The 124,940-nt window shown below is 42.1% G+C and overlaps 2 protein-coding genes across 2 annotated transcripts; both read right to left on the bottom strand.

Annotated features, from left to right (window-relative positions):
* Positions 1-30,816: 30,816 nt before the first annotated feature.
* LOC143733480 (alpha-2,8-sialyltransferase 8E-like) lies at positions 30,817-54,800 on the bottom strand. Its single transcript, XM_077225134.1, has 7 exons — positions 54,673-54,800; positions 51,493-51,573; positions 41,104-41,190; positions 40,561-40,705; positions 37,444-37,556; positions 34,211-34,294; positions 30,817-33,405 (listed from the first exon to the last, which is right to left on the bottom strand). Exons 1-7 carry the CDS (start codon positions 54,777-54,779, stop codon positions 32,892-32,894), a joined length of 1,131 nt encoding a protein of 376 aa, XP_077081249.1. The 5' UTR covers positions 54,780-54,800; the 3' UTR covers positions 30,817-32,891.
* An 11,215-nt stretch (positions 54,801-66,015) lies between these two features.
* On the bottom strand, positions 66,016-121,056 carry LOC143733601 (alpha-2,8-sialyltransferase 8F-like). Its single transcript, XM_077225144.1, has 7 exons — positions 120,790-121,056; positions 96,008-96,088; positions 95,848-95,934; positions 75,178-75,322; positions 74,427-74,539; positions 69,333-69,410; positions 66,016-66,886 (listed from the first exon to the last, which is right to left on the bottom strand). Exons 1-7 carry the CDS (start codon positions 120,894-120,896, stop codon positions 66,394-66,396), a joined length of 1,104 nt encoding a protein of 367 aa, XP_077081259.1. The 5' UTR covers positions 120,897-121,056; the 3' UTR covers positions 66,016-66,393.
* Between the last annotated feature and the right edge of the window lie 3,884 nt (positions 121,057-124,940).

Here is a 124,940-nt window from a genome sequence, read left to right on the forward strand (position 1 = left end):
GTTCAAGAGATGCGGGAACTCACGGACAACCTCTGAGATGCTCTTTGCCCCATTTTGTCGGATCCACTTAGCCCGGTACAAGGCTGTCTCCTTCTTATTCGCTACAACTTGGCTAATGGGTGCGTGATTATTTTTCAGCCAGCTCGCAAGACTTTGGGCTCTCTCCGTTGGAATAGTAGGTTCTGTTTTTGCAGACAAATGATATGACATTTAAAAAGTATCACACAAGCAATAGAGCTGTTCTTAATATGTTAGCACATGCAACTCAGTCATACAGTAGACATAAGGCCATGTTTATGCAACTGGGGCCATATTACAGAAACTTACTAACTCAAGAATCCTATCTTTTCAGCTTAGTTAGCACTGTGATTTCAGTCAGGATCCAATTGATTTGTTACAGAATTGCATTTCTTAAGTGCATTTTCTTATCTGAACTTGTTTTTGGATTCTTATTTGACAAAATCTTTAGTTAGGAAATCTTAAACCTCTCTATCATCAGCTAATAAACAGCCGTCTATCATATTAATCTTGTCTGTTACCAAGTAACCAAACAATTTGTTCATCCACACTTCCATTGTTTTTGTAGTGAATGACTGTGCTTTTGATAAATCAGTCGAGTCAATCGGTCTCATTTACTAACTAACTGTTGTATTATCAGAAGTTATGATTATGTTTTGAAAAGGATTTAATTATTTCACGACTCACCAGGAATTACCATCATTTGTGATCTGCCCTCTTCACGTCTTTGGGGTCTGGAAAGTTTTCTCATTCTCTTTCTAATGTTCCGTAGGCGTTCCTCAATGAAGCCTGTGGCGTAAAATGCCTCCTTAAAAGTATCACAAAACATACAGAACATTTTTTACTGGCATAAAATATGGCTTAAAACTATGTGAAAGAAAAACAATTATTAGGTTCTTACATGGCCATTGCCTCTGGTGTCTTTAAGGCAGGGAAACTCTTCAATTAAAGCCATTGCCATAGCTTTCTTGGTTTCAGTAGTTGGCCTACTCATTAAATACAAGAAGTCAATTTCCCTGTAAATCAAAAAATGATCCTTGTGTAGTTAGAATAAAGTTGTCACTCACGTTTCACCAAACTTTTCAATTAAAAAGGCCACCAGGATTCGCACCATCGCACGTCTCGGTTTAATTTTGATGCTTTTTTCCCTCTCTAAAACCTCTGCAATCCCTCTCCCCTCATGGGAAGACAAGAGAACCTCTTTGATATCCTGCAAACATTTAGTAAAGCATTAAAAAAACTAGGTTTCTCATGATTTTGACTATTTATTAACAATTTCAAAGACAATATTTGATTTTAAAAGCAGAACAATTGACATGAATAATGAATGGAGAAATTACAAAAATTGGTATTATTTTTTATTGGTATTAAGCAATTATGCAGAATATCATGAATTGGGAAATTATTTTTTCATGGCATTGTATGTTGACATACTAGATCACTTAAGGCGATACACTACAGGTGAATAGGGTAATTTTTTTAACTATCAGATATCACCATGACACTTTGCCAGTTGATTACCTACATTAAGATGAGAAAAATATCTATTACAAGTTTTCTGTAATTTAATCTTTAAATATGCAAATGAGGCATTGTCTAATTAAATATGCGCTATTTTGCATATATTTTAAAAAACAAAATCTGAGTATTGGACAAAGACAGGTTCAAAATTATTTTTTCATTGTGTTGACATATTAGATGGGGGAAAAATTACAGAGGGATTTATGGATATCTACTTTTGTTATCCTGTAAATCAGAATATACTGCCAATAGCCTTAAAAAAATGATTTTCGCCATGTTTTTGGGAATAAAATGTTATATAAATCAGGCTAGGAATAATATATTTACAAATCCCTCTTTAAATGTCTTCATAATATAACTAGGTACAAGACTGGAAAGTTTGGTGAATGCCGGTGCCACTGAAGGGGAGATTTCGGACTTGGAGTATGAGAGAAAAGTCATTTTGAGAAAACGTGCTTTAAAGATTTAGCATCAGCCAATGAGATTGCGCATTTAGAGTAAAATCCGCCCTTTTACTTTCGCGATTGGTTGCTGATAAAAAGGAAATGACCATATTTGGATCCGGCAGTATTGTACAGGAGAGAGAGAGCTTTCTAACGGTGTGTGTGATGACAGGGTGCAGATCGCGATCAAGGAGCAGAGGGATGATTTATAACGACAACTTTTGATGAACTTATTAAAAATCTACAGACGCAAACAGACAAAGTGTAGTAAAATAAAGACCTAAATGTGTATTTCAGACTTTTTTTTCACCACAAGTCTGAAAGAAGACAAATATCCCAAAATCTCAAAATTGACCGGTGGAAAAAAAAACGATGTTTTTGCCTGCCGTGTCTCGCCTTAAGAGTACTTACTTGACTCTAACCTAAAAGTCGAATACCTCAAAAGAAGCTGTCTTCTTCCATTGTGTGTCGGACAAAGGGGCTTACTTAAATTTGTGTAAAATTAAAAAGGTAACTGATCCAAAATAATATCTTGAGCAAAAATAAAGTAGTAAAAATACTATTTACAAATATTTACAACATAAACTGTCCTAGAGTGTTTAAAAAACTCTGTATCATAAGGAAATATACAAGTCGCCATCAGTTTCTTCAAATGAATTAACTGCATGGAGGGGATGGTAATGCAGAAGATCATTGATGTCTACTGCTTCAACACAATGTGTAGGCTGAACTCCGAATGCGAAAAAATGGCGCGCAAACCCAACTGTGTCCCACCTCTGAATAATAAGCTTGACCACAGTGTTAATAGCCATGATGGTTCGTACAAGTCCAAACTCAGGCTCACCATCTTGCCTATAGGACAGAAAGACCGGTCTATATTCAGTGCCTCTGACCTTAACCCAGGCTGGTAAAAACACTTCAGTTTGAGGTGGAACACCTTCGAGACCATTTCGAATGTCTCTGAAACCATCCAAAGTAGCGAGAAAAGCACAATGACTTGGTCCCACTTCAGTGTTTTGTGCAAACACAGAATCTGAGAGGAATGTGTAGCACTGCATCATTTGGTGCCGAAATGCCATAGTCTTGCATATGTTCTTAAAGTTGCAAGTGACTTGGCTAACACGCTTGAAAAATCCATGTTTCGATTCAAAACGCATTGCCCAAAAGTGAACCAGTGGTCCCAGCTTCATGACTGCCCTGGGGTAGTGTAACATGAAGTGATGCTTGGGGCGTATGTGGAGATGTGGGTACAGCTCCAAAAAGAGGCTATGATGCTCTTGGATAATGCAGGCTAGAAAGATCGTGGCTCCTGGTGTAATAGACGGAGAAAAGATGAGCTCCATACACTGTAAAAGTAGGAGCAGCAGATTCCAGTACCTGTTGCAGCGTGGAATAAGATCACCAATCATTAACGGTAGCAATCTTAATAAGCACCACATCTGGGAGGCAGATTGGCGCACAGCCCCATCATGTTTACGCAGATCACTTCTGCTGATAGGGGTAGGTTGATTCCGCTTATCACAAAATCCGTAATCAAAGCTAGTGATCCTGTAGTTCAGGGTATCAAGGGAGAGATGTTTTTCCTCAATTAGAGAATTTATAACTAGCTGAACCTCAACTGACCCTACTCCTTACAAAATGTCATGCATAAAGTCAGGGGCAACATTATCAGTCACATGAAAGAAGTGTAAACCATTTAACATACTTTCCTCTCTCACACCTGTACCTGAAGGATTATTTTCACAGAGATCAGCTTGGTAATTGTCTGCATCACGAAGTAGAGACTGATCCTCACTTGTCTGTACCTGTAAAACATCTCTGTGCGCCCTGCACCACCGGCATACATAATTGTCTGAAAAGCTCTGTGTATAACCAAGAATGCCATTCAATCCCAAGTTGTCTCCACACACCTGAGCAACTCCAAATTTTACTGTGCCTTGGAAATTAGGCACATCGATGAAGACGCCTTCCAGTTCTAGGAACTTCAGCTCATCAATGATGGGATTCAGGACTGCACTAAGACCATAAGTCTTGGCATCATCGGTTTTATAAACGGCCAATAGAAAATGTGAATTCAAACTTGACAACAACTCTGGAGGCAAGCTCTTGATAGTGAAGTAAAGGAAGCCAAGTTTGTGCACAACAGTTTTGGATCCTAAAGGATTTACGGTCTCACAGTCATCATTGTATAAAACCAAGGGAATGGTAAATTTACCATCTCTTTAGAGAAAAGTGCATGTTCATGCCAAATCTCCCCATCACAAAAATCCTGTAGGACATCTGTCCCTTTGCTGCCACTGGAGTACACCTGGGCATTGAAGAATTTTTGTCAAAAGGGGCCTGAGTGGCACCCTTTGAAAAGTATCCTGAACTGCAACCTGTCTAACTATGCCTGTGTCTGAGGCCCTTTGTGGCATATATGACACACCAGGAAACACTTCTTCAATTGGCTCAATGAAGTTGCCCGACTGAGTGAAGTATGCCATTTGCTTTACACGAGACTAGATGCCTTTAAATGGTTCAGAGGCAATATTAAATTCCTCTCTGAGAACTTTTACCTCTGGAAAATGTTCCTGGCCTAATCTCTGAAAAATCAACATAGTTTTGTTTTGTAGATCTGTGTCAATGTCGTGCATCAAAGACGAGGTTTCCTGAACCACATAATTGACAGAACTAAAGGTCTGAGATGATCTTTTTTTTACTTCCTTCTCATTTTTCAGTTTAAAACAACAAACGTAGAAAGGTCTCTACCTAAACCGTGGCCAAATGTCATTGTTAAACATGTTGCCTAGTAACCATACGACCTCACGTTCACGCGTAGGGAAAAAATGTGGAAGCGAGTGGCTTCTGATAAGCTAACGGTGGCTGCGTTTGTGGTAGATGCGCCCATTTGTATACTGTAACGTGCTGATCTAACCAGCGGTCTCAACATCTGGGAGAATGAGTAGAGCAGGCGATCTGAATAAGAGTGATGATGCAAAAAAGAGCACTATTCGGTACGGTTTTCTGTGCACACACCCGACCCGAGGCGTGCAGCCATGCACAATGGACCTACAGCGCGCGAGTACTGAATTGAACTCTCTTTCGTGTCTAAATAGACAAATACACACAACATTATGTCTAAATGTCCGTTTTGGAGAGTATTCACGTAAACTATGTCGGTTATGTCTTAATCAGTTGTGAGTGTATCGGATGTGCATCAGTGCAATTGGATCCGCATGTCATTGGACATGATCCGACGTCTTATAGTGACAGTGGGTAATAAACCTAATGCGGTCTGTGTCCTTAATATTGGTCAAGCAACAAAAGAAAAAGAGGGAAGCATTCATGTTTTTTTAATAAACACATTAGGCAAGAATACGTTTACAAAAATACCAATTCTGCCATAATCTACTCACCCTTGCATGTAACAAAATGTACTTCCAATACAGAATTTCCAAGCTGCTCCAGGCGGAATTAAAAAATTGCATTTGTGTATCATAAGTAGTAGGGAACACACCTGCCTTGTTTGGTTCGATTGAATCGAACTCTAGTTCGTTTACCCCCTTGTTGCGGACCTTTTGGGCAGGTGTGAATACAGCAATCGAACTCGGGTGCGGACCAAACAACCGAACCGAGACCCAGCTGAAGAGGTGGTCTCGGTACGGTTCCAAACGAACTCTGGTACGGTTCGCTTACGGTGTGAACAAGAACCGACCCAATTGCAAGAAAGCACTGCGCCTTTGAGTTAACAGGCTTCCGTAGTCGGAGTTGCGTTATGGGAAAGTGATCTGTTGTAGCCTACTACATTCCATTCCAGCGCGCTGTCTGGCCACACGATACTGTTGCGCGTCTTTCTGCGCGTCGTGTGTGCATCATTGGAATGGAATGAATGAATGAATGACTGACAGGGCTCTCAAGTGTCACGCATTGAGCGTGACAGTCACTCATTTCGGTCTTTTGTCACGCTCTCCCGCCACACATTGTATTTCTCACGCTGAAAAACTATTTGTAATATATTTAATATGCCGCAGCGCTCAAAACTCTGGCCGCGCCGCTCTCACTGTGGAACCGACAGGAATCAAGCGCGTCTCCTCTGGTGTTGTTAGCCAATCAGAAAATAGCACTATTGTATCTGGGTAAGATTTAACGCAACAACCAATGACACCGAGTCGGCACGACACACGTGTGGTTTTGTTTACAAAAATTAACAGCAGCAGTATAAGATTGTTTTTTAGTCACTGTAGTCCGTGGTTTTCAGGGAATGCTTGTGCACTAATGCATCATTTTTCCTGTCCTTTTAATCAAGCCTGTTCGCCTGCTGCGTACCTCCATTCCCTTCTCTTTTTATAGCATTTGTCTACTATTAAGTTTTAATTGTTTTTCAAACGCGATCTACTGCGGCTCTACTACGTTCACACGCTTGTTTTCAGTCTTTCTATATTTAATTTATCAATACATTAAGGTTTAAAATGTAAAAAATAAAGATTATCTTAGTAAAACTCAATGTGTGGCTTTTGCACTTTTTAAAGTACACTTTTACACATAAATACCCCGATTTAGGGTTTTATTTAGTTATAATAAACAAAAATTCAAATTTAATTTTTGTAAAACTTTTTATCCGATTAATCGAAAAAATAATCGTCAGATTAATCGATTATCAAAATAATCGTTAGTTGCAGCCCTAGTCTCTGACATAGCAGCAGCTGATCCAGGCCTTGTCTTTTATTATTTAATTGAGTGACAATATGACTTCATAAAGCTTGAAAAATTGAATTGTAGCTACTCCAAACGATCGTTGGTAGTAGGCTAGTTCTTGGAAAGTGGATTATGTAACATAAAATAGGCTATCTCCCTTTGGAGTGACTGAGCTTTGTAACCTTGCAGATCTTTTTATGCTAAAACAGCAACATAACACTAACTAAAGTTGAACAAATGAAAAAGCATAATAAGGCCCCTTTAAGTAATTCTCCACCCACAAATTTAAATCTTTCTTTCTTCTGTGTAACACAAATGGAGATTAGGCCTAACCATATAACCTTAACATAGTCCATCCATACTGATACCAGCTGACAGTGCTCCCTTTATGTTTTTAGCATTAGTTGAGAGAATTTTTCCTTTAAAAAAAAAAGTACATGTATCAACTGCATCTGATATTTATACAAATGAATCGACATTGAATAAATATCGGAATCGAATCAAAAGCTGTTAAACTCAGAAGGTGGCAGCCTTGTGAGCTAACGTTACGTTGCCTATTACATTATTTAACTATAGCACGTAGGCTATCAAATTTGCATGCGTTAAGTTACGCGAGGTTGAGTTGGTTATCACAGGCAGTCAATTATATATGTAAAAGCTGCAAAAGTGTATAATAAACATGAACTTACCGTTAAACTTGTCGATAAGACTGGGTAACTGCCACTCGAAGAGTTTTTCCCTCACAAATGTATCCATATGCTTTTCTGACTAGAGAAAAACGACATTTTGAATTACATTCAATTCAATTCAATTCAAATTTATTTGTATAGCGCTTTTCACAATACACATTGTCTCAAAGCAGCTTTACAGAAATTGCATTTCGGAAATGTACATAGAAAAATACAGTTAGTTAATCAAGTATTAATTTATGGCATAACATATCGCCGGCTTTGAGTCGTCTCTTCACAGGCGTCGAGTCGTCTGTTCACAGGCGTCGAGTCGTCTCTTCACAGGCGTCGAGTCGTCTCTTCACAGGCGTCGAGTCGTCTCTTCACAGGCGTCGAGTCGTCTCTTCACAGGCGTCGAGTCGTCTCTTCACAGGCGTCGAGTCGTCTCTTCACAGGCGTCGAGTCGTCTCTTCACAGGCGTCGAGTCGTCTCTTCACAGGCGTCGAGTCGTCTCTTCACAGGCGTCGAGTCGTCTCTTCACAGGCGTCGAGTCGTCTCTTCACAGGCGTCGAGTCGTCTCTTCACAGGCGTTGGGGCATCTGAAGTCTCCGTGAGAGGCTGGATACAAACTGGAGCTGACGAACGCTATTTACCTCGGGACTAGCGTCCCGAGATAACGGCAGAAAGGCAGATGGGAAATAATTAGCATAGCTGATGTTCATAATGTTAATGCATTCGAACTGATTCAGTAGTATAAAAGGTAAGCATTAAGTGAATGCTTGGTTAAAGAGATGCGTCTTTAATCTAGTTTTAAACTGGGACAGCGAGTCTGAGTCTCGAACAATATCAGGAAGGCTATTCCAGAGTTTAGGAGCTAAATGCGAGAACGCCCTCCCTCCTTTAGTGGACTTAGATATCCTAGGAATGACCAGAAGCCTCGAATTTAGTGATCTTAAAGAACGCGATGGATTGTATGGCGATAGAAGGTCTGTTAAATACACAGCAGCTAAACCATTTAGGGCTTTATAGGTCAGTAGGAATACTTTGTAATTGATACGTAACTTAATAGGTAACCAGTGTAGAGATGATAAAATAGGTGTTATATGATCATATTTTCTTGATCTAGTAAGAACTCTAGCAGCTGCATTTTGCACTAACTGTAGCTTGTTGATTGAGGATGCAGGACAGCCAGCTAATAAAGCATTACAGTAATCTAGTCTCGAGGTCATGAATGCATGAACTAACTTTTCTGCATCAGAAACAGATAGCATGTTACGTAGCTTAGCAATGTTTCTAAGGTGGAAAAAGGCTGTTCTTGTAATATATGAAATATGATTTTCGAAAGTCAAGTTGCGGTCTAGTATAACACCCAGGTCTTTTACTGTAGTGGATAAAGTAACAGGACATCCTTCTAAATTAAAGTTGTATTGTAAGGGATTTTGTGGGTAGTTTTTTGGACCAATAAGTAGTACCTCCGTTTTATCTGAATTTAATAGCAGGAAATTACACGTCATCCAGCATTTTATATCATTTAGACACTCTGTCAATTTAGATAAGTTAGTGTTTTCATCTGGTCGTGATGAGATATATAATTGAGTGTCATCAGCATAACAGTGGAAATTAATTCCATGTTTTCTTATAATAATACCAATATTACCAAGCAATACATCACTTACCAAAAACGAATTTATGCATGTAAAAATACTTTTTGTACCACACATGGATCAAATCACGTCACTGGTCCAACACTTGCACTGTGCATGAACGTCATAGCTGTCAACATTGAACACTGAAAATAAGGGAGATTTCCCGGAATCCATCCCCAAAATAAGGGATTTTTTTACACGATTCTTACCCACAAACTTCAAAAAAAAAGCACTAATCATTAACAATCTAAAGAGTTTATAACTACATATAGGCCTACATATGTGATAGAGAAAGATACAGTGTGTGTGTGTGTGTATGAGAGAGAGAAAGAGACAGTGGGTGTGTGTGAGAGAGAGAGAGAGAGAGGTAGAGAGAGACAGTGTGTGTGTGTGTGTGTGTGTGTGTGTGTGTGTGTGTGTGTGTGTGTGTGTTAGTGGTGTGACCGTAACCGTGAGACCGACGGTTATAGTTGAACACCGTCATTAGAACTCTATAACCGCCAAAATCGTGTTATTAAAATATTTGTTACATTTTTTATCTTAGAGAATGTTTAAATACTAATATCAGCTTACGAGGGAAACGGAGGCGGAGTTAGTGGTGCTTCGGAAGTTCGGAGGCTGCTGCAGGAGATGATTTGGTAGAGGTCTGTGCCCCTTTACAGATCAGAGCGCACGCTGACACGGAGTTAGGGTTAAGCTTTGTTTATACCATGGTTTATACTCGACGCGTCCGCATGAGCGCGAAGGTGCGCGCGGCAAAAATGACCAGTTGGGTGCGCAAGACCACATTTCGCTTTGCTGTGTGCACGGCTTTTTTTGTAACAGCGATTGCGGCGCCGCATCCGAGGATGAACAACTTCAAGCCGAATCTGCCCGAGCTTGTACGTCTCACACAATCAGAGCGTAAAAATACGGGATATTTTACGGGAAAATACTAAAACGGGAAGACAGCGGGAAAAGAGCTAAAATACGTGAGAAACCCGGAAAAAACGGGAGGGTTGACAGCTATGATGAACGTACGCGCTTTGAAAGTTTTCGCTGCTGTGCATAAGTCGATTTATTTCCGGGAATCATTTTGTTTCAAAATTGGTGAACCGGTTTATTTGAACCGGATGGTCGGTTCATTTAGACCTGCGTTCCCAAGACATTTTACATACTTTTTATGTCTTTTACATGTCGGTATGGACAATTGCAGGCGTTTTACATAAGAGCAGTGACTCGCTTTGTTCTATTCGCTTGTCAGTGACAGAAACGACTCTTTCTTCTGTTTTCACAAATATTCACATATGTCAGGGTTCCGGGTCAGGGCCGTGCACAGGGGTGTGGCCCCGTGGCTAGAGCCACTGCCCCTCTGCCCTCATCGACTGAGGTGCCCCTCTTCCCCACCCCCACCGCTCCGCTCAAAGCATTCCGCTGATTCCGCTAATCCACTCCAGGTTTTCCCGCATGAAAAATCGCTAATGTGAACGCTGTCGTGTGGACTCGGGTGCGCACTGGGGTACAGAACCCGAGACTGCCTGGAGGAGGTGGTCTGAGTTCGGTTGCTCCCGAACTGTGCTGCGGTTCGCGTGCATGTGAAAGCAACACGGACTTGGGTGCGCACTTGTTCAGGAAGTTAGTTAAAATAAAACACACGTAAGTAAGGGATGAAGATTTACCTTGGATACGAGCAAGAGTGAGTCTGCAGTGTATTCGCGCATAGTGCGTGCAATCAGGGCAACAAATTAATGGAAATCCACTGTCTCCTCAAAAGAGTCCATTTGCAAACAGCGGGAAGACAGTAAACCTGTGCTGTTTACTCAGCTATGCATAATAGCACCAAATTAATAAAAAACACAATATATTGACCCGCGTCGTGTTTTCTATCATGCGCCGTGCACGTTTGCAATGACGTACGATGCACGCAAACGCACCAGAGTTCGATAGAATCAAGTTGAGTGTGAAACCAACAATCGCGCTCGGCCTCGGACCGCAGCAAACGAGCCCAGTGTAAAAGCATCACGAAAGGTAGGCTATGCAAGACAGTGGTTGAATCTGCGAAATTATTCTTTTTTTTTTTTTTTTGTATTTAGGCCTATGTCAGTAATGTTTTGCTCTTGGTCTTCTACTAGTGCTAACAACTTGTACAACATATCTACGTTCTTAGAATTAGCTCCTTGTCTAATCAAATTATTGTACTCTCGATCAGATCTAATACCAATAACTAAATTTTCTGTTGTTGGCACACTCTGTAGACAAAGTGGTATGAATAACAGCCCTGGTTAGAGTATTCTCCTGATAAAGTCTAAAATGTATTTGAGCGTGTGCTGTCTTCTCTTTTAATTGTATATTTTGTAATAACTGAATAATTTGTGTTAACAAGCAACCACCCCCTTAGTGCCCTTTTTTTTTGGTTTAGGCCACTGCCCCTCAAAATGTCTGTGCACGGCCCTGTTCCGGGTTGTACTTGTACTGCATAATCATGAACTGTAATAATCTGTGGTCTCACATGCCTTAAAATGGCTATGCGAGTCAAATCTGATTCTGAGGTAACACAATTGTTTGTCGTCCAATTGCATCGCAATTTTAGTCTGCCTATAAGTTTAAGAATTGTTGCCGCGAAACACAGTTATAGCTATGCTAATTTAAAATAATTATTATTAAAAAAAATTATATAAACTTACCTTAAAACAGTTGCACCTCGCTGCTTGCCCCTTGTCCTCTCAAAACAACACTTCGGGAGCAAATTTAAACATCTCCGAGACGCGAAGCTCGTGAAACAACCCAGCGTTGCAACCCAGCAGGTTTAACCCAACAACTGGAAAATTAAAGGTGTTTAAAATGTGATAAAATTACCCAACATTCTCAACCCAGCATTCTGGGTTAAAAAACAACCCATCATTTTTTATAGAGTTATTATTTGAAGTTAACATAATAAAATACGTAGACCTACACCAAAAAAAACAAACAAAAAAACAGTTGAGGTTAAATTCTTTAAAATTGGGCAATTCCAGGGTTATGGACGTGACATTTGCAGTCAAAACTTGAAATATAAATTCTCAGAAAATGCGTTTAATACTGAAACGTCTGTTTATATATCCATACTCCCTTAATAAAGGAGTCCAGACATTAGAAACAGTCTAACCATCAGTCTACACATGCATTTTATATTTAATATGAGGGAAATACACACGACATGACACAAAAAATCTTAAACTTTTAGGTGGCAAAATATTTTTTAGTAATTCTATGAATTACACTAAGCAAAACAAAAGGAGCCTAATACTAACCGGATGAAGAATGGTCGGCCTCCATAGAACATATTGTTTTGTTTTTTTTGTTGTTGTTTTTTCGTGTTCGGATTTATGAGGAAATTGGTTTTGCTGCAACACACCCTTAAGCCTGCATTATCAGAGTTTTTAGTCTAAGTGTAAAACAGGTTTAACTGGCTGGAGGTGTTGTCGGGATGTTAAACAAGTGTTCATAATTTTGTTATGTTCATAATAACAGGATATTCAACTAGCAAACACTCACTATGACTCAAGGAAGAAATGTAAGAAATGAATTTTTAAACTGATTTGTCTGTCTTCGTCAGAATAGTGAGATTACGCAAAATGCGCAGGTTTATTATTGTCTATTGGGCGACAGAACAAAAATGGTTAGGCCTAATATGACCCTTCAAATTTAAATAAATTATTATTTATTTAATAAGTAGTAGTTTTAGTATTGTTCATAAAAACAAACATTAGATGAATAGTTGCCGTTTAAACTGTTATGTTTCTTCCGCTCATGCGGGGCGATTGAAACAAAGCGCAACTACCGTTCAAAGTCAGTTTTTACTTAAATCATTCTATATTTGTAGCGAATAACACGTTACTAAGCGAACACATGTGATTTGTTGATCACAAAAATAAAACAAATATATCTGTAACCTTATCTTAGAAAACGTTTATCTGAAAAGTGTTTTAACTGTCCCGGCTCTCCCCATAAGGTCCCATATTATCCAAAATTCACTTTTGCATGCTGTTTGGACATAAATGTGTGTTGGCAGTGTGTGTACACAACCTCCCAATAGTGATAAAAATCCACTCACTCCTTTTTTATTAATCCCCATATCATCAGCAGTGTTTCCCAACGACCTGTTTTCAGAATGCTGTTTTCGTGACGTCACTAAGTACAGGCCCTTATATCACTGCTATAGGCACTTCTTATATCTTACTGTTTACTCAGCTCTTACGGTGAGTTTCTGAAGTAAAACTAACGCCTCATCTTTTGTGTTATGTACAATAAACTCTATTAAACTCATCAGTATATGTTTGATCATCATTCGGACCTGGTCCGAAACAGCAGACTTGTTGGCTATTAACAAACAAGCACAAATATGTTATAACCGTAATTAAACTACTAAACTGTTCCATCTCTATACAGCACTCTGACTCTGTAGGCATTGTTGTCCGACTCCGGGTCGAAATGAACACCGTTACTGAGAGTTTCTAATATTATTATCATATATTATATTTCTGAAGTCACAATTTAGCACAAGTAAAATTGAAAAAAGGGGAGAAAACGGCAACTATTCATTGATAATGTAATTGGGAAAAAAAAGAAAAATGAATGTCTGGTTTCAATTTTTGCATTTATGGCCTGAAAACGTAATTGTGAAGCGATTGTGAAGCCTCAGTATATTTTAGAACAAAGCTACGACAAGTAGGCTACACGTCACTGCATAGCTACACTCTCCTCGACACATATACACATTCACATAATACTCTGGGGCCGTATCACAAATAATGTTAAGGCTAAAAGTAGCTCCTAACTGGCGAATTTACCCGCAACGGGACATTCTAAAACGCTTAACGTGAAAAGGCTTAACGTGGCTTACTGTACTAAGACAGTAATATTAAAAGACCAAACTCAGTAAACATCATATCAATAAGCTATGTGCAACAAAAATAAATGAGCCCAGAATATGAACGCAACGCGTTTAATTACACGTTAAGCATTTTCCTCCCAAAACCAACAAAGTCTGTTACAATAATAATAAACAAATATATTTTGAGGACAGTTACACTGTATTGAGACAGTTGAGAAATAATAATATTTTTGCAGTTTTCAACAATAATTGTCATTGTTGAACCCTTGCTCTTATTATGTTTCTGATTTCTCCGTTTTGTTTCCTTATTTTAGCAAATAATTTATTTTATATGTTTTGAGACCGTTTGTTTTAAGAAGTTTCAAGGAGTTAGTAAAAGAGTAAAGTAAAAGTTAAAACTTTTTTATTTAAGTAGACATTTATTTTGTATTAAGTATTTATTTTGTATTAATACATAACCTCACTGTATTCATTAATAATGTATCATTATTGCGTGACATTTGTGTCAATAATCGTCAAGCACAGGTGACTTCAGTGGTCGGGCCCCCAAATCAAGTTCTGCTTAGGGCCCCAAAAGGCTGGGACCGGCTCTGGGCTTAAACGATTCATATGCACATAAACAGTGTCGAATTTCCCTTTTATATATATATATATATTTTTTTTCAGCACCAACACCAAGCAGTCCAGTCCTGCGTCCAGTTGGGCTTTCTTTTCCGTTTTGGCGAGTTCATAATCCACCGTCATTCAACTATTACATTATTTCAATAGGAGCAACATCTCCTTGCTTTAAGTAGTCTATTTAGGCTATTGAAGCTTGTTTCCGTCACAGAATGAAAAATAAAACAGGTAACTGGGACTTTATTTCTCACAATTCTGACTTCATATCTCGAAATTGTGAGATAAAAAGTCGCAATTATTTTTTTTTAATTTTTATTCAGTGGCGGAAACAAGCTTCCATATACTAATAGGATGTCAATTAACCAAGCAAGTGTTAATGCAAGTGTCGTTTTCATTATTAGGCAAGTGGCGGTTTCATTAGGGTATTAGGCTACCTTAATTTAATTTAATTTAATTCACCATGCACTTTTCTCTCTCTCTCTCTCTCTCTCTCTCTCTGCCTTTTTAGAATTATACTTCACTGGGGCCTGCACAAACATGTCATTATATATGCATTTCGATGACATTACTATTATTATTTTGTGTAGGACACAGACATATTTAGATGTCGTAATTCCATGATTTGTTGCGTCTGTGTTATGATCCGCATGATGGCCCTGTCATCTAACAACCAATCACCGTGATCATTGCGAGGGAACTCGTGCATGAGAAATGACGTCATCCATAGCAACGAAGAATCACTCTTAGTAGGGAGTTGTCATTGTTCCTTACTAAGAATAGGTCTGAAAGGCGTTGTGAATAACTTTTAAGAGAAACCTACAAGCTAATAATATTTTAGTATGATTTAGGAGTAGGCCTACTCCTAGTGGTAAAATAAAAAATTCTTTGTGAATACGGCCCCTGGTAGCCTAAACAATAACACATATTATAAAAGATTCATACCTGAAAAGGGGAATAGTGGAATGAAAGATACACGGACACAAACTTTCCTCAGATCATGTGTGTGATGACTGAATGGAGGAGGCGAGTGCACCGTAACAGCTCAAGCGTTCCCCCTGCTGGAGCCCTCTAGTAACTACAGCACTCTGGCTCACACTTACTGCTGCTGTTGTTAGAATGACATTTTGCACATGAAAAATAAGAAAAGTACTGTACTGTATAACTGCTGCAACTAACAAAAACAACTTTAACCATAAAATATGATATACCATTAAACTATGAGAATTGCAAAATTACCTAAATATGAACCTAATTACTGTTACTCTACTGCTTACTCAAATGCTTGCTATGACTTACTGGTAAAACACATTATTTCCATCAGTCACAAATACATCACATCCGGTCGGCCGGTCGCATAGGCCTACGGTCTATTCGCAGAATAAGTTCAGATATTTCAACGGATCCTCAAACCTGTGTGGTTTTGCGATAGCCTACAGTCGAGTGCGAAGTATCGCAAATACTGAAATGTTTGCCTTCGCACTGGAAAGTTGCAGAGCCATTCATTTTCTGTAAAGAACACGCATTTTTCCCACCACAGCTGGCAACGTTCTCGGACCCATACGTTTCTCTGTGCCGTTTCCATTACAGCATCTATCCACATTATTAGTACTTGCAGTCTCTTCATCCTCCTCATTTTGCGAGATTAAAAAAAAAAAAAAAAAAACTTATGGTCGACTTTGCACCGGAACCATCCTTTTTTTCCCGCGGGAATGCGAGATCCGATCTGTTATCCAGATACAGAAGCCACTTGATGTGAACAGGTGTACGCATGTATGACACGCCAATTCGTATTTCCATTTTTGGCGTGCTATCAACACGCATAATCGCTTTTCAGCGTGTTTATCAACGCCTTTGACTTAACGTTATATTACTGTATTATGTATATATAGATATATGACCTACCCCAACCCCATCCCTAAACCTACCCGTCACTGGGGTTAATACCATTTATGAGTGTTCTCCTACCATCCTAGGAAAAAAAAGATCGCTCCACAGATGTAGATATAGATTTTGCTTCGTTTCGCTCGGACATTTAACGGCGTACACATACACGCGGAATCACTCGGACATTTAATGGCGTAGACATACACGCGGATAGCTCAAAATGCGTATAGATAACACGCCACTTGACTTGAAAGTGGCGTGTATGTTTACGCAAAGTCATGATGTCATGTTGTCAGTGGCGCAAACAGTGGGTATGCGCTATATGCGGCGCATGGGGGCGCCAAAGCGATGGTTCAAATAAAAACAATCGCGAGCGCGCGGGGCCGTGAGCGCTGAGCAAGCAGGTGAGTCATTCCATGAAACCGGTACGATTTGGACAGGACTTACACATTTTTAGATTTTTTACCAATAAATATTACTTTTATGAACAGCCCACAACATTAATGACATATTTAACTTCCAGAAAAACATATTTTCCCACCTCAGGCATCAAATCCCTATTATTATTGGTTATTATTTTAAGATATGGGCACTATTAGTCTTCAACCCCGTTATGGACAATATATGAGACTCTTTGAATATGATTATAAAATGTATTTGTAATGAAATCAACATTTTCCTATTAATCAGATGTCCCTCACACTAATTTAGTAATTGCAAATATAAAAGTTACATAAAATCTCACACTTTTGCTATACTAAAGCCTGAAATGGGCACTTTTTGTGACAGCAACCTCATAATTTTTTATCAAAGATGTGGCTAAACTTCAGAATTTTAACTAAAATCAGTATTCTTATGATTGCTCTAAACATTCTAGACTAAGTTCAACAAACATTAAATTACTTTTTCATAAACATAAAAAAATAATTAATAAAAACTTACGTGTGACAGGGTTGAGACTAGGGTAACGGGGTTGAAGATGGTAACGGGGTTGAAGAGACAAATACAGCTAACATATAAATAGTTGTTTTTTGCTCAAATTGACTGCAACATTTTCTATACACACTGTATTTCATTATGTAACAAAGAAAGACAACAAATATAAATTGCAATTGAACGGAGTTTTATTAACCCGACTGCAGGAAAACAATAACATAGTATACATTAGAACGGACTGAATAGGTCCTCAAAATAAAACATAACTTTTGCTTTTTTGATGTGTGTGTGTGTGTGTGTGTGTGTGTGTGTGTGTGTGTGTGTGTGTGTGTGTGTGTGTGTGTGTGTGTGTGTGTGTGTGTGTGTGTGTGTGTGCGTGTACGAGTGGCATTCAAAATCTGGCCCACACCTCTTTCAAGATCTCCACATGGCGCTTTGTCACAGGCTTTGGGGGTGGAATGATTTCAAGGACGTCATCAAACAGGTACCAGAGGATATCATCCCGAGCCGGCCAGAAGAATCGGTTTGGCCCAACACGATGCATACATTTCACTTGGACATGCGTTTCATCTGTGCTAAGGATGATGCCTGGATACAGCTCTTGATCATATCTGAGCATGCACCACTGCCCAAGCAGCTCTGGACTTCCCCACTGGATTTCCTTTTCTGGCTGTGGCTCTGGATTCCCTTCACTTGCTGGCTGTGGCACAGGCGCAGCAGTTGGTACCTTCTGCCCAAAACTGAAACACTGTGCGTTGAAGCACTTGCAGTTAAACTGCTTCTGTGTTGTGCACATGCAGCTGACATCACGGTGTATCAGTTCTCCTGGGGCCAGAGTAATCACCTGGTGGATTCTCATTGTTCCCGGGACTGCTGGTATTTGCTTTGGCATTTTCTCCATTGCACTCTCAACATCCTCACTCTTCACAAAGAACAGTTTCACTGTTGTGTTCGTCTCGGTCAAGGCCTTGAACAGCTCATGTGCATCCGGGATATCACGTCCCTTTGCCACCATCATGTCAGCGGTTCTTTTTAAGGCTCCCCCGACGCCATCCGGGGCTCCTTTGCCGTGACTAGCCTCAAAAAAATTCCAAGAGCCAGCCTTAAATCCTCTTCTGTCTAATTCTGTGCTAAAAAAGAAGAAGTTGCCTCGTTGCTTATACTGAGTACAGGGACCATCACTAAAAAAGTGCAGCACCGACACTTGTGGATGTGTGGCCTGAAGGTAATCCAGCACTGGATTGAGGTGTTGCCAAATTGCTGGAGGGCCTTTATGTCTGCAGGGGGAGATGGTGCTGAAGCACACAGGCTCTGGTTTTCCACCAACATACAACACCCCGGTATGCAGAGTGGCCTGCTGGTGTGAAGCCCCAAAGTGGACTGCTTGGATCTGGGAGCTGTATTTGCAGCTGTAATTTTCTGAAAAGTCAATATGTATCAAGGCCTCTTCCCCTGACATGTTCCTCTTCAGTTCGCGGGAGAAGGCATACTGCTGCTTGATATTGAAGTGATGCTGTTTGAACCGCTGTATGTAGGTGTGGAACAGCTCAGTGAGGTTCTCCTGTGTCCCCTCCACAGATTTCTTGATGGTGACCTTGACAGTTGATCTCTCTTCTCCCTCTTTCTTTTTATCCATCTCTTTATCTTCTGTTACCCACTGTGTGAAAGACACTTTGTTCATACTGTTATATGTACTGGAAATTGGGACACTCTTGTCTTTGCAGTGTACACACTCTCCGTACATACAGCTCTTGTTGGAAGAGTTGCAGCACACCTTCTCTACCAAGTTTTCAAGATTGTTAGTCTCAATAAGTTTTAGCTGATTGAGCTTCTCAGCCAGAAAGCTCAGATTTTCATGCAACTTACACATTGCATGTGTCTCGTTCTGAGATTGTTGGATTAACAACCCAAAAAGGTCGAAGGTGGCAAAACAGAGAATATGAGATCTTTTCATCAGAGTTCTCTGATAAAAATCTTCTGTGAAGATTCTTTTGTGTATCCACCAGGAACCTTTTCTGCATCTTAACTTTGTTCCTTGTGAGTGTTTGTTTGGTCCCTGTTGTGATCCTACTGACTTCATCTCTTACATAAAACATCTTCACTCTGTTCTTGAATTCATCAGTGAACCTGTTGGTCTTCTTTCTTTCAAAGTTAAGACTCTCTTTATGCTGCCAACGCTTACTCGAAAAGCCAAGGGAATCCTCAGCAAATCTCTGTAACCTGTATTTTTTGACAATTCTCCCTGTTGTCACTTTTGCAATTAGTTGTCTTTCCCTTTCTTTGGTGGTCTGCTGATATTTGTTACTGATGTCTTTAATTAGTGATTGGTGATACAGCAACGTCTTCCTGATTCTGGGGTTTACGGGGCAATTTGCAGTTAGCTCATTAACCTTTGACTGTGGTGAATCGGAATGCTTCTTTAAACGTTGGCACCTCTTTTTGTATTTTTCTTTTTGTTTTCTTTCTTTGTCCAGTCTTTCCTGAAGTTGTTCTATTTTCTTCTTCAGCCTGTTTCTTTCTTTTCTTACCTTTTTCTTCCCCTCCACATGTTGCCTACAAACACAATCAATAAATTAGTCAATTAATGATGAGAAAAGGATATGATGTGATAACAGGGGAAAGAACACTATGGAAAGGATGAAAGAAATCAGGGCTCTGTAGAAGGGTAAAAATGAATCCGGTTGATGGCTGCCAAAACAGCGAGCAGCCATCAACCGGATGTTTTTTCAGTCAGTAAACCTATCACATGCAACCTAAACAACTAATAGTAGGTTACTTTTATTAACTATACTTTGAATTTTCTAACACTTTCTAACACAGCCTAGTCATTTTCTAAAACTCTTAACTGCTCACTGTTGCTCTACCTTGAAGATCCTGGCGGTGGATGGGGCATGATCTGGGGGATGATCTCTTGGGCATGATCTGGACTTTGTGGAGGAGTGGTTATGTTTTTCAGTGCCTCTCTCCTCTCCTTGCTTCTTTTGTAAGCTTCTCTCCACTTTCTACGCTTCAGCCGCTGTTGTCTTTTACTTAATTTATTGATACCTTTCTTTTTTCCTGTCTCTACATTTATTCTCCATCTCTGGCGTTCATTTTGCAGATATTTCTCCCTTTTTTCAGGATCAGCTTTTAGCTGTGCACGATACTGCCTCTGCCTTTCTGCCGCTGTTGTCGGTGCCATTACAGACTCATAGATGTCTGTAGATGTTTAATTTGATATAATTAAATAAACATTCTTTCAGAGCAATTTACTTAACACTGAGATATGGAAATATAGGCAGTTGTATAATAATTCATTTAAATTACTGGATAACTTCAGAACCAAAGTGTTAAAAACACAACCCCATCACAATCTCACAACCCCGTTATGATCAAAGAAGTAACGGGGTTGAGTGTGACGGGGTTGTGATTTTTTGCTCAAAATGGCCACTGCTCTATATGTAGTGAATAAAAGGAGAGCACATGGCATGCATGATATTAAGGAATTGTGTATATTGTTGAAATAGCAAAGATAAATTTCACAAGTAATAGTTTTCTATCTTTATTTGATGTAACGGGGTTGAGTCGTTGAGCCTGACAACCACAATATCACAATAAATAAATAAGTTATAAGTATAAAAGAAGGGGGTAACTTGCCTGTGTCTGCATTGAATGTTGTTCTGAAGACTTCAATGATGTCACTTCCTGTTATTGATGCCACATAAGGATCAGTCCATTATTTTTATGGGGGGAGAATGATGTGCGTAACGGGGTTGAGGGGTTACTGAGGTACGGGACTAAATAATGTGATTTTAATGAATAATCATGAACTTACTCTAAAAAAAAAACATTAACAGCAAAAAAGCACAGATAGATATTTATGGGAATGCCAATATGTATGGACTTTTTTCTAATTTTATTGTTCATATCCCAAGTACACTTTCATAGAAGGCCATGAGGGACATGACAAAATAGGTAGTGTCAACTGAAAAAAAGGAGATAATTTCTAATATAAAGATAAAATGTATGTCATGTTTTCAAGCTTTATTAAAGGAGACATTTCAATTGATACAAAAAACTTTTTAAAATACATTTTGGTGACCCAATAGATAAAATACTCTTAAAAAGATCAGAGGGACTCAAATCATACCGGTTTCGTGGAATGACTCAGGTACGAGTAGTGAGTTGTCGAAAAAGATGGATAAAAAAAGCGGTCTAAATAAGTGGATGGTGAAAGGCAACAGGTAGGATTTAAAGTGTGACGTGAGAATATGCAAAACTGAGGTTGCTGAGCTGAAAACCGGAAAATAGGTAGCATGTAGGACTACAATAGCCTAAATGACAAGAATCGGGAAAACAACTAATGCAATATCTCTGGTTTACCATGGAATCATGCATAGATTTGCTACCAAACTTGGAGGCTTGCAAATATTAATGTTAACAGGCTGGCTAGTGTTTGCAAACTAATGTTGCTGATATCTACATTTAGATTTTGGTTAAACCTTACGGTAGGCGTATCCCATGCATGACATAATTTAATTAAGGTAAAATAACAACTGGTAAATATAAGGTAGCACGCACAATAAATGACTAGAAGCTGGAAAACATAACTTATGCAATAAGGTTTACCATGGAATCATTAATAGATTTTGTTTTACCATTAGCTGTTGATGTTACATATGCTGTCAGACATACAGACTATAGTTACATGGAAGCTGTAATTACAGGGTCACGTGTGTGTGTGCGTGTGTGTGTGTGGGTGCCATATTTGTACTTTTTAAAATCCAAAATGTCAATGTAATTTTAACAACACAACCTTACTGCATTATAGTTGTTATATCTGATGCCATCACTAGGCTGATTTAAGAATTGACTTTAGGCTGCTATATTTAACAGTGAGTTCATTATTCAGAGGTGAGGATGGTGGATCAGGAAAGACAGGGGAAGGCAACAGGTCTAACATTAGGTGGAAGTGTAGGGGGAGCCACTTGATACAAACAGATTAATTTCTTAATATTATTAATATGGAAAAAGTAATATGGAAAATGTATTACATAATATTTGTTTGACAACAACTACATTATAGTTAACAGAGAGGGTTCTAAAGGATCTTTGTAGGCTTTTGCATTTTAAGGCATTGTTGCATTGGTTATAATGATAATGTTAATGTTTGTCAATTTGTAACTGTTTATTATTTGTTAACATTGTTAATAATACAATATAATGTATTAATAATACAATATAATGTATTAATGTAATATAATGCCTTGGGAAGGGATGTTTCGGGGGTGAGGGTGTAACGTAATTACTACGGAAGCAATTGCAAGTAACAATATTTATTGAAAACTCAGTACGTGGTTCACAGACAGGTAAGGTTGAAAACTCAGTACGTGGTTCACAGACAGGCAAGGTTGAAAACTCAGTACGTGGTTCACAGACAGGCAGGTAAGTGGCGCAGGGACTCGATGGTCAGATGGATACAGTGCAGGTGAAGTGAGGTGACGATCAACAAGACGAATCCAGAACATCCACAGGGAACAGACAGGAACAACGAAGGATACTGGAACGAAGAGGGATCAAACACCGGACATCACAAACAACGATCTGACAATGGAGATGAGAAATGGGTGAGATTAAATAGACCGGGATGATAGACTGCAGCTGGTGATGAGTGATTACTGAATGAGCTCTGATGAGCAGCCACGCCCCTCTAATCAGCACACACACATATGTAACAACAGAAACACGAGACATGAATGAGACATAGGATTTACCCACCGTGACAGTACCCCCTTCCCTAGGAACGCCTCCTGGCGTTCCCAGACTCCCTTACCTGTCGATTGTAATCATCGATAAGGGAGTGATCCAGAATGTCTCTAGCTGGCACCCAACTTCTCTCCTCCGGACCGTAACCTTCCCAGTCCACCAAGTACTGTAATCCGCGTCCCCTCCGTCTCGAGTCCAGAATACGATTAACCGAATATGTGGATTCCCCATCTACGAGGCGCGGCGGGGGGGGGAACCAGGACTGGCGGATTAATGCGAGCATAAAAGACGGGTTTAATTTTGGAAACATGAAAGACGGGATGGATTCTCCTGTACACTGGAGAAAGATTCAGGCGGACTGTCACCGGACTAATGATTTTAGTGACAGCAAACGGGCCAATGAATTTAGGTGCAAGTTTATTCGAAACGGAACGGAGAGGAATATCCTTGGTAGAAAGCCACACTTTAGAACCGACGACGTATACGGGAGGCTTCCGCCGGTGGCGATCGGCTTTGGCCTTGGTGCGCGCCCCCACTTGGAGTAGAGTCTCACGGGCTCTCGTCCAAGTGCGATGACACCTCTGGACGAAGGCGTGGGCGGAGGGGACCGCGACTTCGGATTCCAGACTAGGAAAAATTGGTGGCTGGTAACCTACGCTACACTCAAATGGTGATAGGCCCGTGGATGACACTGGCAACGTATTGTGGGCGTACTCCACCATAGAAAGTTGCTGACTCCACGAGGAAGGATTCTTGGACACTAAACATCGCAACATTCGTTCCAAATCCTGGTTGGCGCGCTCAGTTTGACCATTGCTCTGGGGATGGAACCCAGAGGACAGACTCACAGTCGCCCCCAGAAGTTTACAAAACTCTCTCCAAAATTTGGATACAAATTGGGGTCCTCTGTCAGAAACCACGTCTGTCGGGAGGCCATGAATCCGAAAGACGTGGTCAACGACAGTGACCGCTGTCTCCTTGGCTGAGGGTAATTTGGGCAAGGGAATGAAATGGGCCGCCTTCGAGAACCGGTCCACCACGGTCAAAACTACCGTGTGACCCTGGGAGGGTGGGAGGGCGGTAATAAAATCTAGTGCGATATGGGACCAGGGTCTCGAAGGCACCGGCAGCGGTTGGAGTAACCCGTCCGGAGATCGATTGGAAGTCTTACCTGTGGCACAAACTGAGCAAGCCAATACAAAATTGCGAACATCACAAGCCATGAGAGGCCACCAGAATCGTTGCTTGACTAAAAACATAGTACGATTGACTCCTGGGTGACAAGCCACATTGGAACAGTGACCCCACTGAATAACGCTGGACCGTAAACTCTCCGGCACAAACAACCGGTTCGGTGGGCAACGAGTCGGAGGCGTTACCCCTTCTAAGGCCTTCTTGACCTTCGATTCGACCTCCCATGTGAGTGTAGAGATGAATAGATTCTCAGGTAAAATGCACTCGGGAGTAGACAGGCGATCGGAACGGTCAAAAATGCGCGATAAAGAATCGGGTTTGATGTTTTTAGAACCCGGGCGGTACGAGAGAGTAAAGTCAAAACGTCCGAAAAAAAGAGCCCACCGAGCCTGCCTGGAATTGAGTCTTTTAGCCGTACGAATGTATTCCAAATTCTTGTGATCGGTCCAGACGATAAAAGGTACCCCCGACCCTTCTAACCAGTGGCGCCACTCTTCCAATGCTAACTTGACTGCCAACAACTCTCTGTTGCCAATGTCATAATTGCTTTCGGCAGGTGACAAACGATGGGAAAAAAACGCGCAAGGGTGCATCTTGTCGTCTGAAGGAGAGCGCTGGGATAACACTGCACCTACCCCCACCTCTGACGCATCGACCTCCACCACGAACTGACGTGATGGATCAGGGGTTATCAGGATGGGAGCTGAAACAAAGCAGCTCTTCAGTTTGGCAAACGCAGCTTCTGCTGCGTCTGACCACCTGAACGTCGTTCTGGGGGAGGTCAAGGCAGTCAGAGGCGCGGCTAGTCGGCTGAAATTGCGAATAAAACGCCGGTAAAAATTGGCGAACCCCAGAAACCTCAGTAGGGCCTTACGGGAATCAGGACTTGGCCAATTTACCACAGCCTTAACCTTGTCAGGATCCATGCGCATTCCCTCAACCGAGATGATGTGACCTAGGAAAGGAACAGACTGTGCATGAAACACGCATTTCTCCGCCTTGACAAAAAGCCCATTCTCTAACAACCTCTGAAGCACCTGTCGTACGTGTTGCACGTGTTCCTGGAGAGACGATGAAAAAATCAATATATCATCCAGGTAGACATATATGAATTGATCGATCATGTCTCGCAACACGTCATTGACAAGTGCTTGGAAGACCGCTGGGCTATTGGACAAGCCGAAAGGCATGACCAAATATTCAAAGTGCCCCCTAGGGGTGTTAAATGCGGTCTTCCATTCATCCCCCTCCCTAATGCGGACCAAATGATAAGCATTTCTTAAATCCAATTTCGTGAAGACGGATGCTCCTTGCAACCTCTCGAAAGCTGAAGACATCAATGGCAAAGGATATGTATTCTTTACCGTGATGTTGTTCAGCCCCCGGTAATCAATACAAGGTCGCAACGATCCATCCTTTTTCCCCACAAAAAAGAACCCCGCCCCCGCAGGAGAAGAGGAAGGGCGGATGAACCCTGTTGCTAGAGAATCAGAAATGTATTTCTCCATGACCTCTCTCTCTGGGACAGAGAGTGAATATAATTTGCCCTTAGGCGGAGACGTACCTGGCAATAATTCTATAGCACAGTCATAGGGACGATGTGGAGGGAGAGAATCAGCCCGAGACTTACTGAACACCTCCTTCAGATCCCGATACTCCGTGGGCACGTTAGATAAATCCACTGTCTCCTCCTGTAACACATGAACAGAAACAGACGGACAAGCAGAGACAAGACAGGACTTATGACAAAAACTGCTCCAAGCCGCTACGGATTTGAGTTGCCAGTCTATTTTGGGATTGTGACGAGTGAGCCATGGGTGACCAAGAACTATGGGTGCAAGCTGAGTGTCCAGGATGTAGAATGAGATGGTTTCTGAGTGATTGCCTGATGTGGTGAGGATGATATCTTCAGTAACCAGAGATATGGTGGGGAGTTTCTGACCGTTGAGGGCGTGAACTGCAATCTGATGGGTGAGTGGTTTGAGGGGAACTTGGTGCTTGAGTGCAAAGTTGTGATCCATGAAGTTACCTTCGGCGCCCGAGTCCAGAAGTGCATGACAATCGTGACGGTGGTTGGACCATCGGAGTCTAACCGGAAGGAGAGTCGATGTCGATGAGGTCTTCTCGGCGGAGATCCCACCCGATAGTAGCCTCATACTTACTACCGGGCTGGGCCTTTTAACGGGCAGTTGTAGGCAAAGTGTCCCGCTCCTCCACAGTACAAGCAAAGGCCCTGGGATCTCCGCCTCTCCCTCTCCTCCCGGGAAAGCCGGGCTCGACCTACCTGCATGGGCTCGGGATCGTAGACGGGGCTGACCGCGTCCCCACCTCCAGCACGGTGACCCTCCGATTCCGCCGAAGAACGGTAGTTGGGTCCTCTTCGCTCCACACGAGACAGTCTGGCGTCCACTCTCAGTGCTAGCGCGATTAAATCGTTGAGTTTCGGTGGTAAGTCCATGGCATAAATCTCCTTTTGGACGCGGTCAGCCAACCCATGCAGGAACATATCCCACTGCGCCTCCTCGTTCCATTGGCTCTCCGCCGCCAGGGTCCGAAACTCGATCGAGTAGTCCGACACGGATCGATGTCCTTGACGTAACTCGGCCAGCAATCTGGCCGCTTCTCTGCCTCCCAAGGTACGGTCGAAGACCCGTTTCATCTCGTCGGAGAGCGCTTGGAACGAGGTGCAGCAGTCTTCCTGGTTTTCCCACACCGCCGTTCCCCATAGTGCCGCTCTCCCAGTCAGCAGCGTTAGCACGAAAGCCACTTTAGTTCTTTCCTCCCGGAAGGTTCTGGGCTGGAGGGAGAAATGCATGGAGCATCTAGTTAGGAAAGCTCGACAAAAATTGGGTTCACCTGAGTATGTCTCTGGGGCTGGTAATCGTGGTTCCGACTGGGAGGGGTCCACTGGTGGTATTTGGGGAATCGGCGGTGGGACCGGCGCAGCGGGAATACGCAGCTGTTGGACTTGCTGGGTGAGCCCGGACACCTGCGCCACTAACGCCTGAACAGCACGAGCGGTGTCGTTGATATTTCTCTCTTGATTCTCCATCCGCCGTCTGCTGTTATTGACGAAATCCTCCAACGTCTCAGGATTGTCACTCGCTGCTTCCATTTCTGGTCAGATCGTTCTGTAACGTAATTACTACGGAAGCAATTGCAAGTAACAATATTTATTGAAAACTCAGTACGTGGTTCACAGACAGGTAAGGTTGAAAACTCAGTACGTGGTTCACAGACAGGCAAGGTTGAAAACTCAGTACGTGGTTCACAGACAGGCAGGTAAGTGGCGCAGGGACTCGATGGTCAGATGGATACAGTGCAGGTGAAGTGAGGTGACGATCAACAAGACGAATCCAGAACATCCACAGGGAACAGACAGGAACAACGAAGGATACTGGAACGAAGAGGGATCAAACACCGGACATCACAAACAACGATCTGACAATGGAGATGAGAAATGGGTGAGATTAAATAGACCGGGATGATAGACTGCAGCTGGTGATGAGTGATTACTGAATGAGCTCTGATGAGCAGCCACGCCCCTCTAATCAGCACACACACATATGTAACAACAGAAACACGAGACATGAATGAGACATAGGATTTACCCACCGTGACAGAGGGGGGTTGTTCTAGTAAAAATAGAAGGAAGGAAAATGTAACTTACATGGTTTTACTGTATGTTGCTTCACTCCTTTCAATAAAAAAAATAAAAAATGTAAATAAATATAAAAAATATAAAAATAATAATAATACAATATAATATGCGTGGGGGCGTGGCTCAGCCAATCAACTGCGAAAGCACATTTGAATTTAGCAGTTGATCACGTGATGCACTGACGGAGATACTGGCACCGGTGTGATCATACGTGCGAAATTCAGTGATTCCTCTGCGTACCACTAGAGGGAGTACCACACTTTGAGAACCTCGGTTCTAGAAGAACACAGACACACACTTGCTCGTTATACAGAACAGCACTCTTCAGAGACATCGATCGGCTCCAGTGCGAAAGACATAGATATATACACCTATGAGCGAAAGACAACTAATGTGTGCATCCACTTCCGTATTTACACCCGCGCCGCGGAGTGTGTGATGCAGATCTCGCACGCCAATGTGCATTGGCTCGTTTTAAAGATGACAGGCTCCCTAACCATCCATTTCACACAAACTCCGTGTGCAGTGCGTATGCGGTACAGGAGCAGCACTAATAATAATAATAATAATTAAATTGACATTTTAATTTAAATATCTATCCTCTACGTTCACTATACTTTGCTCGTGTCTTCTACCTCTACAATCCTGAGCAAACGCTGCTTTCACATCCATTTGCTCCTCCTCCCCTCCTGCTGCTCTTCTGTGATTCGTTGTTGTGTCATCACGTGACTCACTGACACAACGCCCCGAGGAGCAGCGAAGGCTTGTATAGGGCTCTTCCTGTTACGACTCCGAGTCGAGTGTGAATTGAAAGCGCTTCAGTGATTCAGTGCGTGCAGGAAACCGAAAAGATCATTCAAACTGATTCGCAAACCGATTTAGACAGATCTGCCAAATCTCGTTATATGCAGGGCCATACAAATTATGGTGTATTAGCTGTAGCTCATACCTGTCAACACTACCGTTTTCCCCGGGAGTCTCCCGTATTTCACATCCATCTCCCGCCCCCTTCCCGTTTTGTTATTTCTCCCGTGAAACTCACGTAATTGGTATGGCCCAAATCTCGTTATATGCAGGGATGCAAACGGCGCACTTTATTTTAATGCAAACATTTTGTTAAATAGGTAGTTTATTCCAAGCGCGCTGTATCTTTTTTATGGGCATGATGAGCGATGCTCAATTTACAAATGAATCACATTTTTTTTTGTGTCGATTCTGTTCAAAGACTTCATCAAACATGTTGGCAGATCTGTCTAAATCGGTTTTCGAATCAGTTTGAATGATCTGTTCGGTTTCCTGCACGCCTGAATCACTGAAGCGCTTTCAATTCACACTCGACTCGGAGTCGTAACAGGAAGATTAAAGAACATCAAGGGCGTTGAAGTGGCCGTGGACCTACAGTACAGTCTAGTGAAAGCAAATCTGCAAATCTATATTGTTTGCCAGCGATGAAGATCTTTATTAGTTGAACATCTTCGTATGCTGTCTGTGAATGAATGATTCCACAGGACGATACATTCGATTTCATTTCATTCAGGTAAATAATACATTTTACAACCAAACAGATTATTACGCCACGATAGCACGATCCATCTGCTGTCAAGACGCTGATCTTGACCATGTATTGCAACCATGGTGTTGACAAGAGACAGGAATATGATGGCAGACATCGCGAACAATGTTTCCATGTGCAGTTTCTTAACGTTAGACGTCGTCTTTTTGTCTGGTACTAATAAAGTTCACTAGCTAAACACTAAGTTAGCGTTAGCTAGTTCATGCTTACAGCTGTTAGCTAACAATGACTGTACCTAACGTTAGTTGTTCGCTGGTTCGACCAGCTTACATGCATCTTTCTCTGTATTTTACTGAACTCAGCACAGAGCAAACCCACCCCGTGACGTCACCGGTTATAATGCTGCACATTGGCGGCGCTCTTGCCACGAAATATATAACCAGAGAATGTCCTTTTAGACAGCTTTGATATAACGGTGTTTCTTTTATATGTTAACATTTGTCATGTTACTATATAATTTTTGATTATAGTGGAAATCCATCTTGTAAATCAAGTAAACTTGACTGACTGCTTAATTTCCCCTTTAAGTGTCTTGCTCAGGGACACATTGGTGTCTCACAGTGGATTCGAACCCGGCTCTCTCACACCAAATGCATGTGTCTTATCCACTGCGCCATCATAACCCACAACTAAGCAAGCCGAAAGACAATGGCGCATGCACAGTGTTATTTACATAGCCTAACTGCTTATTATAACGAGAGGATTTGTGCGCACGTATAACTAATCCACCCTCAAAACACCGGAGTTTCGCCAATATTCTTTTATTACGGAGATAACTGATCCTAGACCAGCATTTGTGGATAGACCAGCAGTTGCATATGGAAGCTTGTTTTCGCCACGGATAAAAATAAAATAAAAAGATAAATGACATACATTTCTCACAATTCTGACTTTACAACACACAAATGCGACTGTATATCACGCAACTCCGACTTTATAACTTGCAATTCTGAGTTTATATCACGCAATTCTGAGAAAATAACTTTTTTTTGTGGAAACAGTATTTTTAGCAGGCAAATGAATATAAAAATTGGACACTATAAGCCCGTGGCCAGGGGAAGGTAAGGGGCCTTACACACGCTCTGACAAATTCCCAATTCATATTTCTGAACACCGTGTGTTATTTAAAGTTACAGAGATTAGTGTTCCTGTGAGCTAAATGCTGCTGAAGACGTTTCGTTATGAAATATGAATACGTTTTTTTTTTGCTCTCAATAGTAAGTTTTCTGAATGACCATATGATTAGGCGGGCATTTAATCTAAAGAACTGCAGGCCTCACTCAGTTAATGTGAGTGTACACATCTTAATCATTATTTTCTAAAGTAAATTTAAATATATAACTCGAAAACACATTGAATACACAAAAATATTCCACTGTATTACATATATATTTTAAAAGAATATTTATTTGCATGACTTTTCCTACAGAAATAACCACAATCCTTAATATTTTAAGTTAGAAACCCAGAGTGAGTAACTAATCCAGATTTTACTAAATTAAAGTAACAATCTGATTACATTCAGATTCACCAATGTCTCAAAAGAACAAAACAATATAAACTTTGACCTATGACAATATAGGATTAAGACCCCTGAATGATATCTGCACACCTAAAAAATGATAAAATAAAAAGTATTGTATTTTATCGCATAAAAAAAAGTTAAAGTTTTCACGCAATGAAAGTGTTTTATTCGAGGTGTGGCCACGCCACTACCTGAACCTCACAGCGATTGGCTGCCGCCCACATTTTTTATTTGATCTTTGCATAAAGTTGAGTTAATGCCAAACACTTAGTTTTTTTACACATATGCATCCAGTTGAACGCGTAGCCTTTCAAAGTATACTCCATTTGATAGCGTGCGCGAACGCAGCTGGTCGACACATGCGCTATATAGTTACGTCTTTGTCCAGTGTCTGCGCTATTTCTCTCCAGAAGTAGTGACTGATTCTTTTAAAGTGAAGATGCGACAGTCTCATAACCCCCTCTCACAATCGCTAAATGTGTCCCCCTCTAAATCTGATCGGCTTATTTTTTGACATGTTTGCAGAGAAAGACTCACCAGAACAGAGTTACTGTTTTCTGTTGATCATAAAACTCTATTATCCCGACTAGAATGCTCTGTGGGCATCCAGGGAACTGTCCTCAGCTGGTTTAGATCTTATCTAACAAATAGAAGTTTCTCTGTTAAACTGGGTAATTTTTCTTCCTCGCCAGCTCAACTCTCCTGTGGAGTGCCGCAGGGGTCTATTCTCGCACCCATTCTTTTTTCCATATATTTACTTCCTCTGGGCTCCATTTTCAGAAAGCATGGCGTATCATTTCACTGCCATGCAGATGATACACAAATTTATTTCCCTCTGAAACGCAACAATGATACTGCACTAAAATGTCTTTTTGCATGCATAGAGGAAGTAAAAATGTGGTTTTCTCAAAACTTCTTATTTATGAATGAATCCAAGACCGAGGTTATAGTCTTTGGCCCCCATGACAACTATAATAGCAGCAACATTGATCTGGACTATCTTGATCCAAAGTCATCTTGCATTAAGAACCTAGGTGTTCTCTGGGATCAAAACCTGAAATTTGAAAAACAAATCAATGCGGTGATTAGTTCTTGCTTTTTTCAGTTACGTCTTCTCTCTAAAATTAAATCCTCCCTTTCTGAGAAAACACTAGAGATTGCAATCCATGCGCTCATTACATCGCGGTTGGACTATTGCAACTCTCTCTACTTCGGCATACCCAAACAGTCTATTGCGCATCTCCAATTAGTACAGAACGCTGCTGCAAAGTTCCTCAAAAGAAAACGCAAATTTGATCATGTTTCACCTATCTTAAAATCTCTGCATTGGCTACCTGTGCATTTTAGAATCGAGTTTAAAATTCTTTTATTTGTTTTTAAATCCGTAAATAACCTGCCACCAAGCTATTTGTCTGAGCTACTCTGTCCACACAACCCCACACGAAACCTGAGGTCTGGTGATCAGAGACTTCTGTCTGTCCCCAGATCTAGGTTAAAGAATAGAGGGGACAGAGCGTTTGCGATTGCAGGCCCTAGGCTGTGGAACAGCCTTCCGGTTTACATCAGAGCTGCTCAATCTGTAACTGTTTTTAAATCCTCTCTTAAAACCTATTTTTTTTCTTTAGCTTTTAATTCATTGTGAGCTTCTGTCATGATTGTGTGGTTTGTCTTTGTTCTTTATCTTGTGTATTGTTCAGCACTTTGGTCAGCCCTGTTTGCTGTTTTTAAATGTGCTATATAAATAAATACAAACTTGAAACTTGAAACTTTTCAAATTTTCTGGGTTGGTAGAAGCCTCCGATTATAACACTTACACACAGAGAAAGACAGATTTTCATGATAGGCCTATATCCCCTTTAAGACTAAGCACCCGTAGAGACCTTGCTATGGGTTCGGAGACCACTACAAATGGCTGTGCCCTATATGTGCGCTATATTAGGTTATCCGGGGTGTTTTCGGACATAGTCTGAGTGTGTGTTTGTGAGGAGCAGGGCAGCAGGTGCATTGTCAGCGCCCCCTGGCTGTGGAGCTGCAGTAGTCGCACAAACTCCTCCGGCATCGAGTGCATGTAGGGGTGCGGCCGCATCTGGTCGTAATAATGGTATGGAATCGGCTGCTCCTGCAGGTCGCTGTTGAATGGCCAGAATCCGTAAACGTGAACATGCTCACACAGTTCCATCGCGGTGTTGATTAAAATAAACCCTGTGGAGAGGCGGACCTCCCGCAGGCCACGCCCCTTCCAGAACCGGTCCAGTGTCCGCAGGTACGAGGGGCCGAAGAACACCACCGGCTGCTGAGGCCTGATTGGCTGGAGGACTTTGAGTGTTTTCATTGACGGTGATGTGCAGAACGTGTAGGCGAAGGCTGGAATAATGAGGGAGGCGTTTCCGTACACACTGACCCGCTCCACCAACGGATCCGGATTCTTCTCCAGGTTTTTGTATCTATAGTCACACACACACACAATATCGGTAACACTTTACAATTAGGTTTATTAGTTAACATTAGTTAATGTAATGACTAACATGAACTAACAATGAGCAATACATTTCGTACAGTATTTAGGGTTACACTTTATTTTAAGGTGTCATTGTTAGAGTGTAATTATATATTTAAGTACTGAGTGATATTAAGCAACTATATGTGCTTACTATAGGGTTAGGGTAGGATTAGGTAGGGTAGGTTTGGTTGAGGGTTAATTGCATGTAATTATGCATAATTGACTGTTATTACTATGGTAAGTGCATGTAACATATAACAAAGACACTGTAAAATAAAGTGTTACAGTATTTATTAATCTTTGTTAATGTTAGTTGATAAAAATACAGCTGTTCATTGTTTGTTCATGTTAGTTCACAGTGCATTAACTAATGTTAACAAATACAACCGTAGGTTTTAATAATGTATTAGTAAATGTTGAAACTAGTATTAACTAAGATTAATAAATGCTGTAGAAGTATTGTTCATTCTTAATTCATGTTAACTAATGAACCTTAGTGTAAAGTGTTACCATAATATCTAATAAACACTATTTATTTATAAACAAAAAAACAAATCCAAATGTATGCCTGTATAGATGTGTTGGACATATGAGAATAAAAGTGTCTATATTATAATAATTTAAAATAATCTCACTGAGAGGAGTGTGTGTGTGTGTGTGTGTGTGTGTGTGTGTGTGTGTGTGTGTGTGTGTGTGTGTGTGTGTGTGTGTGTGTGTGTGTGTGTGTGTGTGTGTGTGTGTGTACTGACTCTCTATAAATCTGACTGGGGTTGATGGTTATCAGGTCCGTCTTCAGTCCAACATCACTGTCATTAACCGCTGCCAAATTAAACCTGAAAGAGAAAAAAAATCTTTGATTTGAACATTCTGTGGAACAGGTGCTTAAAAGTAAACTATAGGATCTAAAACATAAATGGTGTGTCATCCAAGCTAAATTAAGGTTGGGATCTACATTTATAAGTCATTATCCTTCAATGTGTTTAGAACAGTTTAGAAAGAGAATCTGATGCTGATTATTGATCATTTTCAATAATCACTTTACTATAAAACTTTCAATTTCATGTTCACAGTTATTGCTAGTGTGACTTCCTGAATTATGTAATGTGTTCACAGTGATGTGTCGATGCATATCTCTGTGCATATACAGTGGAATGTATCTTCTCTGTCTGTTTTATTAGGCTTACTAGTTAAGCATTCACAAAAGAATTTGCTCTACCAATGTACTTATCATCCCTTGCACAGTAACAGCAGATATAGCCGGCTGAATATAAGCCCCTCACCGGAGCTGATAAGAGATGACGTGTCCTGTGGTTGGTTTCTGTGTAAATTCACAAAACTATTAAAAAACTCTACAGTGATGATTAACCATATTAACTTTATACAGAGACACTGACTGCAGCTGTTTCGCGTTTTACAGCTGCTGTAAAAAACACAAGTGAGCGCACATCAGTAGAATTGTGTTTTAATTGGGCAAAATCCCCAACAATGAAACTGAACTGATAAACTAGATTTAAAAGAGTTCAAAGTCTCTGTGATCTTCTGGTCTGTAGATGTGTCTCAGGTCCCTTCTCTAACGTGTGTCTGTGGGATTTTTAGGGGCCAAGAACAGAAGATGTGACTGCACTTATTTGCAGTCTCTTAGTTTTCTTCTTACCATTATTATTCTGCTCTGTAAGTCTATGGCAGCCCATAGAACCATATTGTAAAAAGTTATGAAATTTGGCACATAGATAGAGGACAGTCCAAACATTCAACACAGCAAAATTGGAGTCCCTAACTGATTCCCTCTATTGCCACCAACTGTCCAAAGTTGCACTTAAGTTTATGCAAATAACTTTTGAATCATAAGGGCTAGAAACAAAATTGCAATTTCTCTGCCATTTTTAATTTTCAAAAAAAGACGGTTCCTAGACGGTTTCCAATTTTCATGCAAATCTTTCTAGTGGCACGTGGTGTTGAGTGACAAGCACCTGATCTGTTGCGGGTTATAAAAGTCTTTGTGTTGTTGTGTCATTTTGATTCCTTGGTTATTTGGGTAAGCATTGTACTAGACTTCTACATGGATTCGTTTTTACTTTTTGTTCATTCAGTGTTTATTCTCACCTGAAGTATTTAGTGCCCAGAAAGTTGTGTCAAATAGGATGATAATAGTTTTGACTTTCAATTATTCTAATTGCAATGTAAGCAAAGAAATATAAATTGCCTAAGTTTTCTAAATATTCATAATTGTATGCTCTTTAAGCAATGAACACTTGACTAGGAAGTTGGGGCTTCAAATCCCAAATGATGAGATGTCCAAATTGTTACGGATATGCCAAGTACATTCAAGAGTTTATTCGGCTCTCTATTGAAACTGTTGTTTTCTGTTATTTAAAAGTAACAAAAAGCCTAGTACAGGTGTCCAATCCTGTTCCTGGAGATCTACCTTCCTGCAAAGTTCTCCTCTTTAACCCTGATCAAACACAACTGAACCAGCTAATTAAGATCTTCAGGAGCCCTTAAAGGGTTAGTTCTCCCAAAAATGAAAATTAAGTCATTAATTACTCACCCACATGCTGTACCAACCCCGTAAGACCTTCCTTCATCTTCGGAACACAAATGAAGATATTTTTGATTAAATCTGAGAGGTGGATCACTGCTACATAGGCTGCCTAAGGGAATGAAACTTGACGGCCCAGAAAGTCATTAAAGAACATGTTTAAATATTCCATGTGCCTACGGTGGCTCAACTATAAGGTTATCAAGCGACGAGACTACTTTTTGTGCGAAAAAAAACATAAATAACGACTTTATTCGACTATTCCATTACTTCCTTGTGGGCCTTGAGACGAGAGTTGAAGAGATTTTCCACGACGCATGCGCGAGAACTGAGAAGAGGACGTTCTTCTACTACTACTTCTTGTTCAGTTCTCGCGCATGCGTCGACCAACAGGGTTGGTACAGCCCTGGTACAGCCCGGGGTTGGTACAACCCTGGTACAGGGTTGGTACGGGGTTGGTACAACCCTTACGGGGTTGGTACAGCATGGGGGTGAGTAATTAATGACTTAATTTTCATTTTTGGGTGAACTAAACCTTTAATAGTTACAGACAGTTGTGTTCTCTGCAGGTATGTAGATCTTGTTGTGGCATATTTAAAGTCTTTGGTTCAGGTCTCAAAGAGTCGAAGTTCCAGGTCTCAGAAGAATTAACGTTATTGAACAAACAACAAAGTGAGATGCCAGCTGTTCATCTAAAGTTACCATTGCCAGACTTCATGTCTTAAACCTTTTTCTTATTGATAGGCACCCAATTGGCATCCTCATATCTATCTCTTCTTTTTTGCCCCTCCTCGTGTTATCGCCACCATTAAAAACATCTCCCCTAGATTTTCTTCTATTGGTAGAACATCTCAAACATCTTATATACCATGTTTTTCTTCCAGTGCTTCCCAAAACCTGCATCCCTCCTAGAGGTCTTCGGGTACTTTTCCATTCTCTTATCCCTAGTTTCTGCTTGGCATTTCAGCATTCAGACTTTAACATGAGACAAAGGATATTCTTCAACAATCTCCACGAACCGGGGTGTGTTTCCCAAAAGCATCATTGGCCAACTATGGTCGCAAGTTCCATTGAACTCTATTGGTAACAACAGAACTTGCGACCATAGTTGGCTTTGGAAACGCACCCGAGGATTGGGCACCCATGGCCAAATATGTCTAAAATTGTTAATTCTCAGCTTGAGTCTCTCTTCCATATCCATATACAGTCTGTCATCTCTGTGACACATTATGCTTAGTTACAGAATTTCCAAACAAAGGTTTGTTTAGAATCGTTTTCAACCCATATTTACCTGAACAATTTTTACTAATGTTCTGTCAAAACATCTTTTTTAAGAATTTACAGCTTGCAGCTATATTTTTCACCTGTTTTCCATATAATTCACTCTGGTTGAGTACATTGTTGTAGCTAGTGAGGGAGTAAGGAATTATGGTATGTGTTTACCGTATGACAAAGTCTGTGCTGTCAATCTCACGTCCACAGCTGCTGTTTTTCAAAATCCCACCGCTGCCGACCACAGCACACCGACCCAGATGCCGACCGGACCAGGGGAAGTCCTGCACACACACACGCACAGACACACGTGCACACACACACTATATTAATGAGGACATTCCATAGTTCCATTTCAAGGGAACTTGCATTGCATAAGGAATTTACGCTGTTAGAACGCGTCTGTGTGATTGCGTCGTGAAGCACATTTGAAATCAGTCCGATGGCATGACAACATCATAGGCGGGTGACATCACGACCAGGAAACTATAAAGCATACCCAAACCTATGTCTTCAGCAAGCGCTCTCTGTGAAATTGCATGTCTTATTTGGTGTTACTGCCCCTGATAAATAAGAGTTAAAATGATGGCGAACAAACAACATTTGAAATTGTGCGTTCCTCCCTGCCCTCGCTACATCACGGGTGGGGATACACATGATTGATGTGTAGTTTGTTTGAGAGTGTAGGACGCATAGTTAGCTCTTGAGGGGGTTGGCTTTGAGCATTGTGGAAAGCTAGCATTACGGATGCTCTACTCAGGCTTGTGTTCCTTACAGCTCTAGTCCGGCTGGTGCTGAGGCAGAGCGGCGATTCAGGTCGGGGGTTTCTAGATGGGGATCTAGAGACAGGCCTGGCCTTTTCTCTGCCCTCACCTGCTGGATTCTGTGCCTTTTCTTAGGGTCAGTAAGCAGGCGCTGTGATTTCTTCCACCCCTAATGAGGCACCGGTGCTGCAATTATCCAGCCCTGAAGAGTTTGGATATTGTTAGCATTAACGCAAGAGATGTTGAGGACTCGCCACCTCACACTCCTGCATATGAGGAGCTTATGGAGTTTGTGACTCGCACTGTGGCCAGATTAAACATCGACTGGCCAGCCGAGAAGCAGGACGTTTATCCTAAAAGCAAGTTGGGTGAATGTGTATAGTTCTCAGACATCTAACTCCAGCTATCTCTCTCCTGAGTCAGCATCGTCCCTGAAGGCCCCGACGTTACCCATCAAGCCGGTCAGAACAACATCTACTTTGGTGAGTACAGCTTATTTGACAGCAGGTCAGGCTGTGGCATGTCTACACACCATGTCCCATACCAGGCTGAGCTGCTAGAAGACCTAAACCTTGAGAGAGCTGCATCGGGCCACAGATCTTTCTTTCCAGAACACCAAGGAGCCGGCTAAATCTATCAGTCGTTCTATGGCAACCCCGGAGAGGTTTAACCAAAGATGCCTCTCTGGGATAAATGAGAAAGTTAAAGGTTTCCCCACTTTCACATCCTGGCCTCTTCAGTAACACTGTCAATACAGTCATTGAGAGGTTTCAGGAGGCAAACAAGCAGGCGGGAGCAATTCCGGAAATTTCTCCACCGCCGCTCTCAGGTCTGCTGGATAGACCAGCCATCTTCGAGCTCCTCGCATAGAGTGCTACAAAAACGTTGTCCTCGATGGTCACGCGACTCAAGGTCAGTGGAGGAGTCATCAGCTCTCCTCACACATAAACTGCTAGGAGATGATGGCTGAGTTTCTTTCTCCCCAAAGAACTTCCTCTCAGACCTCAGGGGACACCATGTTCTTGTCCGTACAGACACACAGTGGTGGTTCCTTATATAAACATTCAGGGGGGTCTGCATTCGCATTCCGCTTTGCAAACTGGCACACCAGATCCTCCTGTGGCTTCAGGGAAAGCTGCTGTCCATCAGGGCAGCTTATATCCCTTGGTGCCAAAACCAGGGAGCAGATGTCCTGTTGAGGCAGGGGCTGAGACCCGGGCAATGGAGATAAGGAGGTTGTTCAGCCAGGCGGAAGTGGACTTTTTTGCGTCTTGAGAGATGACACACTGTTCGCTATGGTTTTCCCTCATGCATCCAGGGTCTCTGGGTCTGTATTAGTGCTGCACGATTAATCATATGGCAATTGCAATCGCGATGTCAAGCCTATGTGTTTATATGACGCAAAATTCTACGATTTTATATAAAATAGCCTAAACAAATTAGGGCTATTAACGCAATTAACTCAGCATGACAGCATCTGTTAATTTTTGTCATCATTTGGCTAGTGTTACACCCCGTCACGCCATTGGACTGATTTCCACGTGCCTCACAACGCAATCATGCCAATTCTCGACGCAATCCTCGACACAGCGTCTCGTTCCCTATTCAGGGAACCAAGGTTGCAGTCATAACCGAGACTTTTTCCATTGATTTTATATAAGGTTTATATTTTCTGTGGCCTAACCCAAGCCCTACTGCTAAACCTACCCATCACTGTCAGGTTCCGGTGGTGAAAGAAGCGAGGAGTTGATGGGCTTTTTTAATAATAAAACAAAATACAAACAAAAACTACCCCGAGGGGGAAAACAAGACTGACTTGACTTGAATTGACTTGAATTGAATTGAACTGAATTGACAGCAGGGAAACACAGTGTACATACTACGACAAACCAGCACAGAACTGAAAACACAAGTTGAATAAATAGGGAAGCAAACAAAAGAGGGTAACGAGGGAGGACAGGTGGGGCAAATGAATCAACAATCAGGTAACAAGATGGGCGGGGTTAGACAATGACAGGAGAGCACAAGGCACAAGGAAACACATGACAAGCTATATCACACCAAACATGACAAAAACACAAGCACATGGCCAGTAAAACAAATCACAAGCCATGTGCTCACACAAAACGAGACGAACACGCAGCCATTAAGCCAATAAGAACACTCATAAACCACGTGTTCACACAAAACATGACAACATGAAAGCACACAGCTAGTGTTAAACAAAAACTGTGCGCTACACAGTACAAGACAAATCAGGAGTGTCAGGGCTCTGTCACAAAAACAAGAAATAGACTAGACAGCAGTGACAGAACCCTGACAATCACAGAAACAAAAACAAACAAAAACATGTTTTGTCCAATTTATAAGCGTTTTTAACTAGTGAGGACCAGTGAAATTTCCTCACTAGTCAGTCGTCATACTATTACTATATGAGCACACACACACACACACACACACACACACACACACACACACACACACACACACACACACACACACACACACACACACACACACATACCTCAGGCAGCATACTGTGAAGTGCTTCATTAATTGTGTATGTGCTTGTTGAGCTTGTTTCATATTGGATGGATTGATTGATGGCTGTGTTGCGTTGGGTGAGGATGAATGATCCTGTGGCGTTACAACAAAACTGCAGCCGGATCCTGTCATAAACACACAGAGAGAGAGAGAGAGAGAGAGAGAGAGTGAGAGAGAGAGAGAGTGAGAGAGAGAGAGAGAGAGAGAGAGTGAGAGAGAGAGAGAGAGAGAGAGAGAGAGAGAGAGAGAGAGAGAGAGGTCAGGCTATTTAACTATCAAAGGTTCTTAATGACATCATCCTCCAGGCTCCAGGAAGTAACATACTTTTGGAGCAAGCATCAAGCAGATCGAGCTTAATAGAAACCCTATGTTAAATGACAACACACGCAAATTCATCTTTCAAAGTCAAAACGAGAGATGAAAAACACGTCAGTTAATGCAGTGACATCAGGCATCTAATTTAATAACCTGTTAATCAGCAAATAAAGTATAGCATAACTGGACTGGAGATTAAATTGCACACCTGTTTATGTCCTGTTCAGTCGTGTTCGGTTTGTAAGGACAGTTTAAGAAATCGGAGAGTTCCTGGGTAAAATGCTTCATGTCTATCCTACAGAAAGAAACACATGAGAGGTTTGAAAAAAATGACATCTCCAGATTTGACTGTAACAATAATGCAAACATTGACACTCAACTTTGATAAAAAGTAGTCTTTAACAATGTCTAAATATATACAAATGCAAAACCTAATTCAACTAAATGACAATTATGTCTGAAAACAGTGTTTCCAGCGACTAGGAAATACACCGCCCCTAAAATCCCCTTATATAGCCAGTATTTATTTGTTTTCCCAGAGATTCTCATCTGAATAGCCATTATTAGTGATGTTTATTTTATCAGTAATATTTATGATGATTATTAATGTGGACACATTTGAGTAATGCACATGTGTTTGTATTAGTGTTCGTGTGGGTTATCTTGGAGGGGTTTCTCGTGATCTTCGTGACGAACCGTCTGAACTACATTACCTGCACCATAGGTCTATAGATTAGGTGAACTGCATGTGTATGACGGCACACAAAGCGAAGCACACAGTTAATGATACATGTAACATTTAAAGCAAATATAATAAAGATTAAAATGTTTGCAGAGGCGTATAGCCTAAGTGAAATACATTCCAGCTGATGATGAACAAATTCTCATATAACATCTAACAGGAAGAAATATAAAAGATAAATAAAAGATATAGCTTCATTGTTTACATATAAGGGTAATAATCGAAATTACACTTCCTCAATTACAAGACTGTCAATGATTTTTCCAGGTACATTTTCACATACGAGGAATTTACCTTGGTATAATGGTGCTTAACCGTACACATAAACATAAATAAAGAACTAGTAAAGAGATCAAAGTACATGTCTACAAAAAATATACTGGAGATTTGACTATGAATTTACAACTATTTTCACTGGTGTGTGAATGTGAAGGCTATTTGAATATATATATATACATAAATAATTCATTTTATGCTTATCAGTGTTATTTATGTCTTAGGTTTTGCACTCTCAACACCTCAATGAACCTCCACTCAAGCCATGGGTGATCTTCAATACCAGTGTGCACACTGCAGAAGCATGGCTGGCATAGCAGCGTCTTGCACACATGTTGGAGCCCTCCTGTTTAAAATTGAAGAAGCACTGCGAATACGGGGTACCAAGACAGTCACTGATGTTCCAGCCTACTGGATGATGCCGAGTAGTGTGGACAAGGTCCAAGCAGAGGTGGGCTACAAGATTGACTTCTCCTCTGGCGCAGCTAAGAAGAGGGCGCTCGACAAGTGCATCAGTGGAGAGAGCACAATGTCAGGGATACGGACTCGTGTTGGCTGCACTAGTCCGTGTGGACACACGACGACACTTTCAAACTTGTCACCCCTACTTGAAATTTTGCATACTCACAGCAAGGCTGTTTGCCTTTCTGGAATGGAGGGCTACTACCAAAATTATGCAGACCCTGTTAAGCCACGTGTTGTCCCAAAGTCCCTACAGCGCCTTCGTGACCCGGAGAAGGATGGATGTGAACTGCCTGTCCTGCAGCAGCATTGTGAGGGCCTCACACACATGGTAGCGGTAACAGAGGCACAGGCGGTTGTGGTGGAAGCTCAGACAAGACAGCAGCATCTATCCCCTCCCTGGTACACATCAAGAGCAGGAAGAATAACAGCTTCCAACATCCATGCCGTTGTGTCCACCAGGGTTGCCAGACCAGCTTTGTCAACTGTGAGGAGGGTGTGCTGCCCCAAAAAACAGCATCCACAGCTGTCATCAGATGGGGGATAGACCACGAGGAAGAAGCAAGGCAGACCTATGTCACACTGACAGCTTCCCAGCACGATAACCTGAAAGTGGAGCAATGTGGGTTTATCATAAATTCATCATTTCCGGAGGTTGGGGCATCACCTGATGGGCTCATTCACTGCACATGTTGTGGGAAAGGCTGTCTGGAAATCAAATGCACATATAAGCACCAAAACAACTCCATCCTGCAGGCCTGTACAGATGACAGCAACTTTTGTCTTCAGCTAACTGATGGGAAGTTAATCTTGAAGAAGACACACAAGTACTACAGCCAGGTACAAACTCAGATCTTTGTCACCAGGGTTTTGTGACTTTGTTGTGTGGACGAAACGAGACTGTGCTGTGGTTCGGATCTTACCAGATGTGGAGTTCTGGACAACACTTCTGACAAAAGCACAGGAGTTTTTCCTCAAGGCAAGGCAAGGCAAGTTTATTTATATAGCACATTTCATACACAATGGTAATTCAAAGTGCTTTACATAGAAGAAATTAAAATAATCAAAAGAAATCAGAATAATTAAAACAGTTTAGAATAAAAGATAAAATACAGAAATCAGAATAATTAAAACATAAAATAAAATACAGTGCAAACAGTCGGACGAACAGTGGCACAGTGCTCATTCAGTAAATGCACAGCTAAACAGATGTGTTTTGAGTCTGGATTTGAATGTGACTACTGTAGGAGCACATCTGATCTCTTCTGGAAGCTGGTTCCAGCTGCGGCTGGCATAGTAGCTAAAAGCAGACTCGCCATGCTTAGAGTGAACCCTTGGTATTTCTAGCCGATGTGATCCTAATGATCTGAGTGATCTGTTGGGTTTATATTCAGTGAGCATATCTGCAATGTATTGAGGTCCTAGGCCATTGAATGATTTATATACCAGTAATAATACTTTAAAATCAATCCTAAATGTAACTGGCAGCCAGTGTAAAGACCTGAGGACTGGTGTGATGTGTTCATATTTTCTGGTTCTGCTCAGAATCCTAGCAGCAGCGTTCTGTATGAGCTGCAACTGTCTTATGGTCTTTTTGGGAAGGCCAGTGAGAAGTCCATTACAATAATCCACCCTACTGGTGATGAAAGCATGCACAAGTTTTTCTAAGTCTTGACTGGAAACAAAGCATCTAATTCTTGCAATATTTTTCAGGTGATAATATGCTGATTTAGTTATTGCTTTGACATGACTACTGAAACTAAGGTCTGGCTCTAGAGACACACCCAGATTCCTGACTTGATTTTTAGTTGTTTGACCCCTAGACTGAAGGTATGCGTTCACCTTGAGAACTTCATCTTTGTTTCCAAACGCAATGACTTCAGTTTTGTCTTTGTTTAACTGAAGAAAGTTTTGGCACATCCAATTGTTTACTTCATCAATGCATTGGCAAAGGGAGTCAATGGGGCTGTAATCGTTAGGCGATAGGGCTAAGTAGAGCTGTGTGTCGTCTGCATAGCTATGGTAAGCGATTTGGTTCTTTCTCATTATTTGGCTCATTGGGAGCATGTACAGGTTGAATAGGAGTGGCGCAAGAATTGAGCCTTGAGGGACTCCGCATGTCATGGATGTCCACTCAGACTTATGGTCTCCTATACTCACATAATAACCTCTGCCTCCTAAGTATGACCTGAACCATTTTAGGACTATCCCAGAAAGCCCGACCCAGTTTTCCAGCCTGTCAAGAAGTATTTTGTGATCGACAGTGTCAAATGCAGCACTGAGGTCGAGTAGTACCAGCACTGATAATTTGCCTGTATCAGTATTTAAGCAAATATCATTTATTATCTTTATGAGCGCGGTCTCTGTACTGTGGTGCGGTCGGAAACCAGATTGAAAATGGTCAAAGTATCCATTCGAGCTTAAGAATTTGTTCAGCTGATTGAAGACAACTTTTTCAATGATCTTGCCTATGAAAGGAAGATTTGAGATCGGTCTATAGTTGTTTAATATGGTCTTATCCAGATTGCTCTTTTTCAGGAGGGGCTTGACAACAGCAGTTTTCAGGGAGGTCGGAAAACTCCCAGAGAGAAGTGAGGCATTTACCACTTCTAGGAGATCTGCTTCTAAGCTGTGTAACACATTTTTGAAAAAAGATGTGGGAAGTGCATCAAGGGCGCAGGTTGATGTTTTTAGTTGCTGTACGGTTTCTTCCAAAATTTTGCCATCAATTTCTTCGAAATCAGACATAGTTGCTACTTTCTCGTGCTGTTGTTTGATCTGCCTGACCCCAGCGCAACTCAAGGATGAGCTGATCACCTTTCTGATATTATTGATTTTCTCAGAGAAGAAAGAAGCAAACTCACTGCACTTTCTCACTGAGAGCATTTCACTGGGAATCTGGCTTGGGGGGTTTGTCAGTCTCTCTACAGTAGCAAAAAGAGTGCGCGTGTTGTTTATATTGCTGTTTATAATATTCGAGAAAAAAGTCTGTCTAGCTTTGCTTAGTTCCTTATTGAAAGCATGGATGCTGTCTTTGTAGATGTTATAATGGACTACAAGTTTTGTCTTCCGCCACATGCGCTCTGCTTTTCTGCATTGTCTTTTCATATTTTGCACTGCTGTTGAGTTTCTCCAAGGTGCTTTTTGCTTGGCCTCCAAGGTTTCTCTACCTGAGCTTGTGGCTTGCCACCACACCAGAGCAGCCTCCACAACTCCGCATCCTTTAACCGTGTTACAACAAGTTCACACAAAAAGGCCAAGAACACAGGCACTGCAGAAGACAAACCAACTATGGTGCATTTGCAGAGGCCCTGAAGACCAGGGCGACATGGTGGCTTGTGACAAGGAAAACTGTGCAATACAGTGGTTCCACCTCAGCTGTGTCGGACTCAGCCAGGCCCCTTCAGCCAGTGAGCCGTGGCTCTGTGCCTCATGCATACAGAACTGAAACAGTGGAGCACAAGCAGGTTTTGGTTCAATATATTGTGAATAGTTTGTACATAGTGCCTTTTTTATTATGACATGTTGTCAGTTCTTGAAGTTGACTTTTTACCTGTTAAATTTGCACAACATTTTTACACTGCAGTTCATGTTAACAGTGCCTGTTCGTTCTTTTACCTGTTATATTTGCACTACATTGTTACACTGCAGGTCCTGTTATAAGTTACTATGTTATTTTATATGTTATTTTTGCACTACATTGTTACACTGCAGGTCCTGTTATAAGTACCTAGAAGTTATTCTATATGCTATATTTGCACTACATTGTTACAATGCAGGTCCTGTTATAAGTAGAAGTTATTTTATGTTATATCCGGCTGAGGTCATCTGTCTTCGTTTGAACTAACAGTCAGACGCCACTCAGTTACCTTTTGTGAAAGAGACTTTTTCTGTTTATTCAGCCTGTGTGGCGTGTTCTTATGTTTCATTAAAGGATTTACCTGCTATCATCTCTGGACCCCTCTGTTTCGTGACAGTTACTGTGAAACACATATTTATGTTATGTGATGTTCATGTTATGTGACACAAATAAAAACATTTAGAATTGACGTAGTGTTCCATCATTTATTTACACATGGTATTCAACATATGCAGTTCATACGGTTTATGTCATGTTTTATGGTTTCATGACAACACTAGGATACATATTAGTTAAGGCACATTACACAGACACAATCTTGTCAAGGAAAATCATGTCCTCGTCTTCACATGGGAGCACCATGCTCACAGGTATCGTCTCACTTAGTATGGTGTACTTGTTGTGTACACATCCAATCACCCTCTCCACATGGACCCTGAGGTGAGCTATCTGCCTTGTCTCCTCCACATCTTTTGCATCCAACTGGCAGCGTCCTCTTGTGAATGCAGGGATTTTCACTTCTGCACACATTAATCCGACGCTGTCCCTGATGTCAAATCCCCGATCCGCCAACACCAAAGATCCGGGTAATAATTTATTGAGAAGGCCACTGTTTTCAGTCACATGCTTGTCACTGACACGACCTCCCCACCCTTTGGAAATGAAAGAGATAGCTCCCTGTGGTGTAATGCCAATAAGATACTTGAGGGTGTGCCTGTGTTTGTAGTGAGAAAATGTCTGTGCTCTAGCTTTCAGATTTGATGCTCTCTCAATGTTAATTTCAAAGCAGTCCACAACAACTGAAACACGATTGCCAAAAGCCTCAACAAACTGATGTGGCATGCTACCTTGCAAGCAATGTCGCTCAGGCCAGTGCACCAAATGGCTAAGGTGTGTGAACATTGTAGCTATGGTGTCTCTGAACGTGGTGGAAACAGTCTTTCGGTCTATGCAGAAGATGTGTGCAATGTGCTGGATTGGCAGATTCAGCCTCAGGCGCATCAGAGTTAGGAGGAGCATCTGAAAAGGCGAAAGTTTTCGGACAGTCTGTGGCAGGCAAGGAAGAAGCTGCTGCAGCACGCCCATGAAAACATGTAAGCCCAGTGTAGTACTTTACCTTCACGTCATCATCTTTAAAGAAATGCTCATCCATCTTCTTTTGGGAGAGCTCTTCCCTCAGTGTCCTGTTCTCCTCCAGCAAGCGGTTAATTTCAGCACGCCTGTGGCTTCAAAAACTGCATTCCTGCTGTTCTCTGTTGTTATCCTCCGGTGCAGCATCATCCACCTGTGACCTCTGTTCAGCTTCATCTGGAGGTGCAGCATCATCCACCTGTGACCTCTGTTCAGCTTCATCTGGAGGTGCAGCATCATCCACCTGTGACCTCTGTTCAGCTTCATCTGGAGGTGCAGCATCATCCACCTGTGACCTCTGTTCAGCTTCATCTGGAGGTGCAGCATCATCCACCTGTGACCTCTGTTCAGCTTCATTTGGAGGTGCAGCATCATCCACCTGTGACCTCTGTTCAGCTTCATTTGGAGGTGCAGCATCATCCACCTGTGACCTCTGTTCAGCTTCATCTGGAGGTGCAGCATCATCCACCTGTGACCTCTGTTCAGCTTCATCTGGAGGTGCAGCATCATCCACCTGTGACCTCTGTTCAGCTTCATCTGGAGGTGCAGCATCATCCACCTGTGACCTCTGTGCAGCTTCATCTGGAGGTGCAGCATCATCCACCTGTGACCTCTGTGCAGCTTCATCTGGAGGTGCAGCATCATCCACCTGTGACCTCTGTTCAGCTTCATCTGGAGGTGCAGCATCATCCACCTGTGACCTCTGTTCAGCTTCATCTGGAGGTGCAGCATCATCCACCTGTGACCTCTGTGCAGCTTCATCTGGAGGTGCAGCATCATCCACCTGTGACCTCTGTGCAGCTTCATCTGGAGGTGCAGCATCATCCACCTGTGACCTCTGTTCAGCTTCATCTGGAGGTGCAGCATCATCCACCTGTGACCTCTGTTCAGCTTCATTTGGAGGTGCAGCATCATCCACCTGTGACCTCTGTTCAGCTTCATCTGGAGGTGCAGCATCATCCACCTGTGACCTCTGTTCAGCTTCATCTGGAGGTGCAGCATCATCCACCTGTGACCTCTGTTCAGCTTCATCTGGAGGTGCAGCATCATCCACCTGTGACCTCTGTTCAGCTTCATCTGGAGGTGCAGCATCATCCACCTGTGACCTCTGTGCAGCTTCATCTGGAGGTGCAGCATCATCCACCTGTGACCTCTGTGCAGCTTCATCTGGAGGTGCAGCATCATCCAACTGTGACCTCTGTGCAGCTTCATCTGGAGGTGCAGCATCATCCACCTGTGACCTCTGTGCAGCTTCATCTGGAGGTGCAGCATCATCCACCTGTGACCTCTGTGCAGCTTCATCTGGAGGTGCAGCATCATCCACCTGTGACCTCTGTGCAGCTTCATCTGGAGGTGCAGCATCATCCACCTGTGACCTCTGTGCAGCTTCATCTGGAGGTGCAGCATCATCCAACTGTGACCTCTGTGCAGCTGGATCCATTGGTGTTGCAGGTGAAGTGTTGTTCCCTGTCAGAGCTTGCTGTCTCTTCGTCCTCCGGTTAAAACGCTGTGTGTGTGTTGTTTTGACTTCTGTGTGGCTAAGGTTTAATGACGGTACCCAGTCGGGAGGACACTCCAGCATTTCATAGGCTGGTTTGCCTGAAAAAACAAAACAGAATTTCTTTGACAAGTGCAGTGCCCGTCTAAAACTGGCCGATTGATTAGTCTGTGCTTGCAGTTGTCTGGATACCTGCTCATCCAAATAACTTCACACTCAAGTGTAAAGTTGATCGGATGAACGATTACAGATACACAATGTAACAGTTATAGAGATTCCTTCCTTTATAGTTAGCTTAATTTTAGTTAAATTAAGTTTTGCAAATTTAGTTTTGCAAAGTTAGCTAGTTACTAGTTTTCGTAATTGAAGTTAATGTTATGGTTGTTGTGTTGTAACGTTAACTAGTTTTAACTAACGTTACTGTTAGCTAAATTTGCACAACTAAGTTAGCTGGCTCCATAGCTATATAATTAAACTCAACTAAGCTAAACTAGTTACAACCCTACCCTGTACAGTTGTTGGGTTGCAACTAGTTTAACTAGCAAACTTTGCACAACCGAGTGCTGGCTGCATAACGTTAGCTACGAAATTAAGTTTGTATGGCCAGCTAGCGGTAACCACATAACAGTTAAAGGTGTTGTAATGATAACTTACCTGTGTGAAAATGCCGTGAACACACGAACATGTGTCGGGAAATGTTGCCGAAGGTGATGTTTGTCCGTCTTACAGCTGCTACCCATGCCATGCGATGCCTCTTTGTTAACTCTGCGACTTGAATTCCATTGCTTTGCTTCCAAGCGGGAAAGCTGAAAATTCGTACTCCATTTCTGATACGTTTTCCAAGCCGATCGTGAGAACGATTACGACAATTTATAATACAGCATGCGTTCACCATTCTGTCGTGTTTCTAAATTGAATTACTTTCTAAAATATACCACCACTTACAGTCTACCGCCAAAACTACTACTACGCCGCTGCCTACAACTACGTTTCTCACGCAACTTCCGTGTCCTAAAATCCCACAATGCCTTGCGTTACTGGAATCCGCTGACGTCACGATCCTAATCTCTATAGTGTTTTAGAAGGCTAGCTGTAGTCTCGCGCTGAAGTCCCATGGTAACTTAGTTGTAGCCAAAGGTAAATAGCAGTGTGTAGGTGAAGAAGGAATGGTTCGCGTTTGTGTCGTTCAAGGATGACTACACAGACACAACAATGGAAAGGATAAATAAAGTTTACATTACCTACACAGTGGTTGCACACGTCTTCATCCACGGAATCGCTTTTTTCTTCAACCGGCCCCGCTCTGTTGTGTCTGTGTAGTCATCCTTGTCAAAGTGTTCGCTGCAAATGCGGTAATCTTTAGCGCGTAGTACTTGTATGGGAGTTTGCGCATCAAGTTGAAGTACAACTAGACACAACTGCAGAATCTCGAGGTCATGGAAAGGAAGACGATGAAAATAAGTTCTTGTATTTTCGCATTCTGTTGCCATAATTCGGAACGACACAAATGCGAACCATTTCTTCTTCACTTGTGAGCAACTCTCCGATCATCACTCTTCACACGATCATCAACTCTCCCACGTGCACACTGCTATTTCTTACTCGCGCGCGATCAGCGCCGTTTTGCTACAGCGATTTTCAAGAATTGTTGCAGTTTCGAATCACCAGTACACTGAATCGAAAACTGTTTTTTCGGGCCCGACATTTGAGAACCGATGATCCCCGCGGGATGAAAGAATTTACGTCAATGCGTGATGACGTAAAATAACCGGTGAATGAGTTTTTTGAACCGGTTCATTGAAACGAACTGTCTGAAAGAACCGGTTCGCGGAAAAGAACCGGACTTCCCATCACTACTATTTACCTTTGGCTACAACGGAGTTCCCACGGGACTTCAGCGCGAGACTACAGCTAGCCATCTAAAACACTATTTAGGTGAATTTAAACAATGGCTAAGTTGCTAAACGCATCTTGTTCACATGTAAGGGCCCTGTTCATGTTGGACAGACATTTTAATTGCATTTTGTGTCTGTTAAGAGGCACAAAGACACTCTTTATGTAAAGTATATGCCCCCATAACTGCCGTTTTAGCTGAGGGGGAGCTCTGGGCATTTGCGGGAACAGCTCCGTGTTGCAAGCACCAATCCGGTTCGGAATTTTTTTTCTATAGACAGTACTCACAAAGGTATAACGATCAAGATTAACTTAAAAATTGACCGGAGTTCTCCTTTAACTTTAAACTTCAGCACAGTGTTTTTAGAGCCCAACAATCAAACACTTCCATCAAAACATTACAGTTTTCCACGTAAAATAGTTACGAGTTTTCTAATCTGTTTCACAATACGCCGCATTTGAGTTACAATTATATTTCCAGTAGGCCTATACAAGTACTGAATTTATATGATTTTTAAAAGCTTTAAAGCTAAAAACTGTTTTTGAACCGAACGTCATCCGCTGAGCATCGCTGCATCGGACAATTAAACGAGTTTATAATCGGAAGTCGGAAATTGCACATATATTTCTGGAGCCTTGTTCTCATTCACTTTTATACAGAATCGAGCAGCGTGAATTCCTTTAAGACAATTCTCTGAAATATCAGGATCGCTGGTTGATCTTAATTCTCACACACCTTTTAGCCGGTTTGATAACAGAAAACTTGCGTCTGAGTTTTGCGCAGTGCAGCTTCTGAAGCGCCTCTGACATCTCATCTCTGAAAGAAAAGAGCATAAAATAAAATAAATTGTCTTGTGCATTAAACCAGAGCCTTTATCAAACATATACAGTGCTGTGAAAACTTATTTAGATTTTATTTATTTTTTTGCATATTTTAAATGATTCAGATCATCAAGATAACCCAAATAAATACAAAGTGCAGTTTTTAAATGATATTTTCATTTATTATGAGAAAAAAGCTGTCCAAACCTGCCTGGCCATATGTGAAAAAGTAATTGCCCCCTAAACCTAATAACTGGTTGTGCCACTCTTGGCGATAACAACTGCAAACAAGTGTTTGCTATAACCGCCAGTGAGTCTTTCACATCACTGTGGAGGAATGTTGTCCCACTCTTATTTGCATAATTGTTTTAATTCAGCCACATTGAAGGGTTTTAGAGTATGAACGGACTCTTTAAGGTCACGCCACAGCATCTCAGTCGGACTTTGACTAGACCACTCCAAAACCTTAATTATGTTTATAAAAGAATATTCGCGAAACTCCGGTGTTTTGAGAGTGGATTAGTTCTAGGCGTGCACAAATCCTCTCGTTATAATAAGCAGTTAGCGGGCTATGTAAATAACACTGTGCATGCGCCATTGGCTTTCGGCTTGCTTAGTTGGCGACATTTCGATATGTATTTAACAATACTATTACAACATTATTTTCCTGTAATCTCTGTAAAGCTGCTTTGAAACAATCTGTATTGTAAAAAGCACTATATAAATAAAGGTGACTTGACTTGACTTTACTGATAGCCTACTGGAACTTTTGTCACGTGAGGTTGAAGCAGACGAGGTAGTAGGATCCATTTGCAGATTGACTTTATTTACACAACTACTCAAACTATACAAACACAGACTCAGGAACAGAAGAACCAGCAAACAACATTAAGGACCCACAAAGACTGAACTAGACACACAGACTTAAATACAAGCGTAAACGAACTTACAAGAGGGTGAGGCTAATAGGAAACACGTCATTAAAGACTAATAAACATAACGGGGAGCTGCTAAACATGACACAAGACAGAAACACAGACTAGCCTTGTGACAACTTTGTGAGATTATGATGAAGTTGTAAAACCGCTAAAAAGGGTTAGTTCACCCAAAAATGTAAATTCTGTCAGTATTTACTCTCCCTCATGTTGTTCAACCCCGTAAGACCTTCGTTCATCTTCGCAACACGAATTAAGATATTTGTGATTAAATCTGAGAGCTGGATCACTCCTCCATAGGCTTCTAAGGGATTGACACTTGTTCCCCGAAAAGTTATTAAAGACATCGTTAAAATAGTCCAAGTGACTACAGTGGCTCAATCTTAAGTTTATCAAGCGACGAGAATACTTTTTGTGCGCAAAAACAAACAAAAATAACGACTTTATTTCAACTATTCATGTCCTTCTCTGTGGGCGTCGAGTGAGTTCACTAGTGTAACAGCGCAGCGCTTCTGTGTTGTACGTCACACGCATCACACACATGACCAGCGTCGGCCAATAGTGAGTCTACGTGTATCAGTATCAGAGTATATCCATCACAGGATCCTAAATCATCTTTACTTTAGCAGGAACACGTCTGCTAATACAGTAATTTACTAACAGGAAATGCTGTTTAAAAAAAATTAAGAAAAAGAGTAAACATCACTGCAGGAATACATCTGTGTTTACATACAGAAACACACTTCAAATACAAAACACCAAGTTAATCTCCAGTCATTCTTGACAGAAAAACTGGTTTCAAGAAGTGTGTGGACACTTGAATGTCATTTGAAGGGTTGATTGTAAGCACTGATAAGCACAGAATAACTTTGTAATGACGTGTGTTTGTGAAGGGAAGATAGTCAGTCAGTGTTGACTTTGGTTAGTAGATTATTTCCATAATTCGTGATGAACACCTGTGTGAAATCAATGCAAATGTATTTTTTCAAGCGGTTCAAAATACAAAGTTAGAAGCTATATTACTATAATGCTAAGGCATTATAGCATGAACGATTACTTAGGCGCGCTGAAAGAACACCACAGACAGTAATACAAGTAAATCTGGCAAAACTTTTTTACAGTGTCCTTGTTACATATGTTACATGTACTTACCATAGTAATAACAATAAATTATGCATAATTACATGCAATTAACTCTCAACTAAACCATAACCCTATAGTAAGTACATGTAGTTTAATAATATTACTCAGTACTTAAATATATAATTACACTGTAACAATGACACCTTAAAATAAAGTGTAAACCCAAAAAAAAATGATACACCGGTGCTTTGCCAGGTGAGAAGTTTATCATCTTTTTACTCTTTTAATTCCTTTTATAAATATTTTAAGTTTCCTTGCTTTTATTTTGTGTTTATTTTAATTATTTTCCGTGTAAAGCACTTTGAATTACTATAGTGTATCAAGTATATAAATAAACGTGCCTTGCCTTTTACACCAGAGATCAGGGCTGGAAAGTTCCTTCATAGAGTTATACATCCACGAAATAAATAAATAAAAAATCTTTATTAGAATCTTAGTTTAGATTTTAAAAAATCTGATTCTAACTATATTGTAATTTAAGACAGTTTTAAATTGGGTGTTTGAAACCAACTTAGTAAAAGTTCTTAGTAAGTGAAGCATTTGTGTAATCTTGAGATTCTGGTCACAATTTCTCATGTGATAATCAGCCCGATGTATAATACATTTGAAAAATTAAATGCATACTGAAAAATATATAATAATTTTCACTCGTAAATTGATGTATAGGCTAAATTTCACAAACAACTACAAATAAATAGCAGTTAAACATTGAATTAAACATGACATTTTTGAAGAGGAACATAATGAATAAATAGTTGAGTTGTCAGGCTTTTCCAAATTTAGTGTTAAATAAAAATCTAAATGACAACATTCACAATGAGTAGGGAATAATGATTATTGTTATTATATATAACTATTCATTAAATTATTATTATTATTAAATTCAATGTTAGACTTATTTCTTCAAAGGCAACTACTGATTATATTTCAATTATCATGAGTGAAAACCAATCGCACTCACAGAAAGATCCAGATACCAGCGAGATAAAGGTGAAGTATTGAGTGCACGCGCTCACCTGGACGAGTGTGTGTCACGTGTGTAGTAGAACATCACACACACACTCTGAGAAATGACCAGGACCATCAGAAGCCTGAAGATCCACTGGAGAAACACCACTGCCATCAGAAACACGAGTGCTTGAGCCAGTGTGTGTGTGTGACTGTGATGGAAATATAAAACATGACACACACACACACACCCATGCACACGTGTTCTTAACTCCGCCCATCTCACTTTAAAAACCTTCCCACTATATCAATGTTTGATCTTCAAGGAGCCTACATTTCATTACGCCCGTTTCACACATACTCCGTATGCGGTGCGTATTTTTTTACTTACCCATGTTAGGTTAGAGCGTTCACACTGCAGGCGCATGCGGTCGGCGATCCGTTCCAGGTAATAATAATAATAATAATACATTTTATTTATATTCCGCTTTTCTTCTACCCATAGCGCAACAAGTACAGTACAAAAGTAAATACATAAAAAATTAAGATGAATTAACATACACCAATTAAGACACAAACACCTTCTTAAAAAAGATGGCTTTTTAACAGTTTCTTAAAACTCGTTAATGTTGTAGCATTCCTAACTGTTAAAGGAAGTGCATTCCACAACCTGGGGGCTGCCACAGAGAAAGCTCTTTCACCCATCGTTTTCAGTCTGCAAGAAGGCTGTTTCAGTAGAAAAGAGTGGGCGGAGTGGAGAGATGAGAGGGCATATATGGCGTAATTAAATCACATATATATGATGGTGCAGTTCCATGAACAGCTTTATATGTTAAAATAAGAGTTTTAAAATCAATACTGGCATGTACTCGGAAGCCAATGCAGGTTCCTAAGCACACCAGAAATATGCTGAAGAAAAGGAGGATGTGTAAGAACACATGCAGCTGAGTTCTGTATGTGTTGCAGTCGCTTCATGGACTTTGCAGGTAGGCCAAGATAAAGGGCATTACAATAATCAAGCCTAGAGGTCACAAGTGCATTGACAAGCCTCTCAGCATCAGGTAATGAAAGAAAAGGCCTGTGTTGTATATAAAATAGGACGCTGGACAAGAGGTTAATGCATACAACTCACTTTACTTTTAGAAAAAAACGGAACTGCCATTTCAGACCAAAACAGCTGCATACTCGACATGCATCAAGGCGTTACCAAACGAACACAGATTAACTTGTCCTGAACGAACATAAATTTTTCCCCTCTCTGGGGGGTTCAAATATGAAAGGTTGAAACATAGTCCTTCAGGTAATCAGGGCGTGCCCTCGTGCGCACTGGCCGTGGAGGACAAACAGCTGAAGGTGAAGCGAACAGTGGTGTGGAGGCTGAAGACAGGGGCAGCGGCGAAGGTGATGGGGGTACTGGGTGTGACAACGAGGGAGTATCTTCAGGCTGTGCGGCTGATTGAGGTAAGGAGTCCTCCTGCTCCGCTCTGGGTGGCATTATGTCCCCACTGTTCTGAGTTGAGGTTGCAGGAGGTGCTGGGACCTTCTGAAGGCAGCTGGCGTGCCAGCGCGTGCCATCATCTAGGAGGTATGTGGCTGGTCCCAGTCGGCGGGACACTTGCTGTGGATTGGACCAATATGATACCATCTTGTTCTCCCTGTGCGGTCGGCGAGCTCTCACCCAGTCTGCCACAGTGATATCTGGTATCCTAACCCTCTTTTTCCTGTCAAACCACTGGTTCATCCGCTTCTGACGGCGGGTGACTGAGGCTTTGACTGGTGTGAGTTTGTTCTGGACAGCAGTGGGGCGGAGCCTGTCAAGTGGTAGGTGTAACTCCCTACCCAGCATGAGTGAGGCTGGGGAAACCCTCTGTTGCTGAATGCTGGGTAGCAAGGTAGTGTAGCAGTGTTAGACTTATGGCTTGTTTAAAGGAACAGCCCTGAGCCTGATGTGCTCTGATGCCATTTTTTAGGGATTGATGGAAGCGCTCCACCCCGCCGTTTGCCTGTGGGTGATACAGGGCTGTGCGGATGTGTCGAATCCCCCTGTTCTCCAGGTATGAAGTTAACTCCAAAGATACAAACTGTGGACCATTGTCGGTGGTAATGGTCTGTGGTAGGCCCCAGCGGGAAAAAAGGGACTCCAGAAAGTCCACAATGACCTGGGAAGTGACAGAGCCGGTAGTGGTCAGCTCAGGCCATTTGGAGTGTAAGTCATACACTACGACCAAGAACCGCTGATGGGGGGGGGCACCGTGGATCTCGCCGCATATGTCTAATTGCAGATGCTCCCATGGCTTTGAGGGCCAGGCCAGAGGTTTCAGGGGTGGTGGGGGTCGGCGGCCGGTTTTTCCACTCACGAGGCATGCTGGGCATTCTTTAACAAGGGCCTCAATGTCTTTGTCTATGCCTGGCCACCACACCAGGTCGCGGCATCTCTGTTTAAGCTTTACTATGCCCAGGTGGCCCTCGTGTGCCATGGCCAGCACGTGAGCGCGAAGAGCCCGTGGAATCACAGTGCAAAGCCCACGTGCCACACATGTCTCATTCCAACAAGAGAGCTCCTGCTTGACCCTAGAAAAGGCCAACAGCTCCTCTGATAGTTCCCTTGGCCATCCCTGACGAATGTAGGTGCAGAGCGGGGAGATGACTGGATCCTGTTCTGAGGCTGCCTTCAGTTCCTCTAGAGTGACCGTGGACTCGAGCGGAGTGTGTAGCATGTAAATAATCTCACTTTCGATGTGGTTGACGTTGGTGGGCGGGGCCTGGGCAGGAACTGACCGAGAGAGAAGGTCTGCAACGACATTATCCCGGCCTGGGGTAAACTGAAGAGTGTAGTTGTATTGGCGGAGGCGGTCATACCAACGATGCAGTCTCAGCGGCTTGTGACCGGTGCCTGTAGAGGAGAGCAGAGCTGTCAATGCCTGGTGGTCTGTTCTCAGCGTAAACTGGCGGCCATAAAGGTAGAGGTGCCATCTCTCGCAAGCCCAAATGCAAGCGAGTGCCTCCCGTTCCCCAACTGAGTACCTTTGCTCGGTTTGGTTCAGGGCCCGGTAGGCGAATGCCACAGGCCTCTCCACGCCATTCTGTACTTGTGATAGTACGGCACCTATCGCCATGGCCGAGGCGTCACAGGTGACCAGGGTATGACTAGATATGTCAAAATGCGCCAACACCGGAGGTGAGGTAAGTTGAGCTTTAAGAGTTTGCACTGCCTTGGTGCATTCTAGAGACCAGACCCACGGCTCATCTCTCCGAAGCAGCTGGCACAGTGGGGCTGTTATGGCTGAATACTGGGGCATGAACTTCATGTAGTAGCCCGTCATGCCCAGAAATGAAGCGAGCTGGGCAGCCGAGGTCGGTTCGGGAACGGAGAGGATGGCCTCCACATTAGACTGAAGGGGAGAGATGCCCTCAGTGGAAAGTCGGAAGCCTACATATTCAATGGCCGGGACCGCAAAAACACATTTGCTGCCATTGAGGGTTAAATTGTGCTTGGCTAGGGCTTTGAACACACTTTGCAGACAACTGTCATGGATAGCAGTAGTAGCACCATGTACCACCACATCATCAAGGTAAATAACCACACCTGGTATACCTGCCAGCACTGAGGTCATGACCTTTTGAAAGCAGGAGGGGGCGGAGCTAAGGCCAAACGCCATCCTCGTATAGCGGAAAACACCGAGGTGTGTAACGAAGGCCGTGAGGTTTCTGCTTTCAGGGTGGAGGGGCACCTGGAGATAGCCCTCTCTGAGATCCAGTTTTGAAAAGACAGTGGAGCCGTGAAATTGTGCCGTGAGCTCCTCAGACGTGGGCAACAGGTATCTGTCTGGGATGACTGCTTTGTTTACTGTGCGGAGGTCCACACAGATGCGCAGAGCCCCTGTTTTCTTTCTGACCACAACCAAATTCGAAATCCATTGTGAAGCATCAACCGGCTCGATGATACCGGCATCCAGCAGCCGCTGCAGCTCAACGGACACTCCATCCCTCAGGGCCAGTGGAATACGGCGCAGTGGCTGAACGACTGGAGTCACAGAGGAGTCAATGAGGGGTTGATGCGCAAAGGCAGACAGAGAGCCCATCCCTTCAAACAGTGATGACCACTTCTGATGCGGTCCGGCAGAGACAGTCATGATGGCAGCCCCTCCTGTGTCAATGAGTGAAAATCCCAATGCCATGAACAGATCCAGCCCCATTAAATTCGCCCCTCGTCGGGCCACATTGAAAACAAAGGATGGCAAGGCCCTAGTGCCATAGCGAACAGTCACTGTGATGGACCCTAACAGGTCAATTTTTGAGTCACCATACCCATGTAGGACAGTAGTGGGCGTAGACAGTGGACAGAAATGGAAGAACTTATGGTATGTACTGGCATTTAGGAGGGAGACACTTGCGCCTGTGTCTAACAGCAGGGGAATACACACTGTGTTTATATTCACTGTACATGACTTGAACTGCATGGGCCCCGATGTTACATGGCGAATTATGGTGGCTGAACCACGGGGAGTGTGTCCATCCGACCTGGAGGGGGCAGAGCGGCACATTTTTGCAAAGTGATTTTTTTTCCCACAGTTACGACATGTTTGGTTATTAGCTGGACAGTTCTGGGCTCTGGTGGCATGTGTGTTTGATCCACAGTTACCACAGGAAAGCTGCCTTTGACGCTGACACGGCCCTTGTTGTCTTGTGAGATGCATGACTGAGTCTGGGGCTGTATCTGGTACATCCAACCCAGCGCTAGATGCTGCTGTTGCTGCTCATGTGACTGTGCACTTATGCGAACTGCTTGGCTTAATGATAATTCTGTCCGTGTTAATTTAGCTGCACATTCAGCTGCACTTTCAATTTGGAATGCAATGGCAACAGCCCTAGCTAGTGTCAAATCATCTGATTCGATTAGTAACGTCTTTCTGACTTTAGACTGTGTAGTGTGCTCAATCAGCTGATCTCGTACCATCTCGTCCGTCAACGCGCCAAATTTGCAATGGCTGGCTAAACCTTTCAGGTTAGAGACGTACTGATGAACAGACTCACCCGGGAGTTGATGTCGTTGTCTAATAAACCGTCTCAATAAAGCACTCTGTGGAGCAGCAAACTGGTCTGTTAAAAGTTTAACTGTCTCTGCATAGTCTGTATCGGTCCCGTTGCCGGTTAACGTCTCCAGTACGCGTTGTCCCTCGACTCCTAAACAGTGCCTCAGCAAAGCTGTTTTCCGAACTGCACTCACGTCGGCTAGTCCCGTAGCTTGAAGGTACGTTTCAAAAGACTTATGCCAGCGATTCCACGGTATTGTGGGCTCACCGGGAAGTGCGAGGAAAGGAGGTGGAGGAGGAAGAGAAAATTCAGCCATCCTTGTCGCCAAATGTTGTATATAAAATAGGACGCTGGACAAGAGGTTAATGCATACAACTCACTTTACTTTTAGAAAAAAACGGAACTGCCATTTCAGACCAAAATAGCTGCATACTCGACATGCATCAAGGCGTTACCAAACGAACACAGATTAACTTGTCCTGAACGGATATAACAGCCTGATCCTGGCAATATTCCTTAAATGGAAGAATGCAGATTTTGAAATGCTCTTGATATGTGCTTCAAGTGTTAAGTGAGAATCAAAAATTACACCAAGGTTACGTACTTGAGGTGATGGAGGCAGTACATTGTTTTCAATTTCTAAATTAAAATTTTTACCATTACAGGTAGCTGCAGGGGTACCAACTAAAATAACCTCTGACTTGGTACCATTTAATTTAAGAAAATTGTGGTACATCCATAATTTAATTTCGTGCAGACAGTCAGAAAGGGTTGCTGATGTACCTGTGATATTAGTTTTTGTGCTTATATAAATCTGAGTATCATCAGCATAGAAGTGGAACCCCAAACCATGCCTTCTAATAATCTGCCCTAAAGGAAGCATGTAAATATTGAAAAGTATTGGGCCAAGGACAGACCCCTGAGGGACACCATGACATACCTGTCCAACGTTAGATATATTATTTTCTAACGTGACGAAATGGGTACGATCAGTGAGGTAAGATTTAAACCACTCCAACACTGTACCGGAAATACCAAGCCAAGTCTCGAGTCTGTCAATCAATATAGAGTGACACAGCGTATCAAAAGCTGCACTCAAATCTAACAGCACCAAGACAGTAGGGGCACCAGAGTCAGCAGAGACGAGGAGATCATTCATAACTTTGACCAAGGCAGTCTCAGTACTATGTCCTGAACGAAAACCAGATTGAAAAGGTTCTAAAAGCTTGTGGAAAAAAGCTAAAGGGCTTGGGGAACAAGTCCAGTAGTAAGAGAAGCATTAACAATGTTCAAAATGAGAAAAGAGAAAAGAAAACGGGAGCATGATAGAGAAAGAGCTCGAAGTGAACATTGGGCCGGCTTACACTCGTTGGCGAGAGCTGAAGGAGGCTACAAGATGCAAGACTGATGGTCACTTTTTTCCAATAAAAAAAATATTTTTTCTCAAGATTTTCACAGACGATGCAAATGGCTATTAAATGCTTCCATAGGTAAGAAGTTTTTAATTTTCATCCTTGTGTAAACCTATCTTGCTATTGCTAGACCATTTCAAATTTACCGTTTCACACAATCTACTGTCATTGTTTAGTTTTTCTTCATTTCTGATGTCGCAATATATCATACTTTAAAAAAATCATGCAACATAGTCTACTCTACCTTGTCTGTGGACATCGTTACTTCCAAAGCCGTTGCTGGATAAACAAATAGCGTGCGTGTGACGGTAGGCTAAATTATTTACAACAGCGGTAATGGACAATTCTGCTTCCAACCTGTAGGGGGACCGCAGAGGAAAAGATCTTTGGTGTTGCTTTAAATTCACATTGTTTTATCTCATGATGACACAGCCTGCAAGTGCTGAATTACTACTCATACAGGTCACTTTATCCGACTAAGTAAAATTGTGGAGTAACGTAGCACTGTTTCACTTGGTCAAAAAAATCATAATATAAATACATTTGAGTATGTTGAAAGTTGCTATAATGTTACTCTGTGCCTTCGTTCGGTGGATGCTATGAGACACTTGTTGCACATTGAAGGAAGCTAGATTGGTACTTGAATATCATATTAATAAAAGCTGGATGACTTGTGTTTCTAAGTGGGATGTAATTCATTTAAAAAATACTCTATACTGCATGGTAAAGAAAATGCTGTATTTCTGTTACCACAAATAAAGCTCTTTCTGATTATGCAGTGTTAGCCACAATGGATCAATAAAACAAGGTATTCGAACAATAAGACAAACCGTTTTGAGCTACAATAGTTAGTTTTCTGTTGATAAAGGTATCCAAGCAGTTGCTCACCTGTCTAATGGAACACCTTAAAGCACCTTTTGTGTTTCCATGGTTTCTACTACGGAAGTAAAACCGGAAATCGAGGTTAACGCTGATATGACGTTACTGACAGGAGGCGCAATGACACGGGCCATTACACTGGTTAAAATTATGGATTTCTCTGGATTGAAAAATTCTTGGAAACATTTGCAAAAATATATACAAATTTTCTAGTGGTTTTGATATGTTTTAATCCAACAATTTTATGTCTTCAACAACCTGTGATAGTCCTCATGCAAACCCTATAAATGATTTTCTGGATCCGCCCCTGGTGAGGAGCAGGGCTGCATGTGCAGTGTCAGCGCCCCCTTGCTGTGGAGCTGCAGTAGTCGCACAAACTCCTCCGGCATCTTGTGCATGCGGCGGCTTGGGGGCTCCAGGTCGTAATAATGGTATGGAATCGGCTGCTCCTAAAAAATGACACACACACACACCCATGCACACGTGTTCTTAACTCCGCCCATCTCACTTTAAAAACTTTCCCACTATATAAATGTTTGATCTTCAAGGAGCCTACATTTCATTACGCCCGTTTCACACATATTCCGTGTGCAGTGCGTATGCTGTGCGTCAGTGGCGCAAAAAGTGTGTATGCGCTATATGCGGCGCATAGGGGCGCCGCATCATGGGGGCGCCAAAGCGATGGTTAAAAAAATCTATTTTTTATAAGTTATATACATTTATATAAAAGTTATACAAGTTACATATAAAAAAAAGTTATATAAATTTTAGAGGACTAACAGGCTAGAGTAGGTGCCGGCGCCCTCATAATATTCCATCATAGAATTTATTTTGACATAGAAGTGTAATATCGCGAGCGGGCGGGGGCGCGCGTGAGCGCTGAGTGAGCAGCACAGGAGTGCGTTATCTTTGAAACTCGAAAAAGATGAATGAAGCAAAAAACCGGTCGGGGGCTAAAAATAGAAAAAGAGAGAGGTTAAAGGAGATGGCATGTCAAGGGATGCGACAGCAACTAAATAAGTGGATGGTGAAATGCAACAGGTATGTGATGTTTGTGCTTGGAGGAGGCTTGCAAATATTCATGTTAACAGACTAACGTTTGCTAACTCTGGGAATGTAGCAGCCAGAGCTAGCTAGTTTAGAATATGCAAAACCGAGGTTGCTGAGCTGAAAACTAAAAAATATAAGGTAGCATGTACAATAAATGACAAGAATCTGGAAAACAACTAATGCAATATCTCTGGTTTACCATGGAATAATGCGTAGATTTGCTACCAAGCTTGGAGGCTTGCAAATATTAATGTTAACAGAAAGTGTTTGCTAACTTAATGCAAAATAATATTGCTGATATCTACATTTAGATTTTGGTTAAACCTTATGGTACCAATCCCATGCATGACATATCTCAATTTTATTAAAGTAAAATAACAACTGGTAAATATAAGGTAGCATGCACAATAAATGACTAGAAGCTGGAAAAAATGACTTATGCAATAAGGCTGGTTTATCATGGAAACAAATAGATTTTGTTTTACCATTCATGTATGTTCATGTTAGCTGTGCTATCAGACATACAAGCTATAGTTACATCTGCTGGGTGACATGGAAGCTGTATTTAGGGTCACATCTCTCTCTCTCTTTAAAGATCTGTGCTATATAATATGTATGATCAAGTGGCAAACAGCAACGAGGCTTTTGTTGACCACTTGGACAAAATCTGTTTCTGTTTTTTTGTTGTTGTTGTTCATTGACATAATTTATGTCATCATTGTTGTCATTGTCACAATTACAGAGATTTGCAAAGAAAAAAAGAAAAATTTCTGGGATAAGGAAGATTTGATGGATGATCATTTTGATACAAATGATAGCTACACACAATATGATTATTATTATTTTATATATATATATATATATATATATACACACATGTATGTGTATATGTGTATGTTTGTAACTGTTTATTCTGTAACTTTTTATAATTTGTTAAGATTGTTTATATATATATATATATGTGTGTGTGTGTATTGGGGGGCGCCAAAATTGTTGCTGCATACCCCTCTAACACTGGGTAGTTGCGCCCCTGCGGTGCGTATTTTTTTACTTACCCATGTTAGGTTAGAGCGTTCACACTGCAGGCGCGTGCGATCCGGCGATCCGTTCCAGGTAATAATAATAATAATAATAATAATAATAATAAATTTTATTTATATTCCGCTTTTCTTGTACCCAAAGCGCTACAAGTACAGTACAAAAGTAAATACATTAAAAATTAAGATGAATTAACATACACCAATTAAGACACAAACACCTTCTTAAAAAAGATGGCTTTTTAACAGTTTCTTAAAACTCGTTAATGTTGTAGCATTCCTAACTGTTAAAGGAAGTGCATTCCACAACCTGGGGGCTGCCACAGAGAAAGCTCTTTCACCCATCGTTTTCAGTCTGCAAGAAGGCTGTTTCAGTAGAAAAGAGTGGGCGGAGTGGAGAGATGAGAGGGCATATATGGCGTAATTAAATCACATATATATGATGGTGCAGTTCCATGAACAGCTTTATATGTTAAAATAAGAGTTTTAAAATCAATACTGGCATGTAGTCGGAAGCCAATGCAGGTTCCTAAGCACACCATAAATATGCTGAAGAAAAGGAGGATGTGTAAGAACACGTGCAGCTGAGTTCTGTATGTGTTGCAGTCGCTTCATGGACTTTGCAGGTAGGCCAAGATAAAGGGCATTACAATAATCAAGGAAGCATGTAAAGGAAGCATGTAAATATTGAAAAGTATTGGGCCAAGGACAGACCCCTGAGGGACACCATGACATACTTGTCCAACGTTAGATTTATTATTTTCTAACGTGACGAACTGGGTACGATCAGTGAGGTAAGATTTAAACCACTCCAACACTGTACCGGAAATACCAAGCCAAGTCTCGAGTCTGTCAATCAATATAGAGTGACACAGCGTATCAAAAGCTGCACTCAAATCTAACAGCACCAAGACAGTAAGGGCACCAAAGTCAGCAGAGACGAGGAGATCATTCATAACTTTGACCAAGGCAGTCTCAGTACTATGTCCTGATCGAAAACCAGATTGAAAAGGTTCTAAAAGCTTGTGGAAAAAAGCTAGTAGTAAGTCCAGTAGTAAGAGAAGAATTAACAATGTTCAAAATGAGAAAAGAGAAAAGAAAACGGGAGCATGATAGAGAAAGAGCTCGAAGTGAACATTGGGCCGGCTTACACTCGTTGGCGAGAGCTGAAGGAGGCTACAAGATGCAAGACTGATGGTCACTTTTTTCCAATAAAAAAAATATTTTTTCTCAAGATTTTCACAGACGATGCAAATGGCTATTAATGCTTCCATAGGTAAGAAGTTTTTAATTTTCATCCTTGTGTAAATCTATCTTGCTATTGCTAGACCGTTTCAAATTTACCGTTTCACACAATCTACTGTCATTGTTTAGTTTTTCTTCATTTCTGATGTCGCAATATATCATACTTTAAAAAAATCATGCAACATAGTCTACTCTACCTTGTCTGTGGACATCGTTATTTCCAAAGCCGTTGCTGGATAAACAAATAGCGTGCGTGTGACGGTAAGGCTAAATTATTTACAACAGCGGTAATGGACAATTCTGCTTCCAACCTGTAGGGGGACCGCAGAGGAAAAGATCTTTGGTGTTGCTTTAAATTCACATTGTTTTATCTCATGATGACACAGCCTGCAAGTGCTGAATTACTACTCATACAGGTCACTTTATCTGACTAAGTAAAATTGTGGAGTAACGTAGCACTGTTTCACTTGGTCAAAAAAATCATAATATAAATACATTTGAGTATGTTGAAAGTTGCTATAATGTTACTCTGTGCCTTCGTTCGGTGGATGCTATGAGACACTTGTTGCACATTGAAGGAAGCTAGATTGGTACTTGAATATCATATTAATAACAGCTGGAAGACTTGTGTTTCTAATTGGGATGTAATTCATTTAAAAAATACTGTATACTGCATGGTAAAGAAAATGCTGTATTTCTGTTACCACAAATAAAGCTCTTTCTGATTATGCAGTGTTAGCCACAATGGATCAATAAAACAAGGTATTCGAACAATAAGACAAACCGTTTTGAGCTATATAACAATAGTTAGTTTTCTGTTGATAAAGGTATCCAAACAATTGCTCACCTGTCTAATGGAACACCTTAAAGCACCTTTTGTGTTTCCATGGTTTCTACTACGGAAGTAAAACCGGAAATCGAGGTTAACGCTGATATGACGTTACTGACAGGAGGCGCAATGACACGGGACATTACACTGGATAAAATTGTGGATTTCTCTGGATTTAAAAATTCTTGGAAACATTTGCAAAAATATATAAAAATGTTCTAGTGGTTTTGATATGTTTTAATCCAACAATTTTATGTCTTCAACAACCTATGATAGTCCTCATGCAAACCCTATAATGCCACCCTATAAATGATTTTCTCGATCCGCCCCTGGTGAGGAGCAGGGCTGCATGTGCAGTGTCAGCGCCCCCTTGCTGTGGAGCTGCAGTAGTCGCACAAACTCCTCCGGCATCTTGTGCATGCGGCGGCTTGGGCGCTCCAGGTCGTAATAATGGTATGGAATCGGCTGCTCCTGCAGGTCGCTGTCGAATGGCCAGAATCCGTAAACGTGAACATGCTCACACATTTCCAGTGCAGTGCTGATTAAAAGGAACCCCGTGGAGAGGCGGACCTCCCGCAGGCCACGCCCCTTCCAGAACCTGTCCAGTGTCCGCAGGTAAGAGGGGCTGAAGAACACCACCGGCTGCTGAGGTCTGATTGGCTGGAGGACTTTGAGTGTTGTGATTGACGGTGATGTGCAGAACGTGTAGGCGAAGGCTGGAATAATGAGGGAGGCGTTTCCGTACACACTGACCCGCTCCACCAACAGATCCGGATTCTTCTTCAGGTTTTTGTATCTACAGAAACACAGTTTTTAATAAACGCTAATGACAGAATGTATCACATATGTATACACCACGGAAATATGTCCCTGTTCCCTATCTGTCAGTCACGACTAAGTTATGTTGACTAACAAATGGGGTCTAACTTGGGAGCCCTTATCTATGAGTTTTATAAAAACGCCCAATGGAATTGGTGACTGGAATTTACATGCAAACCACTCCCCCGTAGATATGGGTATATAAGATGGTGGCCCACATCCACTCATTCAGCCGATCTCTCTAGACTGGTGAAAAGAGTGCATTCAGCGGTGTTTCACCAGCGCATTACAGTTCAAAGGATAAGTGCAGCGATTTTCCCCAGGGCCCTGCAGTCAAAAAGAGTAGTTTTTCTTAAAAGAGCAAATCAGAAGACGAGTGTCTTTTTAAAAATGCCTTTCTGTCTGTACGGTGGGCTATGGCCAATCTTGGATCTGCAAGTCTCCCGTTCAAGATGCTAATGCAGAAACGCATTCTCATGTGCGTACATCCTCAAGATTGGTTAGTAGAAATTGACCAGATGGACGCTTACATTCACGTCTCGATTCTACCTTGACAAAGACCGATTCATCAGTTTGCCTTTGAGCGTTGGGCATACTAGTACAAGGTCCTCTCCTTTGGCCTGTCCCTGTCTCCCTGTGTCTTTACCAAAGTCCCTTACCCAGCTACGGGAAGTGGGCATTAGCATTTTAAACTATCTGGACTACTGGCTCATTCTAGCTCACTCTCGAGATCTGTTGTGTGAACACAGCAACCTGGTGTTCAGGCACCTCAGCCATCTGGGGCTTCAGGTCAACTGGGAAAAGATCAAGCTCTCCCCCACGCACAGTATCTCTTTTCTCGGTATGGAGTTCGTGCTTCTCACAATCACTCAGTTAGAGTTGAAATGCCTGAATTTATATTCAGGGGAAAACAGTAGCTCCACTAAAATAATTTTATGAGACCTCATGAGACCGCTACAGCACTGGCTTCAAAGCCAAGTCCTGAGATAGGCACTCGGTCTGACCATCACACTATTCTGTCTGTTCAGCCCTTGGTCAGACTTTGCCATTCTACGGACTGGAGTACCCTTAGAACAAGTGTCCAGGCATGTTGTTTTCACAGTGCCTCCAGATCAGGCTGGAGCGCTGCATTTAATGAGCACTCAGCCTCTGGCTTCTGAACGGGACCTCAACTGCATTAGTATATCAACGGCTTAGAGTTGTTTCCAGTTCTTCTCTGCGCCGGTTTCGGCCGTTGCTTCAGGGCAAGCACATGTTGGTCCGGACAGACAACACTGTGATGATGACGCTCACGTCACCTGTTACAACTCCCCCGCCATCTCCTCCTCCAGAATTAGCAGTATCATAGCTCAATCATGTGGCCGACATGCTCTCATGACAGCTCACACTTCTGGGAGAATAGAGACTCCATCCCCAGGTGGTCCAGCTGATCACGAGTCAATTCGGGGATGCACAGGTAGGCCGATTTGCATCCCAGGAATAATCCCATTGCCTGCTCTTTTACTCCCTGATGAGGAACTCCACAGACAAACAGACAAAAACAAATTTGCAGGATTTTTGCCCGCAACAATCACAAAAAAACTTTTTTCTGGAAGGACTGGTCTTTCTGTTTATTTGTTAGGCCTATCAATTTATGACAAAGTTTTATATGCTGACATTAATGGACCAGTAACAATGAACAGTATGTTTAAAGCATTGAATAACCTTATTAATATTTCTACATACATATTCTACATATTTTAAAACGAATTAGTTTGTTAATATTAGATTATGCATTATGATTTACAAAACAAAAAAATAGTTCATTTAAAAATTCCTAGATTGTGACCATATTATTAATGAGATAAATAAACTAGTTTAAACAATGCTATTTATCAACACATACAGAACAGATTAACATACTTGTTTTAAATGCTACCGTTATAAAACCCTCCTGTCATCAGAACAAAAACACCCAATAATAATTACTACTTTTTCCATTTTACTTCATTGTGACTAACATGTCAAACAACGAGAAATGCATTTTGCTTAAAGTAAATCAAGTTTATCTTCGGACCATTACTGTAATCCCCCCAAAAATTTAGCACACAATAAGTCACATATCGGTTTGCCAATGTTTCCATTTTCATGCATTGTTTCTTTTGTTTTGCATAACCACAGAGTATAAATTATATTTAACCAGAATTCATCTTTAAGAAACACACAATACTGTCTAAACAGGACCTGAATGTAGTTAATTAAATCTGAATTATTTTCATTTGGAAACCAAGAATATAGAAATGCCAGTAATGGCCAAATGATCAATAAAATCAATTAAAAAAAAGAGCATAAAATTAATCTGAAAAGTCTTTTCAGATTATTAAGTATTAAATGATAATAAAAGCTGTGTTTTTATTGGTGTGTGTGTGTGTTTGTACACTGACCGAAGCTGACTGGGGTTGATGGTTATCAGATCTGTCTTCAGCCCAACATCACTATCATTAACTGTTGCCAAATTAAACCTTAAAGAGAGCGAAAACATCATATTAACATTTACATTTATGCATTTGACAGACGCTTTTATTTAAGGTGACTTACATTGCATTTCAAGGTACACATTTTACATTCTTATGAATAAAGAGAAAATGGCCCGATTGTCCACGAGTGGCGGGATGGAATATGGACCAAACAGGACAGATAACCTGGTAACGACTGGAAAGGACACAACGAACAAAGAAATGATCCTAAAAGAATGCAGCTGTGGATGGAGCAAAATGACCACATACCTTGGCCTGGAAATCCATCAGGGGAAGGCAAAGTGTGGCAGAAACACCCAGGAGCAAGCTTGCACTGCAGCAGCAGATCAGACAAGGAGGAACAGTAGCCCGGTCGAGCACCACAGCGCTACAGATCCCACCATTGCACCTGGGGGAACGACGGCAGACCAGCCCCTGCAAGTGGATACAAATCAGCTGCCACAAATCCAGCAGCCCGAATATCGTGACACCACAAGTGATGATGTGTGTGACGAGTGTAGAATCTTCGACGAGAGTCTGCATACATCCCTCCAGAATGCCCTGAAGGCAACACAATCGCTAAGCCGAACATCTTTGGTGACATCTACGAAGAGGGCAAAGAAAGATTTGGAGAGCTGCTGCAAAGTAAGAGCCTTCCAAAGCAGTTCGGTAGACGGGAGAGGGAAATACACCAGCTAGTGAAAGAGCGCTACCTCCTACGGAAGGCATGGAAAAGATCAGAGGGCCACGAAAAGGAGGGCCTCAAAAACCTGTGGGACCAGATCCGAGTCAAACTTGGACTGTTAAGGAGAGCAGAGAGGATCCGGAGTCGCAGAAGCCGCAAGGAGAGAGCAAGGTTGAGCTTCTTCTGTGACCCTTTCAAGTACGCACGCAGGCTGCTGGAGGAAAAGAAAACAGGGACACTGCACATCACTTAATGGGAGTTGGAGGACCATATAAAATCTCAGACAAGCGATGAACTCCGGGAAAGCCCCATTGGTTCACCTGGCTACATTCCTAAAGCACCTAAGCCATCATCAAAGTTCGATACCACCCCTCCGAAATGCTCGGAAATCAATCAAGTGGTGTCTCGAGCAAGAGCTGCCTCAGCAGCTGGACCAAAACGGGGTATCATACAAGGTCTACAAGAGATGCCCCATGACCTTGAGGCTTTTGTGGAAGATGAGTGTTGACTGGAAAACTAAATCCATTAGTTTGGATTCCAACTCGAAACATCAACCAATTCAGAGGCATTGCGCTTCTAAATGTGGAAGGGAAAATTTTCTTTTCGGTGATGGCGAGCCGCTTGTCTAGCTATCTCTTGGCCAACAAGTACATAGACACCAGCTGTCAGAAGGCAGGCTTACCAAGGTTTTCAGGCTGCGTGGAGCACTTAATGATGATCTGGTAACAGATCTACACCACGAAACGCATCAAGTCAGAACTCCATGTAGTTTGGCTCGATCTGGCTAATGCCTATGGGTCCGTCCCCAACCAGCTCATCTGGTGCGCTCTCAGCTTCTTCCACATCCCACAATGTATCCTGAGACTCTTAACCACCTACTTCAGTAACCTCCAAGTGTGCTACTCTACATCAACAACTACAACTGGGTGGTACCAACAGCACAAGGGAATAGCCATGGGTTGTTCAATCTCCCCAATTCTCTTTACAGCAGCCTTTGAGGTCATCCTAGTTGGAGGAAGACAAATGGTTATGGGAATCATTTTCCAGCAGGGCAGCGACTTCCGGCCATCAGATGCTACATGGATGACGTCACCACACTCCTACAGACAGCAGCGTGCACTCACAGACTCCTAAAGAGATTTGAGGAACTGTTGACATGGGCCAGGATGAAGATAAAGCCATCCTAGTCTCGCAGTGTCTCAATTCGCAAAGGAGCCAGGAGAGTCAACATCTACTTCACAGTGGATGGCGAGGAGATTCCACGCCTGGCAGAACAGCCGGTGAATAGCTTGGGAAGGCTATACACAGCTGACATGTCAGGCAAAAACATGGCAATCTCGGTGACTGCACAGCTCACTGCTGGTCTGAAGATCAACCAAAGCTCTCTACCTGGCAAGTTTAAAGTCTGGTGCTACCAGTTCACCCTGTTCCATCGCCTCATGTTGCCCTTAAAGCTTTGTGACATCCCCTCTTCAGCAGTCCTGAAGATGGATGCTAAGGCAAACAATTACATCCGGAAGTGGCTAGGCCTTCCCCGATGCCTGTCAAGGGCAGCTCTATTCGGAAGGAACACCTTGAGACTTCCGCTAAAAACCGTCAGCTTGGGCTATAAACTGGAGAAGGTGAGACTGCTGTTCGAACTAAAAGATTCACCTGACCCAGTGGTACAGAGTGCCAAAGTCGAAGTCAGAATAGGAAGACGATGGGACGCATCACAGGCGAGGAGATTCCACGACTGGCAGAACAGCCGGTGAATAGCTTGGGAAGGGTATACACAGCTGACATGTCAGGCAAAAACATGGCAATCTCGGTGACTGCACAGCTCACTGCTGGTCTGAAGATCAACCAAAGCCCTCTACCTGGCAAGTTTAAAGTCTGGTGCTACCAGTTCACCCTGTTCCATCGCCTCATGTTGCCCTTAAAGCTTTGTGACATCCCCTCTTCAGCAGTCCTGAAGATGGATGCTAAGGCAAACAATTACATCCGGAAGTGGCTAGGCCTTCCCCGATGCCTGTCAAGGGCAGCTCTATTCGGAAGGAACACCTTGAGACTTCCGCTAAAAACCGTCAGCTTGGGCTATAAACTGGAGAAGGTGAGACTGCTGTTCGAACTAAAAGATTCACCTGACCCAGTGGTACAGAGTGCCAAAGTCGAAGTCAGAATAGGAAGACGATGGGACGCATCACAGGCCTTAGACCAGGCCATAACCCACCTGCAACACCAGGAGGTCATAGGGGTGATGCAATTTGGCACACCAGGTTTCGGATGGCGAATTTCACTCAAGCCATGGTCCAAAGCAAAGGGAGGAAAGGAAAGAGCTTGTGATATTGGAAGTCAGGAGGGGGGAAGAGGAGAGCTGCAGGGTTATGGCAGTGACCCAAGCCCAGCAAAGCAAATGGTCCACCTGGGAGGCTGTCACCGACAGGTCCATCACATGGTCTGATCTATGGAAGTTGCCCCAAGCAAGGCTAAGTTTCTTGATCAGAGCCACGTATGACACTCTCCCAAGCCCCCAAAATCTGGACCACTGGTACGGCACATATGAGCCCTGTCAGCTTTGCGGCCACCAATGTCCTAGCCTCCAGGACATCCTCTCTGGCTGCAAGACTACGCTGACCCAGGGGCGCTATGGGTGGCGTTACGACAGATTCCTGCGAAAGTTAGCAGAAGCCATCGAAGCACGCAGGCTCGAAGTGAACCATGCCACCCCACCAACATCACACCCACCCATCCAGTTTGTTAGACAAGGGGGAGAGGCTCTCAGTAGCAAAGTGAGACAGAGGTCCTTGCTGACACCTGGAGGGGAGTGGGCCCTTAGAGCTAACCTGGATCGCCAGTTGAAGTTCCCTCAGGAGATCGCCATAACCTCCCTCCGGCCAGACATCGTGATTTGGTCCATCGCCACGAAGACCGTCGTTATGGCTGAACTGACCGTGACATGGGAGGATGGGCTGGAGGCTGCCGTTGAAAGAAAAAAGGAGAGGTATGCGGAACTGGCAGCTGCATGTGCACAAGCTGGGTGGAGAGCATACACCTACCCAGTGGAAGTTGGTTGCAGGGGCTTCACTGCAGACCCGTTGCTATGGGCAGGCCATAGGGGGCCGGGCCCGCCCCAAAAAATGCTTGTGCCCCCCCACTTGAGGCACAGATAATTTTATTTTTATTTAATTTTAATATTATCAGTTGCTAATTTTGTGTTGCATTAATGTTGCATTCTTTATCATTAAAACATTAAAAATATAAAGAAACAATGGTGTGATTTTGTTTGATTGATGGGAATCTACACTGCAACAGCCTATCACGGCCTTACTAAAAAGAACGCTAGGCTACGTACTTGACGTACAACGAACCTGCTCAACAGTTACTGCGCATTTTTGAAAGCTGTTTTAAAACGAGTTTTCGCCGGCTTACTCGCTTCAGTTCCTTCCGAGTGGAAGGATACTTTAATGTCGAGGGTTCTGCTCGGAGAATCGCGGCCTCCCGGTGTACTGACAGGAGGGACTGGAGAGAGGACAGCGCTGCCTCCACTCAAAGTACCGGTTGGTTCAAAGTCTCTGTGCGAGTGTATGTGCATGCGTGTGTATGTCTCATGGCAATGCATATCCCTCTGTTCACTGCTTTAAAATGCAATGTTTGAGAGATGCTTCTGGTGTTACATCTAATATGTTGTATAGTCAAGTGTTATATGGATATTCATAACATTGCTTCTGGGGAATGTGGTGTAGGCTATAGGCTACCTGGTCATATTGCTGTTGGTTACATGTTTAACGTGATGATTACGTGCTGCGCGACTAGAGTGGATTATTATAAATATACGTACTGTAGGCTAATAATAATTGTGCCCCCCCATGCATTTCATATGCCCCCCTTAAGACTGAGGTCTGGCGACGGGTCTGCTTCACTGGAACCTCCATCCAGCGATAGCAACATCAGAGGTGCCAAGCTGGAGAGAGTCCACAAAGAACTGGCAGAAGAGGCAGAGCAAGGGAGCTTTTGGCTCTGGCTCCGTGGAAAGGACAAGGCTTGGGGGGAAAGACAGATGCTAAAGCTGGCTGTAGGCGGCGGCAGGGAGATGTCCCTGCCGCTGCTCCACCACAAGGAGGTGTTCCGGGATTAAAGGGGTGAAACATCAGTGTAGGGTGGGTCCCGGCTGACGACCCTGCAGCCGGACCAAAAGGCACTGGTGGAAGTGCGTCAGGCAGAAATGCCTTGCAGGTGGTCTCACCTGTGCTTACAACTTATCAGTTCTCAGTTCTAATATTACCAGGAAGGATGGATGAATACTGATGGATGTGTTGCGGTCCATATGGGAGCAAGGAATGATGGCATGTGTTTACCGAATAACAAAGTCTGCGTTGTCAATCTCACGTCCACAGCTACTGTTTCTCAAAATCCCACCGCTGCCGACCACAGCACACTGACCCAGACGCTGACCGGCCCAGGGGAAGTCCTGCATGCACGCACACACGCAAAAAGCATTTATGTGATTTACATAATCTGATTTACCCCACACTTTCAATTCTTTTACTTCAATGAAAAGTTAGATTTTAGCAAATTTTTTGAATGAAAAATCAAAAGGATAAACAATGCAGATTTATTTTTTACAGACATTGTTTTTCATATTTACCAGGGGTGCCATGAATTCTGACCACAACTGTGTGCGTGTGTGTGTGTGTGTGTGTGTGTGTGTGTGTGTGTGTGTGTGTGTGTGTGTGTGTGTGTGTGTGTGTGTGTGTACATAAGGCATAACATATAAATACATATAAACTCATAAACCATGTTTACATTTTTATATCCATGTCATTATACACATTTGGGTCCTCATTAACCATATATACAGTTCAAGAACATACACACACACACACACACACACACACACACACACACACACACACTGGGTTTTTTGGGGACTTTCCCAAAACACAATGTTTTTATACTGTACAAATTGTATATTCTCTCCCTTTACTCTAACCCTACCCATTAGGAGCTGTCCTCATGGGGACCAAAATGTCCAGCTCAAATCTCTTTCTCTCTCTCACACTCACACTCACTCACTCACACACTCATAGACAAAAACCAAACACACACCTCAGGCAGCATACTGTGAAGTGCTGCATTAATTGTGTATGTTTTTGTTTTGCTTGTTTCATATTGGATGGATTGATTGATGGCTGTGTTGCGTTGGGTGAGGATGAATGATCCTGTGGCGTTACAACAAAACTGCAGCCGGATCCTGTCATAAACAGAGAGAGAGAGAGAGAATTTATGAGAATTAATATCACATGAGCAGCTTTATCAGTGTCATCTCTGTTAAAACGACCCACTTCAGTTTGCTAAGCTTTATTGTTTGAACAGTTTTAACAGCTTATCTTTTTAAACACGGTGTCTCGAAACAATAATGTCATGTTTTTTATAAAGCTGCCACACTAGTTTTGCAATTGCTAAAACACAATTCTTGAAATCTTCACCCATTTCTCACAGCATTAAAGACAGACAAATCTTCAAACACATTCACAAAACCCCTGACTCTTCTGACAATCAAACAATCGACTCAAAACCATTTCACCTGTACTCAAGCAATGCAGATCATTCAGATCATACACACATCAGTCAATATATAAACACTACAGATCATTAATTAGACTACATTAAAAAATTGAGAACAGCATCCAGATCATGAGGTTACAGAAAAAAACATTGTATACAGTAAATAAAATATGCAATTAAATAAAGTACAGTAATCTGTACTGTGTAAAACACATAGTATAATTAAATCAAGTTTAACTCAAAGAGCACACATTTATCCACGTGCAAAACTGCATGACAAGATCTCAGGATATTATAATAGGTAATGTGCTTTTGAAAATGAAGCCTGTTGGGAGACAAAGATAAAGACGACAACGAGAAGAAAATTGGGTTTTTTAATACACATACATTATGACTACAGTACACAACAGACATACTTTATATGGGAGAACTTTCACCATTAAGAGAGCATCCAGAAAAATGGAGAGCAACTGGAAGAAAACAAAACTAGAGTTTTCGCATTTCATTGATAGAGAGCACGATCGCGTACAGAGAGGCAATTTGTTCTCTGTATTTTTCAATACAGTATTTTTCCCAATTAGAAGAAAACAAACAAAACCATAGGTATTTATTTGAAACAGTGTATTAAAACAGTGTTTAAAACAGTATTTATAAACATCGTCTAAATTAACAAGAGATAAAGCTTCAACCCAAACATTTCCAAGCAGCACAGCAATAATGACATTATAAACTTCTTTACTTACAAGATTGATAATAGCCTATAAAGAGAAAAAATAACTATGTAACCGTCTACTACAGTATTGCATCAGGCAGTGCGGTGTAGTCTCACTGAGGAAAAATTCGAGTCATTCATTTCTATAGGAGATGAGGAATTTTATAAACTCGTTAAATCATCTAAATCAACAACATGTATGTTAGACCCTATACCGACTGTATATATAGCTATATAGCTACTGAAAGCGATGCTTCCAGAGGTCATGGATTCTCTTCTCAATCTCATTCATTCATCTTTATCACTAGGATACGTACCAAAAACTTTTAAGCTGGCTATGATTTAACCGCAACTTGATCCTACAGAATTAGTCAATTACAGGCCGATCTCAAATCTACCTTTTCTGACAAAGATACTGGAAAAGGCAGTATCCTCACATCAATGTTCCTTTTTAGAAAGAAATGGTATCTGTGAGGATTTTCAGTCAGGATTTAGACCGTATCATAGTACTGAGACAGCTCTCATTAGCACTCGTGGTTGTATCTCTCTATTAGTGTTACTCGATCTTAGTGCTGCATTTGCCACTATCGACACAACATTGTTTTAAATAAACTCGAAAATTATGTTAACATTAGTGGAATTGCATTAGCATGGCATAAATCATACTTACCTGACCATTATCAGTTTGTGGCAGTAAATTAAGAGATGTCTTATCGATTACAAGTTCAGTATGGCGTACCACAAGGCTCAGTACTAGGACAGTTGCTGTTCACTCTGTACATACTACCCTTAGGAGATATCATTAGGAAGCATGGCATTAGTTTTAACTAGGCACATTTCCATTACAAATTTGTGCAAAACTTTTGCGTTTTTTTCTAAATGTCAACAAAAAACTAATGCGAAATGACGGCGTTTCCATTAACTGATGTTATGCGACTAAAACAGTTGCGGTTTGTATTTGTGTTTGGAGCTCCGTCGAATTGATTCATAAATCCTTGATTTTCTTCTTTACCACTCATTTATAAACAAGCACTTTCTATTTTCATAGCATGTGAACTTATCTTCGATACTTTTCCTTATAAAAAACAATTGGATTGCTTTGATTTCGCTACTTAGATCCAACTCTCCGAATCTCCGCTACTAGCCTTTAGCCCGCTAGCATCGCACGCGTGACCTCTCGCCAATTGATCGTCTCATTTACACCCGTTTCACTAAAAGGATAGGGGTTATATCCAGGATTTCAGTCCTAAATTAGTAGTGATATTGGTAGTATCACTACTAATTTACTGTTCATCTGTTATAATGGCGATTATATCGGATGTGTGTCTTATGGCTCGTTTCCACTGAGCAGTACGGTACGGTACAGTACGGTTCGGGTCAGTAAACCATGATCCAGCTAGCGTTTCCACCGCCAACAGTACCCTACTTCATAGGTGTGGTGTTTGCCGGAAAGAAGCTATCAACGTCATTTTCGCGCGAAGAAGAAAGCGACAAAGTAAACACCAATGGATGGCATACAGCAGATCTTGTCCTTGCTTCGCGGCATGTTTGTCACAAGAAGACAAGCGCCGACATTAGGCATTTCTCAATACCAAGTATGTAAAATTCTCAGCAGAAGGACTCCTGAGGACGCGAGTCCGGTAATTCTCCAAATGGAACAGCGCATTCGTGAAAGCGTCACTCAGCTCGCTCTGCATGTATATTTTAGACAACAATAAAACGAAATATGTTATAAAACACCACTCTGCCTCTTTTCGTTTTCATTTAAATACATTTTAAACATTATAGGCACACAAATGTGGTTCAGGCAATGTATAGACCTGATTATATTATTCACTGCATGTTTAACGTTAGCCTATTTATAACAAAACTAAATATAAAACACAACCCTGCATCTTTTTGTTTAAATTTAAAAAAATATTAAACATATTCCAGGCAATATGTGCATTTGTACAAATCTTGCAATAAACAACATTACAGTGATAATCATGTAATAAAAAATTACAAAACTCAACCCTATCTCTTTTTGTTAAATTTCAGTTTTATAAATAATAGCCATTATAAAAGTGAGTAAAATGTAGTAAAAGGTAACGTTACAAGAAGCTATACAATAAGAAATAAAGCAAACAATTCAGTCAAATATACAAATTCAGCGCTGCCGCTAGTCTAACGTTAACGTTACAACGGAAAAGTTATAGCCTAAATATATATAACTTCACTTAGCCCTCAGCCAAAACGATTGGCAAGGGAACGAATTATCGATTCACGAGACAAAAGATCACCCATTAGATATACACAAGACGAATTACCACTACAGAGTCAGCGGCAAACGTCAGAACGACTAGCCGAGGAAAGGCTGTTCCAGGCTGGGAAAATGAGCGCAGAGCGCCCGGTGATCCCTGGAAGGGATCAAATTATCATAAATCATTATAAATAAACCGCAGATTTGAGCTTTAAACAACTACATTCTCGCCTCAAAAACTCTTAAAACTACATTTCGTGAAAGAATAACCATAGTATTATATTCCAACTGTAAATTAAAAAATGGCGCTTCTTCTGTTGTCATTCCCCTTGTAGCACGCGCAAGTGACGATACTCTGTCAACCAATCAACGTTCTGCAGTGAGTCTAGCTCCACTCTTTAGTACCGTACCACTGTGCTCGCAAGACACGAGCCAGGACTAGACCAAGAACCTCTCTACCCCTCCTGGTCTTCGAAATCTCCATCCGGAACTGCTTCTCCCCTCTTCGCAAGTCGGAACGCGACGACACCGTGATCATCGGCAGTTCCATCATCCGTCATGTCCGTGCTACCTCAGGTAAGGGTAAGGTGCGCACTCACTGCTTTCCTGTTGCTCGTGTTCTAGATATCGCTGCACAGGTTCCCAAGATCTTGAACGGTGACGAGCGCGTCGGAGCTGTTGTGCTGCACGTCGGAGTGAACGACATCAGGCTGCGGCAGACGGAGGTTCTGAAGAAGGACTACAGGAGCCTGATCGAGACGGTACGCAGCATATCGCCTGAAGCAACAATCATCGTGCCTGGACCGCTTCCCACGTGACTACAAGGACAGGAAAGTTTCAGTAGATTATTTGCACTAAATGAATGGTTAATGTCATTGTGTAATGAACAGAAACTGCTCTTTGTAAACAATTGGAATCTGTTCTGGGAGCGACCTAGGCTCTACCGTGCTGATGGCCTGCACCCCAGCAGAATCGGAGCGCCTGTTCTGTCGTACAACATCTCCAAGGGTTTACACACCATAAGTCAAAGTCCAAATCACAGTCTTTGCTGTCCCAAATTAATTGATATAAGTAGTGTTGAACATTATATAGAAACTGTGTCTATTCCTTGTTTAGTGAGGCCAAACAATAAATCTACTGTAGGATCTAGGAAAAATCTTATTGTAATTAAACCAGAAAATCTCAATATCAGTGAACAAAAACAATTTCTAAAGCTAGGTCTTCTAAACATTAGATCGCTCACACCTAAGGCGGTTATTGTAAATGAAATGGTCACAGATAATAGTTTCGATGTATTTTGCCTTACTGAAACCTGGCTTAAACCAAATGATTATTTCAGTCTAAATGAGTCTACTCCACCAGGATACTGTTATAAGCATGAGCCCCGTCTGATCGGTCGTGGCGGCGTGTTTCAACAATCTATAGAGATATTCTAAATGTTACTCAGAAAACAGGTCAAAGGTTTAATTCGTTTGAAGTACTTGTGCTAAATGTTACGCTCTTAGATGTAAGAAAGAAATCCCTATTATCTCTAGCCTTGGCTACTGTATATAGACCTCCAGGGCCCTATGCTGATTTCCTAAAAGAGTTTGCAGAGTTTCTCTCAGATCTATTGGTCAATGTCGATAAAGCAATAATTGTTGGAGATTTTAACATACACGTAGATAAAACAAATGATGTGTTAGGGGCTGCGTTTACAGATTTATTAAACTCCTTTGGGGTCAAGCAAAACGTCAGTGGTCCCACTCATCTCTAAATCATACACTAGATTTAATTATATCATATGGAACAAATCCAACCGATATAGATATTATACCGCAAAGTGATGATGTCACTGATCATTACATGATAACTTGCATAATACGTACTGCTGAAATTTGTCATGTTGCGCCACGTTATCGACCAGGCAGAACAATCCTTCCAACCACTATAGATAGATTCTCAAATAGCTTACCTGATCTATCTCAGCTGCGCAGTGAACCCAAACAAACAGATGAACTAGAGGAAATGACTAGCAGTTTGAGCACCATTTTCTCTAGTACACAAGAAATTGTTGCACCAATTAGATTAAAAAATGTTAGATTGAAAACTAAGGCACCATGGTACAACAGTGCTACGCATGTTATCAAGAGAGAAACTCGTAACTTAGAGCGTAAATGGAAACAAACTAATTTAGAGGTCTTTAGAATCGCGTGGAAAGACAGTATGTCACGTTATAAAAAGGCTCTAAAAGCAGCCAGGGCTAAGCATCTCCGCAAACTAATAGAAGATAACCAAAATAATCTAGACGTTAATCGTTAGCTAGACTACCAAATAAACAAACATCACCAGAGCAAAATATTCCGTTACAGTATAGTAATAATGATTTTAATGATTTCTTTAATCATTTCTTCAATGAGAAAATAGAAAGCATCCGAAACACAATTGTAAATATACAATCCTCTATGATGTCTTATGATTCAGCCTCAATTATCGCCCCTCAAGAACAACTACACCGCTTTACAACTATAGGACAGGAAGAGTTAAATAAACTTATCATTGCATCTAAACCAACAACATGTTTATTAGATCCAATACCCACTAAACTACTGGAAGAAGTGTTACCTGTAGTGGAAGAGCCTCTTCTCAATATTATTAACTCGTCTTTATCTTTAGGTCATGTTCCAATAACATTCAAACTGGCAGTAATAAAATCTCTCATTAAGAAACCGCAATTAGATCCAAATAACTTAGCAAATTACAGACCCATTTCAAATCTTCCATTTATGTCTAAAATTCTAGAAAAATTTGTCCGCTCAATTGTGCTATTTCTTGCAAGAAAATGATACCTATGAAAAATTTCAGTCAGGATTCAGACCGCATCATAGCACAGAAACTGCGCTAGTTAAAATCACAAATGATTTATTTTAGCTTCTGACCAAGGCTGTATCTCAATACTAGTTCTACTCGATCTTAGCGCTGCGTTCGACACTATAGATCATAAAATACTCTTGGATCGACTACAAAACTACACTGGTGTTCAGGGACAGGCATTAAGCTGGTTTAGATTGTACTTATCAGACCGTTATCATTTTGCCTGTTTAAATGGGGAAAAATCGAAGATAACGTCAGTAGACTATGGAGTGCCGCAAGGATCGGTGTTAGGCCCTCTGCTATTCTTAATATATATGCCGCCACTTGGTAATATTATAAGAAAACATGGATTAAATTTCCTCTATTATGCTGATGACACTCAATTATATATTTCATCACGACCAGATGAAAACACTAACTTATCTAAATTGACAGTGTCTTAAAGATATAAAATCCAAATTACTTATTGGACCAAAAAAATTACCCACAAAACCTTGTACAATACAACTTTAATTTAGAAGGATGTCCTGTTACTTTATCCGCTACAGTAAAAGACCTGGGTGTTATACTAGACCGCAACTTGTCTTTCGAAAATCATATTTCATATGTTACAAGAACAGCCTTTTTCCACCTTAGAAACATTGCTAAGCTACGTAACATGCTATCTGTTTCTGATGCAGAAAAGTTACTGTAATGCTTTATTAGCTGGCTGTCCTGCATCCTCAATAAACAAGCTACAGTTAGTGCAAAATGCAGCTGCTAGAGTTTCTTACTAGGTCAAGAAAATATGATCATATAACACCAATTTTATCATCTCTACACTGGTTACCTATTAAGTTCCGTATCAATTACAAAGTATTATTACTGACCTATAAAGTCCTAAATGGTTTAGCTCCTGTGTATTTAATGGACCTTCTATCGCCCTACAATCCATCACGTTCTTTAAGATTTCAATGAGTGTTTATGTGAAACAAAACCAGATCCCCTATTTTATATGTGTGTTTGTGGTGTGTGTGAGTATGTGCATTTCTGTATTTGACTGTCTTTCCTTAGGTTTGTTGTCAGATTTAGATTCAGATGTTCTTTCTTACTTTCTGTCTCTCTACCTCCCTCATGCTACCTTATGCATCCGTCTGGCATTTTAACCGTCTCTTTCTCTCCTCTGTCAGTTTCTAACGCTCACCATCACTCTTGAATATTCCGGCCTGCATTTGTTTGCTATCGTTTGCACTCAGCCTGCACTTGTAGAGTGTGGACAACATGGAATAGTCCAAATCGGGATGGCGCCGATGAGTTGGCAGCCTGTAGCGTGCAGCTCTGTGGCTTTTAAGTATTTTTAATTTTTATTTATTTATTATCATTAGCGTCGGATTCATGAGGATAATTAATTAATTGTTGATATGGACTTGATATCGGAAAAGTTCATGCGGGCAGAGGACTGTAACATTAGCCGAGAGACACCAGCTTTTGTATACACCCGGCGAGAACTACTAGACCTGGTACAAGGTTCAAAATTCGGGATTAAACATGATATCCCGAAGGAAATATTACGGAGGAGACACTGTGGAATTAGAGCTGGGGTGAAGAGAAATATGAAGGCTAGAGAAAGAGTGTGGAAAGAAATCTTTAAACCAGCCCTGCCATCTATCACCATGGGAAATGCTTGCTGTCTGACCAACAAGCTCGAAGAACTAGAGACTCTTGTCAGGAGCCAGAAAATGTATCGGGAGAGCAGTCTGATATGTCTGACTGAGTCGTGGCTGACGGACAATATCCTTGATTCCTTGATCAGCTTCACCGGCTTCAGGACGATACGAGCGGATAGGAACGCCGAATCGAGCGGTAAGCATAAAGGGGGGGGGCTTATTTTGCTCATTAATAACAAGTGGTGTAATCCCAATCATGCTACTATTAAGGAACAGTTATGTAACAAGGACATTGAACTATTGGCAGTGAGTTTAAGACCTTATTACCTGCCGAGGGAGTTCACAGTGGTGATCGCCGTTGTTGTTTATATCCCTCCATCTACCAATGCAGAGGTGGCTTGTGACATAGTGCATTCTGTTGTCGCGCGACTCCAGGCGAAGTATACAGACGCGTTCATTTTTCTCTCTGGTGATTATAACCATGTATCCCTTTCTAAGACCCTGCCAACATTTAAGCAGTTTGTTGATTGTACAACACGGGGAGATAAGATCCTGGATCTCTTGTATGCTAACGTAAAAAACGCATACAAATGTGTTGCACTGCCCTCTCTTGGCCGATCAGACCATGATATGGTACATCTTTCTCCCTCCTACACGCCAGTTGTTAAGAGGCAGCCTGTCATTAACAGAACACTAAAATACTGGTCTCCTGAGAGAGAAGAAGCCTTAATGTGCTGTTTTGAAGCAACATGCTGGGATGTTTTCTGTGAGGACCACGGATGATGACATTGATGGATTAACAGATTGCATCACCCATTATATTAAATTCTGTAATGATGACATCATGCCCTCCAGAGAAATTTGCTGTTTGCCAAATAACAAACCATGGGTAACCAGCAGTTTGAAGGTACTGTTAAATGAAAAGAAAAAGGCTTTCAGAGAGGGTGATAGGGAAAAGGTCAAAGAAATCCAAAAAGTACTGAGGGTGAAGATTAACCTGTTAACCTTCAAGGCCACTTTTGAAAAATCCCCAGAAATGGCATACCCAAACTTAAACAGATACAGTTCATGAACCCTTTGCACTAAAAGCACAAGTATGATCTCATTTGAAAGCTGACACCTAGTAGTTTATTGTAAATGTAGAAATAATTATTGTCATAATGAAAAAAAAATGTTTAAATAGCTTCAAAGTTTTGTAAAGTTATTAGAAATTTACTTTTATGAAACATCTTCATAAAAATAAAATTGAAGTTGGCCCTGGAGGAATCTAGAAATGCACTGCAGCTAAAGCCATATGTGTGACCATTTTATATTTAAAATCTGAAAATGATAAGTCTAAAACTCTGTATTTAGTTAAATGTTTTTCAAGATCATGTCAAATTACTTTATTTTGATTAGACTCTAAAATGCAAACTGATGTTTAGTCATCTTCTGAGTCATCTATTCAGTCTATTGTCTCTATTATTTTGTGGTGCAAACGAGCCCCATTCAGAGTCAGTCTCTCCCTGCACACATTTACACCTCTCCAGACTGGTTATGGCTCTAAATATGCATATCTTTTGTCTGCATTATAGCTACTAACGACTGGCTATTCACAGGCTATTCATAGGGTTTCAAACCCTAATTTCTTTTATCAAAGTTCTCACTAAATATTTGAAACTGGTATCAAATGCACTGAAACATTTCAGTAAGCATTCCTATTTAGAAAAAAATCATAAAACAATAACTGCTGGTGGCAGGTGCACCTGGGCTAGCTAGCATGTTAGCTTAGCACACCATCAATACACGACCATTTATGAGATTAAAACCATGTTTGTGCTCCAAACTTACTTTATAACGCAAGTCGAGTGTTTTAAATAATCTTCTGTGATCTAATTTGGCTTCAGATAAAAAAAAATCCGACAGAAAATGTATTATTTATAGTGTTCTGCACGATGATGAAATCTATATCGATTAGCATTACATTATAAATATAATCTATTATTATGAAATACCTGGCATGGCTTGAAGAACACAGGTAACTCAAATATCATTGCAATCATGTTTATTGTCTTCAAAACATCTTTATCTGCATGTTACAGCGATCTCTGTCAGCTACTTTCTGTATCAGTGACGTCCTGGAATGTCACATGACTATGGGTCTTCTTCGTGATCCATATATGGAGTGTTATTGTGCATATAGCGCCCTCAGGCTATTGGTATGAATTGAAAACACAGCACATCTCAGTAAGAAGCGATCATAATGATTACATCGACGCATTTGGGTATAAATTCAACAAATATTATTCCTGTCTATAGAAATATGATGTGAATCTATGAGAATATATCAATATTTCTCCAAGTCTGCACATTTTTGAGCTAAAGCCATGAGGGACGATGTTTTGTGAATCGCTGTCATGACGACAGCTTGGAGTGTTTTTTATGAATGGACCAGCTGACGCTCATAATTCATATTAAAGGTATCGACTCATTTTTTCATTTCATAACTCCTGACACAAATTAAGACATAACTGTCACTATAAGTTTCTCAGAATACAATAGTGGTCAAATACTGAATCTTGAGTATTATATCTTTTTAATGATGTATAGTTTGTCAAGGTATAACATTAAATCTGATAGTAAATTTGAACTAAATAAAAAAAAACCGCTTCAGTGCGCCGACGCTCTGGAAACGGTTAACAGGTTAAGGAGGGAAAAGAAGCATACAGGTGCAAATTAGAACAACAATTGCAGCAGGATGGAGTTAAGCAGGTCTGGGCTGGCATGAGGAAGATCACAGGTATGAATCAGAAGGGGGGTTCGCTACTTGATCGTGACCAGGACCTGGCTGACGATCTGAACAGATTCTTTAATAGATTAGAATACCCGATGCCACATCAGACCGCCACACCTGGTCTGCCGCTGCCTGGTGTTGTTTCCCGTCCCTCACTCATCCCATCCATGATATCGTCTCCTCTCTCTACCCTTTCTTCCATCAGTGACATCAAAACCTCCCAAAAGACCTCTCTCTACTCCAAGTTTTCACTAACTGTACCAACGGTGTTAAATCAATCTCAGGTTAAGGGTGAACTGGACTGTGAAGCTGGGAAAAGCAGTGGGGCCTGATGATATTGGGCCCAGACTGTTGAGGACATGTTCTACCCAGTTGAGTGGTATTTTTACATACCCGTTTAATCTAAGTCTGCACCTACAAAAGGTCCCGAAACTGTGAAAAACATCCTGTTTGATGCCAATTCCAAAGAAGAGATATCAATCTAACCACAATGCTTTGTTTGGATAATGATCTATGCTTTGCATTGGAAAGATTAACTGGTACAGTTGAAAAGAAGCTTGATAAATTTGGGGACATCATTTACGCATATGGAAGTGAGAGGTTTGGTGTGGAAAAAAGGAAGGAAAAAGTACAAACTACTCCTGGATTGTCTAGACGGCAGCAGAAAATTGAAGGGTTTGTTAGAGAAAGGAGACAGCTGAGGAAGCAATGGAAAAGAGCGGAACAAATTCAGAAGGAGGGACTCAATCTCTTACAAAGGGCCATAAAAGATAAGCTTGCAACATTACGCAGAGCTGAGCGCCTACGGAAACGCTACAAAAAGAAGGAGCGTGCGAGGGCTAATTTCTATAATGATCCATTGAAATTTGTAAAGAAGTTATTCTCCAGTGAGAAGAATGGCACTTTAAAAGCATCTAGGGTTGATCTAGAGAGATATTTGGAGGAAACGCATACAGATGCAAAAAGGCATGAGCCTATGTCAATTCCGTCAGACATCCCACCTGTCAATCCACCAGAATACCAAATGGAGGTCTGTGCACCTAAGTGGAAAGAGATAGAGCAGGTTGTGAGAAAGGCAAGGGCTTCATCATCTCCAGGCCCTAATGGAGTTCCGTACAGATTGTACAAGAGTGCTTCAGGAGTTCTACGAATTCTGTGGAAATTGATAAAAGTGGCTTGGGAAAAGCAGGTTGTACCTAGAGCATGGCGCCGAGCAGGGGGAGTCTTTATACCCAAAGAAAAAGATGCTACAAGCATCAGTCAGTTTCGCCCTATTTCACTATTAAACGTCGAAGGCAAGATTTTCTTCAGCATTATTGCTCAGAGATTGTCAACCTACCTATCAAAGAATGGCTTCATTGACACTTCAGTTCAAAAAGCGGGAATTCCAGGATTCTCAGGATGCTTAGAACACATCAGTGTTATCTGGCAACGAATTCAATCAGCTAAAAAGGAGAGGAAGGAGCTCCACGTGACATTCCTGGATTTGGCTATTGCATATGGTTCAGTGCAACATGAGCTTCTTTGGGCATCATTTGATTTTTTCAGGGTACCAATGTCGATAACAAATTTAGTGAAAGCCTATTTTTGAGATTTGCAATTTAGTATCTCAACTCCAGAATTCAGCACTACATGGCAATGCTTAGAGGTTGGAATAATGGCAGGATGCACCATTTCTCCACTGGCTTTTACCATGGCAATGGAAGTAATCATTAGGGCATCAAAATGGGTAGTAGGAGGAGAGCGCTTGACTTCTGGGATGCAACTACCACCAATCAGAGCATACATGGATGACATGACAACCACGACTACAACGGTAGCCTGCACTAATCGGTTATTGGGGAAGTTAACATAATATTGAATGGGCACGAATGCAATTTAAGCCCTTTAAATCAAGGAGCATCTCAATAATTAAAGGCAAGGTAGTAGATAAAACATTCTTCATTAATGGTGAGGCAATACCAACAGTTTCTCAGAAGCCAGTGAAGAGTCTAGGGTGATGGTACGATGGGGATCTAAAGGACACAGTTCGAGTGGGAGAAGTTCGACGACAAGCAGTGGAAGGGTTGAAGAGCATAAACAGCTGTGCTCTACCAGGCAAACTGAAACTCTGGTGCTTTCAGTTTGGTCTACTGCCAAGGTTAATGTGGCCACTGACTTGTGTACGAGGTTTCTTTGACAACAGTGGATAAGCTGGAAGCGTTAATAAGTTCATACATCAGGAAATGGTTGGGAGTTCCACGCTGCCTCAGCAGAGCGTGCTGATCCAGTAAAAACTGGTAGAAAGTGGTCAGCAAAGAAATCTGTAGTTCTTTTGGTAAAAACTGGTAGAAAGTGATCAGCAAAGAAATCTGTAGTAGAGGCAAAGGCTGACCTTCAAATTGGGAATATCGTGGGACAGGTACAGCATGGAAGAGGGGGTTTTGGGCTCAGTTTAGCTCCTCCTAAATGGCACAAGGCAGTCCCAGCTCAAAGGAGGAAGCTGGTAGTCAACGAGGTGCGAAAGCAGGAGGAGAGAATGAGATGTATAAAGGCCATTTCCCAGGCCAAGCAGGGAGAGTGGATGAGATGGGAGAGTGTGGAACAACTCAAAATGGGCTGGCAAGACCTTTGGTCAATGGAAGAGAGTAGGATCAGTTTCCTTATTAGGTCAACATATGATGTTCTCCCATCCCCGCAGAACCTAAACCTCTGGGTAGGAGAGGATCCCTCTTGTCCTTTGTGTTCATCAACTGCCACATTAAGGCACATTTTGACAGGATGTAAGGTGGCTCTTAGCCAGGGTCGGTTTACTTGGCGCCATGACCAAGTATTGCGATGTTTGGCTTTAGCATTGGAAGGCAAGCGTAGTATGACCAATAAGTTGCCGCCTGTTCTAGCAAAACATTACACGCAGAAGACAATATTCCTCCGCCCAGGCGAGCAACCACCAAGAAAAGGTGCTAACACCAATTCTCGCCCAGGACAACTGGAAGCTGCTAGGGACTGGAAGATGCTGGCTGATCTTGATCAACGGCTTATTTTTCCACCTGAGATTGCCACCACTAACCTACGACCAAATATTGTTTTGTGGTCTGGATCAGCACGCATCGTTCAACTGATAGAGTTAACAGTGCCATGGGAGGATGCGGTAGATGAGGCATATGAGAGGAAGAAACTGCGGTATGCTCATCTGGCCACTGAGGCAGAACAGCGAGGATGGAGAGTCCAGGTTTATCCACTGGAAGTGGGTTGTCGAGGTTTTGTGGCACACTCTACAACCCGGTTCCTCAGAGACGTCGGATTCAGTGGCCAAGAGTTGCTTCGCACAGTAAAGAACTTATCTGAAGCAGCAGAAAGGAGCAGCAACTGGCTGTGGTTGAGACGGAAAGATTCTAGCTGGCTGTGTACAGGCCGCCATGCTACGGTTTCGTAGATTTCTTGAAAACTTGAAGAGTCTGTTGGTTTATTTGTATAGGTTGTATAGTATTTACAGTCATTACGTTCCTGTGTATATTGCGTGAATGAAGGTTTGGGCAGATATTGTGTTTTGCGGTAGGTGGTATGCCATATGGAACCGTTGCCACTGAAACTGCATATTAACGCACCAGTGGGGCTCGACAGCCTTAGTCAAACTGGTTGGCGCGTATGGTTGGGTTGCGGAGAGATTGTGAGATTGTGGTTAGGTCTCAGCAGCAACTGTTGGTTTATTTGTATAGGTTGTATAGTATTTACAGTCATTACATTCCTGTGTATGTTGCGTGAATGACGGGTGGTTGGGCAGATATTGTGTTTTGCGGTAGGTGGTATGCCATACGGAACCGTTGCCACTGAAACTGCATAACGCACCAGTGGGGCTCGACAGCCTTAGTCAAACGGGTTGGCACGTATGGTTGGGTTAAGGAGAGATTGTGAGATTGTGGTTAGGTCTCAGCAGCAAGAGGGAAGTAGAGGTCAGTAAGCTTGGCTGAGTTGAGTGGGGGACGGAGGGGGGTGACTCTGGGACGCCAGAGTCACTGTCGAGCCCTCTTGAGGTGTCGTGGGCTAGTCGACGAAACACTGAGGACGGAAGGTGCCCACTTGAAGACCCTAGAGATGTTCCCTACTCCGCTCAATCCAGAGGGTTGTTATGGGGGGACCGCACTGTGGTTGCAGCCGTTGTGTGTGCTGACGCGCAATACACTGCAGCTATTAACACCAGACAGAAAGAGATTCACGTCACCAGATGGAAAGAAGCGTAAATGGATGGAGAAGCATAGGTTACTGTAAAGTTACGTCTTAGTAGGTGATTATCTTGGCGAAAGCAGAGTACAAATCAGCATGAAGTTTTAACACCTACTCTCGTGTAATGGAAATCATAATGATTACAGACCTGTAGCACTCACCTCACATATCACGAAGACATTCGAGAGACAGGTCCTTTCATACATCAAGGCCTGTATGTCAAACTACGTGGATCCGTTGCAGTTTGCATACCAGTCCAACATGGGTGTGGATGATGCCCTTATTTACATGCTACAAAGAACTCATGCACATCTGGACACCTCTGATGCATCTGTGAGATTCACGTTTTTCGACTTCTCAAGCGCCTTCAATACGATCCAGCCCCGACTGTTGTGTGAGAAGATGAGGAGGATGCAGCTGGATTCAACATTGGTCCAGTGGTGTATGAACTATTTGTCCAGTAGACCACAGTAAGTGAGTCTGCAGAATAGTGTTTCTAACACTATTCTGAGTAATACGGGGGTGCCGCAAGGAACCGTGCTGGCCCCGATACTATTTACTATCTATACAGCAGACTTCCAGTACAATGGCAGTTGCTTTCTCCAGAAAATTTCAGACGATACGGTCGTGGTTGGCCTGATTAAAGGTGGTGAGGAGGAGGAGTACAGGAGACTATTAAGGAGTTTGTGGGTTGGAGCGACCACAACCATCTCCAACTGAACATCTTAAAAACAAAGGAGATGGTTGTGGATTTTAGGAGGAGGAAGAAGACACCGTTAACCCCAATCGCCATCCAGGGCAGTGAAAATGAGATGGTCTCCAGTCAAAGATATCTCGGTGTTTACATTGATGATAAGCTGGACTGGAAGAGCCACATGGAGACAGTGTATAAGAAGGGTCAAAGCCGACTTTATTTTCTAAGAAGGCTTAGGTCATTTAACATCTGCCGTCCTTTACTGTGTAACGTCTATCAGACAGTGGTGGCAAGTGCTCTGTTCTTTGCTGTGGTGTGCTGGGGAGAGGGTGCTCGCATGGGAGACCTAAATCGAGTCAACAAATTTATAAAGAAAGCAGGATTTGTTGTGGGGACTGAATTTGATATGATCCAGCATGTGGCTGAGAAAATAATACTCTCTAAACTAAAATCAATCATGGACAATCCCTTACATCCAATCCATGCTCTTGGGGTGATCAACAAGAGCACCTTCAGCCATAGATTGATCGCACCAAAGTGCAAGTCTGAACGTACCAGGAAGTCCTTTGTACCAGCGGCCATCAGAATGTTTAATGAGTTATGAATATTCACGTTACTGAATATATTGTTATTAATTCTGCTATTGAATATCCTGTTTTGAAAATGCATCTGTTACTGATTATTCGATATAGGTATTTTTGTTATGTATTATGTATTGTTATTGAGTGTTAAAGCTGCCGTGACAATATAATTTCCTACAAAGGATCAATAAAGTATCAACAACAACATCACTAAATTTGAGGCTTCTGGTCATTCCTAGGATATCTAAGTCCACTAAAGGAGGGTGGGCGTTCTCGTATTTAGCTCCTAAACTCTGGAATAGCCTTCCTGATATTGTTCGAGGCTCAGACTCGCTGTCCAAGTTTAAAACTAGATTAAAGACGCATCTCTTTAGCCAAGCATTCACATAATGCTTACCTTTTATACCACTGTTGAATCAGATCGAATGCATTAATATTATGAACAGCAGCTATGCTAATTATCTCGCATGTGCTTTTCTGCTGTTCCTGCTGTGACTAGCGTCCCGAGGTAAATAGCGTTCGTCAGCTCCAGTTTGTATCCAGCCTCTCACGGAGACTTCAGATGCCCCAACACCTGCGATGAGATGACTAAACGCCTGTGAAGACTCAACGCCGGTGATATGTTATGTCCTAAATTACTACATGATTAACTAACTGTATTTTTTCTATGTACATTTCTGAAATGCACTTTTTCTGTAAAGCTGCTTTGAAACAATATATTGTGAAAAGCGCTATACAAATAAATTTGAATTGAATTGAAAACGTAATTTTTTCCTCTCACGATAAGTAATTCCGAAAATCATGGCTTCGAATGTAGATTTATATGGTTTACGTATATCAGCCACTGCACTGGCCATTATCATTAATCGCAGGAGAAGTATGTGTGTTATCCAAGCATTAATGGCAAGAAAAGACCTTTATACTCGAGAGCGGCACATATGAGGAGTTTCTGGGAGTTTCTCACTCATTTCTGCTTCGAGGGCTTGATTGTGGCATTTCTTTGAAGTTTAGAATACAGTATTCCTGTAATTCTTTTGTGTTTTTGGAATTTAATAAAGAACTCTGTCTCGTATTCGGTCCAAACACACCGCATCATCTACGTCAGGTGACTGTAAATGCGCAAAAACTGTTTCCATTGCAGTTTTGCAAAATATTTAATTTTCAACACATGAATGATGCGAAAACGAAACCATCGAGCGAAATACCGGAGTGAAAATGGCTGACCGAGTTTTGCTGCCTCCTTAACCTGATCCTCCATGAGTGCAACCAAGGTATTGGCGATACAAACTATCGCTTTGCCGGCCTTTGGCCTCCCCAGTTTCTCGCTGATGATCGGTAATATTTGATAAATTAAACTTTTACCAAAACCTGTCGGGAGTAGGGCCACGACATCACCTCCATTCAAAATGTTTACCAAACACTCTTGTTCGGCCTTCAGTTTGGAAATGCCAGGAATATTCTCCAAAACAGAGCGAATTGCGTCCTGTGTCTCCATATCCGTGGTCGTTTTCGATTTCCCCAATCTTAAACTCGGTGCTTAGCGTCTACGTCACGGCTCTCAGTCCGCCCTCTGTTCGTTGATTGGCCGGCTGTTTTCAGGCCGGAGGAAAACTGAGAGACATGTCGATGTCTCAGACCAAGTACAGAAGCGAAATGAATTTGAGCGGAAGTAGGAAGTCTGACGTAGTCAGACTACTGTACTGATAAAACGTTGTCAAAATGATTCCAGTTCACATGGATACACGGAAGCAACAAAAAGTTCTGTACTGGTCAATTTGTAAAGAAAGACTACACGCCTTCACACACATACATATATACACACTGAACAATTATAATCTCAACAGTTTTGTTTTTGCCCCCATTTTTCATGAGCTGAACTCAAAGATCTAAGACTTTCTATGTACACAAAAGGCCTATTTCTCTCAAATATTGTTCATAAATCTGTCTTAATCTGTGTTAGTGAGCACTTCTCCTTTGCCGAGATAATCCATCCACCTCACAGGTGTGGCATATTAAGATGCTGATTAGACAGCTTGATTATTGCACAGGTGTGCCTTAGGCTGGCCACAATAAAAGGCCACTCATAAATATTTACATATATCTTATGTGGAAGTTAAAGGACCAAAAAAACAAGTTTATCAGATTTTAAAAAACGATCTGCCTCAGTTTGCATTCATACATTGTTTTATGCACATTTTTAGAATTCATGCGCATCTTGACCTTTTCATCCAGCATTTTTTTATGCAATATCCCAAAATTTGTATAAAAATAGGTGGATAGGTTTTTTTTTCATATTGGTTATGTTGTGTGAGTTAAACAGTGTTGTGAAAGTTACTTCCAAACTGTAATACATTATAGATTACCTGTAACTGTTATTTAAAAGTTATACTTTACCTTACAGTATTATTGTCTCAGAATTGTATTGCGTTACATTACGCTTGTATTACTTTTGAGTTACTTTCACCAAAATAACTACAGAAGTAAAACTTAACATTCTAAAATGATAAAGTGTACAACAGAGCATTTTACATCCAGTAGAAGGTGATATTATGTATAATAACTGTGGGCTATCCGGGCTACTAACAATATAGCATATAATTGGCAAAGTGAAGTGAAGGCTCAAGACAATGCAAGAAAGGATGACAGACAGAATCACAAACAATCCAAGTCTGTTAAAAGTATGGTAAAGGTAAATTGATTATCTGGCAATATCTGGGAATAGCTTGGAATATTCATATTAGACACAACAGAACTGTATGTAAATACTAATGCCATGACAAGATGCACATTTGTTCTTTTCTTATTGTTGCCATTATTTTATTCTCTTTGAATTCAAGAAGTTCACAACACAAAACTGTCACGCACAAAGTACGCCTGATGAACATAGCTTTCTCGGGAAGTATAAAGTGCAATTGGAGGACCAACCCTCAGCCTCGGTCTGATTAAAATATAGGCTAAACATAGCCTAACTACTTAGAAAGAAAACACAGAACGAATAGAGACCCTTCGGCCAAACTCGAAGTAATGCGCATACGTCCATCTCGCGAATGTACAGTCTTCTTCTGCCATCTTCACCTATTAGCCGCTTTTCCTCTGGCCAGTGCAGCACAGCGGCTGAATCACTCCTGTAAAACCCGCTCTAAACACGCCTTCACTGTCACACAATACACAGCTACACCAGCAAGAGGGAGATGAATGAAATACAATCGCTACACAAATATATCAGGAGCTGTCTATTATTTATTTAAAAACGTGGACACCACATGCGGCTATTGACTGACCTTGAACATTCGTTCGGGTTTCATTCGTTAATGTCTCGCAGTCTTTTTTTTTTTTAACACTTACATTTTGGGCTAAAAGTGTGTTGTAAAGCAAGCATTACTGAACATGTACGAGTAAAATATTACTGAAAATTGATTAGTAATGCCTTACACTACTGCGTTACAGCAAAAAGTAATAGCTACGTTGCTGTAATGCATTACTTTTGTAACGCGTTACTCCTAACACTGGTGTTAAACAGGTGCAGTGCTGTGGAAAAGAATCTTCTACACAGTGTCAAATTCTGTTATAATAAAATAGCAAATGTTTCATGATGATTCCGGTTGTCTATGCACTAGTGTTGCTCAAAAACGTAACTTCTTGGTCGAACATAAAAACGGAGGAATAAAGAAACTAAAGGAATGTGCAACTGAACGTTGGCTACAAGTTGTTCCCAGTGTTGGGAAAGTTCACTTTCTACATGAACTAGTTTATAGTTCAGTTCACAAATTTTAAAATGAACTAGTTCCGTTCAGTTCACACTTTAAAATTTTGAACTAGTTCATTCATAGTTCTTTTTTCCATAATGTTGCTACGAGCTATTATTTTTCAAAATGATTGCCACAGCCCATATAGAACTACAGAGAGCAGTTATTTTATCGGCGGGCAAAGTTTGAACAGAAATGTAAGATTTTTCCCATCCTCACCGACCTTGTCATAAAACTCGTTTAAATGATCATACGACGCTTCCTTGCTGCATTTTGTTTTGATGACGCATGCGGTGGTGCGACACTGTTGCATGGCAGAATGGGTGTTTTTTCCGCAACATATTAAGGCCGTTTTACAGGGTGTTTTAGCTGGGTTTTCGCCTGGAAGGCTCTATAGAAATCTGGCGCCCTATTGAACGAAGTTAAAGTGAGAGCGCGCCGCGCGCCGTTCACAGATACCAGAATGAACGAGTTCACAGTAACGTTCACCAGGCAGTAATACAGTATGTTCAGTTCACGTTCGCCCAAAATATGAACGAGTTCATGAACTATCATTCAATGAACGCGTTCAGGCACAACACTGGTTGTTCCTTTAGAAACTTAAATAGCATATTATCATGCAAAGATCATCAGTAGGCTACGATTCCAAAGAAATACATCAGATTGAGAAACATGTAAACATTGAATGCAATGCAAGTCACTTTTTGTTTTGATGACCTGCCATATGGATAAGCATGAATGTGAAGACGTTAGAGACACACCTGTTTAGCTCCCGCTCAGTTTTGTTAGATTTGTATGGGCAGCTCATGAAATCTGACAGCTCCTGCGTGAACCTCTTGAGTTGAATACTGAGAGGGAAACAAAGGCATTTAATTCAATTGTCAGTTCGTTGATTCCTGGTTGATCTTCATTCTCACACACCTTTTAGCCGGTTTTATAACAGAAAACTTGCGTCTGAGTTTTGCGCAGCGCAGCTTCTGAAGCGCCTCTGTCATCGCATCTCTGAAAGAAAAAGAGCATATGTCATTTTTTTGCTGCTCATTATCTTGCCTGTAAATTATCAACATAATCAAAAGTGCTGATAAACCTTTTGCACACAATCAATTACATTCTTGTTGCGCCTGAAGGTTCTGTCTTATGGGTTCCTCACACTTAAAAATAAAGGTTTCAGCAAATATACTTACTTTCAACAAAGAACCCTATTCTTTTTAATAAACTCTTGGCTGGTTATCAAGGGTTCTTGGCGTTTCATTACCAGTTCTTTTCTACAGAACTATAAGAGAATCAGTGGATTTCATGACACCCCTTTTGTTTCTATTTGTTTCTTTTTAAATAATAATAAATAATCAATTCATTAAATTTTTGAGCATCTTCCGGTAAATTTAATTTCCTACTTAAATAATTGTCACAGCCAGCAGCCATATCACCCTGTAGCCCGAGACTGGTGCCCACTGAAGCTAAGCAGGGTTGAGTCTGGTCAGTGTAGGGGGCGCTCACCCTGTGCTATGTGTGGGTCATAACGCCCCAGTGTAGTGATGGGGACAATACTGTCAAAGAGCACTGTCCTTCGGATGAGATGTTAAACAGAAGTCCTGACTCTCTGTCGTCATAAAAAATCCCAGGATGTTCCTGGGTTGATGATGTCCATCATGGCCTCCTAATCATCCCCATACTGATTGGCTTCAGCACTCTATCTCCTCTCCACCAATAAGCTGGTGTGTGTGTGTGTGTGTGTGTGTGTGTGTGTGTGTGTGTGTGTGTGTGTGTGTGTGTGTGTGTGCAGAGCCGGATTAACGCAAAGGCAAACTAGGCACGTGCCTAGGGCCCGATTGGCGGGATGGGGCCCAGACAGAGGGACAAAAAATAAATAAATAAAAAATGTACAAATGTCCTACAATTTATTTCAATATTTATTAATTAACTAAAAATAGTGACGATGTTTATCTTAACCATAGACTGTTACATTACGTCACATTAACGCCAGCCCATCAGGTGCTGCGTAGCAAAAGCCTAAATAGGCATGCAAAGAAGTAAAGCTCGTAATGCAGGTGTGTGCGTTGTCGTCATCTATTTTGGAGTGATTGCAATGTATTCTAAATATAAACTTGTACTGTAGATCAGCGTCATTTCTGGAAAAATAATTCACCGCTTTATTACGTGTTTACAAGAGCGCGAGCGTCATTACCGTGCCCAGACGCGACACTTTGAATTTGCGCGTACAATGAATAACATCGCGTCGGGAGCTGACTAAAAACGCTACAAAAGTAAAAGTCAAGACGTTTGTATTCAAAGTTAAAAAGCCAACTACAACATTTTTAAATGTTTCAAATAAAGGATCTCATGGGTCTATCTTCTAAATTCTCCTGATGATTAGATCCTGACATCAGCCTACTTACGCCAATAATATCGCCAATAATATCAGTTTAGATTTTTTTTCTAATCAGTAGCGATCGTGTCTTTCTCGTCCACTTGATTTGTGTAGCATATTTAAGGTAGCAATGCAATGCATGATATCATATTACTTATATTAATAATATGACAATATCTGCAGTCAATATTGATTAAATGGGAGGGGAAAATCCTGCCCATACCAGCTATGAAAAAAATGATAAAAGCATATATCACTGAAGTGCATGGGCGGCGCTAGGGAGGGGCTAGCAGGTGCTTCAGCACCCCCAAGAAAGACCACCCCGATAGCACCCCCGAACATAATGTCTGGAATCAATTATATTCAGGCTATTCTATGGAAGCCGCATGGTGAAGAAAAAAGAAAACTTATCTTGTTATTTAGAGATATTAAGTCGTTATTTCAATATAATATCTCCTTATTTCGACATAATAACAGGGGTTTCCCTGCATTGAATTTTTTTGGCGGTTGCCAAAGCAAATTTTTGTCCCGCAAAGCCTTTTTTGATCGGTGAGTGATGTAGAATAGAATGACTGCTGCTCTTGACAGGGCGCAAACGAGCAGAGAGAGAGAGAGGGGGAGAGAGAGAGAGAGAGAGAGAGAGAGAGAGAGAGAGAGAGAGAGAGAGAGAGAGAGAGAGAGAGAGAACACGCACCGGCCGCGCGCGAGCACTCTCAAGTCTTCAAACAACACGAGCGCTGTGTTGCTCTCTCTCCCTCGCGCATATTAATCAAAATCAATTGACACGATAGTAAAAGGTCGACCAGATCACCAGACCGCTGAATCGGTGTATAAAAAAGCGGTAACTTAATTAGATTAGTTAACATGTACTATTAATAAACTGCACTTCTACAGCATTATTAATGTTAATTTCAATATTTCGGAGTCTGTAGGCCCACTATATGTGCCATTAAATAAGCGCATTTAGTTTCATTTTTGTTAAAATATTATAATGTTATTTTTTTTTTTACATCTATGCTGATTATGGAAATAGAACAGCATGAGTAAGATTCGCAAAATAGCGGAAGATATGATGGGTCAGACATGATTTTGACCACTAAATTAAGTTTTGTTTTGTAGAAAGCCTTTCTTTAAAGTGAATTTCGTTTTTTATAAATTGTATCTTAATTTTAATACATTTTTCATCAACCAATTGCCTGGATATAATAAATAAGAAGCAAATATAGCAGACAATATGATCATGATATGGAGGCGCCGGTGCGATTGCATTGCACTGCACGTGAACTGGAGCACATCTCATCATACATTTTGCTCATTTAAATAATTGTGTGTGTGTGTGTAGCCTAATTATATATATATATATATATATATATATATATATATATATATATATATATATATATATATATATATTAGAGGTGGGCATAGATTAATATTTTTAATATTTTTATATATTTTTATTATATATATTTACGCAGCTCCCCCTGTCAATGATCTAGCACCCCCTCAGCAGCTGCCTTAAACATTATCTGGCGCCGCCCCTGCTGAAGTGGTATTCTGGAACTGTCAATAAATTAAATAAAACATCAAAATAACAATAACATCTTCATTAAACAAAAAAGAGATTACCTTAGATGAAGTTTGATTAATATGCACATACAGTAGCCTACTGGTAAAAAGTCTGGACCAATTACTAGTTTTAATGTTTTTGAAAGAAGTTTTTTATTATGCTCTACAAGCCTGCATTTATTTGATCAAAAATACAAAAAAAAAACAGGAATATTCAGCAGGGATGTGTTAAATATATAACAAGTGATAGTGAAGACTTTTTTAAAACAACTTTTTAATGATAAAAAAAAATCCTGAAAAAAAGTATCACAGGTTATAAAATAAATACTAAGCACCATTTCTAACATTTGATAATAAATCAGAATATTATAAAGTTTTCTGAAGGATCACATGACACTAAATTCTGCTTTGCATCACAGAAATATATTTTAAAGTATAGTAAAATAGGAAAACCATTATTTTAAATTTTTATAATATATTATTTTTCTGTATTTTTGATCAAATAAATCCAGGCTTGATGAGTATAAGAGACTTCTTTCAAAAACATTAAAAATAGTAATGTGTCCAAACTTATGTACTGTGTAAGTAAAAACATTTAAAATTAAATGTTGTATAAATTAAAAGGTTAGGAATCATATTTGTTTCAATAGTTTTTTATTGGGGGTGGGGGGCCTCGAAGATGAATATTGCCTAGGGCCTCCAAATGTCTAGAACCGGCCCTGTGTGTGTGTGTGTGTGTGTGTGTGTGTGTGTGTGTGTGTGTGTGTGTGTGTGTGTGTGTGTGTGTGTGTGTGTGTGTGTGTGTGTGTGTGTGTGTATGGGCGCAATATGGCTGCCATTCAATGCGTGCATCATCCAGGTGATGCTGCTCATTGGTGGTGCGCTTCCATATGTAAAGCGCTTTGAGTGCCGAGAAAACCGCTATATAAATCTAAGGAATTATTATTAAAAATCTTGGATACATGGGAGCAAAGACTTCAGTTTGATTTTTTTTAAAGATGACATTTGCCAGATTATTGCTGAAGTGAATTTTTTAAAACATTTTTTTTTAAAGTTACAGAATTTTACATTTATCGTTATGAAAAATGCATTAAAATACCATTTTCAATTTTTATATGAAATGTATATTTTCAAAAACATGTCTTACTCTTAAACAGTGAGAAAACGTCTCAGGTTACATATGTAACCATGGTTCCCTGAGAGGGAACGAGACGCTGCGTCAAGCCCTGCGGGAACGCTCCTGCGTGAACGCCTCATGAAGCACTCGTGAAATCAGTCCAATGGGTGACAAGACGTCGTAGGCGGGTGACGTCATTCACCAGGAAGCTATAAAGCACCCTTGAACCAAACCATGTCAGCTTCTGATAGGTCGAACAAGTTGGTCACAGGCATGCCAGGAGTATGGCAAAGCGACGCAGCGTCTCGTTCCTTTCTCAGGGAACCATGGTTACATACGTAACCTGAGACGTTCTCTTTCAAGGGAACTCGCGCTGCGCCAAGCGCTGCGGGAACTGAATACCCACGTCGCCATAATCCTCAGGTGCCTGTAAATGTGAAATCGTGTGCACATCATACTAGAAACATCCGAGAACCCGGAGTAGAAGCCACATCCAGGTTATAAAATCTTACAAAGGTGTGCGGAGAGGACCACCCTGCCGCATCACATACCTCCTGAATTGAAACCCCTGACAACAGGGCCATAGAAGCAGCCATACTCCTAGTCGAGTGGGCTCGGACCTTTAATGGTGAAGGATGACCGGCCACCACGTATGCAAGTGAGATAGCCTCGACTATCCATTTACTTAGTCTGCTTAGATGCGGGTTTCCCTTTACTCGGGGACCCAAAACATACAAACAGCTGATCGGACTTGCGCCACAGGGCAGCTCTGTGGACATAGGCATCCAAAGCCCTAACTGGGAAAAGTAAACTTAGTTTCTCCTGGTCCTGATCTTGGAATGGAAGCGGAGAGAAGGCCTGCAACATTATTGGACCTGCCACATTAGTGGGGACCTTAGGCACATATCCTTCCTTTGGAAACAGGAATGCTTTCACCATACCTGGCGCAAACTCAAGACATAAGGGAGCAACTGACAAAGCTTGTAGATCCCCGATTCTTTTCAGAGAAGAGATAGATAGCAGGAACAGAGTTTTTAATGTGAGAAACTTCTCTGGCACCTCTTCAATGGGCTCAAAGGGGGCCAGGGCTAGGCCTTCTAACACAATGGACAAATCCCAGGTTGGCACCCTCGAGCGTGCCGCAGGACTTAGAGCCTCAGAGTACCGCGAAGGAAGCGAACTACCCATGGGTGTCTCCCCACTGATGCCCCCTCTAGAGGGACGTGATAGGCAGATATAGCTGCCACGTACACTTTTAAGGTGGAGGGGGACAACCCCGAAGATAATTTTTCTTGAAGAAAATCTAGAACTGAACCAACTGGGCAGTCAACTGGATTCACAGACTGGCTCGTACACCATGCAACGAAAATTCTCCATTTTAGGGCATAAAGCCTCCTCGTAGAAGGAGCTCTGGAGTGCAACATGGTCTCCACTACCTCAGTAGAAAGACCTGAGTTTATGAGCTGAACCCCCTCAGAGGCCAGGCCCACAGTTTCCATAGCTCCGGGCATGGGTGAAACACTCACCCCGCCGCCTGGGAGAGAAGGTCCCTCCTGACCGGAATTTCCCACGGAGGGCCCTCGAGGAGAGACACAATGTCTGACAGCCATACTCGACCCGGCCAGAACGGGGCTATCAATAAGAGCCGAACCCCGTCCCGGCGCACTCTCTCCAGAACTCCCGGTAGCAATGCCAGAGGGGGAAAGGCATACAGACGTAGCCTCGGCCACGTCTGTACCATGGCATCCAACCCCAAGGGGGCTGGGTGTGTTAGGGTATAATACAGGGGACAGTGCGTTGTCTCTCAAGATGCAAACAGATCCACCTGAGCTTGCCCGAATCAGCTCCAAAGGAGCTCCACCACCTCGGGGTGGAGTCTCCATTCCCCCGGCACCACTCCCTGTCTCGACAGAGAGTCTGCCGCGTTGTTCATGTACCCGGGGATATAAAGTGCTCGAACTGATAACAACTTTCCCTGGGAACAAGTCAGAATTCGATGTGCCAACCTCCAAAGTCGGCGAGATCGTAAACCCCCTTGGCGATTTATGTAGGAGACCACCGCTGTGTTGTCCGTACGAACCAACACATGGTGGCCCTGAGGTCTGGGAGAAAGTGTCTGAGTGCCAGAAACACGGCCATCATCTCCAGCTGGTTTATGTGCCAGGAAAGCTGATGGTCGCTCCACAGACCCCGAGCCGAGCGACCATTCATGGTCGCCACCCAACCGGTAAGGGAAGCATCCGTCGTTAGCGTAGAGCTACGACAAGGAGCTCCCAGCACCGGACCTTGGGACAGGAACCAAGGATCTTTCCACATCAGCAGAGCACGTAGGCATCGCCGCGTGACTTTGATCATGCAAAATGGATTTCCCCTCGGGGAGAATCCCTTGGTTTTTAGCCACCACTGCAGGGGTCTCATGTACAGCAGGCCAAAAGGAATCACGTTGGACACTGCTGCCATCAAACCCAAAAGTCTCTGGAACTGTAATACAGTGAGTGACTGGCCTAGCCTTACCCTGCGCACAGCCTCCAGGATCGAATTTGTCCTGGCGGGCGTCAAACGGGCTCTCATGGTGTTTGTGTCCCACATTACACCCAGAAAAGTGGTATTCTGTTGTGGAATCAGCACGCTTTTCTTTACGTTTAGCCTCAGCACCAACGTCTTCATATGAGCTAGCACAGCATCTCGAGACTGAGCTACCTGATGTTCCGACTGCGCCAGGATGAGCCAGTCGTCTATATAGTTTAACACGCGGATGCCCTGAAGTCTCAGGGGAGCCAGAGCTGCATCCACGCATTTTGTGAATGTGCGGGGTGACAGTGCTAGGCCAAACGGAAGAACCCGGTACTTGTACGCTTCGCCCCTGAAAGCGAACCTGAGGAACTTCCTGTGTTGTGGAAGGATGGAGACGTGAAAGTATGAGTCTTTTAGGTCTATTGTGACACGCCAGTCCTCGGATCTGATCTGAAACGCGATCTGTTTTAACGTGAGCATTTTGAATTTTAATTTGACTGCTCGATTTAGTTGGCGCAGATCTAGAATGGGCCGATTCCCCTCGGAGGGGACTGCCATCAAAGAAATCCCGACGCCCCTCGTCAGGACCTCTTTGCCTGGGCCTTCCTAGAGACAATAACAGTCCTCAGATCTGCTCTACCTCGGGAAGACCTCGGCTGAGCGCGCTGTCCCGACCCCCAGTCTCTCTGAGGGGGAGCACGAGCAGACACGCTCACCTTTTGCTGGGCTCTATGAGAGGAGGACATACTCGACTGCTCCCGCCCAGCAGCCCCAGAGACAGACTTTTCGGGGGAGAAATTTTTGAAATGCAGCCGCCTGCTTTTTCGCTTCTTGGAACCTTTCGACGACCGAGTTTACTGAGTCGCCAAAAAGACCAGCAGGGGAGACAGGGGCGTCTAGCAAGAATTTTTTATCTCTTTCTTTATTTCAGATAAATTTAACCAGAGATGTCTCTCCGTAGCCACCAGAGCTGCCATAGAGCGGCCGATAGATTTTGCCGCTTCCCTGGTGGCTCGAAGAGACAGATCAGCTGCCTTCCTAAACTCCGCTATTGTTTCTCTCCCCACCTCTTCACATTCATCATCCATATCTTTTAGCAGGTCAGCCTGATATGCTTGTAGGACCACCATAGTATGTAAACTGGTGGCCGCTTGACCTGCTGCCGAGTACGCCCTACCCACTAAAATCGATGTCGTCCTAACTGGCTTAGTGGGCAGCGGCGGGGCTTTCAGCGACGATGTACACTCAGGGGAGAGATAGCTCGCAAGCGCCTCTTCCACCTGAGGCATTGCCGCATAACCACGTTCTTTTAACCCTACAATATTAGAATATTCCGATGTCGCTGGGTTAAACACTCTAAAAGATGCTGGTCTAGTCCATGATTTCGACACCTCAGTGTGGAGATCAGGAAAGAACGGTAAGCCCCGCTTTGGAGGTTGCGATCTAGTCGGCAAAATCTTTCATCTAACTTGCTAGTTGACTGATATGATTCCTGCTCACCGGCTGGCCAGTCTAGATTTAATCTAGCAACAGCGCGAGTGACAACCTCTAAAAGCTCCTCTTGTGTGTGTGTAGCTGTGTGGGATAGTGCAAGGCTCTCTTCATTCTCTAAACTCAAAACATCCAGTTCCTCGGAACTGGAATGCTGCTGCACTTGCGCTACAGCGCGAGCAGAAGAAACCGCAGCGCGTGCTTCTGACTCGCACACTGAAGCGTCGGATCCAACGGGTAAGGTATGAGATAGGGGATCACCCGTCTCTAACCCCGCCGTCAGATCCATCTGCGAGCCCCAGGAAATGCATCTCAACTGTGCCTCGGCAGCAGCGGGACCCGAGCCCTGAGGCACGCGAGCCGAAGCACCCTCCTCGAAGAGCGCTCGGCGGGACCGGAGAGTTCTCATGGGCAGCCTCTCACAATGCTCGCAGCCAGTCCCCTCGAGGGCTGACTGGGCATGCTCCAGTCCCAAACACCACACACAAAGCTTGTGTGTATCCCCACCCGTGATAAAACGAGGGCAGGGAGTGGCACACTGCTTAAATTGCTTCTTATTTTTCTCCATATTATATATATATAGTAGAGACAAACACACCCCAAATAGACAGAACGATTTCAACATATACCCCTTTTCCACCAAAAAAGAACGGGTTCGGAACTGGTGCTGGTTCAAAGTTAGTTCGGAGTTGGTTCAACTTGCGAACCTTCTCAGAACCGGTTTGTTTTCCCACTGACTAGAGCGCCCAGCGAACGACGTCGTTACGTCACTGTGTACGTCGCCATACAGAAACGCTAGCAAGTACATTATTTTGGGATTATCTCTAACTTGTGTTCCATGAAGGCTTTAAAAACAATTGAAATAAGTAAGTCTTTTAATCTTTTCCTTTGATATGTAATCATTTCTGATTAGTTATGTACCTCTGTCTTGTGTCTTTTTTTCTTTCCGTTTATTTGTTCTATATTTTGACTGTTTTCTTCTTTGCTTACATAATGTTTTCAATAAAAAAATAAAATTTAAAAAAAGCTAGAAACGCTTGCGCCAACTTCAAGCATAATAATTACAATGGTGGACTACATCGTGTTTCTGCAAATGTTTCTCCTGGCTTTGCGGTCATAAAATATGTTTAGGACACATCTAAACCCGCCTCCAGCCCCGCCGTAAGCATGACACGGTGGTAAAAGAACGGTTCTCTGGTTCTAGTCCAGCAAAGAGTTGGTGCCGCTTTGGAACCAGTTTTCCTGGCCGAGAACCGGTTCTTTGGCTGTCGAAACACAAAGAACCGGTTCGCGAGTAGGCACCGGCTCCGAACCGGCTCTCAAAATGCTTTGGTGGAAAAGGGGTAATAGAGTGCTTGTGAAGACAAAGAAGCTGACATGGTTTGGTTCAGGGGTACTTTATAGCTTCCTGGTCAATGATGACACCCGCCTACGACGTCTCGTCATGCCATTGGACTGATTTCACGAGTGCTTCATGACGCGTTCACGCAGGAGCGTTCACGCAGAAGCGTTCCCGCAGCGCTTGACGCAGCGCGAGTTCCCTTGAAAGGGAATCAAAGCCATACATCTTAAAAAATTGAAAAGTTGAAAACTCAAAAAATTTGCTTTCAGTGAGATTGTGTTTGGCTGCAGTAGCAAATGCTTCCAGAAGATATTAGTCTCCCATTCATTTCGATTAATTTCCAATGCGCTCATTTTCAACGCTCTCTCACCACGGAGACCCTAAAGGGAAATAGTGGTGGAAAAAATGTAGGATGGGAGATTTAGGAATTTTCTTTTAATCTTTTGCATTCCCACCTCTATGGTTCCAACGCAAAGTTATTTGCGTTCCCTCGCAAAACCCGTTGTGAGCTCGGACAGACACTTCCTGTTTAATGTCCCGCTGGCAGTGTTTCATTGATCCGTACGTTAATGGAGCGTTTTGTGTAGTGTTTTGAACTAGGACTCAAATATAAAGAAATGCTGTCAGTGCTTTACTCAAGGAGTTCAGTGAAGTTGGCAATATATTCACATAGGCTATTCGAAGTTCCCGGATATCCGTGAGCTAAACTTTAACACAAACGACACATATTTACAATCACAATAACAACGAGCTACAACCCAATTTTCCTCAAAACGAGCGTTATAATACACATGTCTCTAAACAGCCGATTGTGAGACAAGTCCGAATAGGGGCCGTGTGCAAAGTGCAAATCCCAAAACCCTATTGCACATTTTATATTATTAAACATATTCAATAGCTTCACTGTGACACACTGTACGGTCACCAAATTCAGTTCACACTTCACAGCTCTCCGGCTGGTTATACTACAATACTTAGTTTGATTGTATTGATTATTGATGATTATTTATTATGAAACATCAACAACTTCACCCTTTTTAGAAATAATATTCAATAACTTCACACTGTTACAGTGTAATGCCATCAAATTCAGTAAGCAAATATAAGCAAAATCTATGGTTGTAACTATTATGTTAGCTGTGTATGTATGGTAGCCTACCAATATAATTTGTGCAAAGAATAGAATTTGGGTTATATTGCTCTTTGCAGACGGTCCCTTCTGACTGTCTCACAGCCTGCTCATAGAGATCCATTTAGCCTATATTATAAAGCTCGTTTTTAGGGAAATTTGGTTGAAGCTCTACATTACTGTGATTGTAAATAAGTATAATTTGTGTTTTAACAACGTTTAGCTCACGAGTTATTGATCCGAGAACCCAGCCAACATTGATATGTGGGCCCCATGTGGATTATATACAGGCAGCATGGGTTCCTTGTAGGCATGGGCTGAACATAGGCATGGGTTGAACATAGGCAATTGATATGGGTCCCATGTGGGTTTCACAATGTGGGTCACATATAGGCTATGTTGGATGATAATATGGGACCTTCATAGGACCTATGTGGGCAAAATAATTTCATGCTTAAAATTATACATTTAAACATTTTAAATGATAACATTTGGTTGGTAGTCACTTTTATACAAATAATATCATAGATAGGATCTGATCAGTATAACAACTTTTTAAATAAAAATGCATTATTTTCTATTGTGACATTTAGTTTTGTTTGAATTATCATTATTACAACGTTCACCTGAATTTATCAAACAGGTATTTTATTTCCAATTTGCAAAACTGGGAATGAGAGAAATTAAGAAATGTCAGAAATTAAGTGTGTCCCATATGGGACCTACGGGTTCAACATGATCCTGTCACTATCTGACGACACATTACGCATGACAAAGTAGATCTGCTTCGAATGTTTTTAATTACGAATTCTTTTCACATATCATTATATCATATGTCATAATATATGCCGAAAATAATCTGAAATTTAAAATACAACTATAAAGATTTTAAATATTCAAACTACAAGAATTTCCGCCCAGGCGCAAGGATACAGTTTCTTTCAAACGTAGAGCGGTGGTGCAAGCGCAGCGACTTAAGGTTCGGACACTCGGGAGGTCATAGCACACGTTACGAGTCAGTTAACTTGATAATCGTTTTTGGATATTTCGACGAGGTCGTGGATAAAAAATAAGCAGGTAAAATTAATTGTAGCAGTCCTTGGGTCCAAAGAAACAGAGAGAGTCTAGACTGATGCATAAGGTGTCCTTTATTTAGTTTGTCAAACCAGCATGACGCTCAACTTTCACTCCATCTCCTTAGCACCGTGAAAACTGTATTGAAAACATACAACAAATGTTTCACACACACTTGTTTCACAGCTACAAACGTCATTACACAAGTAAAACATTCAAGATGACAAACATTAATTATCAGCAAATATACCATACATGTGTACAAATATTATGAAATATCCATGAATGAGGGCATATCATACTTCGCTGCGCTCACCAAGGAATGCAAACAATATCCTTTCTTCCGTCATGAAACGGGCGTCAAGTTCTTTCAATTCATGTATAAAACACAGGATCTCCAGATAAAATACATATAGACTCACTCAAACACAGCTGCCTGCCATTCACACCGCCATCCACCTTTACATATTCATCTTCCCTTGTGCAAACTACTGTGCCACCAAAGGGACAAATTTCATCGTTACAGGTGCACCACATTTCTGGTCAATCACATACGAATAACATTAAAATACATACAAAGATAAATATACTTGAATAAGGTACAAACAATTACACAAATATTTTTACCACTAACCCAACCCATACTTCATTTAATTAACAACATACATTAAACTCCAAAGTAGTCCTTTACGATCACACCAATCGTGTCATGATAATGGTCGACACCAAATAATTCATACATGATTCTTAACATCTTTATACACCACTCACTATCTCAACATTGGACAATAGTGCAAGTAAGCATAGAATTATGTCAATGTAATGCATGGGTTATGCATGCATGTGTTTGTGCATGTACGCATGTGAACATATACTATGACTATTGACTTTCAAGAAGCAGCACCAACTTTTGAATGGGCCTTTCTATAACAGAGGGTTTAGATGAAAACTGATGCTTTCCTGATTTCTGTTCTCCAACTCGTATTTTGACTCTTCGCACTAAACCATCACTATCCAGAAAGGTTTCCACTAGTCGTCCTAACTGCCACTGGTTTCTTGGGAGGATGTCTTCCTTTACAATGACCACATCATTCACTTTAAGATTGCGCCGGGTCACATGCCACTTCTGTCGTGTGGAAATGTTCTGGAGGTATTCCCTCTTCCATCGACTCCAGAACTGCTCAATCAAGTATTGAACTCGGTGCCATCGCTTTGTACCGTATACATCCTCCCTCTTGAAGTTCCCAGGAGGTGGAAGAGCAACCTTTGACTTCATTAGGATTAGATGATTAGGCGTTAAAGGTTCAAGAGAGTTGGGATTATTTATTCCATCTACTGTCAGTGGGCGGCTGTTAACGATGGCCATGGCCTCGTAAAAGAGTGTCCTGAGGGAGGAATCATCAAGCCGACCGAGACTTTGAGCCAAAGTAGCATTCAACACACTTCGAACAGTGCGTATCTGGCGCTCCCAAACTCCACCAGCATGGCTTGCTGACGGGGCATTAAAGACAATCTCGCACTGATGATCAGCCAGAATGCTCTCCAAAGCCTGGTTGTCACAGTGTTTAAGTGCTTCTCTCAATTCATTCCTAGCTCCTATAAAATTCCTGCCCTGGTCACTGTATAGTTGCTGCACTACTCCTCTTAAGCTGATGAAACACCGTAAGGCATTAATAAAGGAGTCAGTAGATAGATCTTCTAACATTTCAATGTGGACACCTCGAGAATAGAAACAAGTGAATATCAAGCCGTACCTTTTGTACTCCTTCCTACACCTTTTGATGACAAACGTTCCAAAGCAGTCCACTCCACATTATGTGAATGGGGCAGATACTTCAATACGCTCTTTAGGAAGTTCAGCCATACGCTGCTCTTCTACCGGTCGCCTCAGCTTCCTGCACTGAACACACGTGTGTATCAGCTTCGCAACCAACTTTCTGCCACTGATGATCCAGAATCCATTTGCTCTAAGCTCCATTTGAGTTTGACTTGGACCTTGATGGCAATACTCGTGAATGATAGTTCGACAACACAAGCTGGGTGATATGACTGTCCTTGGGTAGAATGCACGGGTGCCTAAATTCTTCAATAAGTGATGAATGCTTCAATCTGCAGAAACTGAAACAGGAAACACCCGCCCTCAAAACGATCCAGTGCTGGTCGGACCAATCAGACTCTATGCTTCAGGACTGTTTTGATCACGCGGACTGGGAGCTGTTCCGGTCGGCCTCTGATGACGACATCGAGGCTTATGCTGACAGCGTAACATGTTTCATCAGGAAGTGCGTAGAAGACGTTGTTCCGATCAAAACAATACGGATTTACCCGAACCAGAAACCATGGATTAATGGCGATGTTCGTGCAGCACTCAACGCGCGGACCTCCGCTTTTAACTCCGGGAGTGCGGAGGAGCAAAAACAAGCAAGTTATGCCCTCCGAAAAACTATCAGAGCAGCAAAACGCCAATTCAGGGACAAGATTGAAGGACAGTTCAACACCACCGACTCTAGAAGCATGTGGAAGGGAATTAATAGCATTACGGACTATAAAGGAAACATAAACTCCACAGTGAACAACACTGCCTCTCTCCCAGATGAGCTGAACACTTTTTATGCTCGATTTGAGGGAACTAACATCCCCCTCGCGGAGAGAGTTCTCGCGGCTGAAGCTACAGAGGTTAGTACACTCTCCGTCTCTGTAGCGGATGTAACCCGATCTTTCCGTCGGGTGAACATCCGTAAAGCCGCGGGTCCAGACGGTATTCCGGGCCGCGTCATCAGAAAGTGCGCGAACCAACTAGCTGGTGTTTTTACGGACATTTTCAATTGGTCCCTCTCCTTGTCTGTAGTCCCCACATGCTTCAAAACGTCCATCATCGTACCTGTACCGAAGCAAACCAACATCACCTGCTTAAATGACTGGCGCCCTGTTGCTCTGACCCCCATCATCAGTAAATGCTTTGAGAGACTAGTCAGAGATTACATCTGCTCTGTTCTACCTTCCTCACTGGACCCACTGCAGTTTGCATACCGCAATAACCGCTCCACTGATGATGCTATTGCATCTACAATACACACTGCTCTCTCCCACCTGGAAAAGAGGAACACATATGTGAGAATGCTGTTTGTAGACTACAGCTCAGCATTCAATACCATAGTGCCCTCCTTGCTTGATGTGAAACTCCGGGCTCTGGGCTTAAACAGCTTGCTGTGCAGCTGGATCCTGGACTTCCTGTCAAACAGACACCAGGTGGTTAGAATAGGCAGCAACATCTCCTCATCACTGACCCTCAACACTGGAGCCCCACAGGGCTGTGTTCTCAGCCCACTCTTGTACTCCTTGTACACATATGACTGCGTGGCAACTCACAGCTCTAATTCCATCATCAAGTTTGCTGATGATACTACGGTCGTAGGTCTGATCACCGACAACGATGAAACGGCCTACAGAGAGGAGGTGCTCACTCTGACGCACTGGTGTCAGAGGAACAACCTCTCCCTCAACATCAGCAAAACCAAGGAGCTAGTGGTCGACTTCAGGAAGAACGACAGAGAACACAGCCCCATCACCATCAATGGAGCACCGGTGGAGAGAGTCAGCAGCTTCAAGTTCCTCGGTGTCCACATCACAGAGGAACTCACATGGTCCGTCCACACTGAGGCCGTCGTGAAGAAGGCTCATCAGCGCCTCTTCTTCCTGAGACGGCTGAGGAAGTTTGGAATGAACCGCCACATCCTCACACAGTTCTACACCAGCACCGTCGAGAGCATCCTGACTGGCTGCATCACTGCCTGGTATGGCAATACTACCAGCCGTAACTGCAAAGCCTTGCGAAGGGTGGTGCGCACTGCCAGCCGTATCATCGGAGGTGAGCTTCCCTCCCTCCAGGATATATATGCCAGGCGGTGTGTGAAGAAAGCTCGGAGGATCATCAGAGACTCTAGCCACCCGAGCCATGGGCTGCTCTCACTGCTACCCTCAGGCCGGCGGTACCGCAGCATCAGGACACACACCAGCCGACTCCATGACAGCTTCTTCCCACAAGCAATTAGATTTCTAAACTCTTGATCCCTCATGATCAATAACCATAAACATTCTAACTGTCAACACAGCACAACATAACCTACTGCATTTACATAATATATATATATATATATATATATATTTGCACCTTACGAGTATCTATTCTATGTATAATTACCTCTTTTGTATTTTTGTATACTGTTGTATATTGTAAATTGTTGTATATTGTATATTGTTGTATATTGTAAACTGTTGTATATTGTACATTGTATATTATTTATTGTTCTGTTAGTGTATATGGTACTGTGAGTAATTGTGCGCACATTAGATGTGTAATCTATGTAAATCTGATGTTTGCTGTAATTGTTTTCGTCACATCGTGTCATACTGCTATGTTGCTCGGAACTGCACCTAAGAATTTCACCCACTGTTGCACTTGTGTATATGGTTGTGTGACAATAAAAGGATTTGATTTGATTTGATTTGAATCTTCCACCAACACAAAGTATGCCCTCTTTAAGAATGGGATCAAGAATGGGATCAAGACTAAAAAGAGGACTAGAACATGGAAGACTTTCCCCTTTTCCAAGGGCCTTTATCTCTCGACTGAATGCTTGCTGTTGAACAAGCTTTATCACTGCTTTGGCAGCAATCTCGCGCTCTTTGACAGTCACAACATCAGTTTGACACTTTAGTCCAGGCACTAGTCTCTTAATTCTTGCCACTACCTTAAGGAGTATTGTCCAAGAGGATAGCCTAGACAGGCGATTAAGCTTGTTCATGCAATCGGTCACTCTTATTGCAAATGCCTGAATGGTTTTAACCTCTGGGTCACAAACCAACAGGTCGAGAGATGAAGTTGGTACCGGATGAACCTCTTCCTTCCACAAAAATTCAGGACCGGATAGCCAGGTTGTTGATAAAATGTCTGATGCAGGAAGTCCCCTAGAGGCGTGATCGGCTGGATTTTCTGTCGTATCAACATAATACCACTGGCTCGGCTTGGTGTACTCTCGTATAAACTGAACACGATTTGCCACAACGATATGAAATCTCCGTGCTTCGTTGTTGATATATGCTAGAGTGACTTGAGAATCTGTCCAGAAGAATTCTTCATCAATCTTCATATTTAGCTCTGATTTCAGCAGAACGCTCAATCTGGCTGCAACCACAGCAGCTGAAAGTTCTAAACGGGGAATGCTTGTGATCTTTGATGGTGCAACCCTGGCCTTTGCCATGACGAGACTGCAGTGAACTTTGTTCCTGACATCCTTGTATCGAAGGTAAGAACATGCACCATAGCCTACACTGCTAGCATCTGCGAAGTGGTGCAATTCTACTCTTACAATCTTGTCAAAGTCTTGTGGATGATAACATCTTGGGATCCAGACTACTTTAAGGCCTTGAAGGCCAGCCTTCCATTCCTCCCACCGTGGGAGCAAGTCCTCAGGAAGCAGATCATCCCATCCAATGCTCCGACGACACAATTATTGCAGGATGCACTTTCCGCTCAGAACAAATGGAGCCACAAAGCCCAGAGGATCATACAAGGAAGCTATGACTGATAGAATGCCACGCCGTGTGTCTGGTCTATCTTTCAAGTTTATATTAAAACTGAAACCATCGCTTTCGATTAGCCACTGAATACCCAATGCATATTCTATTGAGGCTGACTCAGGGTTAAAGTCAAGACGTTTGACCCTTGGCGCTCTTTCGGATGTCTCAACACAATGAAGAACCTCACTTTCATTCAAGTTGAATTTGTGAAGACGTAGGCCTCCTCTTTTACACAACTCTTGTGCTTCAACTATCAGTTCACAGGCCTCCTTAACTGTGTGAACACTCACTAGCCCATCATCAACGTAGAAACTATTTTCAACAAATGCTGCTGCAGAGGGATAATGTGCTTTGTATTGCTGAGCGAGATATTTCAGGCCAAAGTTAGCGCACCCTGGAGAGGAAGCAGCGCCGAACAGATGAACTGCCATCTGGTATTCCTTAGGCTCACGATCAAGGTCTCCATGCTCCCACCATAGAAACCTCAGTTAACTGCGATTATCAGGTGTAACAAAGAACTGATGAAACATCCTTTCGATGTCGCAGATGATGGCTACCTTCTCCTTTCTGAAACGAAAGAGAACTCCTAACAAGTAATTAATCATATCGGGGCCTGTCAGTAAAGTATCATTCAACGAGATGCTACAATTTAGCTGAACAATCAAAGACGACTCTCAATTTGCCAGGCTTCTTCGGGTGATATACACCATGGTGGGGTATGTACCAAACGACATCTCCGACAGATACCTCTGGGGCTGACTCTGCGTCACCTTTATTTATCACATCCTCCATAAATGCCTTGTAATGATCATAAAACTGTTGGTTGGCCTTGAACTTCCTCTTTAAGTGCTGCAAACGAATTATAGCCAGCTTCTTATTGTTAGGTAATGATGGGGGACTTTGGCCTTTAAATGGGAGAGGCATCTCCAAATGACCATCCTCTTTCTGCTGAATGTTTTCACTAAGAATCTGTATGAAGCGCACATCATATTGAGAGACACATTTACCCTCGGAATTCCTCTCATTGAAGTCAGACTCCAGAACCTTCAAGATGTCTGCGGCTGAAGGAACTGGCATCTCTCTCACTGCGACTCTATGTACGAATCTTTGACTTCCCTGCCTATCCAAGTGGGGATTAGCTGCTCCTATAATACTCCATCCCAGCTCAGGATTCTGTGCGAATGGTTCATTCTCACCGCCAGTAATGACCTCAAGGGGAGCTAACGCTGAAGGACAATCACAGCCAATCAACAGTCCCACTGCGCAGTCTTGAAGAGATGGTAAGTTATTTGCAAGATGTTTGAGGTGAGGCCACTGCAACGCTGTGGTTCTGGTTGGTATACAAGACTTATCAACAGGAATAAAGTCACGTGTGTATGCTTGCCGTAACGCTATGTGATTTTCAGAATGAAAGCTTCGAACTAGCAAACCACACACACTTTGACTGGCTATAACTGTGTCTACAGCAGTCATTGTACTGAGCTTCAACTGTAATGGTTGAGAAACTACATCCAGCTCTCTGACAAGATCTTCCAAGACAAAAGATGAATCACTCTGGGTGTCAAGAAGAGCATAGGTAAGGATTTCCTTTTGGGGTTCTTTCATAGATGACAAGAAAACCGGAACAATACTTGAGGTAACAGAAGAATTCTGAATTACTGCATGAGACAAAACTTTGCGGACTTGCTGATTTGCTTGTCCATCTGTGGAATCAGAAATGGAACTTCTCTTTGTTTCGCCAGATCTATTCTCTCTCTCTTCATGCAAACAGGTTGGATGGCGCCAACTACACACTCCACAGACGGGCCGCGTTTTACAATCTTTAGTTATATGTCCCTTACACAAACATCCAAAGCATAGATAATTTTGATTATTGATAATTTTGTATGAACACCCTTTTATCTCCCATAGACTTGGCAGCAAAGACTGGGCACTTAGCAATGCCGTGCAGCTCATCCTTACAGACAGGACATGGCAGCTTTGGCTTGAAGGGAGACAAACTTTCTGACTTAAAAGCATGATATTTTGTTTGGGCACTTGTAATAAGGCCTTTGCCCTCTCAGGGAACTTTTCATCTACTGAGCTGGAGCTCAAAAAGGAAGAAGTGATGGGATTACAGGCTATGCGAGCTTCCTTCAGTACAAACTTAGTAAATTGTTCGAAGCTTGGATATTCTCCAGATGCATCGAGCTGCTCCACTACGATTCGGCTCCATTTGCGGACAATCCAGTCGGGTAATTTTCTCAAGAGCTTATGATTTTAAAATGATTTACTATCATTTAAAATGGCCAATCCTTTGACACGGGGCATAGCTTCTACACAGCTCTTTAAAAAGTCTGCAAAATCTCTAAGCGCCAAAGAGTCGTTAGGACTAATCTTAGGCCATTTCATCAGCTTGTCTCGAAACGCTTTCTGCACAATGAATGGATTTCCATACCTGTCCTTTAAAACTGCCCAGGCACCTTCATATGCATCCTCAGAGCTCCGGTAAAAGAATCCTTCCACGGCCTTCCGTGCCTCTCCTGAGAGGTAGCCTTTCAAGTAAAGCATTTTTTCACTAGCAGAGATGGGTTTCCTATCAATTAGAGTTGTGAATGACATCCGAAAGTCAACAAATTTCAAAGGATCACCAGCAAACATCGTTGGTTCAGGAACAGGCAGATGATTTAAACTAAAAGAGCTTGCAATTGCTTCAGCTAAGTTGGCTGTTAAACTCTGAGATGCTGGTTGCGATTGGAACATCGTGACTCCTGTATCTAGTTGTCTGTTCGAATATGTAGCCGGAGTGCTTCTAACAACATAGGCTGTATTAGATTCTCCCCCCATGTTCTCCACATCACCTTCCAGTTTATTGTATGTTCTAACTCGAGATGCAGCCACTTTCACGTCCATGCTCGCTTGCAACATTTTTAACTTTGTTTTCTCCTCTTCTAACTTCAACTCCACTTCTGCTTGTTTCTGCTTCATTTCTATCAATATTTGTGACTCATGGAGTTTCCATTCACTTTCCAGTTTGGTCTGTTGAGCTTGTATCTCTTCAATCGACTTTGCCGGTTCTAATTTGGCTGCGAGTTCTGCTTCTGCATCTACTCGCTTGCAAGAAGCCTTTGAGCTAGTGATTGACAGGTTATCTAAATTTATGGATTCTTCTAAAATAACACTTTCAGTGCTTGTCTCACCAAAGACAGATTTATATTCCTCACGACTTAAAATCATTCGCACTCTTTCTTTCTCAGCTTCCTCTTTATAGGTCTCTTGAACTAGACCCACATCAAGCCTTCTACTCACAAGATCACATATTTCTGTTGTCAGCGTGTTACAAGCATCCAATTTCTGCACAACCTCTGGTGTACTAAGAGAATTGCGTTGAAGTGGCTCATAATTTTGATTTACACGGTCGTATCCACTCTGAATGTGTTCGTTTATTTTATCAAGATCCTCCTTCAAACAGAATTTCTTGAGCCTAGTTCTAGCTTGTCATGCTATCTGCTTCCACGATTCATAAGCTCTCAAAAAAGCCTTTACGTGCCTTTTAGCTTCCTCTTCACGCATTTGTTTGCCCTTTTCTGTAAGCTTTCGTTCACGAGAGACTGTTTCTTCTGTTGAAGGTTCATCATAGTTTAGATCTTTCTCACCAGTGGACTTTTCCTTTTCTCTTGACATGTTTGTATCACTACTTGATGTATTTCTAAATTAAAGTGATTCAGGGAGCTGTGGTTATAAGATGATGCTGTAACCTAACACTCCACACTTCAAATATTAAGATAGGTCTACCCAAATGTCAATAAAATACCAAAAAAAAAAAACTTTAATTTATTCAAGACGGCTTAATAAAAGTTCGAATGGCTAAAATTCATCTTCAAGATACACAAGTTTAAGATTTAAGAGTAAATATAAACCGTTAAACATTTCATATTTGTAACCCTTTCAGATATTTCACAATTCACTCACAAACACGAGAGCCAGTTATGTAGCCTTACTACTTATATCAATCAGGTATAGCCTTTAAGTAAATAGTTCAGTGCATTTTTTTTTTATAAATATATATATATATATATATATATATATATATATATATATATATATATATATATATATATATATATATATATATATATACATATATATATCCAGATAGTCAGAGTCTCTCACCGCATCTGTAGTCTCTGTTAAACATGCTACCAATTTACGACCTTGCCTGGATGCGTGGAACAAGCGATGGCAACCTCCGGAACGAAGACGACATGCAGCGTAGCAGATGTCTCAGATGTAGCGACGAGTTTTCACTGTAGCAGCCCTTGGGTCCAAAGAAACAGAGAGAGTCTCGACTGATGCATAAGGTGTCCTTTATTTAGTTCGTCAAACCAGCATGACGCTCAACTTTCACGCCATCACCTTAGCACAGTGAAAACTGTATTGAAAACATACAACAAACATTTCACACAAACTTGTTTCACGGCTACAAACGTCATTACACAAGTAAAACATTCAAGATGACAAACATTAATTATCAGCAAATAAACCATTCATGTGTACAAATATTATGAAATATCCATGAATGAGAGCATATCATACCTCGCTGCGCTCACCAAGGAATGCAAACAATATCCTTTCTTCCGTCATGAAACGGGCGTCAAGTTCTTTAAATTCATGTATAAAACACAGGATCTCCAGATAAAATACATATAGACTCACTCAAACACAGCTGCCTGCCATTCACACCGCCATCCACCTTTAAATATTCATCTTCCCTTGTGCAAACTACGGTGCCACCAAAGGGACAAATTTCATCGTTACAGGTGCACCACATTTCTGGTCAATCACATACGAATAACATTAAAATACATACAAAGATAAATATACTTGAATAAGGTACAAACAATTAGACAAATATTTTTACCACTAACCCAACCCATACTTCATTTAATTAACAACATACATTAAACTCCAAATTTTCTAAACGTGTCTGTATTATCTGTGTTTTTAACCATAGGGAACTTTATTTTTGCAACTGAAATGACCTTTAAACAAATTCAGCCGTTAAGTTGTCTTTTTTTTTTTTAGGCGCATAACAGTAAATTAGGCCTATTATGTTTGTGGGGCTTAAAATTGAGGTCATTTCTGTTGACAGTAAGGTGTACTTTTGTTTTTGCATGTCATTAATCAAGTCACATTCCCATTTTTATAGATTTTATGCTTTAAATGATGCTTTTTGTGGCTGTATAGCCGCATTCACCTGAGGTAAGGTATTGTTCATGAAAACAAACATCAGATGAATTGCCGTTTAAACTGTTATGTTTCATCCGTCCCACCCGTGTGTTCCCGCTCATGCGGGACGATTGAAACAAAGCACAACTACCGTTCAAAGTCAATTTTTACTTAAATCATTCTATATTTGTACCGAATAACACATGATAGGTTACTAAGAGAACACGTTTGAGAGTTGTTGATCACAAAAAGAAAAAAAATTCTATCTGTAACCTTCTCTTAGAAAACTTTGTTTATCTGAAAAGTGTTTCAACTGTCCCGGCCCTCCCCTAGTTCCTCGGCAGAATACTTCAGGACATAATTTTCAAGTGCTTGGATGTTGTCAATATGCAGTTTCAAGAAAGATTTGAGCAAGAGGGGCTGCTTACGATCAGTTCTATTGAAAAGGTACTGTTGACAGGAGATTTTGATGCTGGTCTGTTGGAACAATATCCAGAAATGCACTGGTCTTCACTGAGGGTGCAATGATCAAGTCCAAATATGATTATTAGTCAACTACTGAGGCTGCAAACACTCTTTGGAATATGTTGCCAGAAGTCCGCCAACTCTTTGACCAAGTGGAAACACTTGTAAGGTTGCTCCTTGTTTGCCCTGTTTCTTCCGCAGAGTCTGAAAGAAGCTTCAGTTGTCTTCGAAGATTAAAAACCTGGCTCTGAAGCACAATGACACAGTCTCGTCTAAACAGTGTTGCTGTGTGTCACATCCAAACTGAACAGTATAGATAGGGAGATGATTGCTCAGCAATTCATAGATGGGAATCAACATCGCAGAAACACTTTTGGCAGTTTCAAGTATTAAAATGCTAAGATATATGTTAGCTTTAACTCTGTGTAAATAATCTCCTGCTTTTGAACAAATCAGCCTAAAAAGAAAAGCGTAAATGAAACGACCAACTAATAACACCAACTGTTTATTGCATCTTATTGTTCTACTGATTTAAGGTCTCCTACTGTGACATCTTTGCAATTGTGTGCTTTGAGTGGCTTTTTTATTTCCTTCCTGAAATGTGGACTAGAATAAAGTAGTGTGAATGTGCACGTATCCTGTGTGCCATTCACATACTAAACCACATACACAAAAACAATTTCAAATATGTAAACATTATAGTACAATTATACAATACCACGTGCAATATAAAGTACAGAACATCTGCATTTCTTTCTTTCTGTCTTTCTTATTGCTTTAAAAATAAATAGCATATTAAGCCAATTACGGAAAAATCGGTCATCAAAGGTCTGAAAAAAACTGGTATAGGGCTCCTCACTTTTGAAATGATGGCTGCGCCCCTGCCAGAAGGTAAGGGGGTTGAACAGTTCTTCTTGAAGAGGAGGATGCACAACAATTTGTGCAAGAACATGCCAATAAAATGATGATTGTGAGAAAGGAATCAGGAATTCAGTCGCCTACTTGTGTAATTTTCAGCAAAACGTCTACTAATGTTGAACAAAAAAAGATGTGCTCAAAACCATCACTGCACTAAAACCAGCCACTGATGAATATATATGTTGCTACACTTATTTGCATGCATTTTTTCCTTATTCCAGAAGTTTCCGTTTCACTCGAAGCGCAACTTCATTTTCATTCCATCTCCATCTAGTTGAGATTAGCCTTCACATAAACTAATAAATATTTTTTTCCATCGCAATTATAGTTGTATGCCAATTATATTATGGTCAGGTCTTTAAATATAGGCTACAATAGCCTATGTCTAACTTCATCTGCATAAATGTCAACTCCGCGATTGTTAATATCGTCACACAAGTATCGTCCAGCTCTAATCTGATAAACGCTAAGGCATTACGATTTTAAGATGTTAGAAACATTAACATCGTGATTTTCTGTAAAGCTGCTTTGAAACAATGTGTAGCCTATGGTGAATACATTAATTGGCACATTGTCAGACTTGTGGAATTGTAGAAAGACAGCAAATGGTTCAAACATTTTCACCGCAGTAAATTGATGGATTTATTTGAAGCACAATAGAGTGAAACAACTTTATCTCTGATTCAGTGCTGATCAGCTCTACTCTCCTGCGTAACAAATGGTGCTCATACAGGAACCGAAAATTATCGGGACAGCAGCATTTGTCCAAATTTCAATCTTAACCATTCTATTTCATCTGAAACGATCTTAAAACAGAGCTTTAAGTGTAAAATACCGAACTTTAAAAACAGCAACACGGAGCCCGATTTGAATTAATTTAAATAGCGTTTATTGAATTATAATGAAATATCGAGATAAAAGCGCTCACCTGGACGAGTGTGTGTCGGGTATGTAGTAAAACACCAAACACACACCCTGAAAGATGATCAGGACCATCAGCAGTGTGAAGATCCACTGAAGAGACGCCGATGCCATCAGAGACACATTCAGTCATGCACGAGTGTGTGCGCGTGTGTGCGCGCGTGTGTCGCCTTTAACCCCTGAATCACACACACACACGCACTCGTGCTCTCGTCCCCGCCCCTCTTTAACTCGCTTTTATCCTGTAAAATGGTCATATAAACCCGATATTGACTTGTAATTTGCGTAGTGGAATTTTGTCAGGGAAGATACTATTTTTATTAGTAGCCCAGCTAACAAACGACGTCGCAGTTACGTAGTTTATTCGTACTTTTTGGTAATTTCATGACTTACCAACTGACAACGTAGTCTCGACGTCGCATGTCTGTAATTTTATTACCATCAAGGTACCAACTGCAACGTCGTCAGTACGGTCTCCTAAGGTAACAAAATAACCAACTACGTCCCAGTTACGTGACGTTTTGGTAATTTCATGACTTAGGCCTACCATCTCACAACGTAGTCTCGACGTCACAAGTCTGTAATTTTATTACCATCAAGGTACCAACTGTAAGTCAGGTAAGACTACTTAAATATGAAAGATTTTTCGTGATTTTTACCATACAAACACATTTTTTGTGTCAAAGTCTTTGGGGAAAGACTAAACAAAACGACAATATACAACTACACAACAGGCTTTAAAAGTTTTATTAGAACAAATGGAACAACAGAACAGAGTTTTGTTACAGCATTACAAAAAAGAAGTAACTGGGCAAATAGTTTAAAGCAGGACCAATAAAAGGGAGAAAATATTTGAGGAGCTCTGCATTTTGGAGCCAAAAAGTTCCAGCTTCATGCACACAAGAGTGAGAAAAAACATCCAACAAAGAAGATTGCTGTAAACTCCGGTCTCAGTGATGCAGTCAGGGATAGAGTCCATTTAGAAATGAGAGAGCCTTGGTGAGCAGCTTTAACAGTAAAGGGGTGTATAAATTAGAAGCATATTGGAAACACTGTAATGTTGATTTCACTTGGCAATTATTTAGATATTAAAAGTAATTAAGGTGAAAAAAAACTAAAACATAATTAACTGATAAATTACAACTTATTACTCTACGGTGGTCTTAAGGGCTTTGTCGATCTTCTCACAGTGTTGTGTTCCATGAAACAGAGTCATAAGCATTTCCATTTTGGTTGCACTATTCCTATAAACATTTTTTTTGTCACTTGTAATAAAGGGTACATTTTATATAGGTTTATTACATGGTTTACATATTAAACACCGTTGCCATGCAAAGCAGAGCGTTGCCATGGACACACAGGATTCTAACCGTAGAGACGGAACACACTATTTCCTTTAGCAGAAGCTTTACAATAGTTATTAAATCAATAAACTCCTTTTTAAATCAATATTTTGTGTCAAATTATTTATTTATTTGGTAGGTGTAGAGCGAGGCAGTTGTTATAGCGAACACAACCCCTTCAGTCTGATTCATGACCCCTCCGCTTCCTCCTGATCAGCCTGTCGGGGTTGTGTTCGCTATAACAACGCCTTGCTCTACATTATCCTTGACTTATTATTTGCAGTTTCAAGAATTTATTTGCAGTTTCAAGAATTTGTTCAGCACGTGTCCTACATAGACCTACATAGTCAAACAGGATTAACTAGTAGCCAGTTAGTTTGATTTTGCACTTTTCCATGGACACTCAGAAAACTTAATGTTTAACCAAACTCTGGTACTTGTGTTGTATTTCATCTGCCTCTGGTAAAGAAATTAATTAAAACCCCTTCTGCTCTTCCTTGTCAGATATCCTGTTTATCTGTTGTGCTGACACGTGTGTGTGTGTGTGTGTGTGTGTGTGTGTGTGTGTGTGTGTGTGTGTGTGTGTGTGTGTGTGTGTGTGTGTGTGTGTGTGTGTGTGTGTGTGTGTGTGTGTGTGTGTGTGTGTGTTGGACTGAGTATGTATATGCCCTATTAAACTACGCCAATGATTAATGCATATAGAGGAAACCCTTGTGTCATTCACCAGCTTTCACCCATCTGTGCCTTATCTGTAATGCTGACACTCAGTCCTTCCAAACCAGCCAAATGAGGAAATCTTTAAACAGATGAAGACCTGTAAAATAATGATATGATATTAAATTAATAATGGTTATAATTATTATTATTATAATAATCATTATCATCATCATCATATATTATTTATCTAGCATTTAGCTTCTTGTTTCAGGTGAAGAGATGTGCCTTTAGCTTTGTTATCACAGACGTCAGAATGAGGAAGTCTACACAGGACCGTGTAATGCAGAAGGATCATGGTACCCTACAGAACCAGGGAAATTAAAGCTGCAGTAGGGAGTTTTGAGAAAATGTTGACTTAGCCTGAAAATTTGAACAAGCACAACTTACAGGTCCAACCCACTTGCTCTCTGCTGCACTCCAGCCCTCTCTCCACAGCTCCTCCCTCCACAGCTCCTCCCCCCACAGTTCCTCTCTCCACAGCTCCTCCCTCCACAGCTCCTCCCTCCACAGCTCCTCCCTCCACAGCTCCTCCCTCCACAGCTCCTCCCCCCACAGCTCCTCCCTCCACAGCTCCTCCCTCCACAGCTCCTCCCTCCACAGCTCCTCCCCCCACAGTTCCTCTCTCCACAGCTCCTCCCCCCACAGTTCCTCTCTCCACAGCTCCTCCCTCCACAGCTCCTCCCTCCACAGCTCCTCCCTCCACAGCTCCTCCCTCCACAGCTCCTCCCTCCACAGCTCCTCCCCCCACAGCTCCTCCTCCACAGCTCCTCCCCCACAGCTCCTCCCTGCACAGTTCCTCTCTCCACAGCTCCTCCCTCCACAGCTCCTCCCTGCACAGTTCCTCTCTCCACAGCTCCTCCCTCCACAGCTCCTCCCCCCACAGTTCCTCTCTCCACAGCTCCTCCCTCCACAGCTCCTCCCCCCACAGTTCCTCTCTCCACAGCTCCTCCCTCCACAGCTCCTCCCCCCACAGTTCCTCTCTCCACAGCTCCTCCCTCCACAGCTCCTCCTCCACAGCTCCTCCCTGCACAGCTCCTCCCCCACAGTTCCTCCCCCCACAGCTCCTCCCCCGACAGCTCCTCCCTGCACAGCTCCTCCCCCCACAGCTCCTCCCCCCACAGCTCCTCCCTCCACAGCTCCTCCCCCCACAGTTCCTCTCTCCACAGCTCCTCCCTCCACAGCTCCTCCTCCACAGCTCCTCCCCCCACAGCTCCTCCCCGCACAGCTCCTCCCCCACAGTTCCTCCCCCCACAGCTCCTCCCCCCACAGCTCCTCCCCGCACAGCTCCTCCCCCACAGCTCCTCTCTCCACAGCTCCTCCCTCCACAGCTCCTCCCTGCACAGCTCCTCCCCCACAGCTCCTCCCCCACAGCTCCTCCCCCACAGCTCCTCTCTCCACAGCTCCTCCCTGCACAGCTCCTCCCTTCACAGCTCCTCCCCCACAGCTCCTCCCTCCACAGCTCCTCTCTCCACAGCTCCTCCCCCACAGCTCCTCCCTCCACAGCTCCTCTCTCCACAGCTCCTCCCTCCACAGCTCCTCCCCCTCAGCTCCTCCTCCACAGCTCCTCCCCCACAGCTCCTCCCCCACAGCTCCTCCCTCCACAGCTCCTCTCTCCACAGCTCCTCCCTCCACAGCTCCTCCCTGCACAGCTCCTCCCCCACAGCTCCTCCTCCACAGCTCCTCCCCCACAGCTCCTCCCTCCACAGCTCCTCTCTCCACAGCTCCTCCTCCACAGCTCCTCCCCCACAGCTCCTCCCCCACAGCTCCTCCCCCACAGCTCCTCCCTCCACAGCTCCTCTCTCCACAGCTCCTCCCTGCACAGCTCCTCCCCCACAGCTCCTCCCCCACAGCTCCTCCCTCCACAGCTCCTCTCTCCACAGCTCCTCCCTCCACAGCTCCTCCCTGCACAGCTCCTCCCCCACAGCTCCTCCTCCACAGCTCCTCCTCCACAGCTCCTCCCTCCACAGCTCCTCCCTCCACAGCTCCTCCTCCACAGCTCCTCCCCCACAGCTCCTCTCTCCACAGCTCCTCCCTCCACAGCTCCTCCCCCACAGCTCCTCCCTCCACAGCTCCTCCCTGCACAGCTCCCCCCTGCATA

The sequence above is a fragment of the Siphateles boraxobius genome, unplaced genomic scaffold (assembly GCF_051911475.1).
Source record: "Siphateles boraxobius isolate OS27281-9 unplaced genomic scaffold, OSU_SipBor_1 126, whole genome shotgun sequence".
NCBI classification, from domain to species: Eukaryota; Metazoa; Chordata; class Actinopteri; order Cypriniformes; family Leuciscidae; genus Siphateles; species Siphateles boraxobius.

Excerpts from the sequence above, each read along its gene's own strand:
- LOC143733480 (XM_077225134.1), bottom strand. The coding sequence starts at position 54,779 with ATGGCAGTGGTGTTTCTCCAGTGGATCTTCAGGCTTCTGATGGTCCTG. Across the intron at positions 37,557-40,560 it reads TTCACAGTATGCTGCCTGAG|GACTTCCCCTGGTCCGGTCG; the intron begins GTATGTGTGTGT and ends GTGTGTGTGCAG. Across the intron at positions 33,406-34,210 it reads CCCAGTCAGATTTATAGAGA|ATACAAAAACCTGGAGAAGA; the intron begins GTCAGTACACAC and ends GTGTGACTATAG.
- LOC143733601 (XM_077225144.1), bottom strand. The coding sequence starts at position 120,896 with ATGGCATCGGCGTCTCTTCAGTGGATCTTCACACTGCTGATGGTCCTG. Across the intron at positions 96,089-120,789 it reads CCCGACACACACTCGTCCAG|AGATGCGATGACAGAGGCGC; the intron begins GTGAGCGCTTTT and ends TTTTTCTTTCAG. Across the intron at positions 66,887-69,332 it reads ATCAACCCCAGTCAGCTTCG|ATACAAAAACCTGAAGAAGA; the intron begins GTCAGTGTACAA and ends GTGTTTCTGTAG.